Source organism: Python bivittatus, unplaced genomic scaffold (assembly GCF_059951505.1).
Source record: "Python bivittatus isolate LINGU-HERP-01145 unplaced genomic scaffold, Pbiv_v1 ctg000020_np1212, whole genome shotgun sequence".
Lineage (NCBI taxonomy): Eukaryota > Metazoa > Chordata > Lepidosauria > Squamata > Pythonidae > Python > Python bivittatus.
The window spans coordinates 1379483-1523661 of record NW_028277030.1 but is presented as its reverse complement, the minus strand read 5'-3'; the positions used below and the strand labels follow the sequence as shown (position 1 = coordinate 1523661).

General features: G+C 39.4%; 1 protein-coding gene and 1 pseudogene across 15 annotated transcripts; both read left to right on the top strand.

The window, feature by feature from the left end:
- Positions 1 to 39586: 39586 nt before the first annotated feature.
- COL6A3 (collagen type VI alpha 3 chain) lies at positions 39587 to 136527 on the top strand. 15 transcript variants are annotated; one of them, XM_088132887.1, is made up of 47 exons: positions 39588 to 39899; positions 56111 to 56310; positions 58753 to 58885; positions 60754 to 61371; positions 65806 to 66405; positions 72042 to 72644; positions 75498 to 76091; positions 77767 to 78330; positions 81650 to 82249; positions 82973 to 83572; positions 85915 to 86517; positions 87003 to 87349; positions 88093 to 88171; positions 90246 to 90391; positions 91823 to 91915; positions 92753 to 92806; positions 94278 to 94349; positions 94932 to 94958; positions 95094 to 95138; positions 95254 to 95307; positions 95685 to 95747; positions 97514 to 97579; positions 98315 to 98368; positions 100949 to 100984; positions 102351 to 102413; positions 103583 to 103645; positions 105666 to 105728; positions 107285 to 107347; positions 107677 to 107727; positions 108544 to 108579; positions 108673 to 108735; positions 110157 to 110219; positions 111365 to 111397; positions 111494 to 111530; positions 111632 to 111643; positions 111837 to 112330; positions 114381 to 114480; positions 115256 to 115951; positions 117020 to 117113; positions 118668 to 118720; positions 119504 to 119770; positions 120579 to 120662; positions 124817 to 124987; positions 125102 to 125152; positions 129849 to 129935; positions 134812 to 134982; positions 135739 to 136527. In XM_088132887.1, exons 3-47 carry the CDS (start codon positions 58801 to 58803, stop codon positions 135777 to 135779), a joined length of 8859 nt encoding a protein of 2952 aa, XP_087989013.1. In that variant the 5' UTR covers positions 39588 to 39899; positions 56111 to 56310; positions 58753 to 58800; the 3' UTR covers positions 135780 to 136527. The 15 variants fall into 15 exon arrangements, with proteins under 15 accessions (XP_025027483.1, XP_025027485.1, XP_087989013.1 ...); XM_025171694.2 differs by lacking the exon at positions 56111 to 56310 and having other exon boundaries at positions 125105 to 125152; XM_025171685.2 differs by lacking the exon at positions 56111 to 56310.
- Positions 78340 to 81547, top strand: LOC148216959 (collagen alpha-3(VI) chain-like; annotated as a pseudogene).
- Positions 136528 to 144179: the final 7652 nt, after the last annotated feature.

Genomic DNA, 144179 nt, shown 5'->3' with positions numbered 1-144179 from the left:
CATGCAATCAATCAATCGTTCAATAAAGCAAGCTGCCAGATAGCTCTGCATGAACATAATAAGAATGGAGAAGTAGCTACCATGTGCTCAATCAGACTCACTTTTCATCTGCCTCTAATGGTGCTATAGGTTCTTGTAACTTCTGTCATTTCTTCTCCCTGAGCTCCTTGGAAAACCAAAGTGTGCTCCAGGATTGACTAGCAAGGAGAGGCTGCATAGGAGCAATTCAGTCCAGGGCCCTCATCACCTGCCCATTCCTGGCAGCAACTAAGGCTTCAGATGAAGTGCCCACCAGGTTTTGGGAAACACCCTAAATGCTCTCTGAAATCCATCGAAGTCAATCAGGCACTTAGAGTAATCTAGTAGGTTTTATCTCCCTGCAGGAGAAGCTAGCCAAAAAGCAGCGACAAGCCCAACTGCTCCTGGGGGTCCATCTTCAGCCATAAGTCTCACATCCAGTTATCTGCAGTGCAGAGCCCCTGAAATCCTTCAAGGGATGACACCCTTAGTGCCCTGAGGTCATGGCTGATGCCAAACCTGAAACCTAGGAGGGCACATCTCTGAGAGGGAAACCCCCCCCTCAGGAATGAAACCAGGTCTGGGTTATACACACTGGATCATCTGCTAAACTAGGCTGGACTACATTAAGGGATTGATCTCGTACTTTGGGTTCAGCGTGATTCTGCTGAGATATCAATGTTGGTTTGATGATCTTGTTTCAGCACACAAATTCCAGAAATTGCAAATCTTTTGGGACAGAGACCTGTTTGACATTTTGAAGGTGGGCCATGGTCATTATTCCCCCAGTATTAGAATATAAGATGTACATTTACAATTCAAATAATGCCATCCTTGGGTTTCATAGTTGCTTTTAGTCCAGAACAATTCTGTCATAAACCTCAGAAGTATTTCAGTATGACTAATACAGTGTGGACTGTGCCTTGCAGCCTGAGTTCAAATTTCTGAATGCCTTAAAGTGAAAAACCTCATTTAAATTATAACATAAATTGAACCATCTGGAGCATATTTGGTAGGTCATTTGGGATACTGCACACTAGGGAACATTTTAAAAAGTGTACTTAAAGTTAGAGTTTCTGAGAAAAGAGGGAAAAGGAAAGAGCGCTTCATTTTCACAATCCTTTGGTTCAGGATGAGAAGAAATTTGCAGGGTTGGCTAGATCTAGATGGGATTTCCTGTGATTAAAATTCCTACAGTAGTTTTTATATTTTGGAGGCAAACCATTTCTGCATAAAGAACTCTAGATAAACATTAAGAAAAATCTTCACGTCTTGGTTGTTTAAGTAATAGCTTTGTGGAGAATTTATATAAGGGTTTTTGTTTTCTCTGAGAAATTTACTTCAGATCAGTTTCCCTGACAGGGTCAGAATTGCTATCACTTACTCCATTAGGGCTTGATAAAAGTCTTGTGTAGATGACAACATAAAATAAATGAATGCAAGAGGGAGAATTCTGCCTTGGCCTTGATCTCCATGTGTCCACCTGACTTTCTGAATACTGCAGGGATAGGTAAACTATAACATCCAGATGTTACTGAATTGCGACACCCAGCATCCCTCATAACTGGCATGCTGGCAGGGACTGCTGGGAACTGTATATTTAGACCTACATGGAATATCACAGGCTGTCTACTCTTGACATGGATTTTATGCATCTATGAAAACAAATGACAAAACCTTCCAGACAATGTCTACATATTTTTGCTTGCATAGCTCTGTGCAAAAATAAAAAATAATCAGATTGAAGTGTGTTGTTAACCAGTTGATGATGAAGGATCTTGTGAGATGATAAGAATTCAAAGAAATCTACAGATGAGAGGGGAAGCCTTTCACTTACATGATCGGAGGAACACATTCTAGCTATGTGGAAGAATATAGGATGAGTGACTCCTCATCTCCTGCAATAAACCTCTTCTTGAACAGCAGAGAAATAACCAAAATAGATACTATTTTAAAAGAAATCAATAGCTTCTAGATGCTACATTGGCAGAAGGTCCCAAGTACTGTTATTAAGCAGGCTAATGCATACCAGTTGACATTTCTAATGCTTATTTCGTGATTGTTCTTTCCTTTCACCTGAACATAACTACACTTCAAGGTTCCTCAGTGAGAAATTATATTTAGTTGGAACTGAGAAAAAGGCAATCCATGAAGACAAGACTCTACTTGACATTCATCTTTGCGGAAGGATTAGTTAGAAAAATGCACCTCACTGGAGGATGAAGTATACTATAATGATTGCCATATAGATTTCCAAAGCAGTAAATGACATAAAAATTGCTATATCTGCAATGCTTCTCTTATTTCCTAATTTTAGTTAAAATATAGGCATTGTTGCATTTCCATGTGAATCTTGTGTGCAGGGGAGAGATTAATGCAGCAGTCCGAAATCAGAGAGGAAAAAATGGATTGGTGTGTACATGGGTGTGCACCTTGTACCTGCTGGCACCTTCGTCAGTCAAACAAGTATTTCCTCCCAACCATGGGAGCCCAGGAAAGCCCAGCAGCTTCTTTAAGGGGTTGCCAACCGTCGCTGCCCAGTCACTTGGACTGAGATGGGTGGCCATAGAAATAGAATGAACGAACAAACCAACTAATCAATCAATCAATCAATCAATCAATCAATCAATCAATAAAACAACATCACGAGTGCCTACATGCATGCCACACACTTTTTCCCTGCCAACCCTGGACCGCTGCACAGCCTTAGAAATTACAGCAAAACATTCATTTTAAAAGAGATCCCAAAGCATTTGATTGATAAAGCTGAGTATAGGTTTAGAACAAACAAATAAAAAGCCCATGGTAAAAGCTGAGAATAAAATCTTGTTTTAAAACAACTCAAGGAAATGCAAAAGAACCACAGGTGAAGTCTCAGTTGCTTGATATATCCCAAATCTTAGGTTGGAAGTCTTTGGCATATAGATCTGGACAAGTGGCCAAAATCTACAGGCAAATGTATTTCTCATGAGTAATTGCTGAAATATTATTGGAATAGCTGATTTATATTCATCTTGGTTTTTTTCATACTTATGTGCTTTTCATACATTATTCCATGGCAACTAATTCTGTTTCAAATAAAGTAACCATAGTATCAGTGTATCCATCACCAAATGTTCAAAAACCAAAAATCCACACCCTCTTCTCTCTAAATACAGTTTATATTAACATGTTTTTGAATAATACACAATTATTTGAATGTGTAAGTTCGGAACTCTGATAGAACTTTCTATACTGCATCATTATTTTCCATATTTTATTATCCCCCCAAAATCAGTAAAGTATTTATGCAGCCATACATTCTATGTCTTCTAAACAGAAACTAGTAAATGTTTTCTTTTTATGCAAACAGAGGAGGATTAAGGAAGGAAAGAGGAAAAAGCAAGGCAGAAGAGAAAAGAAAAAAGAAAAAGCAGAAGGCAAAGAAAAGAAAAGAAAAGAAAAAAGAAAAAAACATAAAAGAAAACAAGAATATACATATGTTCTGGTATCCGTACACCCACAGACATATTGTTTAGTGCTGCTCCCTCATAGAGGTTGACAACCATCAATACTATTGCTGATTGCCAAAATATCAGTGGTTGTCAGATGCTTGATGTCCTTTTATGAAAATGTGTTTGTACAGAGAGAATAATTATTCCTCTGCATTGCACCATGTTTGATTATACTACGTATGTATATTTATCTTTCATTCTTCTTCCTGATTGTTTGCTTGATTTTATCTTTGCTACCTCTCTCTTCTTGCTTCCTCTACTCAATAATTTAGTGAGCCATGTTACTCAGTGCACAAAGCCACTGGCTTCTTCTGCTCTCAGCTTAAGTGTTCCTGGTTCACGTACTGATCCTCTCTAGCAATCACAATTGCAAGCTATGCTTCTAAGTTTACACCTAAGTCTTCTATCCATTCTTCAAACATTAGTTGAATGCTTTTTAGTTAAAACAAACACTTTACAATGTTAGGACCCCCCCCCCCCCCCATGTTCAGTAAGTATAAGCTGAGGTAGCATTCGAATCAATTTGTTAGGACAATGACTCTCTTTCCCACGATTAAGAAACTGACTTAGCCATTTGAGCAAAGCTCTGTCAGGTCAGGCATGGTACTACCAAAGAATCTCAAAACAAGGCTGGGAAGTAACATCAACCTCCTCCTCCTCCTCCTCCTCCTCCTCCTCCTCTCAAAAAATGCAAACCATTTCTGGGCAATGGCCAAGAAAACTATATGGAGATATCTATGAAGTCACCAGGAACTGAGCTTGACTCAAGGAACCTTTTCTACTTCTTCTAACACATCCAAACTTACCTTTGACAAAAGTGGGATCAGGTTGTGGCCCAATCCCTCTCCCTTTCTCCCATGCGCTGATCACCCAAAATTTCAACCTTCCGATAAATATGATTATTGCAGGGAATGGAATAACAAAGGATTTCATTGAAGTAGAATTGCTAATGGGAAATCTGTCTCTGCTGAATACAATTTTTTTCTGCATTGTCCAACCTGGTCCTGGTTTCAAATGAACCAAATTCAGTAATTTCTTCTTTAGGTGATTGACAGCATATAAGACCAGTATGTAAGAATAAGGGTCAAAATATATCTCTATCCCAGCTTCTTCTAGATATGCCTTGCAGCCTTTTACAGTGGGACTACAACTGCATTTTGTCTAAAAAAGGAACTAAGATATCTGTGAAGGTATCAGAAGAGTCATTGATTTGCTTTCTAGTTATGCCCATAGTGGTTTGAATTTGATTATTTGTTTTCCTTAGAGGAATAGAAGTCAAAAATATGTCTAGCGATAAAGCTGAAAATCCAGGAAGTTAAAACCTCCATGATCTTATGAAAGCTATAATTTAGATAAAGAAAAACTGGGTGCTGTTTATGTACTGATGCTGGGTGCATCAATAGTATTTAAAAGTGTGGGAAAGAGTACTTGCTGAAAAAATTAACACAACAGCAAAAGATCTTGAAAAATATTTCAGTTATATTCAAATTTTGGCTCCATTTTTAATCATATCAAAGTATTTTTAATGGATTACATATTTTTAAAAGTCTTTTATTAGTACTGTTTGTACAAATAACAAAAAACAAAAAACTCATTTTTATCTGCAATCATTTGCATCCATCATGGCAGTTGTTTCTTTCCACATGACAAGGGAGTGTTTTCCAATCTGTTTACATTGGAGAAATGCCTTGACCTTAATTCTTTTTCCTCTCCAAATTATTCACCAAGGACATTGAATTCTAGTAGGAAAAGAGCCATAGCCAACATTGGCAGAGGCAAGTTATTCATCGTTTTTGGGAATCTTGCCTGAATTTGTTTCAGAGTCACCTTTGCCATTTGAAAGATGTTGGGTGGCTGCCTTGAAAGCAGGCAGGAATGGAAGGGGACAAATGCGCAGTGTTCTGATGTTGCTGGGTGCCACACCTTTGATATGCTTCCCTTCCTGCAGAATAAATTCAGGGTAGGTCTTGGTCATATGATTTCTGTAAGTTTTATGGGGAAAGCTGAGGTCCTTTTTCCACTGCTTTGGCCATAGAGGGTCGGAAAGGTTGGGAAATAGTAACGGTAACCATGTAATGCTGCCCCACCTCTTCCTTGCTCAGAACAGGTTGGTCTTGCATGACAGAGTACATCCCAAAAAACAAACAAGCAAACCAACACCCTTTAATAAAGTGGTTAACTGGAGTCTGGCTGACTCCATGTAGAACTGCTCACTTTGGGCAACAGTCACATTTCTGTGCAAGAGGCCAGCCTAAGATGCTAGAACATCATTTGCCCCATTGTTCCTTCACCCAGAGACCAAGGCTTGGTCAAATTTAAGGACACAGGGGTGGCCTTTCAAAATTCTCAAAGAGGCAGAGGATTCTTCAGAGTTTTCTGTCCAGTTATTAGTTGTGTGCTTTATCAACTAATGCCAACCCACACTATAAACATGAAAAATCCAATACCCCACCAAAAGGAAAGAAAGTTTAGCAAGGCAGGAATAATGTGCCAACAAAAATTGTGAGCCAAAGTTTCATATAAAAATGTTTTCTTCAAAAGCTCCATAGTCGTGGAATGTAAAGTAACAGTTGGACAAGAACCTGGAATCCTCTGGATGGAATAGATGGGGCTGTAGGAGGAATGATTGGCTGAAACTTTGGCTGAAATCCTTGCAGGAGAAAAATGCATGTGTAACATTTTATCCAAAATCTACTATTTGGTACTTGGGTACATTTGAGCCACGTTCCAATTCAAATCTGAGACATGCCAGTGGCATGATTCAATTCAGATTGAGGTTCAAAGGCAATATATGGTGAGTTGAATTGATTCAAGAGTCAAGATGTCACCATAGATTATATTGGGGAAGTATCACCACACATGTTTTGTTGATTACCCTTCTTGTACCTTCCTGTGAATGCCTATGGATATGACCTTCAGGACTTCTTTGCTTCTCCAGGTAGGCGAAGTTCCATTAAACATCCATAAATAGATGTTTAACCTCTACATGAAACTGCTGGAAGCGATCATGTGATGGTTCAGGGTAAGATATCATCAATATCCTTATGATACAAAATAGTACATCTCAGAAGCCTTCTGATTCAAGAATTATATCATCTTTGATGCTTGATAAGAAAGAGAGAGCAGCTTTCTGACCTGGAAGTCCTCCTGGACTCACAGCTTCTACTCAAGGCACAGATGGAAGCTGTGGCCAGGAGAAACTTTGCCCTAGAGTGCCAGTTGTGATCTTACCTTGAACAGGTTGGCCTCAGGATGATCACTCCTGCCATTGTCACTTCCCAATTAGGTTACTATATTTTGTTCTACATGGGGCTGCTCCAGACCACCCAAAAGACCACCCAAAAGTTTCAGCTGGTCTAGAGTGCAGCACCTCTCTGCTCACTTGCCAGTCTTAGTACTTTCATATTACATTGCTGTTTATAGAAGCTGCACTGGCTGCCAGTGTGCCAAAAGCAGTATCTGGGGCACCTGTCTAATTTTATAACGATATATTCTAAAACTAAAGTTGAAATAATATAAGAGACGATAGTTAGCAGATGGATACTAATAAAACACATCAACTATTAGCTACCCAGACAAATTAAAACCTTGTCCAAATAAAAATGCTTTAATCAAGGATAAAAAGAGAAGAAAAGAAGGAGCAGAGTTTTAAAGGAGAGTTTACATGGTTTGAATGCACTTGGAGGGAGGGATCTCTCCTGGGTCTTAACCAGTCTGCTCTCAGATGTAGTCAGAATAGCTTTCCTTCAGGTATTAAAGAATTGGGTAGTTTATATGGAAAAACAACCCGCTTAGTACCCCGAATCCAAGCTACTGTATTTAGAACTTTAAAAGCATGTCTCCACCCTTGAGTTAAGGTGCCAACCACCCATTCAACCACTCATACTGATAATTCCATCCACCCAATTCCATTGGGTGGATGGAATTATCAGTATGAAATTTTCTGCCCACATTGCCAATCCCTATTCCACCTTGAATTAGATCTGAGTATCTCAGTCAAACTGAACATGCTTTTTGAGCTGACGTTCTCTGGATGAATGTGTTTGCTATGGCATGGCCAGTTATTTCACTCAAAAAAAATTCTGTATATATTACTGAACGGTCTATTGATTTTGTGTAATTCTGATAAACTACTATTTAGTTTAACCAGCCTGATTCCTTCCCTCATTCTGTACATGTTATATGAGGGGGACATTCATGTGTCAGGGAACCATTTACATGCAATTAGAGCAGAGTTGCCAGAGGAACAGAAAAGGAATCCATGTGCTGAAAATTGCAGCTCTCATGATGATGTGAAAGACCACTGGGTAGCATGGGTCTCCAGCTGTTTCAGGAAACAAAAGCAAAGTTACAACAGCCAGGACTGACCAGAGGGAGGAGCAGAGTGTGGGCAGAAGCTTGAAAAAGTCAATAAACACCACACCCATCTCATCTGCTAATGATCACCTGAACACCTTTCCAACATAATGGGTAGCAGAACCTAAGACATTTTAATACCAGACCCCACAGCTGAGGATAACTTAAGTCTAATACAGCTAGAAATAAAATATTAACTTATTCCCTGGTAAGTGGAATTTGCAACAAAAATATTTCGCTTCTGCTTAGATTTTCAATCAACCAGCCGTTCCCCCATCCCTCATCATCATTCTGTTTCACTATTTTCCTATGTTTTACCTCTAGCTATTGGGCAGCTTTTCATAGCCCCTGAACATGTACAGTCCTTTCTGAGACTTTTTCCTTGCTTAGAAACTTCTTAGAAATCCTCTTCCTAGTATTAGAGAGCAAGATCTCCTCTCTCCTATCATGATACAAGCCAGATGCTCCTCTTTTAGCACACAGTTAATATTTATGTTATGTAGTAATTAACTATCAGTCATACTGGAATCCTGTATATAGAGAAGTCCCATTCACACAATGCCTGCGCCTTTATTCAAAAGAAGATCGGAGGAGACATTTAACCAGGTTTGCCATGTCCTCCTGGGTTTATTATTTTGAAGGTTAGAATGCAAAGATTGGGGATGAGGAGCAAGGAGAATTTGTCCATTATGGGGTCACAAAATAAAGGAAAAAAAGCATTAATTCCATGAATCCGGAGGGGTCGTAAATAGAATGTTTTACTTCGAAAGGTTCCAGAGAAGAGCTTGATTTTAGATCTTTTAACATTAGTTACTTCAGGAATGTTAATTCTACTTGACATTGACTGCAATTTATAATGGAGTTGTACAAACTAATAATGATTTTACTATTTCTATAATTCTTGTATAACAGCTATAAACATAGTTCATAGAGTCTAGAGGCGCCTGAAGCATAATGTTTACATCAAAAGGATTTCAGAAAACAGCCTAATTTAAGGCCTCTTGATAAGTTCTTTATTCAAGGAAGTGAGCGAGATAACACCAAGGAGCAGATGGTTTGCAAAAGTTGTAAGACTCAAAAAGGAAAGGAACCGTAGGGCATTACAATTGGGGGACATTCCATGATAAGAAAAGTGACTGCTTAATTTGTTTAAATTATTTTACATTGAAATATTTTATATCTATATGGAAAAAAGTTATACTAAAGTTTGAAAAATATACTTATTGCAGATTATTGACTTCTCATAAGGTGGTGCCCCAACTGAATTTACGAATCCAATTGACTTTCTGAATTAAGTCCATTCTAAGAGCTGAATTTAATTGTAGGCCGCCAATTTAAATCAATTTGATGCTTTAATTGAGTTTTTGGTGCTTCTAATCTTGGCAATACAGTAATATACCAGTTGCTCCTGCAATGGAGAAAGTTGAGGGGGGATGATGGATTCTTTGAGCAGACATGACCAACTGGCCAATAAGTTTCATCAGCTCTGTAAATCCTCTGACTCTCAGTTCCACTTTAGGATGAACTGTGTTCTTGCTTCTTCGTGCTGCTATTCCTTCTCTCATTCTCTGCTAGAATTGGCTTGCTTCTGCAGTGACTTTGTTTCAAAAGAGCCTGAGAAGGAGAGCCACTCAACTATTGCCTCTTTGCTGGGTCTATTCAGTTGTGGGATCTATCACTGTGATTGAAGAATATCTATCTCTCTGTACCTGTCTTGTCATAATGATCCAGCTGGACTGTTGACTGCAAGAGTACAAGAAATGGGTGGGTGTGTCTTTGTTTTGCTTTTCCCATACCTGCCAAGGCCCACTTGTTGTACATCTCTTTGTGCAATCATGAACTTGGCTTGGCACTGTGTGTTTCTTTGCCAGTGTGCCCATCTCTGCCAGTTTCACTGCCTGCCTTTACTGCTTCCACCCACCCACCTGCCTGCCAATTCCACTATCTTCCACTGTGATTGGCACTTTCTCTGTGCCAGCTGATTGCTTCTGCCAGCAACATTATCTGCTTGTTTGCCAAAGCCCACTGGCTTGTCTGGCACAGTCTCTCAATTATGAATTCATATCTGTGTGACCACTACACATTCTTGGGTCAGCTTTGATGATCAGGCAAGGTGGAGAAGGCTGCAAGAAGGAGAATGGCACTGTGAGATAATGCCAGTTAGAATTAAGAGATGGTACTGGGCACAGTAGACAGGCTGACACAGGAGGAACAAGCAGTGACACGTCTGCCCATTCTTTGGACCATCTAAGTCAACAGCCCAGCCCACTGGGCACACAATTAAACAAAATTTCAAACCAAATTTTAAATAAAACTAAATAATTTTGCCTCAAAGAGCAAAATCAAATTGAAGCAAGCCATTTTGGAAGCTTGAATCTACTGTTTGAATCAGACACTGCTAATTCACAGAGGCCTAATTTCTCAGTAAATGCACAAGGTGAGAATATACTGCCACTATGAAGAGTCCAACTCACATTTGATTTATGTATTTTCTGGAAGATTAGTGATCTGATGGTATTTGTGAATTGCACATAAATTAGGTTATTTATTTTGGGATATGTGGGGATAGCAGGCTTTTCTGATGTACAGTAACATAGCACAAAAATCTGAAGAAATCCCTGAGAATGACAACCTAATAATTCAGGGTTCTTCCTTTCAAACAGCCATCAAATGGAAATAAACAACTCGAAGAATCTGGTAGTGCCTTTTCAGACTAACACATTTATTAAAAGGCTACATTATGCCTTTTAAGAAAATGCGTTAGTTTGAAGAGGTGCTGCCAGACTTCTTCCAATTTGGACGAAAACAGCTCTCTCGCTCGCTCTCTCTCTCTCTCTCTCTCTCTCTCTCTCTCTCTCCAATGTCTTCAAACGGAAATTGTATCTGTGTGAACGACACTTCCCTTTTGTGCAATGATTTGCCATGGAGATTGCCATCTCCATCTCAATCCAATTTTTATGTAGGGATGCTTGTGCAATTCTAGAGCAACCAGTCAATGCAAATAAATCACGGACGGAGATTTTCAAAGATGCAATCTCAAGATTTGCCTGTAAAGCAGGAATTTTTTAAATTGAGGGGATCTTATTGGAACGGTCTACCAAATCTCCTCTGCAAGGTATCAGACCTTCCATGGTTCAAATGTGATATATATTTGAAGGGAGCAATAATAATTGGTGCTGCAAAATTGCTGTATTTAGGGTAGATATCTAAAGTCCCAAGGCTTCCTTAAAAGCATATTTGTTTACTCTGGAACGGAATTTAGAACGTCTCAAAATGATTCCCCTCTCCTCCCCCCCCCCCCCCCCGCTTCTTGGACTGCAGCCATACGGCCTTCTGCAGCCAGTTTGAATTCTGGCTGAGAAATCAAATAAACAAAACAAAAGCTTTACACCGTCCATGGCATACATGTCCTTATGCTCAAGAAAAACATGCAAAAAAGAATGTGGTATGTAGCCATCATTTTAAAAGAGGAGCATAAGTAAACTATCATCCTTGAAATTCATCTTTAAATGGTATTCAGTGGCATATTTTAAAATTGACACTGCCCAAAGATGAAGCCGTTTCTGTCTTGGATAGTAGGGAGTTATTAAAATCCTTGGCTTCCACCAATTAATCTGGTGCTGGCAAAAGGCATAACAATCAAGTTAAATCAATCACGCTAAATCCTTGTCTCTCTTCTTGTCAAGTAGGAATATTTCCGCCCCACCATTCCCTTTCCCAAAACAGCTCAACATAGCTTACAGCAAAATGTAGATATAAATATGCACATTCAGGAACACACCAGTAAATTAAGACACACCAGACACACCAGTAAATTAAGAGCAGCAGCAAAATGCTCACTCAGGCATCCCACCATGGCCCACAATAACCACCAGTTGGTTGCAGTAGCTAGTGGGCTCCAGCTATCTTTGGAGGACCTCCGTGCTCATTCTGTCTCCCAAGGAAGTGGTAAATGGAGAAGAGGCGCAAAAGACAGGCAGATGGAGCGGACAGAAATGATCCTTAAAAGTTTCCAAGTCCCAAATGTCATAGTCAAGAGGGATGCTGTACTGGATGCAGCACTTCAGACCCCACAGGGAGAAAGAGTTTTGGGGCCTGGGGGGGCTGCTGATGGAACAGCGGCATCCCCCCTTCCCCTGGATTGCACAGCTGTCTCTCATCTGGAGGGGGGGAAAAGGTTCAGTCCTTCTTGGAGAAGAGTGATATTTGAGTTCAAAGATTGCTAATTTTTTGGCCAGGAAATGTGGCTTTACTCTGGGGATAACAAATCAGGGCTGCAAGAATCCAGACAGTTCTAAAGGGGAGCAGAGTTAGGACTTTCTGCATCTCTTTGCTGACACCTAGGAATCATCTGGGGTTTTCTAACCCAGATCTGCTAATTTTAGTTGTTAACCTTCCTGAGTGTCCTCTGGGTGGAAAAGCTGGCTACAAACTTATTTGAATACATCCAAATTTAAAAGTAAACCCTTAGAGTGCAGTTAATGTTTTGATTTTGATCTCATTTTTGCTGCTATGATCTATTTCTATGACTACAGTTCACACATTTTTATCACCATAAAAAGAAACAAATGATTATTTTTCATCCAAGCCTTCTGGGTGTTCAATATCCAGCAAACTCCCATATGCTACACAATGTTTGGCTCTGATCCTTCTAAGTTAGTAATTACCTTCATGGGCATCCATTACTAACCATGCTGCTACCCAAATGGTGAAATGTCACCTGAAAATATATAAGGGGTGGAGTTTGTGTCACAACATCATGAGAACATTTCATCTCTTGCCCACTCCCCATGCTTAGAATTACTTCCTCTATTTCTACACACATAATATGTTCAGTTTTAAAGGGAAAGCCTCTAAAGTGTTGAATCAAAAGGCATTTCCACTTGTTCCAAAACTGACCATACTCTAGTAGAATTTTTAATTTCCCTGATGTTTTTTCAACATACTCAAGGAATACATTGACATTATAGGATAAAAATAAATAAATAAATAAATAAAATAAATAAGACCACCTGTAGGAAATCTCCAGTTATATGCTGGGGTGGGAAATGAGATGCCAATGGTTTCTGTATTAGTCTTTTAATCATAAAATTAAATTGGGCTCAACCAGAAGACCATGAGTTCTAGTCCTCCCTTAGCCATGAAAGCCGGCTGGGTGATTTTGGGCCAGTCACTCTCTCAGCCCAATCCACCTCACAGGACTGTTGTTGTGATGAAAAAAAATAGGAGGCAGGAGAATTAGGTATGTTTGCTGCCTTGAGGTATATATAAAAAAGGTGGGATAAAAATATAATAATAATAATAATAATTCTAAGTCCATTACTGTTTGAATGTACAGCCAAGATATTGCAATGGAGTTTGGACTGGGCAAATGTGCCACCCTTACCATCAACAGGGGGAAAATAATGAAAACTGAAGGAATCAAGATGCCCTATGGAAATAACATCAAGAGTCTGGATGAAGAAGATCACTACAAATACTTGGGCATCCTTCAGGCTGACAACATCAAGCACACTGAAGTCAAGAAGAAGATTAACAGTGAATACATCATGAGAGTGAAGATCTTAAAGTCCAAACTCAGTGGAGGAAATACCATCAAGGCAATTAACACCTGGGCAATTCCAATCATCAGATACAGTGGACTAGACTCAAGCAGAACTAGAAGCCCTGGATAGGAAGACCAGAAAAATATCAATGAATCACGCCCTTCATCCACGCAGTGATGTTGACAGACTCTACTTACCAAGGAGCATAGGTGGGCGTGGAATGTTGCAAGGACACCAGACAGTTGAAGAAGAAAAAAGGGCATTGGAAGAATATCTGAAGGGCAGTGAAGAAGATGGACTGAAGCTAGTACACCATGAAGGCTTCCTGAATACCAGAGAGACCAAATTGGCCTATAAGAAAGACCAAATGAAGAACAGAACAGAGACATGGCAAGGCAAAGTATTACATGGCCAGTATACAAAAGAACTAGCAGGCAAAGCAGATGGCTAAGGGTAGGAAGGTTGAAGAAAGAGTCAGAAGGGCTAATTCTGCCTGCACAAGACCAAGCCTTAAGAACAAATGCATACAAAGCCAGAATTGAGAAGACAGCAACAGACAGCAAATGCTGCTTCTGCAAAGAAGCTGAAGAAACTGTGGACCACCTAGTGAGCTGCTGCAAGAAGATCGCACAGACTGACTACTAACAACAGCATGACAAAGTAGCAACAATGGTGACAAGCACTTGCCACACAATACCCCAGACATAACAATTGTTGATAAGAAAGACAAAAAAGTCTGGATAGTGGACATTGCAATACCTGGAGACAGCAGAATAGAAGAGAAAGAACTGGAGAAAATCACAAAATATAAAGACCTGCAAATAGAAATAGGACGACTGTGGCAAAAGAAAGCAAAGATAGTACCAATAGTAATAGGTGCCTTGGGTGCAATCCGAAAACATCTGGAGCACCACTTGAAGACCATCGGCATTGACAAAATCACCATCAGTCAATTGCAGAAGGCAGCTTTACTTGGAACAGCTTACACCCTGCAACGATACCTGTAATATTATTAAACAACAACATCTGCCTATTCCAGATCCTTGGGAAGGCCTCAATACGTAGACAAAAATGCCAAATCCAGTCTGGGTGACCGTGCGACCAACCATAATTCTAGGTCCTGTAAAATAAACTGAAATAGTAGCTGCAAACAGTGAGGCTTTAAACAGCAGTCTCTGGAGAGATTAGATTTCTGCTGCGACTGCAGAGATATGTATTAGATAAACTTTTTGGAAGGACATTTTGATAAGACGCTTACAGGTAAAATGAGTATTACTGTACTTAATATTTAATTATATAATATTTAATATTTAAGGTGCAATAAACTATCTTGCTGCTAGAGTCTTATGAAATGATGGATGTTACAATCATGTACTGTAAGTTCTTAACATAATGCAGATAAATTATTTCAATTTGTCTAAAATTTGAAACAATCCACCCTTTGTATTAGCACACTGGACAAGGTCTAAATGGCATATTGTAATATCTATCCCTTTCAGAAGTTTTGCTTGCTTAATTAATCACTAATCACTATTAACAAAGAAGACATCACTCAACATATAGTTCTCCAAATTTTGGGTGAAAATATTTAATTACTGGAATGTTTGACTGTCATTTGTTACATACAGCTTTAAAACTATTGGTAAAGTACCTTTTAATTTACATATTATCAAACATTCTGATTTTAATGCCTTGTGTTTTTTACTTTTAAGGGTCACCTGTGCAGACTACTAGCGGAAGACCATTTGCTCTCAAGCAGGTTTCCTGCATTGTGACTGACGCAGCTGTGGAGGCAGGAGGCAGGATGGGGAAGGGAAGGAACAGGATAGTCCAAAGGTAAGGATAACTTTGGATGATTAAGCCTTCATTACAGAGGCAAATGCTGAATGCCTCCTCCACCTCGTCATGGTCCTTGGCTACCAGAGTCCCCTGCATGCCACCTTCAGCAGGCAGGCGACGCCCCTCCTGTATCAGTGGTGGAGAGATGAAGTATGGGCATTTCTGCAACCAGCAGGCCCTGGCAGAGCATTCACCTCACCTCAGTGGTCCAAGTGGAATGGTGCATTGGTGGACGGGGGAAAAGACTGGAGGGAGTTCTGCTGCTGTAGGAAAGAGGGAACTGCTACAGATTAAAGCGCTGGATTTGGCTGATACAGCAAAGGATGCTAGCATGGTCGTAACTGCAAGATGGGGAGCTGGCTGTGTGGGCATCCAACTCTCAGCTGGGGCTTCATGGTTATGGAGAGGGACCAACGTGTGACTGTCTGGTGCTCTTTTTCAGCAACAGCTACTTTGTTCACTAACTGCAACTATTATGTAAAAGGCCAACGTCAAGACTATCTCAGCTGGTTCCAAAATTGTCACCAGAATTCTTGTGGACAAGTGCCATAAGATCACTAATAGCATCTACTGGAATGGGAAGGGGTGATGGATGCTGAGCCCCACCGACGTTGGTACTTGTCTTCACAGCAACTTCCTATCCACAGAATTTCAGCTACTTGATGTTCAAGCAGCATCTTCAGCAGCAGATAGCCATGTATGACATAATAATACATGTGACCATGTGTCTTCTTAACATTTCAAAGTGCAGAGTTTGTTTCTGCAACTGAACTAGTCTTCTTCATGCCAAACCTCTTATCCAGGCCCTACAGGAGCACCTGGGTGATGCCTCCACTGATAAAGACCTTTTTTGCTGCTAAGGAACCACAGGGCCAGTATTTAACCAAACAAAACTGCTGCTTGGTGGGTCTAGGCTAATAAATGCAATGTGTTATCTTTATAACATAACCTAGTTTCTTATACCAATGCATATTATTATATCTAAAGGGGAAGTAGGGGGATTTGAAGAGACTGAAGCCTTACACTTTTTTTAAAATGGGAATGCAGGTCTTTTACATGAGCAGTAAGTGGAGTTGTAAATTCACTTCCCCAGTGAATCCAGTGAACACATTTTCAATTTCTTCTGCATTCCTACTGGCATGTCAACTTGCTCTTTTTTTTAAGTTAGTGAAATAATTATCAGTACAGCTCTGCTGCTGTGCAGAAATGTAGAATTTAAATTAAGGATAAAGATGCATAATTTTGTACTTGCAAAAAACCCTCTCTCCTGCAAATGCCTTCTTCCAGCCTTGATCTAAAGAGAAAGTGAAGAGCAATGTTTCAACTGGTTCTAAACTTTAAATCATATACCACGGTACCATTAAGGGTTTTCACTGTAGCTAGGTTTTACTTGGTTGGAATACACATAATTTGATAGCACTGGTATTGAAAAAGAGGTAATAAAATCAAGCTAAGGGAAAACAGAATATAAAAGAGCAAACAGCACCAGGAGAACAGGTCAGTAAAGTGTCACATGCTCTACAAGTCAGCTATGTACAGTATTATAATATTATAATAAAATGCTCATGCAGATTGGCCCTGCAGTACATTCAGCTGTACACGGATTGAAAGCCTTTGCAGAGCAAAGTAACTGGATGGCTTGAAACTATCAAGTGTTCTATAAGTAAACCACAATGTCAAAGTGGCAATATTACTCCTGCACACATATTTAAAATTCCCAGCTTGGCCTTACCTTGATTATCATTGAGGGATTCAGAGTGAGCAACAGCTGTCCAAACAAAGCCACACATACCACAGTTGAAAAAAGAGGCTAAAGATGAGTTGGTTTATAGAACTGAACCTTTAGGTGGGAAGGTTTACCACCCCGGTTGAGGGAATTCTGAGGGACAGAGACAATACACCTGCACAAATCCCTCCCTAAAGACTGATATAAAGCAATGGAAGTCTCAGACATCTTACAGGTGTTTTCTTTTCAGTGAAATAATTACATTATTGTTTGCATGCTTTCATAAGCCCAGCTATAAGAAGGAACTAGACAGTTATTCAAGTTAACATGTTCACCACCCAATGTACTGACTATTCCTTGAGAGTGTGAACAAAAATGGTGAAAGATTGTTCAGGACCAGTTGCTCACAGGACTCAGGGAATTTTGACTTTGGAAGGAAGACCAGAATTAGGACTTACTAAAACTGGGCTTTATATGTATTTTTTTTCTTGAATGCATGTTGCTGCTACTGCAGCTCTGTGCTGCCGCCGCCTCCTCCTCCTCCTCCTCCATATTCTTCTAGGGCTTCTGATACAGTAACACCTTGAAGTAGTATACAGAAATAAAATACATCACAAAAAAAGAATAACAAAAACATTAAAACATCTAGGTGTATTTAATATAACAAGATGATAAACACATACCATAACAAACAAACAAAAAGTACTAGAAATTACAAGCATTCCTCCAACTTTCATAGTGACAAAGCTTGGGTGAAGAGCTCCATCTTAAATAGCAGCTAAAGGAGCAATGAACAGTCGGCCTTCACAACCTGCCAGGGGAGACCATTCTAGAGAATGCCACAACAGCTTGTGTGACTGCAACATAGGATCCTGCAATTTTTTGGCACGTGCAGCAGGTCCTCCCCCAATGATCTCAGTGATCAACAAGGTTTGTAATAGCTTAAATAGTCCATCCAGTACCCTGGTCCCTAGTTATATGGGGAATTATGCATCTTTTTCTTTTCTTCATGGGGCTGACTTATGCAGACTCTCTTCATCATACAATCTCAGGTTGTTGTTTTTTCCAAATACATTCTTAACCATTGCAGGAGTTCCAAAAGGTAACCCCACCCCACATTCTTTCTGGTGTTCAACCTATTAAATCAAGCTTCTTAGTTAGAGCCTTTAAATCCTGGGGCAGGGTGAAGTCTCTTTCAGATTCCTGGTTATCTAAACTTACCCTATTAGAGCACATGAAATATATTCCAATAATAAGTAAATAAGTAAATATAGCACACAGAGATTCTCTGTTAACCTCTTAGCTTTAGTGATTACACTTTCTTAAGCTACACAAACTCACACATGCATACTCACCAAGCCCTACTACAGCACTGGCCAGGTATGTAAGGGGTGTTGGAGAAGTTTGATGCTTGTGTGCACAGTTGGGGTGTTCTGAGAAGCCCTTTGTACAGTCCTTCATTGAAGCTCATGCCAGCAGCCCTCAATCACGTCCCCCGCCACAGCCGCCATTTCCATCATGGTTGTTGGCTGTCATTGTGGCTGGGTGAAGCAAGACTTGCTGCTTGAGGGTCACTCTCCTTCCTTGCTGATTTCAGCTTGCTTGTGCCTGTGCAGTACACCACTTCCTCTGGGGTTATTAGTCACTTTCTCGCTTCTCTCAACATGGTGTCACTTTGGTTCTTGTAACCCTCTAGAGCCAAGGCAGAAGCTATCTTATAGTGGCCCATCCCTAAGAAAAGACTTTGGGGGGCTTGTCAGAAGGTGGTTAAGGATAGGGACTGATGCAAACACACACAGAACCAGACCATCAACTAAGGTGTTATTTATTCCTACTTACTGCTGTTCCCCGTAATGAGATGATGTAGTCTGAGTGTAAAATAATAACAAAGATACTGTGTCTTTATAACAAAGTGCCAAAGTGAAATCCTAAATAATACCTTAGCATTTCTTAGCTTGCAAGCTGCAAACTTCTTTTGCTTCCTCCCTTCTCGCTACAACTCCTTCATTTCTTCGCTAGCTTGTGTTCCCTTTAGTCAACCCTCCCTCCCTTCAGGTTCTGCACTGCAACCTTCCCAGAGCTACTTTTTCTCTTCTGCCCTCCTCTAGCGCTCAGTCATGGATGGTCTGGACTCCCTGCTTCTTTGCTCTCCTCTCACAATTTACTTCCGGTCTGCAGAATCTGAAGAGACACCTCCTGCATTACACACAAACACACACAGACACACACATGGCTTTCTTCCTCTTCAGCCTATATACCTTATCTGTGGCCTGCTTACAGGTGCTTCAGGGGGAATAGGCTTTTTTGCACTCAATCATGAGATCTCTCTGAAAAAAATCAAACATGGAAGCTTACCCTGCCATAAGACTGGCCAAATAAAACCGAAGGCTGTGCCCAGCTCTTCCAAAACAGCTGCCCCACTCACTGATTTAACCAAAAATGCCAAATCCAGTGCGATAATGCAGAGGAGTGAACAGCAGGCCACATTTGAATAGCTGAAGGCAGCAGCTTCCCTGCGCTAGAAACACAAATTATGGCCCACTGTTAACTCTGATTACAGATGTTTCACCAATATTGGCACTTATCTATGCAAATATGTCAACACGATTGGGTCCAGATCATGTGGCACTTTTCTATAGTATTTATCAGCAAAATGTTATCAGAGAGAGAATTTTACTGGATGTATTAGAAAAGGAGTGTATGGGGCGGGGGGCAGTTTGCTGCTCTGAACTGGGGATCAGCCATCCATCAGATGCAACAGGCTGCTTTTTGACAAAGGTAGTGAAGTTGGCTTCCACTCCCTAATCTCAGTCAGTGGGCTGGCTGATAGAGAATGTCGTGACTCAAAAACCACTGTCCTCTTCCAGGGAGAGGCAGGAGTGGGATTGAGGCTGGGAGTGTTAAGGGTTTTTTCCCCAGCACGAACTATGAAAACCAGTTACCTGGTTTCTGCCCAAAAGCGAAATGGCCAGCAAATGTTTAAGTAGGATACAGTAGTTGAGGTAAGATGGACTGGTGCAAAATAAGATAGAATGGTTATTTCTGTGATTTCTGAATTACGCTATTGTTGATGCATCAAAAACTTGACTTGTTTATTGTATTTGATTTTTTGCAAGCATGTTACACTACTGCGTGATAAGTGGCTTGCAACCAATGATATTCCAAGATCTTTTTTGCAGGTATGATTGGCAAGCCAGAATCCCCTATTTGGTGCCAATGCTTTTAATTTCGGCCCTAAGGGATGAACTCTGCATTTGTTTTTCTTAATTTCATTTTGTTATTTTCAACCCATTTCTGTAATCTAACAAGATTCTTTTGAATTTTGTTTCAGTCTTCTGTCTCACACAGTTTTGTATCATTTGTCCATCTGATGAACATTCCTTCCCCTACATAATTCAAATCATTAATGAAAATGTTAAAGCATCCTGGCCCCAGAACTCAACCTTGTGGCATACCACTAAATACCTTGTTCCAGTTTAATGAGGAATCTTTGATGAATGCTGGGTATAATTTTCAGGCCCTCTGTGTATCCACTTAATTGCCATGCCCTCCAGCCCAAACCTAACTAGTTTTCTAATCAGAAAGTCATGAGATTCGTTGTCAGATGCTTTGCTGAATAAGACATGTTATGTTCCCTACAGCATTTCCAAAACATAGTAAAGAGGTAACTTGGTTTTAAAAATGAAAGAAGATTCATTTGCCAAATCCATGATAATTTCTGGTAATAAAAGAATGATAAGATCAATTCTCCCTCAAGCTGAGCTTAACTTCTGGTGACTATATGGAGATATCCATTTTCCTGGCAACGATACAAAAATGCCCTTTTTCAGGGCCCTTTTGTCTTCCTGCTCTAGACTCCAGCCCTGGAATTTCCTGGTACTCTCCCTTCCATGTACTAATAATCTCCAGTTCAGCTTAGCTTTTGAAGACTAGCCAAGGTCAGCTAGAAGTTCCTTCCTTCTCCCGTTTGTTTCTCCTGACATGGACTCCTGTTTATCACTGCTCTGGGTTTATGTAGAGCCAATGCCAGTAGTTGAGCCAGGCAGGGGGTCCCTTCCAAACTTTCCATTCCATGATTTTATAAAAACTGGTTTGTTTGTTTTTTGAAGCATTTGAAGCAAATACACATATTTGAATATACTCAGGTTTAATTTCTCTTACATTCAAAACCTTCAGCACTACATTATACATTTTTCTCAGTGTTTCTGCTACAGTACTTCTACTTTCTTCACTAAATCACCTCTATTAGTTGGTCTGAAATCAAGGATAGCTGCTCTTCCTGTGCTTTCTACCACAAACAGTCCCCCGGCTGATATTAAGAAATTAAATCCCCCCTTTATCGCTAAATACTACTACTACTGCTAATGATGATGATGATGGTGGTTAATGGCAGTCAGCCAGATGTTTAGACTGGATTTGGCATTTTTATCCACCTATTGAGTCCTTCCCAAGGACCTGGGATAAGCAGATGGTGTTTGATGGTGTTAAAGGTATCGTCGCAGGGTGTAAGCTGTTCCAAGTAAAGCTGCCTTTTGCAGTTGACTGATGGTGATTTTGTCAATGCTGATGGTCTTCAAATGGTACTCCAGATGTTTTGGGATTGCACCCAAAGCAGCTATAACTATTGGTACTATCTTTGCTTTCTTTTGCCACAGTCGTTCTATTTCTATTTGCAGGTCTTTATAGCTTGTGATTCTCTCCAGTTCTTTCTCTTCTATTCTGCTGTCTCCAGGTATTGCAATGTCCATTATCCAGACTTTTTGTCTTTCTTATCAACAATTGTTAAATCTGGGGTGTTAGGTGACACCCCAATTAGCAATTTGAAAGTTGTTGGTAAGCCAGTAATTGGCCTGTAGTTGCCTGGTGCTGCTTCTTCATTGGATCTTTCATTATCAGTTAGGTTTTTCCAGATGTTAACCAATCTTCAATTTCACCTCCTTGCAGTATGTTGTTAAACTGCTTAGCAATGAGTGGGTGCAGACCAGCCAGACGTTTCAACCGAAAACCATGCAGTTCATCTGGTGCTGACCAATTCTTGATCTTCCTTGCCCTTTTCTCCACCATTTCTGCTGTTATTACAAGTCCTTTCATTTCAGCTTCTTTTTTATTCTTATCTACCTCCTTTATCCAGACTACATTCTTGTTGTATTTCTTTGGGTTTGTCCCATAGCTGCGCCCAGAACTGCACTGTTCCTTTTTTTGTCAGGTGTTGACAAAAAACACTGGTTCATTGCAGTCTCTCCATTGATGGATTGGTAGAAACGCTTCTGATTTGACTGAAATTGGAGATTCTGCTTGTAATGAGCAATTCGAGCTTCTTATCTACTGATCTTTTTGGCTATGGCTGTTATTTGCTGCTTTTATTATTTCCAGTGCTTCTTTGATCTTCCTTGTTTCTAGGTGATATTTCTTGATCAGGTATTGTTTGGTCTTGTTCTTCAGCTTGCTTGCATCTGATCTTAGCATGCTGATCTTATTTTCCAGCCTGATCTTCCATTTTGGTAGTGCACTGTTTGGGTTTTTTTCTTGTTTGTTGATTTTACATCCAAGGTATTCAGTTAGAATTGCAGCTGTGCTGTTCATTAGTTGGTTTGTTTCTTGTAGTGAGCTGGTGCTTATATTTGTTATTACAGTATTGGCATCTTTTAATACTTGTGCTAGCTGTTTCTTTGTAACAAGCTTCAATGCAGGCAACCTTATTCTGTTCTCTTTGTGCTGTTCTAGATGCTCAGTTATTCTTTGTTTCAATTTCTCTTGTTTTTCAGTTAGTTGTTTTTCAGTTAGAGGTTTTTCAATTTCTCTTGTTTTTCAGTTTCTTCTTTCTGAGGAGAAGGCAGAGGAGAAGGTGCCTGGTTTGGAAATGAAAACGATTCAGTAGCTATGCTGGCTTCCTCTACTGCCGACTGCCCCTGGTTTCTACAGTCTGAGCTACTTTTGGCAAGGCTTCGATTTCTTTGCCCTGAGTAGACCTCTGCAGTTCTTCCAATTCTACATCTGTGAATACTTCATTTTGTATTATAAATTGACGTTGATCTGCTACACTCTGTTCTATTATTTCTGATTCTGGATGCTGTTCTTTCCAGAAGCAGTACATTCTTTTCAGATATTGTCTTCTCCTTGGATTTGATTTGTAATAGCAGATCATTATTTCTTTGTTTTCAGTCTTCGTATATTTCTGATGGGTAAAGAACTTTTCTTCCAGTAGTCCTGCAGCTGCTAGCCCTGGTCGCTCAGCCAACAGTCATGAGTCCTGTAGCCCACTTGTCACTAGATGTCCAGGAACTAGAATACCTAGCATAGTTCTTGTTGACCCAGTCCATGACCGATCCAGTATAGGTTTCTGTAAATTACATCTCACCATATTGTTTAGGTACAGACACTCTTCATCTGGCTCCTCTGCTGAGACCTGTCCAGTATGGTTGAGCCTCTGGCATAGCTCTCATCCTCCTTGGAGCACGCAAGGCCCACAACCACGTCAAGGTAGTGCCTCACTGGGGGTTGTTGTTGTTGTTATTATTACATACAGACAAAAGACCCAAATACTTTGTTGCTGTTTCATGTCTCTTTGGCAGATCTGCTATTTCCTTTTGGAAAGCATAATCTACATCTTTTTTTGATTGGTGATTGTTAACAATGACAGTACTATTATTTGCTCTTCTACTTATTTTAGTCAGCATCACCAAGTTTATTCCCTTTGATGTCCATGCAGAATAAAACTACTCACTTTCGACTGCATATATTCCATCCATTCAGCTGTTGTATTCTAGTCAGTTTGGTCTAGTGGTGAAGGTGCTGGCCTAGAAAGCAGGAGACTGTGAGTTCTTGGCCTCCCTTAGGCATGAAAGCCAGCTGAGTGGCTTTGGGCCAGTGTAATGGATGGCATGAGCGAGGAAGATACTGGAATGGAGGATCAAGGTTATGAGGAGGGAGGGGGAACATTCCAGAGCAAGCACCTCCTCAGTCCACAGCAGGAACGTGGGAAGACGAAGAGGATGAGGACAGCCCCTCCCTAGCATCTCACAGGGTATATCCACTAGTTGCTTTAGCACAGGCTTAGTCTGGTGAGATTCTGTCTATTAGGAGCGAGCTAATAAAGGAACTATATTGGACTGGATTGTCTCATCGTTGTTCTTGGGCTGGGCCTGACAGCCAATCACTCTCTCTCAGCCCAACCCACCTCACAGGGTTGTTGTTGTAGGGAAAATAGGAGGCAGGAGTATTAGGTATGTTTGCTGCCTTGAATTATAGATAAAAAAGGTGGGATTAATAATAATAATAGTAATAATAATAATACAGGTAGTCCTCACAATGACCTTAATTTGGACTGGCAACTCCATTGCTAAGAAGTGGTCATTAACAGAAACATCACATGACCAGCGACATGTTCAGTGACAGCAGTTCTGGCAGTCCTTGTTGCTGTCATTAAATGAATCCCATGCAGTCATTAGGCAAGGACCCATTGTTTCTGCCCACCTAGTACATTTGGGCAGAGTGGGTGTGCTCCAAGTCCCTTCTATTAAATGTTACCATCTTGTGGGACCTAGGAAGCATGCCTTCTCTGTCATGGTCCCCACCCTCTGGAACAATATCCCCCAGAGATATGGACAGCGCTCTCTCTCCTAGGGTGCCAAAAAATCCTCAAAACCTGGGTTTGGTCCCAGGCCTGGGGTTAATGTGTTGGGGTGTTGCACTGTGTTTTAATGGCTGTGTTTAGTCTGGGCTGTTTTGTTTTGTTTATGTTTTTAATTGTTTTAACTTAATATTAGATGTTGTAAGCTACCCAGAGTCTGCTGGAGTGGATGACTATATAAATTTAATGAAATAAATAAATGAAAAATACTGCCAAGAGCAGCTACCTGAAGCTTCAAAGCTCTATAAAGGGAAGCTCAGAAATGTGGGGAGTTGTTAGATGATATTTTCATTCAGTTTTACAGTCCCCTGGAATAAGATTTGACAGGGAAGAAGAATGCTACAGTTACATGAATGGGTATGGAAATGATGTTAACAGGACAGGTTTTGTTTGGGGACCATGGTCTATATTATCTGGATGATGGATAGCTGTCATAAGAAGGGTGCACATCACAAGGACTTGAATGAAAATATTGGGCTGGAGGATCAGGAAGACTTTAAACTGAATCTCATGAGGATTGCAGATTGAATCACAGAAGAAACAATTTCAGATAGGACTTTCCACTGCAGGATACAGTGAGAGAATAACTTTTTGGTGCCTGGTAAACCACACAATAAAAAATCAGAACATTGACCTACTATATTGTCCATAAAGCTCTGAGAATGGTAAACAATGAAGCTGGCAAGGCAGGAACCCACATGCTACTGAGTATCGTTACTCAGATGCCTTCCAAGTCTATTAAGAGAACAGCCAGGTATGCACTTGATTCCAAGAAGGAAAAGTTTAGTACTGATATCCTGAGCATAAACCTATATAAGTGCTTTGATTTCTGTGTATATATGGCTTTATTCTTGACTGCAATAATTGACTGCCATTTGCCAAGAAAGCCATTTTTAAGTAAAAGGTTAAAGGTCTACAGGTAGTCCTCGCTTACCAACTGCCTTGTTTAACAACCATTCAAAGTTATGATGGTGAGCTTTGCAACCAGTCCTTGCATTTATGACCGTCACAGCATCCTGTGATCACATGATTGCCATTTGTGTGCTTCACAACTGACTTCTGACAAGCAGAGTTAATGGAGAATATGGAAGTAAAATTGCAAGTCACAGTCACATGATGTCTTGCTTAACAACCAAATGGGAAGTGACATTCTAAGTCCATCATAGTCATGTGATTTTCTGCTTAGCAACTGCAGCACTTAGTGGAGTTGCTGGTCCCAATTGTGGTTGCTGAGGAGTACCTGTAACTGAGAGCCAGTAAGATTATCCTCATAACTATTATTGTTATTACAGGTAGTCCTTGCTTAATATCCCTTGGTTCAGCGACTGTTCAGAGTTATAATGGCACTGAAAAAAATGGACTTGAGACTGGTCCTTGAGCTTACAACTGTTGCTACCATGATGAGATTATTATTAGACATTAATTTTTGGTTTCTGATCTAAAGCCCAGTCACCAGACATACATATAACGTGTTTCGCCCACAGTTATGACTCCTCTTTCTAACAGATAATCCACAGTGGAGAAGATGCATACCAAGAAAGAGGAAATGAAAGAAACTGTCTCTTTATTGAGGTTGTGCTTTGGTTGCCCGATATGACTAGTCATGGTGGTCTATAACACTGGTTCTAGAAGAGATAGCTGCACTGGACTGAGGAATACCCTGTTTTTTTAATGTTGAAGTTACCACCTCAGTAAAGTACAGTAAACGTACTCAGTACAGTAAAACTGCAAATGTTACAGCTTTTTATTTAACTATTGTCTTAAAAATAATGTTATGTATTCATTTCATTTTGAAGCCATATTTCCTAAGGAACTTAAAGAGACTGCCCTGTTTTATCCTGACAATTTTGCAAGATAGATTAGCTAAGAGATGGTGAGCTCTTATGGCTCCCTATACCTGAATTGCCGATCTTCGTTGGCATCGATGAAAACCTTTCGTAGTATAATAAGCGTGCTCACACTGTCAAGTCATTAGCTCATTTAGGTCACAGAAAAGAAAATGGAATAATTTGTCTTAAGATTAAGCCCCTCTCCACCTCCCTCTTTAGTATGTTTCTACTTGCCTATGAGACCCTGAACTGAAGTCCACACTTTTGAATAGTTTGAATGGCATAATTCGTAAGCTATTGAGGTACTAGTCCCTGTTTCTAGCTCCACCTCTCATTCCGACTATTTAGGAAATATGGAAACAAACATTGATACAGAGGCCCTCAGAGACTCTATCTGCTTTTCTTGAAATAATTTCTTAAAATAAACTAATATCACCTATTAATTAAGTCATCATCAAAGTAGCAACACAAAACCAAAATGCTAATTCAACCTCCTTAAAAGGGCAGCCTTTGCTGCTTCACTGTTTCTTTTTTATGGCAAGGACACTACACATATTCTCATTTGACATCAGCCTCTGTGGGCACCCCATTAAAAACAAAACATAAAATGCTCATGTAACATGCTCAGGGAACTCTTATCACTTCACTCTGGTTATAAAAAATAATACCACAGGCTTGATGATTGCAAGACGGATGCTGCCGCATGTGCAAATGTAATCCATCTGCATACATTCAAGATGAATGATGGTTCTGGGCTTCATAATTATATTAACCAACAATTTCTGCCCCATACCGGCCCATTAACACTGGGTTCCCTCAGGAGGCTTCGAATCTATAATAGTCACTAGGATCTCTGTATAATTAAAACCCAATTATATCCATCTGTTAGTAGTTTTAGGATGAAACTAGCGGTAAAATTATAATACATAGTACCTGCAATATATAATTAAATTTATCTCTATTAGCTTATTGTATAGTTTAAGCTGCCATTTATCATCTCTCTCTTTCCCCCTTGTTCCAATTGTGATCTTTAAATAGTGTAGGGCTTTAGGAAAACATAATTATTCAGGTCACCCTATGGATTTGCTCTCTTTAATTATCACTTGGCACAAAGAGATATGTCGTAAATAATGCTTGTCATATGTAATTACAAATAAGGAACAAAATACTGTAAGAATGTTCTCAGCTCCAGTATATCTACAAACAGAAATTCAATACAGTTTTATATAAATCCACAAAGCTATGTTTATTGCAGGAACCAGTTACTTCCAACGTCTGCTCTCTTCCTTAGTTCACATTCCTGATGGGACATGGTTGGGCCGATTCTCCTGGGTCTTTCTTAAAACATGCGACACTGTTTCTCTTTCCCCTCTCCTTGATTTTGATTTTGTTGTTCTGTTCTTTCTGGTTTCCAGTTTTTGTTTGATTCCAAGGCTTTAGCGCCAAGGGAATTTTCCTTCCACTTGTGGTTAGGGAATATATCCATTTAAAGAGCCTATTTTAAATGTGTTGGCAGCGTGGAGGGAACTCCCTCTTTGAATGACCTTTCTTTAAGTCAGATTTGCTTAGGAAAAGCTCAATTTCTCCATCCTTTCCCAAACAAGCACTCCTGACAGTGAACTTCCCTCTAGCCACAAGCCTTCTGGTGGCAGACTCAATGCCAATTTTGAGAGTTCATTGCTGCATTTGGGCAACTGGCAACAGTCCGGGGATGCTGTCAGTGTCACTGCACAATAGTCTCTCTTCACTTCCAAAGAAAGTGAAAGACTTCTCTGTTTCTTTGTTATCATGGTCAGTTCACTTTCTGGTTAATGTTTGTTTGCTTGCTTGCTTGCTTGCTTGGTTGATTAGATTTATAGGCTGTCCCAACCTGTATGACTCTGTGTGGCTTAGAAAACGCAATAATAAAAGACAATAAAAAATTCCAGAATATATCATCCAAAAGAAAGTCCAAGGAGTGGATGTTGCATCCACCCATTCTAACTCAGGGCCTGGGGAAAGAGCCAGGTTTAAGAGCTTGATTAAACAGGGACAGGATGGGGCTGTAGAATCTCGGGGGAATGTGGTTCCAGAGGGCAGATGCCATGACAGAGAAAGTCTGTTTCCTGGGTCTAACCAGATGAATTGTTTAGTTGATGGGACCCAACGCATGCGAACTCTGTCAAACTGCATGGGACAGGCAGAAACCACAGGAGATAGGCAGTCCCTCTAATAAGCAGGCAGTATGCCATGAAGGGCTTTTATAGGTAATGACCGGCACCTACTGGCAGCCAGTGCAGAGAGGTTATGTGGGCATCCTGTGGCTGATGATATTGAATGAGGGATGAGCTCACCCAATGACCTCATGTACAGGCAAGTCTTGATTAGTGCGGCTAATGAATCCCATGAAATGGTCGCATTATTCAAATTTGCACTATTCAAAGTGATATTTCTATGGAAAATAGGGTAATTGGTTCCAGTGGATGAAATAGGCAATGAAAAATTTTAAACATAATTTTTTATCTGTATATTAATGAAATATTACAGTAAAAGATAAAAAGAATATACTTACAATTTAAACTTAACAAAGTTATGGAAAGCAAAATAAAAACTAAACATTTCTACTGTAGATTCAGGCATTCCGACATCTTGTCCTATTTTAGTGTTGTTATGACCACATTCATGTTGTTCAACTACATCAATTATTTGCTCAAATGTAATAATCAGCCTCTTCTCTTTTAAACTTGTACTGTTTTCCTCAGATGGAATCTTGTTTTCTCCATTTTGCACACATGAAGATTAGCAGCATCTAAAATCCCAACTGCAACTGCACACATTGCTAGCCCTGCATTAACTGAATTTTGGGTTGCATTAAACACGATCTAGTATCAATTTACAATTTGCGCAAAATTGAATATTGAGTTATTCAAATGTGCACTAGTTGCGATTACCTTGTGACAGAATGTATCTACGAAGAAGAGAGTGATGTGGTGGATAGCAAAGCAGAGAGCAAGGCTATCAGGAAGGAGGGGGTGCATTCCAGGAAGGAAAGGAGACAGTCCAGAGATGGAGCATGGGAAGCATAAGAGGTCCAGGATAGCCACTCCCTAGAATCGCCCAGGGTATATCCACTAGTTGCTCTAGTATAGATTTAGTCCGGCAAGATTCTGTCTATCAGGTGTAAGCAAATAAAGGAACTTAACTCAAGTAGACTGTTTCACTCTTGTTCTTGGTCTGGGCCTGACATACCTGTAGATATTAAATAGGAGGGGTGAGAGCACAGAGACCTAAAGCACTCCATATAGGAGGGGTTCTGGCTTGAAATCTCCCCTTTGTCAATACTGAATGGACCAGACCGCAGAGAAGGGAGGAGAACCATCTGGCTACCATGCTCCCCACTCCTGCTCCTTGCAGGTAATCCAGAAGAAAAGCAGAACTGAAGGTATTAAAAGCCAACAAGAGATCAAGTATAACAAGCACAGTTGGACCAACCCCATCCCAGCTCCTCCAAAAGTCATCAACAAGCATGACCGATGCTGTCTCAGTACTATACCCTGGTCTGAAACCAGACTGGAAAGACTCTTGATAATCCATATTTTGCAGGGCCCTCTGAGGCTACAATCCAACTACCTTCTCAACAACCTTCCCCTAAAAGGGAAAGTTGGAGACTGGACAAACATTGACCAGAACTGTCAGGTCCAGTGAGGGTTCCTTGAGGAGGGGGTGCACAACTGCTTCCTTCAAGGCAGAGGGCGCCCTTTCTCAAAGTTGCAAATACTATGACATGGAGCCAACTGCATGTCACCTCCAAGGTGGCTTCACCGGCCAGGAGGGAGGTGGATCTAATATAGAGGTGGCTGGGCTCATTGGCCCAAGGACCCAGTACATTTCCTCAGGTGTCACAGGTTCAGACTTGTCCCAGATAACTGGACAAGACCATGTTTCCATCGCCTTAGCAGGACTAGACAGACAGATGCTACAACCCTCTGCAGGGATGAAGGACCAGTTAAAATGGTCTGACACAAGCACCTGATGAATCTGGATGGTTTCCTAAATGCTCCTAGACAATTTCCTGCCTCACCTGCCAATAATATTGTTGAAGTCCTGGCCAATCTGTAAAACACAGAGATGGCCTGGGTGTGGCAGAATTGCTCCTAGGTGTCCATTTTAGCCTGTAAATGTCAAAGATTGTCAGAATTCCATCAGTGGGAAGAGATTCTCAGAGAAGGAATGCAGAAAATGTAAATGTAAAATGGTCACTAACAACTAAGTGTGGAAAGCAGAGGCATTCGTTACAGAGGGGGAAATTCAGGGAAAGAGGGCACTGGATTTAAATTAAGAAGAGATACAAGTTCTGAAACTCCAACTGGAATGGTCATCATGAATTATAATAAACATTTAGTTCCTAGCTTTGATTTTCAGTCTTTGGGAAGCTTGACATGGTCTATGGGAGATATGAGGGCTTGCTTGACCCTTGCCTCTCCTGACTGATTAAATTGGCTAAGTTGGATTGGCCCATGGTTAAGGGAAGAAATCAATGACTGCTTGAGTGTTAAATGTGCTCCTCCTTGCTTAAAAGATGCTATTAATTAAAAAAAAAATCCTTGATCCAGAAATCTTTGTAATTATGTAGTAGGCCACACTCATATATTTCATTCTTAGCTAGGGAGGTCAAGAAAATGGTGGCCTTGTACCTAAACCTGGATTTGGATGGGAATTATTATCCAGATCTATTTCATCTGGGATTTGGTCTAGAGATTGCTGTGGTCTTGGTGGGTAACTGATGTCAAATTTCCTTTCCCACTTCTCCTACCTAGAATTCACCAACCAGTTGTGATTATGTTCTTGATCTTTTTCATCTTAAGCCATTTAAGTTGCCAAAGACAGGTGAGTATGAATTGTCTTCAGTGCCACTTCTTTCTTGCCCTCAAAGGACATCTAGGTATACACAGAACAGGTAATGTGTATGGCACATTCCTCAAATTCCTTCAAAGAGCTTTGAAGAAGCACTTTGCTTTTCTGGAGCTTCAAGCAGGGACCCTCCTGAAGAAAACCATGAGATGTTTCTGCCACAGCACTTCTAAGCAACAGAGTAGAACAGCTGCAATGCTTTGTCTCAGCTGGCCAAAGTAGATTTTCTGTGAGGCAAGGATACTGAGCAAGGCAGATCAGTTCCACCTTGATGCTTTGTCAGGAGGAGGGTCCCTACAAAGCATCCTTGAGAAGGAGCATGTTCACTTTGTACACTCCGACTCCTTAATAGTAAAATAACCAATGCAATCAATACACTATCTGGTATTTCAAGTAGGCCAGTCAAACGTGCCTACGTATTTACTCTGCTGCTTCCAGCATTGCTTCTGATAGCCTAGGCCAGTGTTTCTTAAACTTTTTTTTCTTTCAGGACCCCTTCCCACTTTTAAAAATTATGGTGGAACCCCAAAGAGCTTTTGTTTGTGTGGGTTATATTTATTGACATTTACTGTATTAAAAATTAAAATTGACATTTGCTCCCACTACTGCTTCTCACAATTGTTGGATGGGATTTTAATATTGTATTATTTTTCAACATAGGCTAGCAAATAATTTTGATTTCGCAGACCCCTGAGAGGGTCTTGGGGGACTCCCAGAGGTCCTAGGAGCATGCTTTAAGAAATACTGGCCAGTGTGGTGTAGCTGTTATGGTGTTGGACTAGGAGTGGGAAAACCCAGGTTCTACTCCATCCCCAGCCATAGAAGCTCGCTAAGTGACTTTGGGCCAGTCAATCTCTTTGCACCAAACCTACCTCACAAGTTGTTGTTATGGGGAAAAATAGGAGGTGGCACCATGTATGCTGGCTTGAGATCCTGTACCAAAGTTGGGATAAGAAAGAAAGGTAAAAAAGAAGCATCATAATTTCATATACAGTATAGCAGAGATTTACAAGGAGAGGATTTACAAGGATACATAGATACTTAATGTTTACAATTTTCAAGGATACATAGATACTTTACAACAAGAGAAGGAAATTGGATGGCTTGTTTTACTCATCAGGCCTCCTTTCTTGGACAAATCTTAATAGCAATTTTAGTATATATGTCACTGAAGTGAGGACCGATTGTTAACTATCAAACCTCCATGACAAAATATAAGTATTGCCTTTGAGGAAAAAAAAGTATTCTATCAATATTAACTATAATTTAGAATATCAATGTTACAAGTATAGAATTATTTACAATTTTCATCAAACGTTGAATATAACATTGAAACAAGAACTGCTACAAATTACATCATAATATTTGTTATATGATAAAGTTTCAATCTTAAGCTGATTACTTAATATTAATGACTCCATAGTATTGCTCCTGTTCTTGTTCCTATATAAACTAATAAATATATTTAAATTAATAATAATATATATCAATAGTATATAGATATATATTGTTACTATATATCTATATCTATTTATATCACACATTTTTAAAGGAAAAATAGAGAGCCTGGATAGTGTGGTGGTTAGAGTGCTGCCCTTTGATGCGGGTGACTGGGGTTTGAATCCCAGCTGGTACCTACCTTACCTGTAGGGGTCCTTGGGCGAGAATAGGTTGAGATCGTTTCAGCCCCAAGACCTCTAATTGTTCACTTGACTGGATAAAACTGCCGCCCCGCTCCATGCCAGCGACCTGGGCTTCTTACCCATTTAAAGTTTGAGAATAGGTTGAGATGGGTCCTTGGGCAAAGATCCCCTAATGCTTCACCTGCCTGCCTCAGATATAAGAGTGACACAAACTAAGAGAGTCATGCCAGCTCAGTTGTTGCCTGGATTAACAAGGTATGTGCCAGATGTTGGGGAACTAGGACAATCTGATGATAAGTGAGCTAGTGGAACAGACCATACATGGACAAGAGAACCTGGAATTGCTGTAATGCTACTACAACAGCAGACCTAATAAGGGGATATATGAAACATATGAGGGAACTATGGATGGGCAGAAGACCTACATCCACACTGATTGAGAAACAGCTAGTTACCCAATGCTTCAACATAGTGAAGAGGAAGCAGGTCTCACAACTTGAGATAGATCAACTACACATTACAACCCAGACTCAAGCAGATTTGGAAGAACAACTGGATGTGCAGCCATCACCTGAATCTGGAATGTCACTGCCACCCCCTCCATTACAGAGCACAGCAGCTGATATGAGGCATAAGATCATGGATAAATTAGCTATGGTCAACCCTTAAGACCAATTGCCAAGGCTCAGTGGAGAAGTACCATCAGATAGTATGCTAGAAGATCCCTCATGGCAATCCCTACTACCACTGTAACTCAAACCAATGAACTGGTATACACTACAGCCACTGTAATCCTGGAGATGCTTGGCTACACAATTAAGAACAACGGCAGTACATACCTCCCCTGGAAAATGAGGTTGGAGACTAAGATCAAGGCAACTTGGAGAGAAATTAGTCAGCTGGTGGAACTACAGAAGGGTGTGGAGATTAAGGATAAGACTTGGCTACTGAAAAAATAAAAGGCCTGACTCCATCTGAAGCCCTAGAGACTGCTAAACAAAGGCTCACAGCACTGGCTGCCAAGCTAAGGAGATACACTAGAGAAAAAGAGGCCAAGAAGATAAATGCCCTGTTCTCCGAAGAATCATCCAAGGTGTACTCCCAACTGCAGTGCAACAACACAGTACTCCCAACTGCAGTGCACCAATAGCAGAAACTGAACAGTACTGGAAGAACTTATGGGAGAAAGAGAAGATACATAACACCAGTGCAAAGTGGCTGCAGTACCTGAAAGCAGCAGACATACACACCACAGCAATATCCCAGAACAAGAACCAGTCACCATCACAGTAGCAGACATCCAACAGTGAGTCAAGAACATGAAGAGCTGGACAGCACCTGACCTGGACATGATCCACACCTACTGGCTAAAGAAACTAACAGCAGTGGATGAACGCCTAGCAGCACAGATGAACCAGCTGCTAGCAGCAGGCTCCTACCCAGACTGGCTAACACAAGGAAGTGCTGATCATGAAAGACCCCCACAAGGGAACAGCACTGCCCAACTATCAGCCAATCACTTGCCTCCCCACAACATGGGAAGTCCTATCAGGCATCATAGCCATCCAACTACAGAACCATATGGGCCGGTACATGAGCACAACTCAGAATGGCACTGGGAACAACACCAGAGGCTCAAAACACCAGTTGCTCATAGATATAGAGCAGTCACCCAAGACTCAAGGTCTAGAACAGACCAATCTGAGCACAGTCTGGATTGACTACAGGAAAGCCTATGACTCAATGCCACACTCACGGATCTGTGGATGCCTGGCACTATACAAAGTCAACAGGACACTAAGGACCTTCCTTAAGAACTCAATGGGATTGTGGAAGACAACACTGGAAGTCAACTCAAGACAACTCATACAAGTGGCCATCACGTGCAATATACCATACCAATACACCATATACCAAGGTGATGCACTGTCCCCACTGCTGTTCTGCATAGGCTTGAATCCCCTCAGCCAGATAATTGCAAGGACTGGATACGAATACAAGTTCAAGAGTGGAACTACCATCAGCCACCTCCTCTACATGACATCAAGCTGTATGCTAAGAGTGAACAAGACATCGACTCGCTGATCCACCTGACATGGATCTACAGTGAAGAATTGGGATGTTATTCGGACTGGAGAATTGTGGCCAAATGGTAGTAAAGAGAGGGAAGGTAGTTAAGACTGGTGGGGTCGAACTACCAGCAGGCCACATAGCAGACATACAGATCAGCTACAAGTACCTTGGTATCCCACAATCACATGGGAACTATGATGAGGCAAGGAAGACAGCAACATCCAAGAACCACCAAAGGATAAGACAGGTCCTGAAGAGCCATCTTAAGTCATCAGATACCCTGCCGGTATAGTGAGCTGGTCAAAGGAGGACATGGAGGCTGCCGATGTGAAGACCCGGAAGCTCCTCACAATGTACGGAGGTTTCCACCCCAAGTCCAACACCCAGAAAGCCGGAAAGAGGATGGGTGGGGTCTGGTGAATCTCAAAGCTACTGTCCTGGATGAAACCCAGAGCATCCAGGAGTACATCAAAAGATGAGCTGCTGAGAGAATGCCTGAGGCAGCAGCAGACATGGGAGGAAGTTCAAGAAGAGGAAGTGCCATGGCAGGACAAGACCCTGCATGGATGTACCATTGACAGATAGTTGAGGTGGCTGACACTGGGAAATCCTACCAGTTGCTGGAAATTGCTGGACTAAAAGATACCACTGAGGCACTGATCACAGCAGCATAAGAACAGGCACTAAGCACCAGATCTATAGAAGCAGGGGTCTACCACACTAGACAGGACCCAAGGTGCAGACTGTGCAGAGAGGCCTCAGAGTTAGTCCAACACATACTGGCAGGGTATAAGATACAGGCAGGGACAGTATACACTGAACAGTGCAACCAAGTAGCTGGCATTATGTACAGGAACATTTGCACAGTGTATGGGCTAGACCCTCCCAAGTCCAGATGGGAGATTCCACAGAAGGTTGTGGAGAATAACAGGGCTAAGATCCTGTGGGATTTTCAGATCCAGACAGACAGGCAGGTACTGGCCAATCAACCAGACATTGCGGTAGTAGACAAAGACTAGAAGACAGTGATGGTGATAGATGTAGCAGTGCCAAGTGACAGTAACATCAGGAAGGAGTATGAGAAGCTGGAGAAGTACCAGGGCCTGAAGGAGGAACTAGAGAGGATGTGGAAAGTAAAGGCCAAAGTCCCAGTGGTGATAGGAGCACTCGGGGCTGTGACTCCTAAGTTAGGAGATTGGCTCCAACAGATCCCAGGAACATCAGAGCTCTCTGTCCAGAAGAGTGCAGTGCTAGGAACAGTAAGATACTGCGCAGAACCCTCAAACTCCCAGGCCTCTGGTAGAGAACCTGAGATTGAGGAAGACACATACCACCCAAGGGGTGAGAGGGGATTTTATATATCACACATTAATAAAGGAAAAATAGATAAATGAAACAGGTTTAAGAATTAAAATACTAAAAAAGAGAAAAAGATAAAAAAGATAAAGATAAAAAAAACTAAATGAAGCAAATTTAACAAGGATTAAAATACTAAGAGAGAGAAAAAGTGAAAGAAAGATAAAGATGAAAAAAGAACTATTGAATTTCTGACTTTCCCCTTTTTATATATCTGCTGCCTTACAATATCTGTAGACATTTAGGCCCCCTTAGAAGCAGTTCTGTAAGTGATTATATTTGCCATGCTGTGTGATGCATTGTATGTATGGGAACCATTCTTGCTTAAATTTGGTTAAACTTCTATTGTGTATATATACTGTTAGTTTTGCTATTGCTGCGTATTTTTCAAGTTTCAGGTTTCAGTTCCCAATCAAATATTGTCAGAATTGGCCCTTTGTTTATGTGTATTGTGATACATGATAAAAGGGATAGGGTTTCAGCTGCATGGTCACATCATCTGGGCTTCTTACCTCCCTTGTGGATGCCTGTTAGAGTCATTACAGATGCATCTTTTCCAGGATTAGATGTGAGGTTCACTGGCTTCCATGGAAGATGCACAGTGCTCAATCCATTGCCAAAAAGGAAATCCACATCAAACAAGCTGGAACTGATAGCAGTGTTCTTGACAATATGACTTTTTGAGACTATAGTGAAGGAGAGGTTATTCATATCAATTCAGGCAGAACCATTATGACATGGTATCCACATTGCCACAAAGAAGGTGGCACGAAAATGGCCTCCTTATTTCTCACTCTCCAGCTGTGGGAGTGGAACATAGATAATGACTGTTACAGATCATGAGATTCCTTCGGCTATATATAGGACTCACTTTAGCTGTATAGAAATCTCCCCTAAAGGGCATTAAAATCAAGTGTGACCATAGCTCTCTGATGTTGTTGGAAATATTTGAGCATTGACCTTTTTTGCCACTGCAAACAACAAGAAATATCAGTCTTCCCCCCATGGTACAGATGTCTTCTGCATTTAGTTCCCCTAATGACTAATGTGATTGCCAATATCTAGAATAAATAGCAATATCTTAGCAACTCTGGTTTGTTCTAACCCTTCTTCTGTTGGGATGGAAATATATTCCATAGCCTCGTCCATCTATCTGACACTCGGGCTTCTCATCCCTCGGACTGATGACCTGGCACATTTGGCCCCAGCTGATTTGCTTCAGAAATAGCACAGGTTCTCCAAGCATCATTCAAATCCTCCACAAAGAAATCATGCAGTTCAGAGTGAGATAAGTTCAGGATTTTGTAAGCAAAGAGACTTTCAGGCTTGGAGAATGGTGGCATTTTGTTTACAGAAGAAAAATTCTTTCTCAAGGTGTCTTTATTTCTTTTGAGGATGTAAGTAAGAGAAGCCTGGCCTTAGTTCAGCACTTCCCCAAGTGGATATTTTCTAAGGCTGTGAAAAAATTGATTCAGAAATATGATTTAAAGATGAAATCAGAGTGAAGCAGGTGCTTCCAATTCCATTATTTGGATGCTGTGGACATGCTTTTTTCTGACTCAGTTCAGACATCTGGATCAAAACAATGGGATTCAACAAAAATCTAAATTGATTTTCTAAAAACTGTAATAGTCAAACAGTTGATTTTTCTAAATGACTTAACAATTTGAATTGGATTTTGTCTGATTAATGCAGGAATATATTGATGAAGGATTATCCAGATCTTCTAGAGTTCCATGATCCCTGAAACCAATGTGCCAGCGCAAGTAATGCGTTTTATTCTGGGTAGAGAAAAGATGTCTAGACTCCAAGTCAGGATGCAAAACAAAATGCTGGAAAATAGAACCTACCTGTCCAATATGTTTGGTCCAAGAAGGCATGCTGCGAATCACCTTTCTTCAGACAGTGAAGGGGTGGGGGCACCAAAGCAGGCCTTCTTGGACACAGCCACCTCCCTCCAGAAATCACGTTGGCACGCATCCTACTGTCATGTCAGAAGAACATTAAAACAGGGCTCTTCCAAAACCTTTGGTGAAGGGGATACCACTTCATTGGAAGCAGTGCTGAGTGTGGGCTGGTTCTTTGGGGTGAGACGTGTCAGGCTACTGTGAGTGTTTTTAAATTGTATTTTATTTGTTGTAACCTTGTTGTATTATATTTGTTAGCTTCCTAGAATCTAGAGTAAATAGGGCAGCATAAAGGCTGTGTAATCAAGCAAGCATGTGACAATAACTGATTTCATTCAGTAGGAAGTAAAGATGATTTTTTAAATATATTTTTATCATTTTATCATTTCAGAGTCATTTTATCATTTCAGAGTCATTTAAAACTTTTAAAGATAATATTCTGTAATATATTCAACATTCTGTAATATATATATATATATATATATATATATATATATATATATATATTCTGTAATATATATATGTGTGTGTGTGTGTGAGTGAGTGAAGCAAAAGCAAGATTGTTAGTGGGACAATGCTTCTTTATAGTCAGTGAGCAAACTAAAAAATATATACCTAAAATCAAGAAACTCTCAAGGCATTGCCCTCAATATCAAGGTATTTCATATTATTTTGATATAAGAACCCAGATAAGAATGTTTTCACCAAAATATCATTTCCTCCTCATTACAAGAATGATCACTTGTACCCCCAAAAATACAGAAAATCGTTTACATTCTAGGGTTAGATCCAGAGTTAGTCATGACAAAGTTCAGTATTTTGATGAGTCTGCTCTAAGTTTAGATTTAACTCCCTGATAATATAGTGTCTAGGTCATTAGTGTTATTTTTTCTTTTTCATATCATATATTTTTCAGACAGGAGAGCAGACAGTTGTACATTTCCAATGTTATAAAATTCAGATACAATTAGGAGGGTGTTATTTGAAGTCTCAGAAACAGAGACTCCGGTACTTACAGTTAAATAAACAATGCAGAATCAACATTTAAACAGTGAAATGTGTAAAAATGAATTGCATTTCCTGTCTTCTACTCCCTAAAAACAGCTGATGCATCATCTTGTGGCAACATGTAAAACAGAAAACGTTAGAACTCCTTTCCTAAAAAAAAGGTGACGGGAGGAGGTACTTTATGTATGCAGAAAGCTCATGTAAAACTGGAATGGAGGCAACGCTAAACTCTGACATCATCTTGCACACAGGGGCCAGCAGAAACAACCATTTGCTGTTTGAGCAAGTCTGCTTTTCATTTACAGTTTGGGTCAGTGAGTGAGGAGGCCTTGATTGTAATATTAGAGACAATCCTGTTTTGAGCTTCTTCCACCAAAAGGCAGCTCAGTTCTTCACTGCTCCTAGCCAGTTGGAGGGATCGTGTCTTTGGAAAAAAAAAAAAGAATACTATTCAGAATCCCAGCTTCCCTTCCTTCACTGTGGAGAAAAGCACCAGGGGGAACCAGGGACGTTTAGCAGAATGAGAAGATGAGTTCAATATGCAAATAAGGTCCTGGAATTCTTAATTCTATATTTACTCAGGGGTAAGTACTTTGCTTTCTTTTATTGCAGAAAGGATTTTTACCATTTGAATTGAATTCTGTGTATATTATCTGGATGGAGCACACCGAAGAAGTGGGGGCAACCAGGAGAGAATGCCTTAGTGGGGACAGTTCCATCTGTTGAGTGGACAGAAGGCAGCCGACTTCAACCCAGAGTCTCAGTGGGCACTGCAGGATGGGCTGATAGATTGGTGTGTGTGGGGGGGGGGGGGTGAAGGTGCTCATTGAAGACTTTATTGTTTGAAGGGAGGGGGAGAGGGAGGGGGACAAAGAGAAAATCCTTACATCTGCATCCAAACGTACCTCTTTTCCCCTCTTTATGAATGTATTGGTCTGTGTCTTCTCTCTTTTGCAATTTTATTCTCTGTTTTAAGGAGTCAAATCTGTTTTCTGTGCAATTGCCTCTAGGATTATCTAGATGCTCTTGCCTTCATTTAGAGAGAAAGCCATAATTTTTCCTCATTTTGCTAGCTGCTGTGCTTTGATAAGGTCTGTTTGAATGATGAGGAGTGGGGCAGAAAGCAGTGGGGTGAGCTGATGAGGAATGTCAGTATTGACTCCAAAGATACACCAAACAGACCTAGGGATTCCTCAGTTAAATCACTCTTTCATGTTCTCCTTGTAGTTTTTCTAAATGGCTGGAACTAAAAAATGTGAAAGGAGATGATCCTCAGAAGGGACAGTGCCAGATTCAGTACTGTAAAGATCCTGTAAACAAGCGTGTACCTTCATACCTCAGAAAATGGCACATTCCATGACAAATTTCTTTGAGGAAAGCTATTAAAGCTGGCCTCTGCATAGATCCCAAATGAGTCCTAAATGCCCAAGGGATGTCCTGCTAGAGCAGATCCTGCACATTTTTCAACAACACTGCCCCCCACCCCAGGATGTTTCGGTGGGGAGGAAAAAACACTGGATATGCAGATGGAATAAACAGCAAAAACTAAGTTGCGGCTGTCTTGCCTTTCTGGAAAAGACCTGCTGTGTTTCAGTTGAGCAGAGTTGTGAAAAGCAGAGTGAAACATGTACCCAGGAATTACTTTGGTCACTGTGGAGTGTTTTGGGAGATATTCTCTTGAGCACTGGGCAGCCACTTGGGCACATGAACATCATGCCCAATTATCTTTCTGCCCATCTTTTTTTTACTCTGCTGATCCACCTCCATATGTTTCCAGTTCTACCACAAATGAATGTTTACTTCATATGGGTAGATATTTGTAAACATAGCCAGAGTCCATCTTAAACAGTAACAGTCTCAGGATGGGCTGCTGGGAAAAGGTTTCCAATACGAGTCTGCCATGTCACACAGCAGTGTACCTCTTTCTTTGCAAAATGAATTGAAGGGAACAGGCAGCTCTGCAGGGATTAAGTAAAGACCTCCAAGCTGAGCAGGAGGAAGAGACTGATATAGTCTGGGAGATCAGCAGTGTAAATCCGTGTTTCTCTTGTGAATTCATTCAAATTGGAAAGTTTAATTAAGCAAATTGGTATCTCTGGAAATAGTTGCAATCATAATGAAATGAATCTGAAATGTGGTTTTCAAGGCTATTATTCTAGGCCCATTTCTGGATTATCATTCCCGTTCAGAATGAAACGATAAATGCTAATGTTTCAAGTGAAGCTGCAGAGGGTTATATATTTTATAATTTATAAAGAGTTTAAAGGTTGCTGGAAGTCCAACTAAATTTACATTCTACGAAGCAGACATTTTTGAAAAGCAGATGTTAGCTTCTGAAAATGTAAAATTAAGTGGCAAATCTTGAATTTGGGGTGGGTGGGGAAACAGCAAAAAAATATGTTCAGATAGCTACATTTTAAAAAAATAATAAGGTCAATTTGGAATTTGTATCCTTTAATCTGCAAATATAGGTAACATTTAATCTGCAAATATAGGTAACATTTAATTATTTAATGCCAAACTCATTTATGGCCCTAGGTAGGCTTTTCCTTCTCTGCCAGCTTCAGCCCCTACCCTCCTGCAAGATGGTGATAATACTGTATTACCTAAATTGGCTGTTATGGATGACTGAAACTATGTATTTAAAACACAATATATAATGCTATGTGCTATTGTGTAAGAGGGAAATTGATCCAGAAGATGTAAGTTCAAAGGACAGGGCTAGCAAAACTATCTCTTGGTTGCAAACTAAATGGTAGAGTGTGCAGTAAAATAAGGCCTTCCACAATGGACAATAATGGTATCGGGCGGTCATTCTTGATAGGACAACTTGTGTTTACAACCATCTTCCTATTTTACTTTGCCTGTGACATGTTGGAGGATATATGGAATATAGTACTAGAAAATCCAGTGCTCGCTGCATTTGTGATACGACCTGATCACCTTGAATACATTTCCTATTCATTTAAGGCTGATTCTAACCTCAGTATGAAAAACAGTTTCTGTGCATATTTAGTAGAGCTGTGCAGCACTTGGGAATTAATTCAGAAAAGGCCTTTAGAGCATGCAGGATCCTGAACATGCCATCCATCTGCAGTTCTTCAAAGCAGCAGCGGCTTTTCTTGTGACTGGGCTGTTGCCTTCTGCAGCTGCCACGTGATCCCAAGAAAAGACCCAGCTAATTTCAAGAGTTGCAAACAGATGCTATGCTTGCATTCTTTCACCCTCCAAAAGACCGTTTGGAACTGAACCCTGAACATGGTGCAGCCATATTGTTTACCATGCAGTTGAACATGCTAAATTGGAACTAATGGTAATTTAATTGTTTTTATGTCACTATATGACATTCTCTCCATAGTCCACTTTGTAAACAAGTCACATTTGTGGTACAGAATCTGTTATACTTTATAGGTGACACAGCACTGGCCCATTTAGGAAGCAAGAAACAGTAAAGAAGTTCTGATTATAGAACATAATGCCCCACCTAATTCTCTGCTCCTGCTATGATTCATAATAAAGCATAGTTCAAAGCCAACATTTTCATTATCTTGCACACGAAGGATGGAGAACTGCTCCTGAGGGCCTAATGCAATCTGACAAATAGGCCCATCCAGCCTATAGGATCTAGAACAAAATCCTTTGGCTTCCTCCCAAATTGTTCTTTCTGCTCACTGTTGTCTGCTGCCCTGGTGCCAAACATGCCCAGAGGGTTTTTACTGCTGGGTAAAAGGAACCTGACTGGCAAGATCAATTCTGCTTTATCTACCACACACCCCTTTGGTATGGTCAGAGGTAACAGAACCTATTCTGCAGATGTTCCAGCAAAACTACTATCAGAATTAGCTTTGCTTTGCCCTTATCTAATCCTTTCACTTAAGGAGAGAAAGTTGGGGTGTCGGAAAAATGGTGCTTCTGTAAGAGGGCTTGCAGACCCAGGAGGTAGGAATAGGTGCAGATGAAGCTTTCCATGCAGAGAGAGAGACAGGGATGAATGCTACCCTGCCTTCTGCTGTGAGAGGCAGACTGTCCTCTTTGAAGCCATGCCCTGATATCATCCTACCCAGAAGGGAAAGCAGGAAGCAGCATCCTTCAACTAAACTTAGTTCCTCCCTGTTGATTGGGGTGTCAATTGCAAGTTCCATCTGTGCGAGAAATATAACTGTGCCTGGTTTGAATATCGGGGGAAAGGCTGTTTGAAAGGAGAGGAGCCATCACTAAGAATGCTCAACAGCCATCTCTCTAGTTGGTATTCCTTTGGCGATGGGACCTCCAACAACCTTTTTCTCTCTGACTTCACCGGATAGGCAGATTCAACCTGGATAAGGCAACCTCAGAAATAATCAGGCTCTGAGCTATGTGGGGCTTTAAAAATAACAACCAGCATCTTGAATTGCACCTGGAAGCTAACTGGTAGCCAATGTCTTACTTGGGCAACCAGCATCACTGCTAATGAGTGACCGTGTTGCAGAAATGGCTGGAACTGACACAAGTTCAAATTGTACAAAGGCCCTCCTGGTCTCCACATGCTGTTCAAAAAGGATCTGTGAGTCCAGGAGGACCTCTGACTGCAAGCCAGCTGTGTCTGGAGGAATACCAAATACTATTATCATTTGAGAGCTTTAAAAGCTGTTTCTTGAGATTAAAATTAGATCCAAGTGGATGCAGGAATTCTCCTGTTTCTCTCATACCAATGGATGACAGTTTCCTTTGCATATCCAGGACTAGTTTTATAGAGGTCTAGTTAGACAATTAAAAAAAAGTACCGCATCAAATCCATGTATAATTTTAGTGAATCAACCATGTGTCGTAGAAAGAATGAATAATAAAGAACTAACTTAAGAGTGAAGTAGAATCTGCGAATGGTTTGGAAAGCTAAACCCAAGCTTTTCCTTGGGGAGATTTCTGTTATGACTAATCTTTGAGGGGCCAGGCCAAACGCCTTGATGTTTTCTCTTGTAGTACTCCCTTCCTGATCAGTTGCCTGGGTGAGAAAAGTCTTCCTGGCCAAAAACCATTTCCTGGCTATACGTCCAATTGCTCCTGACCAAAATTGGAATGGCTCAAATCATTCCAGTGGTTTCAGTGGGATTTTTCAGTTAGGACAGAGTTTCTGCCAATCTATGTGGGTTCTTTTCCTTACGGTGATTCATAGATTCCTTACAAATATTCTAGGCCTGAGAAAGAAGTGGGACTCCTGCAATTTCCTTACACATAACTCCCAGGAGTGGTTCCCATCAAGTCACCCTCATTCTCAGGAGGCAGAATAGGCTCTCATCTCCCCAATCCTCCCTCGCAATTTGGGCGCCAAAGGAAAGAAACACTCCCAAGATTTGTGCCTGAACCTCCTGGAATCCTTGATCCTCTCTGGAACTACGTACGGTCTTTGCATGGTTGCCATGTTTAATCTGATGCCTTGATCCCTTGTCTGGAAATTATTAAGAATCCTCTGTGTGGTTTGAGAGATGTCTTTTTTCTATTTTTAGCAAGTATTTTAGATTCCTATTGCAATCCACTTTCCTGAAAAAAACGATTATGATTTAGTTTGCTTGTTTGTTGTTTTTCTTTTGATATGCTGTGCATCTGTTTAAATGCATGCTGAGTATTGTTTTAAATTTATTCATACTTAACTTAGAATAATGCAAATCAGCAGTTTCAAGGCTGTAAAACTTTTGGCTTAGTTTACAGGGACAGAATTAATGACTGCCGATCTCATCCTTTAATTCCTCTGTATGTGCTGGCAGGATTGGAGAAGGGGTGGGAGTGGGGATATCATGTCACATGATGTCCTGGAAGAGCCATAAGTCTTCAGTGGCTGCTGGATTCTGTACAGTGTAGCAATGTGACCTCTTCTCCCTGCTCCTCATGCGAGTTGAGCAGATTCCCTCCCTAAGTAATGCATTTATAACTTCCATTTTGTTTTATTCCCAGAATTCCTTTCCCCCCCTCCTACTCCTTTAGTGATATCATCATCATCATCATCATCATCATCATCATCATCATCATCATCATCATCATCATCATCATCCACTGATTTTTTGAACATGTGAAAGCTAAACTGGATCTGACATATCTTACTTGGCTACTTGGTAGTCTTGGTAGCTACTTGGTACTCCCCAAGTAGGCTACACCTACTTGGGGAGTCTTAAGATAAGGTCTAAGAGTTCATAATCTAACAAATTAGAGAGAGAATATCATATATGTCTGCACAGTTCTTTTCTCCTAAAACCATTCAAGACAGAACAAGATGGGGCAGCTTTGCTGGTCCTGTGCTCTGCATTCTCTCCATCTGGTTTTAGGCATAAAGAAGCAAGGAAAAGGTCATGAAGGGTAAATTGAAATAGACACAGGTTGTGCCATGATGCAACATAGGGGGCAGCTCTGCTAAAGTACCAGGCTAACTTCCAGTTTCTTGGCTTTGTGAAGCTCAGCCCAAAGTGTGATAACCTTAACCCTGGTTTTAAGCCAGTAACATTTATTTAAAAAATCAATTTCCTTGATTTTTGAAAAGGCAATGTAATCTTCATTGATCTCACCCTCTCTCCAGTGTCTCTGAACGTCTACTTTTGCAAGTCCATCTATATAATTTTAATATAGTTATCACATTATAATTTTAAGGTCCATACTCCACTGTTATTTTTCAAAAATATGCTTCATGCCCCCCCCCCAATAAATAAAGGTAACCATGTTTATTAATTAAAACAAATCAGAGAATAATTCATTAAGTGTAGCAAAAAAAATTAGGAAGTCAAGCTAGCTTTGAAAAGGCCCTTATACTATCTTTTAACCTTACTCCTCATGGAGATGAGATACATAACCTTGCTTAGGCCAAAGGTCACCTTGTCCTTGGACTGCTGTGCTGAGTGCCACCATCCCAAAAGCAGGGCAATAATTAATTTTTGTTTCATATACTTTACTTTAAGTCAATTAAAAACAATTAATATGATGAATCTCCAGTCATATATTTAATATTTTACCCTTCTTGCCGCGTTTTAATTTAACAATATGTTTTGGAGCAGTCAAGGCTTCTGGAGCTCCCTGTAGCATTAGGGCTTCAGGTCATGCATCTTTCTCATCAAGTCCCTCTTCTGATAAATGGAATCCATCAGGTTGACCAAGACCAATTCTGTCCTATAATCAGACTGGAACAAAGCCTGGAATGGGTCCAGATATTTAGATGGTAGATAGGCAGCCATATACATTTTGTAAATAAATACATCCATCTCCAGGGATAGCTGGGATAGGGATGACACCACTTCCCTTAATCATTTTACTAAGAAAAAGTATTCACCACTGAATTAAGGTAATGTTCTCTGCCCAGAAATACTTTTTTTCCAGAAGTTATCACTGACTCCTGAAGAGTAGCAGGACAGACTCCTTTATACAGTGTTGCATTCACTAACTCTTGGACTCACCCAAACAGTTCCCCTTAGCTAACTTGTATTAACCATAATGGACAATGGTCAAGATCACAGGGCAACAGGAATTGCCACAAGTCTCGCCCATGTTCTCAGCCACAAAATCTGAACCGGATCCCACAAAAATGGTGGGACAAGGTGGGGTATTAAACTCCTAAGTTGTATCTGTAATAATCCCAGCAAATACCCACAGCATTCAGGAATTTCTCATATTCAGTACAACTCCCATGCAAACTATCTCAGTGGGCTCCAACCGGAGGGGTGATGGTAGAATAGATTGCAGGAAATCAAACTTCACTGGAAAACAATCATATCTACCCAAATCCTGAGCTATGCTATGGATGAGGCCAGTAATTGAGATGCACATGGTTGTTACAAAGGCCATGAAGTCTTGAACTGGCTCATGAATATTGAAATCAGTTTTCCTGGGATTTACCAAGAGATCACCTCCTGGTCAGGGATGCTGTTAAATAGCAGGATGGGCACTGATCTACCAACAATATCTCCAGTTTGCTGCTTTGGCTTAAGTGAAGATACATGCCCTCATAGCCTGCTCCAGAACAGAAAAGATTTCTGGGAAGAAAGATCACAGTGGATCCTAGTAACTTGTTCTCCTGACCCTCTGTTCTAAATTAGAGTAGCCAAGTTTGTATAATCAATCCAGCCAGCCTACTCACGAAAGTCTCCATAATACATGCCGACCTGGCTCTCGGATGTGACTTAAATCACAGATAATATGGGAATAATGATGGCGAAATTAGTGTTAAATTAAAAACACTCCTTTCCCAAAATTACCATATAAACAAAAAATTCTGTTCTCCAAATTGCATCCTCACAAGGAATTTCAGTATAGAGGAGGGGAGGCAAACAGTTGCTTAATCGGTGTTTCCCCCCCTTTTTGTCTTAAGTCCTGAAAAGAGTATTCCATCAGTGCTACTAATGAAATCAACCATGAAGCAGAAGCATTTTAAAAATTAAGACGTAACTATTCCACGTGAATAGGTTTTCATATAGATCTGAAAAGATTGATAATCTTCTCTTCTGATACAGATTATTAATCTGGTTTCACTCAGTTTTTTACTTTCTCAACCATGTTTATTTCAACTGACAAACAAAACTTCTTCATTAAAACTTATTTTCATTCTGTATACATATTTGTGAATGATTTGTCTCTAAGAACATTGGTTAGAATTTTTCCCTAATACATTGGTTGGAATAAAAGGAATTCATAAATGAAAGTGTTGAAAAATGGTAAGGATGCAGGCGTAGATGTAACTGGAAAAATGTTAAAATAAGAATGTGGTTTAGTTATGGAGTGAGTATCTGACTTGTTCAATGTGTGTAAAAACTCCATCTGTGCCTGGTGAGTGGAAGAATGCCATTATTGTTTCCCTATAGAAAGGGGAAAGTATCAAGAGTGAATGCAAAAAGCAGGAGATTAGTTTGTGAACTGTGTCTGAGAAGGTGTTTGATAGGATACAAGGATGGGAGTGAGCAAGACTGGGGAAGTAGAGTGCAGCTTTAAGCTAGGTAGGGTGTGTATGAATCAGATGTTTGCTCCTGGGCAGGACATTGTGAAATGTATGAATGTGAGGAAGAAAGCTTGTACATTTGTTTACTTAGAGGAAATGTATGATAAAGTGAATAGGCTTGTTTTACGGTATTTTTGCACAAATATGGAGCTGCTGAATGTGGTAAGAGTAGTATATGATGGAAATAAAGCAGGGATGAGAAGAAATAGAATAGAACCTTCTAGCTCACAGTGAAGTGGCTGAATGGAGACAAGACACAGGTACATCAAATCATACCAAGTATGAAAATATGAATAAAAGTTTTTCTTTCTCTCACACAATGTTAAAACACTTTTTCTTCCATAAAATTAAAATCTGTGAAGATTCAGGACCGATAAAAGGAAACACTTTTTAATATAACACATAGCTAAGTTATAGGCTTTCCTGTCCCCAGAGCAGGTAATGACCATTGATTTAGATTGTTGTAAGAAAGGAAGCAGACAAATTTAGGAAGGATCAGACTATCAACAGCTAATAGTATTGCTGACTATTCACTTTCTGCTGAATCACAGGTAGCATACCTTAAATGACAATGAAAAGGGGTTGTTGCTTTCCTGTCCAAACAGTGACTTCCTGAACAATCTGGTTGGCTACTGTGGGACATACAATGCTGGGTTAGATGGTCCATTAGCTTGATCCAACAAGGCTTTTACATTCTAATCCTGAGCCAAAATATTTCGATTCTGGACATAATGCAGAAGGACCAAAGCTTAAAGTTCCTTTCCCCCTGCAAGTACCCTAATCCATGGTGCCTGAGACTACACAGTCCATACCTGCAGAAAAAGCACTCTAGCTTTCTTTTGCAGCCTATGCCTTGTGTGGATGTTTGCCTGCATGTAGGTGGCTAGTATAAGACCCTTTCAAACTTTCCTAGAGAAGTTTTCAAATACAGGCAGTCCCCAGTTTAAGAACGAGTTCCGTTCCCAAGGGCTGTCCTTAAGTTGAGTTTGTATGTAAGCTGGAGCGGTATTATTGTATAATACTGTAGAAGTAGCATTGTGTAATGAACTTGAATTACTGTGTATTTAACTCAAACCATTGTGTATTTAACTCAAATTTTGCTACAATAGGCTCCATTCTTAACTATGGGTTGTCCGTAAAGTGGGCATTCTTAACTTGGGAACTACCTGTACTTCCATAATTTTTCTGGCCTTACTGCCTCTAATGCTAGATGAGCAGGAAACAAAAACAATGTAATTTACTTCAGAATCCTAGGTTATTGTTGTTTCTTAGGATAACCTCATCAAACTGCTGCAGAGGTCTTGTATTTCAGTTGAGCTTGTGCAGAAGGGCTTTGCTTTTGAGCCATTCACCTACCATTCTTACTGCCATTGCACAAATTGTACTGGAGCCAAGCCTTGGGAGATTTCTACTGAATTGAACTCTGTTACCTGTTTGTAATTCAGAAGATCAGCTGTAGAATTCCATCATTTTTCTCTGATCCTAGAAGTCTGTATTTCATATGAGTGGTATGGGTGGAGAACATGTGGTTGGTAACATTCTTTATTACACACAAAAGCTTGTTGAGTTCTGAAAGGTTTCTTATTCTACCCCAAAATATTCTTTTTCCTCTTACCAGCTTAAACTACAGTATCAGAAGCTTACTTATAAATATGATTTCAAAAAAATACATAGACACCTCTTTTATGACAGAGCCATTAGGATTTGTTTGACCTGTATCCTCCCTTCTCTGTTTACTTGTAATTTTCCATAGCACTGGTGTAAAAGCACTGCTCTTAAGAAGCAGTATTAGAACAAGGAAGGATTGACTTGTCTTTTTTTGGTAAAACCTCTGTCTCTTTGATTGAGGGAGCAAAAATGAAATTCATCCTCCCTCTATCCCTCCATCCCTTTTCTGAACCTTCTGCACTAGACTAGGGAACTTTGCTGAGGTTGATGTCACCCTAAGATAAATAATTTGATGCTGGGCCTACCAAGGCAGCACTGAGAAGGCTGGGGTCTCCACTTTTCCTTCCTGTCTCACTCTTTTGGCTCATGGCTACTGTTGTCTTCACTAATTTGCAAGTGAACATACTTATGCATAATCCTTAAACCCCAAAGACCAGTTAAATGGTCAACTAGGCCAAAGCTGGTGTGGTGATACAAATCTAAAGAAGCCTAATTTTGCATCTCATTGGGATGGAATTAGTTGAGTGGATGAACTCAGAATTAGTCTTCTGTGTAAAGAAAGCTGAACGTTTGTTAGCCCTTTGAGGTAGTCCAAACAAGAAGCACAACCATGAGTATAACTTCTATCTTTATTGTAAGGTTACATTAACAGAATCTTACAAGACTAAAAGTATTTCTCCCTTCCTCTCCTTTACTCTCTGGAAAACTAGGGAGCATCCCTTCTGAAACGTTTCCCACACCACCACCCTTCTGTGGGCTGAGACATCTTTTGCACACCAGCTATCCAGTCTGCAGCTCTTCCTCCTGTCTCCCATGGTCACTCCCACAGACCATTACGAAGTTATAGCTTTTTAACTTTCTCCTTTCCCTTAAGTCTGTGACAAATAGCTGGATAGATTGCAAGGCCCAAGAATTTGGTGGGCAGATGGGATATTATTACATAAGTCAATAACAACATTTCATCACAAAAATTACAACTTCCTGAAATACTTGTCCTTCCACCTGACTGATATGCCCATAGCCCAGACTTTGACCTGGCTCCTCCTCTGTGGCTGTATCTTCTTCAGGTGTGCTGTTGGCTTCCAAGGAAGGCTCCGGATAATCCTTGGAAATCAGAATCAGAAAATCCACCTTGGCTGATCCTTCAGTCCTGGTGGGAGCATCTCCCATAAGTGTTCTGCAAATGACATATGGTCGGTCTGGCATCACCACAAACTCCTACTTCCCTTTCCAGCCTTTCCACTAAAATATAATTTAACAAAGGCTACTCCTGCTTGAACTTTAGTACCATTTGCACTTGTGGTGTCCTGATCAATTGTTAGTCCTTGATGAATCAGTGTGTTCAGTGGACATCAGGCCACTACTGGATGTCTAACATCCGTTGTCTTTTGGGCAGAATAGCATCCACACTGAATTTAGAAAAATCTTTCTCTGCCTCATGTGTTTTAGAACAGATTGGTTTACTTAGACCTTCATTTTGCAGTAGTTCCTCTTGCAATGTCCTGCTTTTCAACATTTGAAGTATCTGAAAACTGGCCTGTTAGGCATTAGATGTGGTATGGCCCCTGCATTAACACTGACTGGCTGAGTTTCTTCCCATCTCAAGTGTACTTGGGGTGGTCACATTGGAACATTGCCACTGCTTCCTGAGTTCTGGAACCCATCAACCTCTGAGCCATCTCTCCTCCTGTCTCAATGGCCTTGAGTCCCATTAGGAAGATTTGGTCATAGAGCTAGTCAGGTAGTTGGGCTATGAACTGTTCAAATTGTACTTGCTCATTGATTTTCTTGACTGTATCAGCTCCCACATATACACACCAGATATCATATGTTCTTTTCACTTTATAGGCAAAGATCTGATAGAAATTGGGTACCTTCCATTATAAAGTCCTGAAGCTCATCCAGGCACATGCTGGTGTCAGTCCTATCTGGGATTTCACCATGGTATTCAATAGTTCACAGTTGTTCATATCAACCCAAGACATTTTGTAGGCCATTGACAATAGGGAACCAGAAAAAAAATGGTCTCAGAAACTGCATATACAAACTTTTCCCCACCTTGTAACCATTGTAAGTCTTTTCAAATTGTCCAGGAAATGGTGAGGAATCTCACTCTCCCTGTATTCTGGAAACGTGTACCTTTCCATAAGAGCTCTGGGAGTGTTGCACTGATTACAGTACAGTAGAAGACATTTTACTCTTCAACATCTTCATTTCTAAATGAAAAGCACACTCCTTTTCTTCTTTCCTCAGTTCCATTTTTTAAAGATACTCCCTCTTCTCCAGTTCCATTCTTTTTAATTTTAATTTGGGCTTGGATTTCAAATATCTTGAGCTCAAGCGGGTTGATGAAACTCATTGATAGTTCTCTCTGGGATAATAGTGGTGATAATGCTGGCTGCCCCAGCCTCTGGTATGATAGTCTCAGAATCTGACGTGCTATTCCTTGAGATGTCTTTTGTTGGCTGGTGTCAGCCTTTTAAGGTAGGGTAAGTCAGGGAACAGGCAATGCAAGGACTACTGAAAGTCTGCCAGAGTATCCCTCTGCCACCTTTATACCAAATAGAATCAAGGGGGGTTATCTTGAATTTTTTTTTCTCATGCTTTCTTTTACCCCAACTGAGTTGTCTACTTAAACGTTTTGCATATCTTCTTCAAGGTTATCTCTGTACCCCTCTACATAGGATAGGCAAGATGTCTTCCCACTTTTCAACAAATTACAAAACTAAAAAAACACCACCACCACCAAAGGCATGCTATATGAAACTCAACTTACAAAGTACACGCAGTGTTCTCTATAAACAGCAAGATGGTGCTGGTCCACTATAATTAATAAAGAGAAAACTAAATCTTCTTTCCCACAGCCTGAAATCACACATCATAGCACTCTCCCCAGACAGAGTTGGTGAACAATTTGAGAATCCTCCTGGACTTGCATCTCCTGCTTGATAAAGGTTCATTTAGAAGAAAATATTTTTTTTCTCATTTCAAACAAGGGAAGGGCAAACTAGGTGCCCCGTAAGAAACCACAAATGATTATCAGCCATGTCCATAATGAAAAACAGTGAGAAGAATTGAACAAGACAGTTGAAACTTTATCACTTTTCCTATTTGCAACATAGTAAGACTCCCATTTTTCTTCCAGCCTAATCCTGAAAACAAAGACAGCTGGGAGCAGGGAGTACCCAGACTGACATATTATTGAAAGCAAAAGAATGTTTTAAATTGTTTTTACCTACAACCTGCATTCACTTCAATGAATAGAACAAGTATAGGATATCAGAAACATGGCTACATCCATCATGTCTAACTTAGGCCTGATTTCCTTTAAATGTGGTAGCAATTCCAGACTATGTGAGAGCACCCTGTAAATAACCCTGTACTAGAAAGCCAGTAGAGAGGTCAAATATATAGTAAAGTGCTATTTTTTTTTTAAAAGTATGTTTGTCCAAGGAATCATGGACAAGGAATCCTGAAGCAGAACAAGGCTAAAGACTTTAGTCATTTCAAGAAGTCCATTTTTTTTCATGGACTAACATGTGGCAAGGATGTTCCCTCTGAATTAGAGTAGCAGTGGAAGGTGAAAGTGAAGTGAACTCTTTCCTTCCTTTTCTGCATGCACTGACTTTGCTAATAGCTTATCTGAAATAGAGAGTAGGAGATACCACTTGTTGAGAAATATCTGTTTCAAAGCATCTTCACCACAAGGTTAAAAATGCTTGAAAAGTATCAGTTAAATATTGGCAGGAATCCCATTCAAATTTTGTTTAGGATTTTAAAGTCAGCAAAACACATCTGTGTTATTTGCATGCTGAGGTGTCTATTAGCACTTCTGAGTAGTCTACACCATCATAACTTGATTCCAGTAAGTACTTTAATAAGTAAATAATTGATCCATGTAAATGCCAGTCTACATGATTGGTTAGAAAGTGCTAAAGCACAGCTGTAGATGATTCAGTTCTTCATTGATGAACTTCCAGCCAATCCATCACTGAATAGAATATTGAAGAATGGAAAAGAAAATCTGGTGTATATTTTTAACCATCCCTGTTAGTCATAAGCTCTGGATTTGCACACAAACTTACTTGAGTCTTAAAAAATTCAATTCTGATATTTTTTAAATGCATCTTAATATTATTAGCTTAGTTCTTGCAGAGATGGAAGAGCAATATTTTGGATTTACTCTACAGCAGAAAGAGTCATTTTATGTGAGTGTTTCTTCATACAGAAATCAATCAATCAATTAATATTATTTGTGTGCAGAGGAAATAAGGGCATCAGGAATTACCACAAACTAGAAATTTTATGTGTTAATTACCCAGAAGAGAGAATGTATTTATGTGGAAGGGCATTCAAATGTGAGCATAATCTGCTCTACTATTATTCCTATATGAAATAATATGGTAAAAAATAGTTTAGCTTTTCTTCTTGCATAGTTATTTTAATCATAGAAAATGCCATAGCTGTTTACATTCAGAATGCATTATAACATACAAAGGTTTTCTACAGATCTTTATTTAATTTACATAACTATAAATCTACATTGTATACATTTACATTTCTTGGACACACACATTTTCCTGTTACATACTTTTTAAATACAAATTTTCTTAATGAAAGCTCTCTTTTAAACTACAATTACTGCTCTTTGCACCCAGATACACTATATCTTTCCAGACACATTTTTCATGGATTTTTGATTGGGAAAGTTAAAGATTAGAGAGCCTAGCTTGATGCCAACATTTACTTCATTGCAAAATCTGATTGAAACACAATGCTCAGATTCACTTCTAGAGAAATTTCTGGTAGCATTCTTCTACAGCCTTATTCAAGACACAGGATACAGAGTTAGTAAGATCTAAACCAGAAATACAATAAAGATGTGTGATGTGACTAACAATGGAAAACTGTCAGCATTTTATATGGAAAGTGTGCTTCGTGGTGGGAGTAGGAATTCTCCACTGCAGCCAATGACAGCAGGGATGGGAACTTTGGCTGCTGCCGATTGGCTAATGCACTCTCCAACACTCTATGGCTTGGAGGGTTGTTGCTTTTTTTTTTTTTTTTTTAAAGGAAGCCAGTCATTAGAAGTTAGAATATTCAAAATAATGTGTGTTTTATTCAAAGTTTAGAACACTTGAAACAATCATTTTGGTATCAAACTCTCTGTTTTGGTATCCAACTACCCAGCTTGTGTCAAAGCGCATGAATTTGTCATAGATTATTGACAGATTGAAAGTATTATTATCCTGCTATTCGGCCAAAATGGCTTTCAGAGTGACTTACAATAAGTTGTGTTTTTTTAAAAGACAGCCCCTCTCTGCCAGCCTGCAGTCTAAAAGTCATAGCACAAAATGGATAGGGGAAAAGAGAAAGAGGGGAGGAGGTAGTGAACAGTCTACAGCACCAGCTCCTGAAGTGAAATAGTCACTATGTAATTGATAGTTGGTTATAGTTCAGGAAAAGAGGGGGTTTGAAGCTGGTCTTTCCACAGGGCTCTCTCTGATTGCCACTTCATCCCCTCTGGTTCTAATCCAAGGCTGTCTGGTAATGCAAAGGGCCATATTTGCCCTGGAAAAGGCAACACTGAATAGAAGATAATCCACCATCATTGGGATTGAGACTGGGATTGGGATTGGGATTGAGACTGGGATTGGGAGAGGAGAGGAGAGGAGAGGAGAGGAGAGGAGAGGAGAGGAGAGGAGAGGAGAGGAGAGGAGAGGAGAGGAGAGGAGAGATAACCAGGCACAAGAGATTACATGGGGAATGTAATGAGGAAGATGAAGGAGAGAAGGGGGAAAAGGTAACTGGACAGGAAAGAAAAGGAACAGTTTGCCCTCCACATATAGAGAGTATCTGAAATGAGGAAGGAGAGAGTAAAAGGCAGCTCTTGAGCCTCTTCTTTACTGTAATGATTACTGGAGAGATCTGCTTCTGCTTGAATTCAGTTCCACCCAGACTGTTCCTCTCACCGTTTGCAGAGAGTCCTGCAAAAGCTTAGGCGGCTGGCTTGAACAGTAATTCCAGCTGTTGCAGCCTTTTGCTGGGCTTCAACCCCCACCAGGGGCTCTGAACAGTCTCAGAGCGTTCTCTCGCTATGAAACGCCACTTTCATCACTTTGCACATCTGAGTTTATTGGCGCTGCAGCCATGCCTGTGCTTGTGTAATATATTTTTCAGCTACATTCTTGGATCTGGATATTGGAACATCCCAACTCCCTCCACTCAAAATGCTGTCCTTCGGAAGGAATGGCTTCCCATGAGTTACAGCTGTATGTGCATTCTCCTTCAAAGGAGAAAACGGCTGTCATTGCCATATTTGTATAATTGAAGAAACAATGTGTGTTTGCTTGGATCACAGATACTTTCAAATATTTATGGTAAGTACAGGAAGAGCTGCACATGAGACAGTTGACAGGCCTGCCTCAAATACAATGATTGCTGGCAGAAAAGCTTCCCTTTGTGCTGGAAAATACAGTCCTTTTTTTCGTCCTGTAGAAGGAGGGATCCTCAAACATTTCCATCCTCTAATTGTATTTCTTGGGATTCACATGAATCCCAGGTTTCTTCATCAGTTACCACCCTAATCTTCATCCATCCATAGATGAAAATAGTTTTCTGACAGCACAATTCTATATGCCCTCACTCAGAAACTGGCATTTTTACAGCAAAGTCTATGTTGCATTGTGGCCTGAATTCCTTAGCATTCATTTTACCTATACAAGAAACGTTACTCTTCCTCGTTTACCCTCAAGCCAGCAAATAGCCATTGGAAGCTGATATGATGTGCTTAACTGAAACATGATAAGGCAAGAAGATCTGCTCTTTTTGAGTGAAGCAGCTAGTTTTAAAAAACAGAAAAGAAAAAGGTCCAGCATTTCAGTGGTCCAGTGGTGGACTGATGTCAGAGTAGACCATTCCCAAGTATCACTGCTACTAATACTATGAGTCAGATAGTAACTGATCCTAGACTTGCACCTTAAGTATTATACCACATTGACTCACTGCTAATCTGATTTTTCACTTCATTGGCAGTCTAGGAAAATCCTTGTTGTTTCTGTGAAAAAGATAAGAAGATATTTGTACCCAGGGCTTGGCCATAAACACTGAATTGGGTGAGGTCTTATGTGTGGAACCTAAATGTACATAGGTAGCAAGCAAGGTATTCAGTTGTGCTTTTTAATTCCCATCCAAGATTATCAGCCAACTAGATGCCAGGCTTTCCCCACACACCTACTTATTCAGTAACTACTTACTAAAGCTCTAGTTTTTGTTCTCACCCAGTTGACCATGTGAAAGTTCAGATCATTTGGCAATGATTTCACAGGAATCAGCATATTCTATGGTTTTACTGGGATATGTTGAACTCCCTCTTAAAACTCTGAGTAGACTCTGTGTTTCTAAGATGGTAAAGAAGCAGTACACCTGGATTTGAATTGACCATCACATAGCTAGAGCTACTTTTTGAACTAAGTCTAATGTTCTTGGCTATAACTTAAGTATGCAGAGGGCCTAAACATTCCTATTTATCTAGTCATGGTCAGCCTCTGTGATTCAGCAACTCCTTTCATTCCTGATCCCATCAAAGGAACTTTCAAATACTTTCTAGGAGAAAATGAATGAATGAATGAATGAATGAATGAATGAATGAATGAATGAAATTTTAGCCTCAGTTATGTTAATTGTACATTGTCTGTATAAATTAACTTCTCAGATGATGTTCAGTTTCTGAATATGTCATGATCTGGAACTCTTTATTGCCAACTGGCATGTTTTTGACAACTTATCTTTCTTACAAACATGGGGGGGGGGTTCATTAATAAACTCAGAATTTGAAATATGTACGTACTAAGTAAACTGAATTGGAACTATGAAACACTTTCAGCTAATTGAAAAGAGGTATTTCCATTTACAGGTAGTCCTCACCAACTGCAATGGGGACCAGCAACTCTGTCACTACGTGACATGGTCATAAAGTGAAACGTCACGTGACCAAGCCAACTTATGACATCAGTTCTGGCTGTGGTCATTAAGCGAATCACCCGCAGTTGTTAACTGTGATGTCATGTAAGTGTGACTTGCAACTTCCTGCCGGCTTTCCCATTGACTTTGCTTGTTGGAAGCCAGCTGTGAAGGTTGCAAAGGGGATGCTGTGACCACTGTAAATGCGCACCAGTTGCCAAGCACCTGAATCGCAATCACATGACTGTGATGGCTGCAACTTTGAGGACTGGTTGAAAATCTCCTTTTTCAGTGCTGTCATAACTTTGAATGGTCACTGAACAAGTGGTCAATAAATGAGGACTACCTGTATGTGTATGTGGGGGGGGGGGAACCCATTAAATACTGAATACAGAATGCAGAGGCCAAATGCTACCTTAGTTTGTAACAGAAAACTTTGAACTGAATATCCTAAATGAACCAGTGGTTGAATTGGGTGGTATTGAGGCTACAACACCCAGAGCTTATTCAAGATGTGATTTACTAAGCTCAAGTCCAAGGGGAGAAATATTCTGGGAGAGGTGAGGGCAAAGAATAGGAGAGGCCACTTTGCCCAAATTTGGTTATTGGTTTCATTGGAAGATAGTTGGGATGTCAGTAAAAATGTGCAGTAAATAGCTTCCCAACTACCATTAGCTGGAAGAAAAAAAGTCTCCTTATGAACGTCAGTGAGATATTTTACAGTGATGACACTACACTCTATTTGTTATAAAACAAACAAAAACAAAAACAAACTCAGCATCTTTATTATATGTACATGGTTTACAGATATCAAATTTCAACAGGAATATTTAACTGACAGTATCTCAATTTCTTTTCAGATCTAAAACTGGTGCTTTGAAAAGCTAACCAACTCATAACCAAACAAAATGAGGAAGTATCACCATTTGATCTTTGCAACAATCTGTTGTCTTTTACTCTCAGGCAATCATGAGGCTGAGGCACAGGTGAAAGGTAAGTTTTTTCTACCTTTAAATGGTTCAGTATTTAAAAATGCAAGATTTGTCCCAAGTTCTCCTTGGAAATTTTGAAGGGAAAAATATATTGCTGTTGTATATTGCTGTTGTACCAATCACCAATGTCTATCCTTGAACCTTTGCTGTGTGAACATAGACATATTTACTGTATGTAGCACATCTCTTGCACTCTGCTGTATCTACCCTCTTCATCCTCATACAACAGCTCTGCTGGTATAGATCTATGTCTGTTGGGATACACATACAGCATGGGAAAAATGGGGATTTTTTTGGCAACAGATGCCAACTTTCATATTTTACATTTCTAAAGAGGTAAACTTTCTTTTTCCAAGGGTACACATGATTGATTTTGAGCTAGATTCTTCTTTTCTGCAGTGAGGAATTAAGTAATATTACAAAATATTTGGGAAATATTACACATTGTACAATTTTCAATTAATTTTAATCAGACTTTTCTACTGATGAACAAAAACAGCATCATGTTCTTATAATATTGGTACTATACAAAAGTATTTAATATGAGCCAGAGTAAAAAAAAATGCAGAATTAGTAACAATTTACCTCAAATAAACTTGTTTTAAAAAATCTGAAAATTTCCACAAAAGCCAACTCCTCCAAGCTGCCCCTAAACTCTTTCCATTAGCACCATCCCCAAAAGCCTCCATTATTCCCTAGAGGCACCTGCCAGGCAGAGTATGGGGCAGAGAAGGAAATATGTTCCTTCATTTCTTCCCTCTTTGTTTCACTGACCTGCTGGACAGCAATTAAGACACAAAATACAGGGAACAGAAGGAGGGACTCTTCTCCAAAAAGGGATCGCACTTCTAGGTCATGGTGAAAATCAGTTACTGAGTATGCTACAAGTAGCTGAGTTCTCATAAAATGCCAAGCCATATGGCTTACAACCCCCAGTGGTTAGTTTCATGCAGGAAACTAAGCCAAAACCAATGGCTTTACAGGATGTGTGAACTAGGTGAGAGAGAGAGTGAGGAGAGAAGCAGAAAATCTCCTACCATTCCTTCCGGAGGTGGGTGATCCTGTTCAGTGGAAACCCATGTACTGTACAGTTGGGTACATTCCATGCTGTCCAAGCTGACCGCCTCCAACCTGAAAGAAGAAAGAACTGAGAGAATTCCTCTCTTCTTGTCTCCTGCTGCTGGGAAGCAAGAAGGGGCTGAGGAATCTCAAACCTCAGACCTTTGGTTGGCACTGGAAAATTATCTAGCTTCTTTTGCCCCCTTCCCCCAGAAGCACGGATTAGTCCAAACAGCATTTAAGAGAGATGCACTCTGCATGGTGCAGTTTGTGACTTGAGTTGACCGAGCCTTTGCATGGTCTTTCCTACAGGGCTAGTCCCTGGATGACTTGGTATTAAGATCAGAGCATATTAATGCATCACTTCAGTTGTCACAAATTTAGCCAGTAAAATTAATAGTCAATGTATTCCTCAATGAACTATTGAGTCAATATATTTTTAATATACTTTATAGTCTGTGAGGTCCCTGTGGAAGAAACTAAGTACATAACAGCATGGTTGCTTTCCCTTACCTAGGCAAGGAAATCATACTAAAATCATACCACAACCAGAAAATATTGCAGTGGGAACAATTCTAGCTTAGCAAGGAAAAGGCATTTCTGCAAGCTGCTTTAAGGAGTAAAATTGCCACATCACTCAGTGTTTGTTCAACAAGAATAATTGCCAGGGTTGGAATAGTCTTCCATCTGCCCCAGTGTAAATGAACTCAATGTTGTTGGTGATACGAAAGAAGGGCTGTTAATGTAGGACAAGATCTTCCCCCCCACCATGACCTCTGGAAAATCATAAATCAATGTGTTTTTTTAAAGATGGCAAAATCGGTGCTGCTGCTGATATAATATTTCTAGTGGATTCCTCTTGGAGCATTGGAAAGGAACATTTCCAACTTGTTCGGGAGTTTCTGTATGATGTTGTAAAACAATTAGAAGTGGGTGGAAATGATTTTCGGTTTGGTCTGGTCCAGTTCAGCGGAAACCCACATTCAGAGTTCCAGTTAAACACCTATCATACTTTGCAAGATGTCCTCTTCCATATTTCACACATGCCTTACATGGGGGGAGGAACCAAGACTGGACAAGGATTAGAATTCCTAATTCGGAATCATCTAACTAAAGCTGCTGGAAGCAGAGCGAGCGATGGCATCCCCCAGATTATTATAGTGTTAACGGATGGACGTTCCCAAGATGATGTGGCTCTACCATCATCTATTCTTAAATCTGCTGAGGTAAACATGTTTGCCATTGGAGTGCAGGATGCAGTGGAAGGGGAATTAAAGGAAATAGCAAGTGAACCCCTTGATATGCACCTGTTCAACCTAGAGAACTTTACTGCTCTCCACGGCATTGTAGGAGACTTAGTTGCAAGCATTCGCTCATCCATGGCTCCAGAAATGGCTGGAGTACAAGGAGGGATTAAAGACACCACAGGTAACATTTCTGCTCTGACATTGCAATATTTGTGCCTGAGGGAAATATTTGCTACTTCTCCATCATTTTAAGCACTCTGATATGTAGCGCAAGGGCGTTTCAGGGTAACAATAACCAATTAACTTTACTTCTACTGCTATACTAATATTTTCTGTCCTTATGATATGTGGCTAATGCTGAAATGGCATGCAACGGAGAGAAAGAATGCAGGAACTCAAGCTCATTTGGTTGAGATGGGTGGCTGTGGAAATTAAATATCAATCAATAAGAAAGAAAGAAAGAAAGAAAGAAAGAAAGAAAGAAAGAAAGAAAGAAAGAAAGAAAGAAAGAAAGAAAGAAGGAAAGAAGGAAAGAAAGAAAGAAAGAAAGAAAGAAAGAAAGAAAGAAAGAAAGAAAGAAAGAAAGAAAGAAAGAAAGAAAGAAAGAAAGAAGATGAGGGAAAGAAACACAGAACAGAATATTGTTGCAAATATTTTCATCACCGTGAGGTTTTTTTAAAAGCACTGCATGAATTATTCCAGGCTTGGATGCTTGAGTGCTCCTGTCAGGAAGTGTGTAATATCCAGACAAATAAAATTATACAGTTATAGCATTTGTAACATACAGTATTTTAAGATTTTACAAAATGGCATGGAGGACACAAGGAATAAGATATCTGCCTTTATCTGGAAGAGAACACCTTTTTTTGACAATATTTTGCAATTTGTTAATTGTGGGATTAGCTTCTCCTTAGCTATAAGAAGAATTGCCTAGAAAAGCCCTAAATTGCCCATTCAAAGGGTTAAAAGCAAAGGTTTCCTTCATATAAACATCTTTCTGCCATTAGATGGGATTTCCCTGCCATTCTCCTTAGGCTGTGCCTCTCCCCAACTTTGTAGTAATCTCTGTCCTCCTGGACACACAAAGGGACAAAGAGGAGAAAGGGGACCAGAAGTCATTCCCTCCCAGCTGTGCAGCAGACTGACGTAGAAAGGAAACCTCCTGTGCCCCCCCCCCCCCATTAAACAGAAGAAGAGGGGGAGGAAATAATCTCTCTAGAATGCAAACTGTTTCATTTGATTAGTGAAAATGATAAAACAGAGCAGGAAATCTTATTGATTTAAATATACCAATGATTATTCTGCAATCCTGCGTTCTCAGACCTTTGTTTTTATACCTTGGAATACATGAAAGGAATTATGTTGCAAAAAAATAGGGTACATAAAACATGTCTTGTTTTATTAACTTCTCACTTTGGCTTAGTTATGTTTTTGCCTGATTCACAGCCAAATGTTTTCACAAATAGGGCAAATAATGAGATTCATAGAGGAAATCAGGAAATACTTTGCTAAGCTATTTCATTTTATCGCCATCTATTTAAGTAAAACTTACTTTTAAAAAGCCTACCCAAGAAATCTGTACAAATTTTACCTACAGGGAGGATTTTCCTAACTTTTAAAGCAGATTTTAACGTAAAGAATCACATTGCAAAAAAGGTGGAGTGAGGGGAAGATGCATTATTTTAAGTATCCTTAGAGAGCTAAGAGGGCCAAGATGTGAAAGGCTTATTATTGGATGAATGCATACTTATCTTCCCTGCAGTCGCTCTCCTGATAGCCATCTTGGGACCTACCTTGGGGCCTCTGCTGTCCAGCAATTGGTCTCTCCCCTCAGTGAACTAGTGCTCTGCGAGCTTCAGGAGATGCTGCGCAAGAGTTCTTAGTTAGCCTTCCTGTGAACAGAAGACTCATGGACTGGACGTGCCACCTTGAGGCAATAACTTATCAAGAGTTCCTAAGCACACTTGCTACTCTGTAGGCAGAGTTCTGTTTCAACGCTTTAAGGTGTCAATTATCCTCAAAATGGATAGGATACAAAAATAACAACACCAAGTGATTGTTCTAAAGATGGATGCCTCTTTCCACATGCATTCAAATATGACGCCGGTTACCTGTGCCAACAATAATATGAAGAAATATTTTTTTCCTAGCAATAAATAGGTGTATTGCAAGAATTTAACATGTTGGCTAATTAGTTACTCTCTGCATGAGCTGAAATGACAACCTTGTGAATTTAACAACACCCCCCTATTAAATACTACAATCAACCATTTTCAAATGGACAGTGGAAGAGATGTTGGCTATCCTAGTACCTACAAGTGTTTAATCTTCAGCAGTATGCTTAGCGTAATTGGAAACTTTAACCTTGAATTTGCCTTGGTATGTATTACACACTGCCTTAGTTACCGTTTCCATTTTAAGCCATCAGTCCTTTGCTGTTATGAAACTCTAACAAAGCATGCTTTAATCTGCTTTTCACTGATACTTTAAGCCTTCATTGTATTCTTTGTTATAATGGGATTCTTCAGCAGTGGCAAATTATCCAACAATTATATATACTGTCTTCCTGTTTCCTTGCAATTTGCAGTATTTAATAGAAACTCTATTAAAACATTTAAAAAGAAAAATTAGGCCAATTTGAAGTTTTCCAAACTTTCTGAGTTTCTAAGAAATCTTCATTAGGGACGATAGTTAAAAAGGGACATGGAGATGTGACTGTTCTTCGAGCTACACCTGTATCAGATATCATGCTTAGAAGGAATGAGAGAGTCTCTTTATATTCAAACTGGTCCTTACAAGTTAAAGTTAGGTTATATAAAAGTTTCTGGAAAGAAGAAACAAACACATCTTTATAAGTCCTTTCTTTATATGCATTCATTGCATGTATATTCCTAGGCCATATTATGAAAAGTAATAAATTCAACATGCTAAAATTTTAGAAGTATAGTACCGAGAAGAATCTATGGCTAAGAATTTGATTATTAAAATAATAAACAGGGAATTCTGAACAAAGCTTAAATGTATTTGCTTTTGACTGAAAGGACTCAGAGTAGTTAATACAGGATTAGGTGATAAATGAGTTTAGGCAACTAGACTATGTGAGCTATCCCATGTAGCTACTTCCATAGACTAGGTTTCTCATTGCTCTCCTTTCTCCCATTTGCATAGCCCTACAGCTTTCCTCTAATGGGCTCTGCAGGCTTTCCCAGACTTCCTGAGTGACGGGGGCACAGGCTTATGCAAGGGGGAGGAAGAAATAAACTCAGCAGTGGTCCCATTCCACAAGCAAGCAGAAATACTGTAGAGTAGTTGGATATAACTATAGATTCTAGCCAACTTGAGAGACTGAAATGGGTAATCCACATGATCATAATCCTGTGATAAACCCATCTTCTCAGTTGAGGAACACATTCTCCGTGCAATTATCAGGTTCTGCTATTGCGATTCCAGAAACAGGCATAGCGTATATGGTTGGATAATTCTGTTATGACTGGATTTATCACTCTGTTTTAACATGATTCTGCATTACTTGATTGAATATCCAGTGGTAATATGTGAACAATAAAATCAGAAGTACATTTTTATTGTAAAGATAATTTTAAAGTTGTATTCCCATAAATGACACCTGCAAGCATACTTATATATGCTTACTTTCTATTCTTTTGCACTTCGGCTTTATGTAGATTATATTTAGAAAATATAGAGACAAATAGAATCTAATCATCTTTTGAAGATACAGAAAATATACCAAGGGACTCTATATATATGAGTTATATGGCCTTTGAATAAACTACTTATTTAATTCTTTAATACATTGAAACATAAAATTTTATGAGTACAGTTCCCAGTTCCCAAAGAATCCTTTATTGAAGAGTTACATTTTTAACATGATAGTTCCTTAAAGGCTTTTCTGTGCTTTAAAAATATTTTTTCTTAGCTCCCTAGAATTTTACTATTGTTCCATAACATTTATTATCATTATCCGCTTGACTCAAATTTGCATTTTGAAAACAGATGCGTGATTGCTTCATTTGCCATGCAATCCTATGCATTTTTCTCTGATTACTTTCTTTGAAGTAATTGTGTGGAGGATTCCAAGTTTAATTGTTTCTTAGTTCTGTTCCATCTTTAATTTCAGAATGAAGAACATTTCCCATTTGTATTTTGCCACATTTTGTGGGTGTGAGGAGTAAATCCTGATCTACATATGACTGAAAATGTAGCGCAAGAAAGCACTGTGCCTGTGCTGGCTCATAAAAGAAAACAACTTTCCCCTCCACATACAAAATTCATATTTCTCCAATGATGAGGCTGTGTTAGAGCCTCATTCTATTTTGATGTGAGTGAGAGTGGCCCACTTGTGATTGCAAAACATAGTGATTTACTAGAATGTACAGTGGGAAAGATGGTCCTTGGGTTAATTTTTCCATCATTCATATTCAATCAGAATGCAGAACTGACGGGCAAGTTTCATTGACTTTGACCATCATGTGTTTTTTCCCTTCATATTCGTGTTTCTTGCTGGTTTCCAAAGAAACATGTCAGAACACTATTCAACTTGCATGGATTCACTTGGTTTAATGCTTTCACCTGTTGCATTTCTCTTTTTTTCAAGCACAAGAATCTGCTGACATTATTTTCCTTATTGACGGATCAAAGAACGGCGCTGTCACTTTCTCAGCCATTCGTGATTTCATTGCAAATTTAATTGAAAGACTCTCAGTTGGACCTGAGCTCATACGCATTGGGGTGGTGATGTTTAGTGATCAACCCAGAACTGTATTCTCCTTGAACAGCTACACCCAAAAAGTTGATATTCTAGATGCAGTGAAGGCCCTTAGCATTCTTGGTGGCGAGGAAGCTAATATTGGGGATGCTCTTGAGTTTGTGATGCAAAACCACTTCACCCGCTCAGGAGGCAGCAGGATAGAGGAGGGTGTGCCACAGATTTTAGTGCTCATAAGTAGCATTGAGTCTAGTGATGACGTAAGAGAAGGAGTTTTAGCCATGAAGCAAGCTAGTATATTCTCATTTAGCATTGGGGTCCAAAATGCTGACAATGCAGAGCTTCAGCAAATTGCTACTGATGCAAGCTTCGTATTTACTGCCCTGGATACACGTAACCTTGGTGAACTTCAAGAACTCTTACTGCCAAACATTGTTGGAGTGGCCCAAAGACTCATTTTGTTAGATGCCCCAACCATTCTTACAGAAGGTACGTATTTTTAATGAACTGTTATCTTTCATTTAGTTATCTGTGCTCTTATATGGAACTTTATTGGTTTTGATAGTTCTCTTAGTAGATTAAGGATTGAGAATGGTAGAAAAGATGGGGTTGAGGGTAGATGCTTATGTCTGGATTACCAACTATGAGTAAGCCTCTTGCCTATGGTTAACAGTAAGTGTTATGTGCAAATGCATCTCTAATATTACATGATATGATTTCCACTCACAAAATGGAAGTTTTAATTCCACAGCATATTCATTCACCCACAGCATCCCCTTCCACCACCTTGAAAGCTCTCCAGATTTCAAGTAAGAGTTTTCCCCACTTCTACTAGAAGATGCTACTTGGGTAGCATTAGGCTTCTGCTAAGCAAGAGAGCTTGTATTCTGTTTTCTTACAGAAACAAACTCTATTCTGAAGTATAGGGATGAATGAGGATTAACCAATCAGCCAAGATGGAGATTCTGTAGATCAAAGGTACTGGTGATCTAAGACTGAGAAGTTAAATCTATTACAATTATGTTTCCATTTCCACTAAAAGAGCACATCTGTTCGTTTGGAACTATTATTTTCCCTGGATGCCCAGGGAGGGCAAAACATCTTTTTTCAGTTTCAGCTCATTCACCAATGGAGTGTCACCCTTTCTTGGAGTAAACATACTAGGCTAGATTATCACAATGCATTCCACTTTGGGGGCTGCCTTTGAAGATTATTTGAAAAGTTTGCTTATTAACGCATTTGCCAGAATATCTTCTGGCATCTGCAGGTCAGAACTTATAATTGTATTGCTTTGTCTGCCCCACTGACTACCACAAGGATTCCAGATCCAATAAAAAAAATAGAGGTTTTATCTCTTTACAGCCCTATGAGATTTGGGTACATGCATCTAATTTTGGGAAACTCTGAAAGGAAATTAATATCAGCCTATGAAGGCCTTGCTGTTATGTAATCTGAAAAAGTAGAGTCTTCTCCGTAGAGCTACTATAGCTTCAGAATACTTACTTGCTTGGAAGGCTATCTCTCTGAGTTTTGTTTTGTTTTATTTTATTTTAGGGCAGCCTGATTGTGTGGTTTTTACTGCATCATCTGCTTTAGAGTGCTCATTTTAGCTTACTTGTATTATAAATGACAAATTTGTTTTCAGTTTTCAGTCTTTATGGTAAGCCATTTTAAAAAATGTACTAAGAAATAGTAGTGATGTTACTACTATTGTCACTACCATGACCACAAACATGAGCAGGACTGTCAAATTCCAAATGGCACTGCCAATCTTAACAGTTTTGCCTGAAATTCAGGAACTCATCTACCTTCTTAGTTTTTTTAAGGGAAAGAATAAAAGTTCAGAGGGAGGGATGATAACCAAGGGGGAAATCTTTGCTTGTCTCAAAATTGTTTATCTTCATTCTACACAATGCATGCATTTACACATATATCAAGGGACACCATGTCTAGCAGTGATGTTTGTTTAATCCACACATACAAGTCAGCCTGGGTTTTCTATTTCATTCCATCAAAAAGGCTCCACCTTTTTATATACCAGGTACTAACTTTTGGCTTCCTCTAGGTCAGTGTTTTTCAAACTTGGCAGATGTGTGGACTTCAGCTCCTAGAATTTCCCAGCCAGCAGGCTCTAGGTTCCTCCTGTACTCGGAGTCTCAGGATCTCAACTTTCCCAGATCCTTGCCTAGTATAATCTTGGCATTCTAGAATTAAATAACAGTTCCACTGCAATTTAAAATGTGCTTGCTGTATATCAGATCTGCTATGGAATAGCAGGATCTGAAAGATAAAAGCAGCTCATAGAATGAAACTCTTAGCAATCATTCCTGTCACTGAGATTCCAGATTGAAAAATGGCAGGCATCAGTGTCCTGGTGATGGGTTCAACAACCTGCTCTTTTTCAATCTGGAATCTCTGTTTCATACCTCTGTCTCTCTATTCCTTCAAGCTGAACATTGCACTTCAGATATCTGAAGAGAATGAAAGGGAGGGACCCAACCCAAAGCCCTGTTTCCAACCCAGGGAAACAGACAGTTCTAGGCGCAAAGGGAGGATTTTGTTTTTTTTTAAAAAGGCAAGTCGGGTAGAAAAAGCTACTCCTTCTCCCTTTCCAACCTCTTCAGATCACCTGGCAGGCCTTTGAGAATGTTAAGATTTCCCCTCTGGATGTCTGGATTAGGAAAATAGGAGTGGCCTGTCTTTATGGTTTGGTATAATTTATAATGGAGCACATGTGAAATATCTATTTTTTTATTACAATAGAAGAATTCTTTAGATCTCTAACTAGACTTTCAAATTATGTTGGAATGCAGAATTTCTCATAAAGAATATCCAGTTATATTAATCTAGATATAAACAAACCAGCTCTACAGTTATTCTCTAGCTGGAATAAATACTTCTACTAAGGAGTAGTAAAGGAGTTTTCTTGGTAAATATATGAACAATTACTTTGACAATTTTTTACAAGTGCAGGATTATACTCTACTGAGCAAACATCTTTATGTTCACCTCATGTAAATACACTGTCCTGCCTGTTTCTTCATGCAGGGAGTTTTTGGAATGGGGGTGCTTTCCCCTGCAGCACCATGTGATGTGTCCCAGGCATAAGCCTCTCGTTTCAGTGAGAACTAGATTTATGTCTGAACCAGCGCAAAGGAGCCATTTTTCAACATTTTTGTCCCAAGCATATTTGTTATGTTGTGTATTTATTTATTATATTTGTATCCTGCTGCAATCAAATGATCCTCAGCCATTAACACAATGTAAACAATTTAAAACTTCCAGAGTAGGCATTAAAACTCAGTAAAAATAACATGATAACTCAGAGATGGAACAGCTCAATCTGGTTAGAATGTCCTCTGGAACAATTCTGCTTCTAGCACATTTCTGAACCAACATTCTCTTCATAGAGAGGCTGTTTCAGAGGACTGGTGCTGCCACTGAAAAGCATCACTCTGGTCTCAACTTCCTCCTGGAAGTGGGGCACTAGGAATGGTTATTCCCTAGTCTGATTCTGATTGGAGCAAGTGGTCCTGTAGGCAGCCAAGTGCCAAGCCATAAAGGGCTTTATAGGTCAGAGCTAACACTTTAAATTGCACCCAGAAGCTAATCAACAGCCAGGGTGGCGTCCATATTGTAGGTGTGAAGGGTGCTGGTTAGCACATGAGCCACTGCCTTCCGGAGGACATGTAATTTCTGAGTTGTCTTTCAAAGCAGTCCCATGTAAAGCGTGTTGCAACAGTCTAACTGGGTGGGAGTAAGAGCATAAGTCACTGGACCAAAATCCTCTTGTGTCAAATACTGGTACACCAAACAAAGCTGAGCCCCTCTAGCTTTGACCTCCATCTGCTAGACTAGCTGAAGGGGTGAATCTAGAAGGATCCTCAAGTCATGGGTAGTGCCTACCCATTCAGAGATAACACTGGGATCAATGAAGAGCCTTGATGGACAAACTACCTCTGTTTTGTCTTGGTTTAGTTTCAGCCTGTTCTGTCTCATTCAGACCCTGACAGCCTCCAAACACCAGGAAAGGAATCAACAGCATTTCCTCTATAGCCTGGGGTGGCAACATAGTTGAGTATCACCCACATACTGACGATACTGCATCCCAAACAGACGGATGACAACCAATGGCTTCATTTAGGTATTAAAGTGCACGGGAAAGAGGCCCTCTGGAATCACACAGAGTAGGGGCTACTGTGCTGACCCTCCTCCTGCTCCACCACTAACTGAAACCACTTGCTAAGGAAGGAGCAGAACACTTGCAAAACAGTGACTCCAATCTCCAATCCCATAGTGATCCAGCAAGATACAATATTAAAGGCCACTGAGAAATCTAAAAGGACCAGATGCACTTCCCTTATCCAGATCCTGATAGAGATAATCAAAAATAGAGATTAATGCTGTCCTTGTCCCATAACCAGGCTTGCAAATGATTGGAGAGGGTCCAGATAATCTGCCTCATCTAGGGTACTTCATAGTAGGGCACTTCCCAAAGGGAAGGTTGGAGACCAGGTGATACTTATCTAATACCCCATATCCACCCAGGAAGGATCCCTCAGGAGGGGTTGTACTGACAGCCCATGGCCCCATGAAGGAACCAGAAGAGGAAAGGGTCCAAAAATACAGACATTTATTGTATTCATATAATTTCTGAAAATTAAATTAAATGACTTTTTGAATAACTGTGGACAATATGCAATATTTTATGGCAATAATGTAGCTCTAAAAATTAAACCTGCCCTTAAGATTGTGAAAGACAAAGTTCTTGAGTGTTTACCTAATTTTTGTGCTGGACAAATGAACTATATGTGTGAAACAGGAAAGTTGCATGTTATCCTCCTTCCAAGTACAGTAGTTACTCTACCCATCATCTCAAAACGTTTAGGTCTGCTTGATAGTTGAATCTTTCTATTAGTTCTCTTACAGCCCTGGAAGATAGAACTTCTGGCACAATGGTGACTTGCCAAAAGTGATTGATGTGAATTTCATAGCTGAGTCAGATTCCTGTTTGCCTGACTATTATCTCCTACATCACTATGTTTGGACTGAAGAGGGTCCAAATAATCTGCTTCATCTAGGGTACTCTGTAGTTGACTTGCTACTACCATCTCAAGAACTTCCTTAATAACTTCCTGAGTTATTCTTCAATTGGGGCTAGATGTGTCTAGCCTCAACCACATATCTATAATATTCATGTTTTATAGATGCCAATAGGTAATTAGTTTCTTCTCCTGAGTGCTGAGTTCACTCTGCTTTAGACATATATTTATTTATTTATTTAAACATTTACATGTTTACAACCCTAAGATAACATACAAACCTCTATCTATAATAAAATTAAATATAGCAATTAAAACTATATTTAACACCCCCCCAAAAAAAAATTCAGCCCCATCCTAAAACGTAACAGGGAAGGAGAGTGATGAGCAAGCCTAACCTCCAGCAGCACATTGTTCCACATTCATGGAAAAATGGAAATTCTTGTTGATGGGCAAAAGGATCCCTGTGGAAGCTCTATGGGGCATTTTGTATGGGAGTAAATGGTCCTACAAGTAATAAAGCTTTCTCTGCTACTCTATGTGAGGGTTCATTACCATGTCATTTTCAGGTGATAGGTTAATCTTATTTATTTTTTTAATGGGAAAATCACCAAGATAGAATCAAATTCCTTTAAATTATTCTTGGAATTGAGTGCTCATTCACAAATCTGTTCACCTACTGACTATGGTTTCCTGCAGGTTTTAGATCTAGGTATGTTTGGCTGCTGCTAATGTTTGTTTAATTCTCTTCTTTTTTTCTTTCCATGCGGGGAAGTGGGAGGGGAGAGGGGATTTTAGAGGTTTTGGTTTTATTCTACTGCAAAGCCAGAAAAATGTAGTTCCATGAATATTATGCATCAATTTTAAACAGAAATACTGAAGTGCAAAAAAATCATAACCATAAAGTTAGATTGAATATATTTGAATTATGCTTCAATATAACTCAACATGACAATTCAAGTAAATGAAATGCCTTGTACAACAAATAGAAATGATCGTTTAACAATGCTTGCACTGATTCACAATGTATTAGTGTTGTTGAATAAGGAAGCCCACTGACTGCATATATATTGTTGCTTACAGTGGTTGAAGTCAATAAGAGGGACATAGTCTTCCTGATAGATGGTTCTACTGCCTTGGGACTTGCCCCCTTTAATGCAATTCGTGAATTCGTTTCCAAAACCATCCACAGAATGGAAGTCGGACCAGATCTGATTCAAGTTGCAGTGGCACAATATGCAGATACTGTAAGACCAGAAATTTATTTTAATAGCTTCCAGTTGAAAAAAGATATCACTAACAATGTTAAGAAAATGAAACCAGTCGGTGGTGCTACACTTAATACAGGCTCAGCATTGAGGTTTGTTAAAAACAACTTCTTCACCAGCGCTGTTGGGAGCAGGACTGATGAAGGCGTCCCACCCATGGTGATTCTGATCACTGGGGGTGTGTCCAGAGATGATGTGGTCCAGCCAGCACAAGAAATGAAAAGGAATGGCATTGTGGTCTTTGCTGTGGGAGCCCGAAATGCTGATCGTACTGAACTTGAACAAATTGCCTCCAAACCAAGGATGGTTTTCACCCCCACAGAATTCCGCACAACTGCACTAGGAGCCATCATGCCTGATGTTTTGTTATCTATAAAGTCACTCCCTATAAGCACTGTGGAAATACCATCAAGAGAAGGTAATTTCTGCTCCTTTTACTTAGCACTTTTTTAGAAAAATAAAAACAAATCCTTCTATTGCTGTTTGATACCTGCCACTAGCTGGTACATACAGGTAGTCCTCTTTTAGACCACAATTGGCACTGACAACTCAGTCATTAAATGAAGCGGTGGCTCAGTGAAACTGCGACTGTGCTTATGATCTTCCTTCAGCTTTCCTTTGCTTTATAGAACTGTGAACGTTGTAAATGCAAGGATTGGTTGCAAAGTTACTTTTTCATCATTTCATAACTGCAAACAGTCGCTGTACAAGGCAGTCGCTAAATGAGGACTACCTATAGAGTCTATTCATTGTTTGAAGTTACTTCTGGATATGTTTTTTATTGTTCATACTTAACTATATAATTTGACAATTAATATCTTCCGTTTGGTACAGAAGATATTATGTACATTGCAGCTAACATTTGAATACATTAAGTTAGATATATTTTTCCATATATTTCTTTTGCCTGAAATGTAAAAATGGCAGATTCAAAGTTTATTTATTAATTTGATCACTGTGATATTTCTGTTAAATTGAGCTAACTGGAATCAGGTCTTCCTTACTCAGTTGCCATAATATCTAATTATTCAGTGATTAATTAGTACATTTACAGCTGTTAGTTTTTATTAATATTCATAAGACATTAGTAGAGAGATATATAGATTCATTATTATTTTTTCTAAAGACTTGAACATCCTCCTCCAAATTAACAGAAATGCTTTTTTCCTTCCCAGCAATGTTATAATTAGGTAGTGATAGGTTAATTCAAGATTCTATAATCCTTAATCTAACTTTAAGAGATTTTTTAATAGGAAGTTTAATCCTTGAGATGGTCGATCTACTTTCTTCTCTGTCACCTACCTCTTCTGTAGTGTTGTACCTCTTTGGTCTAATCTTGTCATACTTTCACCTCCTGAGGAAGATAGAAAAACTCATTAGAATCACAAAATGTTATCTTCCTAAATGGCCCCTCCAATAATGTTGAATTTTTATAATCATTTTGGAGCTACAGTACATCATCATTAAGGTGCTAACTTTCAAAATCTCACTTAATTACCCTTAATTAGAATATGGTAATATCTGCAACTTAAAGCTTTTTCAAATTGTACATTTCTTACTAATATTTTCTTGCATGGTACATATCACTGGTGACGTTTTTATTTTAGAATTGAAATTAAATATGCTCTTAAATGTTGCTTTATTTGTAAAGATCCATACATTTCCCTCCCTCTCCCTTTTTCTCCTTGCAAATACTATATATGGATGTACATTCCTCCTTTTCTACCTTAAGAACTGTGCATTTCTAACTGTTATCAGGTTATATCCAATTCTGTGTGGAAACCAATCTTTTCTCCCCTGCAATCTCTAAAGCTTCTTCAATGCATTGGGAAAAGGTGTTCAACAGTTTGTGTGGTGTTGTATAGGGAAACAATAGATGCTGATGGGGAACGCTTGACAATGGGCAGCAGAAGATTTCACTTTCTCCTTTGTTAGCATTTCTAATCATTTCTGGCAAGGTCTTCATATGTGTAGACATTCCTGGAGTTGCTGTTGTCTTGAGGAAGGTGACCAGCGCAAAGAATACAGTGTACGGAATTCTCTGTATCTCATGTAAAACTAATCTGTCAAAACTGGATTAATTGCAGATTGTGTTCTTTGACTTTCTGTGCTAAGGCCCATGCCTAGCAATATAGTTATAGGCACACTTGGGATCTAAACATTTCTAGATAAAATTCAACTTTTCCGCTGGTAAAGAGATAGAATGGACCCAGTTCATGGCAGGAAATTCGGCCCTTTGACACATTAAGTGATCAAAGCAGAGCACCCAGTCCTGAAGAACTCAGATCTGCTATATTCTTTGCTGATGTGGATGTGGCCCTCTCTGACATATGCAAAATCGGATTAACTAGTATGTGTTAGATGTGTGTTGACAACTTTGGATTAAAAGCAGTACAACGAGTGTAAAACACTGAGGAAAGGAATAGGCAGAAGGGAAAGCCACGTGAGGTTATCATGGCTTGCCTATACATAAAAGAGCTGCCAAGCCAAGGGTGGCCGGTTACAAGGTATCAATGAAGAATAAGGCAAATTGGTGAGATTTGTTCCTGTCAGTCCACCACCCCTCCTTTATAGGTTAATGTTCTTCCAACTGACCTGTGTATTTTTTTTTTTCTGGGCCAGTATGCATACTCCCAACTAAAGCATTAATTTAAGAATGCCTATGAGTTTTTTAAGAGGCCCAGAAGTATTCCTGTAAATAAATATGACACCACCACATGCCAATTTCACATTGATTGATCTAAGGAATCCTAAAAGAAAGTCTAAACTCAGATGGAGCTGGATGCCAAGAGCAATGTCCATGAGGGCAAGGAAACCCATAGGTACCATGTTGCCAACTTACATGTCAAGGCTTTCCAATTGTTCATATAAAATGATAGGTCAATATGCCTCTGGGAAGAGTCTTTGGAAGATATTTCAGCCCAATTGCATTATCCACTGAGTTCAGCTGAATAGAATCTTAATATCAGATATCCTTACACAGAGACACATAGGCAGCACACATTACCTGTAAATGGGATTCTGGAAAGTATCACAAAAGGCTTAAAATGTAGTTGGGCATGTTTTGACTGATTGTGTGGTAGAAGGGTTCTTGACACTCCTCTTGGTTCTTCTTTTCTTCTCTTCATGGCTGTCCTGTCCTGTCCTGTCCAGTCCTGTTGTCTCTTGAATGAGGTATACATGTGTGTATAGCATTTGCCAAATGCGCACATGACCAATACTGGTGTGTTTTTCTATGATGTCTCATGTTATTTTCTGTGCTCTACTGCAGTAAACAAAAGAGATATCGTCTTTCTTTTGGATGGATCAATCAACGTTGGAAATACCAACTTCCCATTTGTCCGTGACTTTCTTGTGAACCTAATTAATTCCCTTGATGTTGGAATTGATGATGTACGAATTGGCATAGTGCAATTTAGTGAGAACCCCAAAACAGAATTCTTTTTAAACACATTCCTAACCAAGTCAGATGTCCTTTCTCGTCTGAGGCAGTTGAGACTGCAAGGGGGGTCAATACTGAATACAGGAGCTGCATTAGACTTTGTCCTTTCCAACCACTTCACTGAAGCAGGTGGGAGCAGGATAGATGAGAATGTCCCACAAGTGCTAGTCTTCCTTGCAGCAGGGCCATCTGCTGATGCCTTCCAAGAGGCTGCCAATGCCTTAGCTCGTGCAAGAGTGCTGACATTCTGTGTTGGGGTTAGGAATGCCAAACTGGCAGAACTTCAGCAGATTGCATTTAATCCACAAATAGTATATTTTAAGGATGAATTCAGCTCTCTGGCAGCTTTACCACAGGAAATGATTAGTCCACTAACAACATATGTTAGTGGAGATGAGGAAGACGTTACAATCACATCAACAGGTAATTTGTTTTTTCATATTACATTGATTTTTCTTTTATCATGTAGATATGTTTTGAGCAACATACTAATTTTATGAATATTGTTAAGATATTAATTATATCTTATTATATCTTACATTTTATATTTTACATGTTATATTAACCGCTAGTGGTAGTTTTAGTGATTAAGGTGCTGAACCAGGAGTGGGAGAGCCAGGTTCTACTCCACCCTTAGGTGACTTTGGGCCAGTCCCTCTCTTTCAACTGTAGACCAGGAAATTGAAAACATCTTTCTACTAACCTACACCACCCACTGGACCAGTATCATATAATTTTGATTATTGTTATTATACACATACACACATATATAAAAGTATAAATATCTGGAAGTGTGGCCCATAAGAAGGAGAGTGATGACCACTCTTTCCGAGAACAGTGAGGTGGGAATGCCCAGCAGCAGGAGAATTGTCCAGTGGGAGAACATAGTAGCCTGTTGTCTAGACTGAATATCTTGCATGCCATTGTCAAAGTGTCTTAGTCCAGACATTATGTTCTTAAGCCAACTTAGAATCAAATCTTTTGAGCAAGTGATGGGAGCAGTTTAAATGGTAAATATGGGAATGCCAATAGTCTTTCCATTTCTTGTCAGTATTTCAGGAAGATCATACTTGTAGGTTTCTTCACACATAGGCTTCTTGCCATTCAGCACTTCTGGATTTTTACAAGTTTTTTAACCATGTGACATTATGTGGACATACAAATGATTAAAGAAGTATTGCTGAAGTAAAAGTTTGTATAAGAGTCCTGCACTGCTGGAAGTGCATTCAGGGTATTTTAAATATTAATGGGTGGGGGGGAGAGATCTCACATCATGCCCTTAAAAATAAATATGGTTCCCCCTGTTCCAGTGTGAAATGTTATGTGGTTCTTCCACTGTCTGTGAAAGAGCCAAAAAACAATTACGTTTTTGCAGGAGGTAAACTTTTGCAAAATGAAGATAGAGCTCAGTATGATATAGTGGTGATGCCTCATTTTCAAATGCAAACTTACCAGTTGATGTTACTGTCAAGGGAATTATGTGCACGTATGAATCAGTTCTTGGAAGTACAGGTATCTGGAAACCCTACTCCTTAAAATACATTAGGAAAAGATAGGTAATGACCAGATGTATTTGGTCTTTATTAAGGGCTGCAAAGTATATTTATATACAATAGGCATTTGTTTTTCTTATCAATGTAATACTGTGAGAAGAACCTCTTTCCCTCTTCTGAGGCTTAAAGTGATAAAAGTCCCAACTCTTTATATTATCTCCTCCTTAATAAAAAGAAAACAGGCTATAAGTCAAGGGGCTAATTTAAACATTGGATAGGTGGTGGAATGATGTGTGTTCCTATATCATAAGCATCACCAAAATTGTAATATGCATAATCCATTCAAAGAGCCAGTAGTTCATTTCCCTGAAAGTTCTAGACCTGTTCAAAATGACTCAATGATTCCACAATTCCCTCTGATACCATCACCATTCTTTTCTTCTACTGTGGAAGCTTGTAGTTTAATCAAAGATGCCAAAGAGGCCCCCTCGGTCAAATTATTTTTCTTACTAACAAACATGGTTTGGATTTCTTGTCACTTATATTTACAGAAATTCTGTAATAAAATGATACATACTAAATTTTTTCACCTAACTTCATTCCAGAAAACAAGATTGATATCTTATTTTTGATTGATGGCTCAGTGAATCTTGCTGGCCAGTTTCCTGCTGTTCGAGAGTTTGTACTCCAAATTATTTCTGACCTGAATGTGGGGCCGGATGCTGTACGAGTAGCTCTAGCCCAATTTAGTGACAATGTGCAAGTGGAGTTCAACTTTGACATCCCATCCAAGACAGAGATCCTTCAGAAAGTAAGAAGGATGAGGATAAAAGGAGGAAGGCTACTGAACATTGGAGCTGCACTAGATTATGCCAAAAAAGACATCTTTGTGAGACATGCTGGGAGCAGGATTGAAGAAGGCGTCCCACAGTTCCTGGTCCTTCTTGTTGCTGGGAGATCAGATGACACTGTGGATGAACATGCTGATGCCCTGAAACAAGCTGGTGTGGTTACTTTTGTTATCCAATCCAAGACCTCAGATCCGGCTGAATTAGAAAGGATAGTTTATGCCCCTCAGTTCATTCTAAAGGTTGATACCCTTTCTAGAATTGGAGACATACAACCTGAAATAGTCAATTTGTTGAAAACCATACAACTTAAACATCCAGGTATATATCTTTATTTTTATTTATCACTTGATGTTCTTTATTTTTGAAACATTCAGATTGACTGATTGATTGATTGATTGATTGGGTTTGTACCCCACTGCAATCAAACAGACTTTCAGCGATATGAAAGGTCTAATTTTCTGCAGCCTACTAAAACCAGTGAAAAGATCACACATAGGCAATTACAATCAAATATAATTCTAAAATCAATACACTTTGGGAAATTTGCAAACAAATTCTTCAGCTGAAAACTGACATCCCATTGTGAGCTGAACCCAAATTTAGAATGAAGTTCAGGACCATCTTTCATGATCAACAAACTTGGAATGGGGAAAGCTAACTAGTTCTCCCCTTAGGAATTTTATTCTGAGAAATTTCCAGGGGCACGTTTTGCTATAGGAATGTATTATCAATGAAACCCCTAACAATCCTTACTCTAAATAGTAACAGAAGATTCAATCAGGGCTTCACAGTGTAACAGAAAAAGCCCAGTTATAAATATGTGCAAGAAGGGAAAACCAATGTGAATGAGGTCTGTCAGAGCAATTCTAGAGCAAGATTTTTAAGCCCTGAAACTTATATCAAGTGTTGATTCATTTGTCAGGGCTGCGGAAATGCATTTCCCTTCAAGATCACTTGGGGGAAGTGAATCTCATTGGCATCTCTCCCAAGGATTCTTTGTAAATAAGCTGCTTCACTCTGACACTAGTAATGGAAAAGCAACATTCCTCAGGAAGTATGCCAGGGTGGAAGTTACCTCTACCCTCCTTGTGATCCTGCTGCAGATGGCATCAGGAAAGCAGCAATCCAGAGCATAGTCACTGGGAAGTGACTATGCAGGTAGAAAGCTGAGGAAAGAAAATTTGAAAATGCCAAGAATCAGTTGTGATGAAGGATTCAATGTGTTTCAAGTCGAGTGACTTCTTCAGGTCACTCCTGAGCAGAAGACTCCTCAGAGAAACTCTCTATATGACCTATCAGCAAATTCTGTAATGAACATCTTTGAGGTTTTGTGTCATTGTTCCCTTACTGATGCATTTCCTTACATTACTTTCCCTTTTTTAAAAAACTATGTTAGTAGAACACACAAAGTTCTACTAAATTAAAAGATTAAAAGACAAAAATGAACACATCCTAAGAAATGATTGGTGTGAACACAAATCTCATCTTTTTTCCTCCTGAATCTGTGCATTTTTCAGTTAATGAAGTGCAGAAGAAGGATGTTGTGTTTCTGATAGATGGCTCAGATGGCATCAGAAGTAGTTTCCCAGAGTTGAAGGCCTTTGTACAAAGAATTGCTGATAGTCTGGATATAGGTCCTGATAAAGTCCAGGTTGCTGCAGCCCAGCACAGTGATACTATCAACCTGGAGTTCCTTCTGAATGAATACTCTGAAAAGGTTGAGGTGATCAAAGTCATCCAGAGGCTCTTCACTTAACACAGGGGCTACCTTATTAGGAATGTGTTCCTGAGCCCAGCTGGAAGCAGGATACCTGAAGGTGTCCCACGGTTCTAGATTTTACTGACAGCTGAAAAATCAAGAGATGATGTCAGAAAACCTTCCTTGGAACTGAAGATAAGGGGTGTTGTACCTTTGGGCACTGGCATTGAAAATGCAGATATCACTAAGCTGTAGACAATTTCTTTTGTTCCTGAATTTGCAGTCCTTGTTTCTGGTATTAGTGAACTGAATACCTTACAGCAACTCATTTCAGAAAGAGTCACCCAACTGACCAGGGCAGAAATAGAAGCTTTGGCCCCTGAATTGATTTTTCCACCACCTGGCTCAGGTGAAAGAAATTTATTATTATACTATAATTTGCTGTTTATAATAAAGCAAATGCTGAACATGGGCCAGCCAAAATGAATGGGCTGCTACTTTTCAGTAGGCATTATCTTCAACAGCCTGCTATCTTCAGAGTTCTGGATGAGACTGATCACATTTTCACAACCTTATAATTAGTAGAGCCAGAAGACATATTTATGAACATTCCTGAGATTGTATTTTTCTCATATGCCCCCCACCTCCCCTTTATGGCCACTTAAGGCCACTGAAGATTTTTCCTTTTTTACAGCAACCACCATTTCCTCCCCTAATGCCCCCAAATGATGACAGTCCCTGGTCATTATGAAAAATGAAACTGGCAACCAGGTGGCCACCCAACTGTTGCTCTTGCCACATGCAGTGGAAACAGAAAGAAAGAAGAGAGTTGGAGGGAGGGACGGAGGAAAGAATTATACTACTTCAATTGCTAGCAATGAACCCCATCCAAAAAATATTGGATAGTTTCTTCTGTTCCTGGAGAAATTTGCTGAAACGTTTTCCCACTATTTCGCTGGCCATAAATGGGGCAGACAATGTTGAGTAACCATTGAGTAATCAAACCATTGAGTAACTAAATAAGTCTAGGTTACATTCCTAGGTTACATTTTTTTCTCTTTTTTTGTAGATATTTCTTGTACAGGGGATAAGGCATGCCTGCATGCATTTATTGATACAAAGTTTATTGCATGGATATAACTCCTGTTATAACTCTTGTTAGCAATTATGACCCTGACTTCCCATGCAGATTGACACAGAAAAGTAGGCAACTCTCCTTGATAGTGATGATAGTCTCCTGCATATAGGATATGATGATATCCTGGATGTAGCAGTCGAATGGCTGATACTATGTGTTATTCCAGTTCAGAGGGGTTCTAGGCTAACTGGGGTTGCACATCATAGTAAACCATTATTTATTGTCCTAAATATAGATTAGAATTTCCAGATGTGTAAGGTACAAGCCATCACTTAAAGAGTTCTTTTCATATTTTATTCAATTAACATTTTTGTTTCTATGATACAAAGGCTCTGGAAATGGAGTAATGCCTTACATGCATACAATTATAATAAACATACTGTACATTACATGACTCAACAATTGTACAGCTTAGTAAAGCAGATAGCACGTACTTGTATGGAAACCCCCTGGGTATCTCCCTAAGAGTTTTATGGAAGAAATGTGCAGTAGAAACGAAATAAATAAAATCTATAAATGAAAGCATTATTTGTCAATTTAATGTAATACCTGAAAAAAATCTATAATGGATCCTTTTCTTTTGAATAGGCAGCAGTATTTTTCTTTTACTAAAATCTGGGCTAAAGTGGTTAGAAACACTATTTTCTAATCAAGCTTGCAGAGTTTATTTTCTTTAGCTTTTTAATAATGTTCAGTACTGTGTGGCTGTTAATATTAGCTAATTTATTCCTTTAAATGTGTCGAATTTTATTTACTAGTATAATTTTGACTGCTATCCAATATCATTCTTGGTTCTATAGGAGATATGAAGAAAGATGTTGTTTTCCTTATTGACGGCTCTCAGTTTGCAATTCCTGAGTTCCCTTCGATTCGTGAATTTATTGAACGGCTTGTAAATAATATGAACGTGGGTTCAGATGCTACTCGAGTAGCTGTAATTCAATTCAGTGATAATCCCAAAGTTGAATTTTTGCTGAATGCACATTCTACCAAGCAGGAAGTACAAGCTGCAGTGAGGAGACTAAGTCCCAAGGGTGGGAGGCAAGTGAACCTTGGTTCTGCCCTAGAATATGCCTCAAAGAATATCTTTACAAGGCCTTCTGGAAGCCGCATAGAGGAAGGAGCACCTCAGTTTTTAATCATTCTTTATTCCCACCAACCTCATGATGATACAGAGAAGCCGGTACATCTGATCAAACAGATCGGTGTGGCGCCGCTTCCTATTGGAAAGAATGTGGAGCCTGAGGAAATTACCAAAATAGCACTTAGTCCTGATTATGTGTTTCAAGTGTCAACTTACCAAGACTTACCTAGTCTGGAACAGAAATTGTTATCTCCTCTTAGAACACTAACTACACAGCAGATACGAAAACTCATTGCTGATACAAGTCGCCCTCCAGGTAAGGTGATTTGTGGGGTTGGCCGTGTGGTAACATTGGCCCAACCTCTGCCTTGCTATCACCCCTTCTTTCTACCAGGGCCATCTTTCCTGCTTCCTTGCTGCAGTGACCAGCACAGAGTTGCATCATTCTCAGCACTTGGCAAGATAGAGCTGTAGTTTTTCTCTAGGCCAAACCATGCTAAACAGAGTTATATTTCAGTACTGGGACCAAGAAAACAACCACCCCACCTGGGAGGTGGGGTTGCCACATTTTCAGGGATCCAAAGCACAAAAATAATGTTGTAAGAAGGGTTTTTGACTAAAAAAACAGGAAGACAAAGTATAAATTCTGTTTCTGTACCATTTTTCATGCCCCAACAAACATACACATTTTGTATTTTCATAACATCTGCATATTTTCTCACATCATTTGGCCCTTGGATAAAATTCACTTTCATACTGGAATAAATAAAGGAATCAATACTCCCCAGAGGAAATAATCTCCTGTAACTCTGAAACCAGTTTACTGTCCAAAGTTGTCCTCATACTACCTCAGACCACTGGTCCTTTCGGACCATCCCTGCCTTCCAGTTGACTGGGCTTCTAAATTTTCCAGCTTCTCTTCACTCAGGACAGGGGCCAGCTAAGGGTTGAACTTGTATGTATACCAAATGTGTACTCCTTTCTGTAAGAAAAAAGCCAGTCTCATTCTGTTTTCCCATTCTCCTCCTCCCCATTGTAGAAATTGACAGTGAAGCAAAGGACATTGTCTTCCTTATCGACAGCTCTGATGATGTCAGACCAGATGGGCTTGCTCACATTCGGGATTTCATTTTCCGGATTGTCCAGCAATTAGATGTCCGACCAAACAGAGTGAGAATCGCTGTTGTCCAATTTAGCGATGAAGTGTTCCCTGAATTCGACTTAAAAGCCTACTCAACCAAAGAGACTGTGCTACAAGCCATACGGCGCTTAAGGCACAAAGGAGGTTCTCCCCTGAATGTTGGGAAAGCTCTGGACCACGTCATGAAGACCCTCTTTATCAGATCAGCAGGGAGTAGGCGAGAAGATGGAGTCCCACAGCATTTAGTCCTCTTGCTTGGAGGGAAATCCCAGGATGACATCAGTAGACCTTCTCTTGTGGTGCAGAACTCTGGGATTAATACACTGGGAGTTGGAACAAGACAAGTAGACAGTGCAGAATTGCAAAGGATCACCAACAATCCCAAAACAGCATTTATTGTGAGAGAGTTTACTGAGCTCCCAGCAATAGAAAAACGGTTCTTTGCATCATTTGAGGCACCACAAGAGCCAACCGAAATACCACCTGATGTTTCTATTGGTCAGTCTTTCATTTTAAAATAAAAATGTGGGGATGGAGTCATAGGAATTAGTATATATATTCAGGGGATCTAAAGAAATAGGTGTATGAAAAGGAAAATTGCTTTCTCTTTTCACTCCAGTAGTACCTACAGCTGAAGTCATCACACTGTTTTATACAGAATAAAATAGTTTGCTTCTGTAGCAACAGGAACTGTTGCAGGAAAAAACTTAGTTAAAAATTCAGCACTCAGATTTCTTTCTAACATTCAAAGATCAATACAGTTTTCACATTGTATTCTTCTGCATGTTTAATTAGGGGTTCAATTTAGAACTTGCTTTTAAGTAGACATGGTAGAATGGAGCTGCTTACTTCATCAACAAATCTGGACCCCTTGGGCAATTCTGCCCTGCAACCTAAGTTGCTTGTCCCCAGTGCTGCTCCTGGGTGATTCTTAAACCAACTTCAGAATTTCCAGTCCAAACTGCAGTGACTTGGCAACAGGACCAGGATGGTTCTCAGTCTGGACTTTGGCTACTTATATGTCCTGATTGGCCACACCCCTGCTTCTGGCCCTTCTCATGCATACTGGGAAAGCAAACTGGTGCCTGCCTTTTCCTTTTTGGGATAGTTTCTTCCTCATGAGACTCTGTGACTTTCCTTTGCTTTCCCAGATTTTTGCACCCATGGACTCCTTCCTTCATCCCTGCTTCCCATATTATTTCCTCTGTCTCCAAAACAAACCCCTTTCTTTTTCTTTTTCCCTCTTATGGTATCATTATAACCCCAAGGCTACAATAATTAAAGCAATAGGGAGCAAGTTGTTCTTTTGTTCCTATGTCCCTTTGTAGATCCATGCAAACTTTGTTAGCAAGGAAGAACTGATAGTTCAGCTTCATAGAAACAAAGAAGCAATTTTTAAAGATTAAAGGTGTTTAAAAAAATTAAAGATGTTAAAAAAATAATAAAGGCAAAGGAAGGGGGAAGGGAAGCTTTGCAGTACTGTGGGCAGAGGATGGAAGAGTAAGGGGAGCATGCTTTACCCAGCCTGGGCAGAAGCCAAAAAGGTACATGGGTTGAATGGAACATCAGCTTTGAGAGGTGAGGATAGTTCATTGACTGGATGGGTCACTGTCGGATCAGCTGCAAGATCATGAAAAAAGTGGAGAACAGATCAGTCCCACAATTCAAGCTGAAATGGCTGCCCAGGGCAGTGACCAACCACTGGAGGGGAGGGGCCCTGCTACTAGAATGGAATAAAGTGCCAGAGATCATCTGCTCTGAAGAGCTTAAGACTGCTTCGGTTAGGAAAAAATAGCTTTGAACTGAAACTGGAAAACATAGGTGTGGGGTGCATTTGCACTTGGCTAGGAGTGGGAGAAGGAGGACATCATCTATTTCTGCATTTAGGAAGATATGAGTGACCTGCATTGGTGATGAGCCAAGCAGAAAGTGTGGATCTGTCCCTTGGCTATAAACCAGTTTAATCCCTTGTTATATTTCAATTTCTTGTGGAGAAATCCATGTACTTGGGAAGGTGGATTGGGCTGGTTTATTTAGATTCAACAGTTTTTAAGGAAGGATTTTTTCAGAAAGTAAATCTAACTATTAAAATAAAAACAGGGCCATTCATTTATTAACAATGTGACAACAGACAGCCATTCCACTGGACAAGAGTGGGGGGAAAATCACCCTTTTCCCCACAATCCCAAACCCACTCCACTCCACTCTTCCTCCTACTTCTCCTTTCTGTACCATTTATGGGTACAGGCTTGCTTCCTCAGAACTGGACTTGATCTGCTGCCTTAAATGGAACATGGATTCCAGGTCCAGAAGAAGATTTAGAAAGTTCTCCTTTATTTGTAAATTACTTGGCATATTCTAGGTGGGGGAAGAGGCATTTCTCTACATTGCTCTTTTCCTTTTCTTTGCCAGAATCTGAACTACAGTAGCTTATTACATTTTTTCTTTCTCTGAATTTATGTTTAAAATATGTACTTGATTATCTTGACATAACATCTTACATATGGGATTCAAGACACTTTTACAGTCTAGGAGGTTGCTATGTTCTTTTTTTCTTCCTAGTGCAGATACATGGTGCCTGGGGGAAGAGTTTTAGCGTATTCACCAATAAGGGATCCAAAGCTGAGGGTGACGAAAAGTGCTATGAACTGCAAAAGTGCTGTTTGATAAGTAAATGTTGAGTGCTCTCAATGGAAATGACTAGAGCTGATGCAAGAGGTTATATCTGATGGGTTTGTGAATCCAGAAATCATGCAGATTTCTAGTCATACTGATTAAGGCAAAAGTGCCCTAAAACGAAGTGTTTAATACCTGCTTTTTTTTTCTTTTAAATCTTTTAGTTGGTAAAAAACAAGGTGATATTGTCTTCTTGCTGGATAGCTCCATCAATTTTGGGAGAGACAATTTCCCTACAGTTGTTGAATTTATACATGGCTTAATCGATGCTATTTATGAGGAAGGTGATTCTATTCAAGTTGGCTTAGTGCAATACAACTCTGATGTGAGCGATGAATTCTTTCTGAAGGATTTCTCTGACAAAGAACACATCTTAGATGCAGTGAAGAAAGTTCTGTACAAAGGAGGCAGAATTGCCAACACTGGAGCAGGTATCAAGCACATCCAAGCAAAACATTTCGTGAAGGAGGCCGGCAGCAGGAAAGACCAGAACGTCCCTCAGATTGCGGTCATTATAACAGCAGGCAAGCCAGAAGATGATGGGGAGTCAGCAGTCTTAGGGCTATCCCAGGCAGGCGTCAAGGTGTTTGCAGTTGGCGTGAAAAACATTGACCTGGATGAAATTACAAAGCTGTCCACTGACAGCACTACAGCTTTTAGGGCTGCAAACCCACAGGTCCTCTCCGAGCTCAATGAAGCGGTCCTGGTGACCCTGAATGATGTCATGAGAGAACAGCTATGCCGTGGTGTGGTGGAAGTCTCCAGAGGTAAGCAAAATCCCAGTTCAATTTCTGTTTCTGTTTTTTGCTTTGTTCCCAATTTAAAGATCTGCACAATACTGTAATTTCTATATGCAGCAATCCTTTGTTTTTGTTTCCCTTATTTCAGTATTGAATTTCATAATAGCAAATATGCTGCGTACTCCAATCTTAAGTGTGGCTATTCATTGAGATACCACTTGAAGTTCAGTGGTGGTACAGGTTTGGGAGAGAGTATTACAGCAGGGGCAGACTGTCCAGTTTTTCATGGAAAGCTGATCATAGTGTGATGCTTTAGTTGGATGTTGGATCAAGTGATGAACTGCTGGACATCAAAGAACAATGCAAACAGAGCAGCAATTCTTAACTAGTGATCCACAAGTGACTTTCAGATACATTTCTATGCAGTAGAATTCAACAATCATTTCTCTAGATAGAGTACCACTTTCCGTTCATTTTATGTATGATGGATTTACAATTTTTGTCTATTTTAGATTGCAATCTGGATGTTATACTTGGATTTGATGTCTCAGATACAGTACCGGGGCAAAACATATTCAGTGTACAAACAGTGCTGGAGTCAACAGTTGAAGATATTCTGAACAGGATTAGTCAAATACAGAAAATTAGCTGCACCCCCAACCAGGCACCTACAGTGCGTGTGGCACTTCTGGCACAGACTTCCTCTGGAGCTGTGGAAGCCTTTGATTTTTCAGAGTATCAGCCGGAGTTGTTTGAAAAGTTCCAGGCCTTGCGAAATGATGGACCATATGTGCTCACTGCAGACACTCTCAAGTCTTACCAGAAAAAATTTCAAACAGCTCCTACTGGAAGTACAAAGGTAAATGTTGATTCCATTTTTGTTTTTGGAAAAGAAAATCCTCAGACTGTGGGCTGCTGTATAATGGAAAAGGAGTGGTTTTTAGTTTATAATTATGAAGTCAAACAGAAAGCTAAACTACTGCAACAGAAGGACAGTGTCAAACAAAAGTGTACTGTATGTGCTTTAAAAAGGTTCTTTCAAATATTTCATTATTGATTCTTTGCAATAATATTTCCCGTCTGCCTCAAATTCAAAACAGAGGAAATCCAGATTAGAATGACTATATCATAATCTTTTGCTGCATCAAAATACTATTCTACAGACCCCCAAAATGAAATGCTGTGTGATTATATCAGCATATGTGTGCATCCTGCAGGAATAGTGAAAGTGAAATGAATATCTAGGCTACACCGTTGCGCATGGCCTGTGACTTTGAGGAATCACGCCTGCTGGGCCTGGCCAGCTGAACTGACCAGCTGGAATTACAAAGGGGAGGGATGTATGAAAGCATACACAGCATTATAATTTTGCAGCAAGTGTATTTAAAGGGCTGGGCTTAGTTGGATGAGGAATATGGGTTGCCTTGCAGGAAAAGTAATTGTGTCAACAGTGTGTAAGTGTTAATTGCCTACCTCTAAAAGTCTTCGGCCTCAGGCAGTTCCTGAATATCAACCCAGTATCTGGCTGATCTTATGGAGAGGTTTTTCACTGAGGAGCATTTCACAACTGATATTTATTAACATCAAGCTCTTCTTCCCCAGGTGGTGATCCACCTGACTGACGGTATTGATGGTGCCAAGGGACCACTGGCAGCTGCATCGGCTGATCTAAAGAAAGAAGGTGTGTTTTGTGAGCCTTTGTTTTCATGCTGACATACAGATTTCCTCTCGCTGGGATCTCTGAAACTACGAACATATATTCACACTGAACGTTTCCTTCAGATGAATGAGTACAGAACGATCATGAAGCAGGCTTAGTATTCACAGTCATTAACACAGTATCACTGTTTAGCTTTTTATCCCTTCACCGTGAAATATCAAGGCCACAGTCTTCCTTATGACCACATTCATAAACATTGACTGAAGGAAGTAGGTTTTCTTTCTTCTGCAGTTGTTTTATCACCAAGATATCCACAAGATATTTCCCCGGTCTCACAGTTAAGACACTCCTGACAGTTTAAAACACCACTTATGCATTTCCCACTCATTTCTTATTTAAACCAGCCCTAAACCATTGCAAAATACCTTCTTCCTACGTAATGGATGAAATAAGGAAGTTGGGGGGGGGGGGAGGTTGTTGGTTTACTTGTTTTTTGGCAAGGAAATGCTCTTGTTGCTGAACTAAGTTTTCAAGTCAGGATGTTCTGCAATAAGAAATAGGCTCATACAGTTGAAAGAAAGAAAAGAAAGAAAGAAAGAAAGAAAGAAAGAAAGAAAGAAAGAAAGAAAGAAAGAAAGAAAGAAAGAAAGAAAGAAAGAAAGAAAGAAAGAAAGAAAGAAAGAAAGAAGGAGGGAGGGAGGGAGGGAGGGAGGGAGGGAGGGGGAGAGTCAAATGGTTTACAAAACAATGAAATGTTGCTATAAAGAAGAGTGGTATCCCTGATACCGTCAAATGTTCAGTTTATAAAGACTTCCAAGACCATTTCTATGGTTGAGTGGGATAGGAAACTTCCTGAAGATAATGACAATTTATTAGCAAGAACAATGAACTCCTAAACTGCTTTACATTTTAGGAATATTTGAGATTGCACTTGTAATTTCGTGCAAATCCAAGCAGAACAAACCTTGAGATTAAAACACCTGAATCAAAATTTAATATTGGCTTCCATCATCAACATATTAATGGCGCCATATTTGTCTATGACTTCATTCAAAGGCCTAATACAGGTTAAAGATGAAGATATGCATTTTAATGTGAGCTTACCTAAACTTTAGTACCCTTGAACATAGAAATATTCTGCAAACATATTTACAGTGGGCCCATAGTGGAATGAATATAGCAAGAATGATACCCTGCTAGGGTGATCCTAGGTGGGGGCGAGGGAACAAAAAGACAGAGTGCAGGTGGTTAGGGAGAGATTTGCACATTTCAAAATTTACAAGTTGGATGGAATTCTAAGTTGGATGGAATTCTAATTTGCTTTAACTTTTAAGAAGCTCTGGGTAGAAAAGTAGGGACTCCCTCAGCTATGCTTCCTGGAATAAGCATATGGCCACAAAGTGTTACATGGTCAGCTCAGGAAGCGTTGAGTAAAAGTCTTTACTTTTCAAAGAGCTTGATGTTGGAAGTGCACAAGTCTTTTTTAAAAGTAGTAGAACACTTTCCACAATCTACTAATTCTTACAGGCTAATCTGAATTTTATGATGTGTTTCTTCAGCAAAAACAGTGTATATTCTTCAGTATAACAATGTTTAAATAAGAGTATATTAGGAAAAGATGTGCAAACACACACACAAATATAGCAGTGGAGAAAATACTTGCCAAAATACATATATTAGACCAAGTTGCTTTAAAAAGCATGCATTAAGAGAATAATTTTCTCTTTTTTCTCTTCTTTCCATCTGTGTAGATGTGTTTGTCTTTTTATAAATTTTAATTATGTATTTATTGTTTTAACTTGATGTAAACCACCCAGAGTCCCCCATTGCGGGGAAATGGGCAGGGATAAGTCTATGTATAAATAAAAAATAAATAAATAAATAAATAATATGGACTGTTTTTAAAAGGTGGCCTGCTAGAGATCAGAGTAAAACAAATTTAAGACTGAGGAAATGAAGGGAAAAAAGAGAAACCAAACAGAACCAGGTTATCTAATCCTGTCTCATAAATAATATGGAATCCTGCAGGACAAACATTATCCTTTCGGGATTGTGAACAATTGTTTAAGATGGATTTTTTCCCCCTGTTCTCTAGGTGTCAAGGCTCTTATTCTTGTTGGGTTGGAGCGAGTAGCTAATTTTGAGGAAGCGATGAAGCTGGAATTTGGGCGTGGCTTTACTTATAATAGGCCTCTCCAAGTGAATCAGCTGGATTTAGATTTTGAACTGGCAGAGCAACTGGTAAATAACTAAAATCTATAATTTCTTCTTAATGACATTAAAAAAAATTTTTTAGATTGATGTTGGCCTCACAGAGTAAACCAGATAGGACTCACAACCTGATGAGCTAATTCTACTTTATTGTAAAGCTACATTGACAGAATCCTGCAAGCATGAAAGTACAATTCTCCCCCAACCCGTCTCCTTTACAGCCCGAGAAACTAGGAAGGGTCTCTTTTGAGCCTCTTGCCCTGCCCACTATCCAGCTGTGGGCTATGCTGTCTCTTATCTGACTGTTCCCTTGGGAGCGTCTCTTGACCCTGTCTCCCAAGGTCTTTCCTGCATACACCTTCCAGCATGAAAAACATTCACCTGATGTGGAGTGGAGCTGTGGCAGGAGGAGGTGCTCACACACATATACACACACACACACACACAATCCCTCTATCATTCTCTGTCTCGTGTGCTCTCTCATTTGCTGGTGTGTTCTCCCTCTATTCCTCCTTTTTCTTCTACCTGTCTCCCTCATGCTGCCCTTCATTCTCTCACTTTCTGGCCCATTCTCTTGATCTCTCTCCCTTGCTTGAAGTCATTCTTGCCCTGTCTAAGAACAGCTGATGGGGAGCTAATGATACGTGCAGGTTAGTGAACTATCTGATTCTCCTTCCACTACAATCAACCCCCCCCCCCCCCCAAGTACTGGCATTCTAGCTCAGCCTCTCCATCGCTCCTGCTGCTAGAACATGAATCAAAAATGACAGCACCAATTACTTTGCAAAAGGGAACAAATGGGGAGGATTTGCATTCCTTTAAGTTCAAGTATATAGCCTATAAATAACAAACTTTCCAACAGGCTCAATTAACAAATGAGAAGAGAAAGTGTAGTTTTGTGCATTCTCCTTCTCTTTGGAAGATTACTCCCCACAAGGTAACTGCCAGGATTAGAAAGTTTGGGGGTATGTACTACAGCCAAAGGAGACAGGTTCTGACCACCATTTTACCATGATAGCCAGTCAAATTCCAGAGGTATCAGAAGTTGGGAGATACCACTGTAGCACTGAATCAGACAAATACAAAGTTGGTTGGCCTTAGCTATGGGATAACATGGAGATTGTGTCATGGCATGTCCTGAAAGAACTGCTGGTGTGGTGCAGTTATGGGTTTTGTGGAGGAGCCCTTAATTTGCTCACATATTTATTTTTCACCATCCTTCAGCCCACTTCAGCATTGTTGCTTGTGAGAAATGTGTTTGTTTTTTAACATATGATCAATTACTATATTAATAACGTTTCTCCTCCTCCTTCTTGCTTCCAGTCCTTTTTTCATTCTCCAAACTATTCTCTCAGTTACAGCCCCGTATACCACAAATGTGCTTGTGAGCAATAACAAGTGTGTGTATGTATGCATTTTATTAATCTGTTTTTCAGTTAACTAGTGGTCTTTTTTATTCAGGACAACATTGCAGAAAGGTCGTGTTGTGGAGTCCCATGCAAATGTTCTGGACAACGGGGAGACAGAGGACTACCAGGCACAGTTGGGCCAAAGGTGAGGTGTTTTAGCATGGGTTCTGCAGTTTGCAATAAGGCACTTATGGAAATGAGGTGGATCTCTTCAAAGGAGAAATGCACAAAGATGCCCAAGGTTTTGAACAGTGGTGGTTCTCTGGAGCCCAGCTTTTGTTGTATAGTGATCTCTATATTGTACTCATCATGTCTTATCTGGAAAGAAGCTATTTATTCATTCATTCGTTCGTTCATTCATTCATTCATTCATTCATTCATTCATTCAATTTATATAGCTGCCCATCTCAGACCAGTGACTCTGAGATTTTCATCTATGATGTCCATCTTATGAATTTAAATTTCCATTGTTTAAATTGATGTGAACTTCATTTCAGTACCTTGTTTAACAGAGGCTTTTGGCTCAAAAATTTGGAGCTGCTAGAGTTAGTTTTGATGCTCAGTGTCACATTTTGCCTGTGCTTGGCAGTGCTTGATGATAGATTAAAAAAAATAGCATGCACCTCTACAGAAGTCTTTGCTACATAGATGAAACTCTATAAATTTAATGAATTATGTACTGATCTCTGCATTAGAGATAGAGATTGAATTTTAAATGGAAGAGGTAACATGAATGCTATCTGGCTGCAAATTTTTAAAGTTATAAAAGGAGAACACCATTCCTTTTCCTAAAAGGTTATAAAATATATATACAAAATCCCAAGCTTTTTTGAGATCATGCTCAGATATTTATTGCAACGAGTTTCTATATTTTCTTTATAAAAAGACAGAAGAATTTGAATTGAGATTAAAGTTAAAAATATAGGATATTAGAAGACCATCTCAGGTTTATATATAAAAATGTGTCTCTGTGTTTTTAAAGGGAATTCCAGGGGAAAATGGCTACAGAGGCTATCCAGGAGATGAAGGTGGAGTGGTGAGTAAATCTTTCTCATAGCTGAACTTCAGCTTGCAGTAGGAAGGAAACAGGATGAGAAGGTCATCAATATTTTTCCTTTGAAGGGGGTGGGTGGGTGGGTGGAGTAGGAGGAGAAGGAGAGGCAAAGCAGGAACATGGTGCCACAGTGTTAGTGTTGTAACAGTCTTTTGTTCATGCTGTGGCGGTGTATTAACAACATTTTGCTTTTTTCTTCCATGCTACATATATATTGATGCACAGGCTGCCTTTTCTTACCTGCTATGCACAGTAACAGAAGATCCAAATTTTATCTATAGTTTGCACATGTCATTAAAATTCCATGTGAATGTTCTATCTGGAATCATGTAATGCCAATATAGATACAGAGATACACACACACACATATAGGTCCAGATTAAATGTGCTATTAAGAGAACACGTCTCTGTTTACACATATTCTTAATGAGGACAAATAGCAAGGAGTAGGGTGTCATACAGACACCATGCAACCATCTAATGCTGAAAGGCTATTTAGAGCTAAACAAAGTTCTTATTCTTCTCTGTCATGGGAATCAAGTGGAGATGGTTAAGGAAGCAATAAACCTGGGTTTTTTGTTTTTTTTGTATCTAAAGCACAAGGTACTTCCCTAAAAAGGAAGAGGACAAAGAGGAATAGGTGTGGGTAAAGTCCCCAGCTCCTTCCATCCACTCAATTCAGGCTTCGTGCCATCAAGGACTAGGAAGCCTCTTAGTAGAGACTTCATGAGGAGCACGTTGGGCAGATTGCTATTGGGTAGGTGGGAGGAGGAAGACTAAACCTCCTCCTCAGAGCTGTGTAGCAAAAATACTCTCTCACTGCAATCTGCTTTAAAATAGCTTCAACTGGTGCCCACAGAAGTCTTTTTAAAGCTTATTGCCAGTTGGGAAACATTTTTGAGAGATCTGCTACTGAGGCTGAAATCACACCTTTGCTTCAGACAAGTTTTGAAATGGACTCCATTATTCCAGTATGGGATTTTTATATGTCTCATTGCCATGCTGGAGTCAGAACAGATTTTGAGAGGGCAGGTATGCATGGGTTAGCATGAAGAATGCACAAATGTATATAAAAGAGAACTTGCCTCCACAAAAGAATGTTAGACGCTATGGCCTTGCCCATTGCAAGTCATTGGATCCCAATGGCCCTGGATCAAATATGACCATTGGGCTGAAACTCCTCCCAATCGCCCTTTTCCTTTATGAAACTGTATACTTTTAGATGTCAGGATTGTCTGAATGTATGATGACAGAAATGTGCAGTACTTTAATTGGTGCATAACATCCAATGTAATATTCTTGTTACAGAATCTGACAAACCCACAATCCATCCATCTTCTTTCCTTCCTAGTATTCACTTGTCCATTTTCCTTAACTGCCATCACTCAGAAATCTGTTTATGACTGAGGAGACATCCATGCTGACTCTGGTTCTTCTTTCTTTCTTATCAAAGGGTGACCGTGGACCCCCCGGGATAAACGGAACCCAAGGATTTCAAGGCTGCCCTGGTGAAAGGGGAATGAAGGTAAAGAAAGGGAATCAGGCTCTACAAAGGAAGAACAGAGATGCACTTCTCAGTGGACACCAGCCCAGTTTACTACAATCTAGTTGTAACAGCTGATAGAAAATTAGTATTGTCCAAATACTTTTGCGGGGGGAGAGTAGGTGGGTGAAGGCAAGCTCTGAGAAGAACAGGAGAGCGGGTGAGAAAACAGGGTTTCCAGATGTAAGAAGCAGAACTTACTTACTGAATTTATCTTAGCCAGTCATAGCCTACACAGCTTCCCTCATCTCTCTTATAAAGATGCAGGGAGATTTCAGTGGAATTTCTTTTTTTGTAATAAAATGTATACATCAAATGGCAGTCTTTATAGATAAACTGAGGCTTCCTTGCTCATTGTGAAACAACCTTCTTGCTGTTTTTTGTTTGTTTCTATATTTATTTCGAGGTCATTCCAACTCTTCCTTCAGTTTATAGAAAAACTGAGAGAATTCTGTGATGTTATCTGAATATTATTTGACTACTCCTTTTCCTCAGTAGTTGTAGGTTTTTGAAGAATTGAATGAAGTTTTAATTAAATAAATTATAATTCTTTCTGTTTTGTAGGGCATCCGTGGATTCCCAGGAGAAAAAGTACGTAACCATTCAGATATAACAGAAGAAAAAAGAATATACATTTTCCTGTCCTATACTTTTCTCATTGTCATTTTCATCTATGTATTTTCTTTTTTGGATTACAATAATTAATTACTTTCTTTGGTTCTGCAGGGCGAATTAGGGGAGATTGGGCTTGATGGAATAGATGGAGAAGAGGTAAGTCATCTGAGTTACTTTTGGACTAATAAAGAACAACTTTCTTTCTGATTAGAACTCATTTAAGTAACACGTTTTGATTAATAAATTCAATTAATCTGGTTGCTTTTGCCAGGGAGAGAGAGGCTTTCCAGGTGTTCCTGGGGAGAGGGGAAGCCCTGGTAGACGGGTAAGTTTAATGCTTTTATTATTCCAAAACTTCAAAAAAAGCATAATCCAGAATGGATGCTAGCTCCCAAACAACCAAAGAATGTCCCTCTGGTCCCAGAGCTGCAAGGGGCTTCTGGGAAATCAGCAAAGATCCCACCATTTTTACTTTCTCCAGTAAAGCCCTAACCCAAGGGGCCTGATGTGGAATTATAAGATACAGCCCAGTTCCCTGAATAGGCCATGCATTCAAGAAAGAGAGATGGCTAGTCCCGTGCCCTTTCTGCTGGTATTCTCTTGATAGAAAAGCCAGCCAGGGTAAGCTGAAAGTCACATTAATTATAGCATTCCATTGTTATGGGCAATGGCTCTGATATTATGGAAATAATATCTTTATAGGGTGGCAAAGGAAGCAAAGGAGAAGTAGGAGAACCAGGTGACCATGGACTTCGAGGAGATCCGGTAAATATGTTGAAAGATCCTGAGATGTTTATACTTCAGATTTCAAATTGCAGCAGTTTTCAGATGTTAACTATCAGAATGGGCAGACTTCAGACTTGCAAGAACTACTTTATTTTTATTGAAATCTTGAGGCCTATGAGACAGAAGAGTGCAAAACAAGGGTTCAGGAGAGCAGAACAGAGGGCTTCGAAGCACATGCTGAGCCTAGGAAACTGTTTTCAGAACTAAGCTTGGACCACTCAAAAATCCACTCCTGTTTTCCTCTCAGTGTCTTCCATTTCAGCAGTCTAATGGTCTTTTAGAAAGACCAATCCCTCTAATGGGAAGATGAGCAGGACGAAGCATCTGCAGGCACACCGGATTGATTTCTGAATTTGTATCTGCTCTGGGATGGATACTAGTTGGACAGAATACACCATCATGAGTGAGGATGCATCATCTTGAGTTACAACCTGTGCTGCTTTGCCCTTTCATGTTCATTTTTTAAACTCCCAATTTCTTCTTTTTAATTTATTAAGAGGTTTGTGAATTTTGGTTACTTATCAAAGCTGCCTGGAGAGGTCCATTCTGTAACTCCTGTCATCTAGCAGTTAAACAGGAAAAACCTATCAGAAAAGAGAGGCAGCAATCCCAATTCAGTACCACAATACATGGACTAAAATCTAGATTTTTAAGACATTTTTCTATATAAATTCTTCTGAAAAATAATCTGAATCAACCAGAATTCTCACCCATTCTTAATGACTTATTTTTAGCCATTTCATGCAAATATTAAATTGTGTGCAGGATAGAATACAAACGTCCAGTACCCCAAATTCTACAGTCCACAGGGCAGGCTCAGTGCCACTTTGGGCCATAAAAGATTTAAACCCAACATTACTCTGCTTCCTAAACCCAAACAAGCCAGAATATTATCAAGAGGCCCAGGGAATCATCAGAATTCTCTTTCCCAATGTAAATATGTTAGTAAGCTGAAGCAAGTTATCAAACAAGGTCAAACAAGTCAATTATGTGGACAAGGTCGGTACACCAAAACTTCTGAGTAAGGATTTCTCCTCCTGCAGTCTAGTGTCCTAAATTTGCATCCATGTGTTCAGAAACCTTCCTCTTTTTCTTCTCATTTTGTCAAAGTACAAGTGATATCACTGAAGCCTATAAGTCTTCAACTTTGTGTAGCTTTTGTGCAGGAAACATCTTGGAGTTCAGGCAGAATGAGATTTGGGGAGTCTTGCAGGATCAGCCCAATGTAGCCATCATTGTGCACCTGAATGTACCCAGAGAATTTGGACCAAGATGCTTCACAGATCTGTAGGATGCTTGCTGAAGCATTCCCTACTTCTGTGAGATGCTGAGGAATGAAAATAGTTTGCTTTGCCTTCTTTTAGAACTCAGAAACAATACTTGCTTGGTGCACATAAGAAAAGCCCGTCATGGCAAAATGTCAGAGTTCCTGAATTAGAGACACTGTGGCAACATGCTTCATTTAAATTCACTTCACAGCACCTAAAGTAGAAACATCCTACCCCTCTTTCAAGGAGATTGGGGCAGAATCCATGGATCTCCCTGTGTTACTTTTACAACATTTGGCAAGAAAAGTTAGAGCAACGAACAAGGCCAAGGGTTACTATATGAGCTCTGTGGATGTGTCAGGATTGAAGGCAAACTTGCTCTGAACTATGTCCATCACTCTGACAACTGTGTTATAGTAAACATTTTATAACCTTTGTGTCACTCTGTTTGCTTTTCATTGCTTCGGCTGCTTCTAGGGCACTGCTGGAACTGATAGTACTCAGAAAGGACCAAAAGGCCAAAAGGGAGAACTTGGACCAGCGGTAAAGTATCACTTCTTGAATTTGTAGGAGGGTTAAATAGAGATGCCACCTGGCTTGGGAGGCTGTCCTACAACTTCCAAAATCCAGTCCAGATTGCTCTAGAGAATTTAACCCAATCTAATGACTGGACTAATTGCCTCAAGACTAGTAAAGTAAAGCTACATGTGTCTATAAACATTTTGGTTTCCCCATAATAGAAATGGGAGGGATGAGGAATGAAAGTTAATCAATTGAAAATGAAATCAATCACTAGGTCAGACCTACTCAGAAAACAACATCATATAACCACTCAGGAAGAGAGACCATCAATAAAGAGGTAGACCATTATGGGTAAAATATAAAACTCATAATTTCTCCATTTCAACACTTTCCATCCAATAAAACACTCTGTTTGATATACAGTAACTAATGGTGGCATGATCGCTAAGATCTCTCTAATTTGAGAGCAAACTTAACCAGTTTCTGGAACCCAGTATAAATCCCACCTCCTTTCCTCATTATAATGCTTATGAAAAAAGAAAGATATTTGGCACCAGAGCTTTATTGAGGCCCAGACTTGGAATGGAGTCAGTTCAGAATCTTACATAGCCATAATTTACAGAGAAAAAAAAGAATAGAATTTTTAAAAAAATAATACATTTAACTAAAATGTTCTTTATTGTTCTGTTGTGACTGCTACTTGTCTCTTATTTAGTGATAAACAATTCCAGTGTTCTCTGTTTTCTGTTCTTACAGGGAGAATCTGGAAGAGATGGACCACGAGGTGACGCAGGAGGAATTGGAAGAGATGTGCGTATAATTCTCCCTGTTATTTGATTTGCTAATAACTAATAATTTCCAGGGTAATAAGAGACCTTTACAAGTCCCAGTCAAACATATATATTAATGTATTTAATTGAAATGTTTAAATACTGTGCTTAATCAAATTTGGTTCCTGGATGGTTTAGAATAACATAGGAACAATTTAGGTCATGGCAATAAGTTGAGGCAGTATCCCATGATTGCATGAGATTATGTGCTGCGATTCACACTTCAAATTTTAAAAGCGAATGTATTTGTTTAATTATTCATATTTTGATATTTACTGAACCAAATGGAGAAATTGAGGTGCGTAGTGGGGAGGAGAGGAATATGGCCAATGAGGAAAGGAAAGTCAATAAAGACTGATTATTGTGTTGCAGTTTTGTCAATAGTGTTGCATTACTCCAGAGAAGCTTGTGTAGCATCCCTTGATTAAGTTGCTGGATGTGAAATATTGACTGATTTATTGGTTTTTAATTTGAGGTGATGTGAATTACATGCTGCAAAATTTTAATCTGGAGAGACAACTAAGAAAGATGACATGGTGGCATTAATAGTTTTGTCCCTGTGATAAAAGAGCAAAAGAGCTCCTATTCTCACAGGGAATAATGTCAGATGAAGACTGGAAGATATATATCTTGATTCCAGGACGGACCAGGGGAAGAAGAGAATGAGGATGCTGGTCAGGAAAGAACTACGAGCAGTTGCTACAAAATTATGTTTAAGGAATAAAGATAACCAAGGCAGGAAGATTCTCTCACTGCCCTGCATCATGTTGAGAAACAGAGCTAGAACTGGGTCAGGATGCGCACAACATTTCTATCACAAACTATACTGACTTTGAAATGGAAACAAAACATGTGTTTTGAGTGTTTGTTTCAAGGTCAACATCGCAAAATGTTCTTTTTTGGTGTTCTGACTGTTCTGAACACAGAAGTTGGGCTGTTGTATGTGACTTATGATTGGGTTACTTTTTTCAGACTTTTTCAGCCTAGTCCGTACAACAACTGGGACCAGTCATGTCCCTGCTGTGGTTGATTTAGATTGCATGGGATGTTACGCCAGTGAAGCGGTGAGGCAAACATAGCAGTTAAGCATATGCAAACCTCCTCTGTACTGCTGTAGTTACCAGGAGCTGATTTTGACTCAAGGGCATCTTTATCATTACCTTTATGAGGCAGAAGAAGATTGCTTGAATGTCTGCCAGCCTGCCTAGGAAATTATTGCTGCTTTGTGTGTGCATGCGTGTTTCTGATTGTTATGGGAAGTTACAGTTAATGAGAGTAGGCGGGTAGCCTGTAAATATGCTTTGCTTTGTTTCATTTGAAAAGTTCTATATATGCCACTGGCGTTGAGATTGTTTAACTGCAAAATCTACTAATACAGCATTGGTTTGATTGCTCTGTTGAGTTTTAGTATGCACGTATATATACATCTTCTTGTGTCTTATTAATATTGAGCTTCATGTTATATTTAAAAATACAAAGATTCTGTATTGGGTTAAGGATGATGGAATTTGTTGAGCTTTGGAATGTGAGTGCATTCTGGACATACCTTTCTGTCATTTTACTAGTACAATTAAAAAGAACCAGCAGCCCATTTTTTGTAATCAGGAGTCACTCCTATGTCCAAATAAAAACCTCTGACAAGACTAAGTCAGTTGCTGTGCTTGCCCCTGACAGGGGAAAAAACATGCCAGTTCTCTTGCTTGAACTTGCTGAATAGAAGATCAGTGTCTACAAAGATAAAATAAAATAAAAATAAACCTGAGTAAGAATGTCAAAATCTTAAGAAAACCTCATAGAGGAGAAATTTATGAAAAAAAAATTAAACAGATTTGTTAGGTTTTTTTTAATCCTGAGCAACCTAGAGCGTTTATTTAAATAATTAAAAAGACCCATATTTGTTCTCCCTGTTAAGAAAGGCAAGGGCTTTTGGATAATAGATTCTAATCTAAACAGATTTTTCAGTGGGTAATAATATAATCATAGTCTCATTTTCTACCTATGGGAATTTATTTTAATATTTTCAAAATGTTTTAAAAATTATCCTCCTGGACAGCTTTTCTGTAATTTGGTTTTGAGATAGGAATCAGTATGAACTACCATCACAACTAATCTGAATGAAAAACAAAGGATCAGGAACGTGTACTAAATCCCCATGTTTCCCATGTTTCTATATGGCTAAAATACTCAAAATGTTTCAAGTTGCCTTCTGATGGAATCGTCTAGCCATTTTTGTTCCATTAGAACAGAGCTAAATCAGAACAATGTAAATGAATTTTTGAGCAAGGCCGTTCTGTTCCAAGCTTGAACAAAACATATTTTCTATTTTGTACATACCTCTAGGGCCAAATCTTATTCATTCCCTTTCTTACACCTTGAAGCCTGAGGCCTTTACTTCCTACAGCATTTGGTTGTAGACAGGTACACAGTTTCAGTTTGTGTATCCACAAGGAAAAAAACCCCCCAAAGAATAATAAACTGTAGGCAATTACCAAAATAGAAAAATATTTTTTCTAGTAATATCTTTGTATAACATTAATGGCTATGGTATATTTGTTTCAAGGGAGGACTTGGCAGAAGAGGACAACCAGGGATCAAAGTAAGCCTTTATTAGGTTTTTACATGATGTATGTTTGTGTTATATAAATATTCTGTATGTGTCTTATAAATATTGTGTATACATATGGGTAGGGGAAGGGAGGGTAGCCAAAACTAAGTGATGTCCTTACTTGGAAATGTTGGAAAAATGAAAAATATAGAATATTATTGTTGAAATTCTCAGTTGTTAAATAACTTTGTATTTGGGAGAATTTGTTGAGAATATACTTACTCAGTCCACCAGGATGCTTCAGATAGACAACCATTTTAGAATCCTTTTTGGAACAAATCATATATATTTTTCATGTACAAACACTCATGCACAGCATGGATATATTTCACAAACATCTGTTTGAAAAAAAAATGCTTATGAAATAGTTATAAATAAGAACTTCAGTCTAGAAGGCAACTTAGTTATAATTCTTTTACTTTTACAAAAAAAGGCTCTTTTTTACTTATTATATCTTTATTCTACCTTTCCTCCAAAAAAACCCATTACAGTACCATAGGCATATAGAACATGGTTCTTGGTGTGCACTATATCCTCACAGCAACTCTGTAAATTAGATTACGATAGAGTGATTGAAATCCTGACTGGTCCGTGTCTGTCCATGTGTTTTATAGACATAAATGTTTAAGGAAGGTGAGACTTTTAATCAAGTATGTGGATAATTCCAGAAGAAAGTAAATTTTAAAACTTAAGAAATGAAAATGGCTGCATTCACATCCACTGACAGAACCTAGCTCCATTTGACCCACGTGTCCAAAGGAAATAAGAAGAATGCAGCTTTTAACTGAAGTCACATGAACACAAGAGAATGCCAGTCTGCCTTAACAAGCAGTAGCTTCCAAGAGCCCTGCAAGAAAGTGGTACAGTAGGATTTCCCTAGCGCTTGTTGCTAACCATTATTTCATTACAGTGATTTATCATAACTTTCCCCAGTCTCCTTTTACAGCTATTTCATGACATACCTTGCCCATTATGAAATTGCATTTCAGGGCAGATCGTGTCTTTTTCCTGGAACTGAACAAAAGCAAACCTGTTTGCTTCTCGGCAGAAGCCAGATCACAAGAGTGACAGTCTGCACCTCGTGTTAATCGCAGTTACCCGTTCATTTCTTCAAACAGCATTTCAAATGTGAAAATTGTCATAAATAAATACACAGATTCTTGAGGACATGTTTGAACAGATAAATATGCTGGCTTGAGGCAAAGAACAGGCAAGCATAATTTGAGCTCTGTGGTTTGTATCTGTTGCATGAGGAGCAAGAGGGCTGTAGACTGCCAAAATCTCTCCAGGTTCCATGTAGGCTGACTAATCCTTGGTTTCATTACATTGTCCATTCAATTATTTTAATATATTTTAGGGAAATAAAGGTGCCCTTGGCCCACCAGGATTTGATGGAGAACAAGGAATTAAAGGTCCCCAGGTGAGTTTTTGCAGCTCATTTTTCAAAGATAGAAAATATGAGACAAATGACATAATGGAGGTATGTCAGGTGGAGGAGGAGGGAGGTTGTGTTAATCTGTGGCAACAAAAACAACAACAAGCTCAATAGCAGTTTATTAAGTTACTAACTAGTTTATTGTTACCTGTTTAATTGAAAAAAGCTTTTGTAGATTACAGCTGTTTCAAAGCCATCAAGTATTATTTTGAGTTGTCATATAATATAGTTTACGATTGTATTAATTTATGGCCAGAGTCCCCCAAAACAGTGCCCAAGAAGAAGCAGGCTACAGAAGGAGATTATAGATAATATTGTTTAACTCTTTATATAAATAAAATGAAACAGAACAGAACAGAACAGAACAGAACAGAACAGAACAGAACAGAACAGAACAGAATAGAATAGAATAGAATAGAATAGAATAGAATAGAATAGAATAGAATAGAATAGAATAGAAAGTCAAGGTAAAAAAGATACAGAGAAGTTCAGCACTGTAGAGTCAGAAACCAGGAAGCCAAAAGCCCATGAAATGCTGGCCCTCAAATACATACAAAAGATTAAAAGCTGTCAGTTCTTAACAGCAACAACTGCTGATAACTACGGATTTCTCTGTGTGTGTGTGCATATATGTATAATTGCCATCTGAAGTTGTTATGAGTGTTATTGTCTTCCACAGCATCATAGATTCATAGAATTGAATTAGAGTGCATTAGAGGTCATATAGTCCAACCCTCTGCTCAGTGCATTTCATAATTCTAAAAATGTTAATTAATAATGTTAAGAATGCAGTAGAATTGCTAAACCATACGTGAAGCACTGTAGAAATAATGGGTGTTGTCTTTTATATCACTGCATGTTCCAGTGGCATCACATCTGACTGATGTAAATGTCTATGTGCACACTAAATGGAGGTCTACGTAAGGCTCTGAGTATTACATTATGTTCCCTTCTATGTGATGCAGTTGTCTGAGGTTTTTTGATAGAGGGAAAAAGTAAATTCATTCATTTCTGTTCGTTCAGTGATAACATAGTAATGTGGCTTTGGGAGATGATCTCACATCTTAGTTCATAATAAACTTGTATTTCAAGAATGTACAATTTTATACCAAAACTTTTCTGCCTCAACTAATTATTTTTGCTTATTTGTACAGGGACCATCTGGCAAAACTGGAACTCCTGGCCTTCAAGGAGAGCCCGGCCTCCCTGGTCAGAGGGTAAAATTCGGTTTTTTTATCTTCGAGGATGTTCTTAAAAAACAAATTGTAAACACTCTTAGATGGGGAAAACTCAGTGATTATGGTCTATTTCTAGTCTTCACCAGAAGTGTCACTGAGGAGCGGTCTAACATTAGACAGCTGTGGGGACTGGGAGTGGAAGAGAATTTTATTATGGATCCTGTTGGCAGTCAATTTCTTTTCACCCTGGCAGGAAAGAAATCTAGATAAGTGTTTCTCTTCTCATTAACAAAAGCTGCAGAGTCATATCATAATCCTGGTAGGCACATGGGGTGGTCATGTGACCACTCCAGGAAGCACAACAAAGAGCAGTTTCTGCACAGGCCTTTATGGCTGTTGGGCGCCTTTTCTGGTAAAACAGAAGATAAACCCACAACCCCAGCTGCCTCGATCACTTAAAAAGTTAGGTCAGCCCCAAATGGCCTGGCAGTTTTTTCTTTGGGGTTTTTATGAAGAATCTGTACAAGAAACTGAGAATTTGCCCTGCAAGTGGGCAATAACAAGGATTGGATTTATAGCCCTCTGACGTTGCATGATAATATTCACACAAATCTATTGCAACATGATGATTTGAATGTGGTTGATGCCCGAATCTGCATGGAAACCTGCTAAATGTTTTTTTAAGAAACGTTTTGAACTGGCCCTTGACTTAGAAATAGTCTTACTGGATTAAGCCAAGCCACACTTTAATCCAGTATTTTGTTTCCCACAGCAGTCAACCAAAGGCCTCACGGGTACTACTCGCAAGCAGGGGATGGAGATACATCCCTATTCCACTACTAGTCTCCCGAGCCGGCATTTGGAGGCATGCTGTCCCCAAGCCAGAAGTAACACTGAGTCCAAGAGTACAAACTTTCCTCCAATCCTCTTTTAAAGCCATCAAATTAATGGCCATTACCATGCTTTTGGCAAGAGTCTTACTGTGCCCTGCATGAAGAATTACTTTCTTTTTTACCTGTTGCGAATCTTTGTCCAGTCAGCTTCATTGGAAGAGTCCTGGTCCTTGTGTTTGGCAAGAGGAAGAAGACCTTCTCCTGGTCCACTTCCACCACATGTGATTTTATGGACTTGAGCATGTCTTATTGCAGCCACCTTTTTCCTAAACCAAAGAGTTGCAAATTTTCTAGCCCTTTTTCATAAGGAAGGCATTGGACAATTTTCTTTGCTTATATATCCTTTCCAGCTGTATTATATGTGGCAATACACAGAATTCCAGATGAGAAGGCATCACAGATTTGTATAAGGGCACTACAATGTTGGCAGTTTTATTTTTAGTCCCTTTCTTAATGATCACTAGTGTGGAGCTTGCCTTTTTCATGGCAGCTGTACATTGAGTCAACATCTTGAGCTACCTGCTGTGTTCTCAAGATCTTTTTTATGGTTAGTTACAGACAGCTCAGACCCCAGAAGTATGGACATGAAGCTAGGGTTTTGTGTCCTGGTTTGAACTGAATTTGATTGGCTCTTTCCTTAACAATTCACATAGTTTAACAAGTTCTTCTGGAATCTTCACAATCTCCTTTGGTCCTCACTACCCTAAATAGTTTGGCATCCCAAGCCAGTATCATTTATGAAGAGGTGAAAAAGCATGAGTCCTTGAAGGACTTGGCTTTTTATTTTCTGCATTGAAAAAAATGCCTATTTATTTCTACTTTTTGCTTGTCATTTTTAACCATTCAACAATACATAAAAGGACAAGTGTTTTTATTCCACAGATACAAATTTACCAAGGAGTCTTTGATAAGCAACTTTGTCAAAGGCTTTTTGAAAATCTATACAATGGCAATAGGCTTGCTTCCATACACAGGCCTATTGACAATCTCAGAAAACTTTAGAAAGCGGACAAGGCAAAATTTACCTTTGCAGAATCCATGCTGATTTTTCATAGCGAGGTTTGTTCCTCTATATGCTTAGGGTTTTTTTCCTTTTTAATTAGTTTCCATCAATTTTTCTGGAACAGTTACTAACCTGACCACCCTATAATTTCTTGTTTCTGTAGGGTGCTGCAGGTCCAGCTGGAGCTGTTGGGGAGCGTGGTAGGCCTGGTCCTCTTGGTAAAAAGGTCAGTTTCAGAAATTCTAATAATTACTATTAAAGTGACAGAGAGATGGTGGCAGTTGAAATGAACCTTGTTTTCACTATCCCCTATATATTGTTTCTAGCCTGATGCCTTAACCACTGCACCAAACTGCCCCCCCCGTGCACGTGCGCTCTCTCTCTCTCTCCCTCTCTCTCTCTCTCTCTCTATATATATATACATATATATATATACCAAGAATGTTGCTAAAATCTTTAAATACTTGGTTTGAGGTAGCAATATCATTAGACTTTCCTGCTGGAGCTTTAAAAATCCTATTATATCTTGTTTAATTTAAAAAATAGGTGAAAATTTAAATAATCAGCTAACATGACACCATTTTACTTCAGGAGAGATAAGAATATTTTAAAAACACTTGCAAATGGTATCCTTTTTTCCCCAACAAAGTACATGGGGAAATGCAAGTGAAATGGCTGACATTTATTCAGAAAATATTGGATTCTTTGTTGCTCCTATTATATATTATACTTGGGAGTTGGACTCACAGCTTCTGCTTGATCGGTACATGGAGGCCATGACTGGAGGAGCCAGCTTCAGCTGGTGCACAAGTTGCGTCCCTGTGTGGATGGGAAGCTTTGGGGACAGTGACTCAGACCCTCACTGCTCTTGAACTCTACTTGGGCTGTCTTTGAAGACTACCCAGAAACTACAGTGGGTGCAAAATGTGGCTGCTTGCTTGCAGGCTTTAGCAGGATAACACCTGCTGTAACCATCTCCAAAGCCCCTAGATGGCAGCCACGTGAGCTTATATCTTGGCTGCCATCTAGTAGTCATTTGGATTCTTGCAGCCCAGGTCCAGTGGCCCTACCCTGTAAGCTCTGTGGTTGAAGGGAGATTTGAGTCTGGGTTTTCCAGTTCAAGCCCAATGTCCTAACCACTACTATGCACTTAATCCGGTGTTTCTCAACCTTAGCAACTTTAAGATATGTGGACATGCTGGCTGGGGAATTCTGGGAGTTGAAGTCCACATATCTTAAAGTTGCTAAAGTTGAGAAACACTGACTTAAACAATCAGCTAGAGATTGATTTTATTTTCCTCAGCTGTTACTATTCATATTGTTGCTATGTTTGTAAAAATTGGCACTGGATGCAATATTCACCAAGTAAGCTGCCACAGTTTCTACTGAATCCATTATACCTTGACAAACACACCTCTGTTGAGTTGTAGGTGTTAATTTGGGTACGGTAACTTGAGGATTTTTTTAAGTAGGAAAAATATTGTGATTATTGACCAGAAACTTTTAAAATGTGTAGACAGAAAGAAAAAAGAAAAATTACCATTAATAATAATCATAGTTAGCATTTTTAAAGCATTTTTACATAATGTAGGATAAATTAGAATAACCATCTCCATATTTCAGATGGATTACTGAAGCAGAGAAGATGGATTTTCTAAGACTGTTTACGTAGGTTTATGGGGAATAGAAGGTTTAACGAATGATTTCCTAATGTTAGTTTATTCTCTAAGCACTGTGCTTATATCTTACATGATACGTTCAAATAATTGTGTTTAATTACAGGGTGAAGCTGGTGAGCCTGGGCCAAAGGGGCCCATTGGTCCTCCTGGGCCCCGAGGAGAAATGGTAAGTGTTAGTAGGAGCCAGGGTTACTCACTGCCCAAAGAGTGAGTGGTAACAGACACCAGAGCTAATCCGCATTTTCTTGTTAAAGCATCAAGAACAATTCCATATGTTTCTTGATTGAAAACCTTGATTGTTCCCTGCAGGGTCAGTCCAGATGGCTTATAAACCATTTCACAAAGTTTCCATCCTCTCCTTTAGCTGAAAGAACATCCTTAGAACTGAATCATCTTAGACTTGTAATGCCCATTATTGTACAGTTAAGTTGCAATGAGACTTTTCAGGATCTCAGTATGTGTTGCTTATTTTGATTTGTGTTTTGCATCTTGTAGGGAGATGATGGACGAGATGGAGTTGGCAAGGAAGGAGCTAAAGGCAGAATGGTATGTGTAGGATCAATGTTTGCACTTACAAATCCATAGAGCATACTCTACTGCTGGCTTGGGCAACAGAATTGGCAGCAGAGGGCCAAAGATCTCTTGCCCTCTAACACAAGACTGTCCATTTTCTCTTGTTCCTCCTTGGCAATAACCTCCCCCTACACACACACACACACAAATTAGACTCTCTCTCATTTCCTTGCAAGCTCTTTCATGCCCACGCTTCAACCCTACATTTCCTTGGCTTTTCCTTCTCTTCCCCTTACTTGTTCAATCGGCAAAATAAATTATATAAAATCTGTAGTCTGCAACTGCCCTTCTGTTTCTTTTCTCTTCATACGCAAGAGAATGATAGTAATTTCTTCTCCACAAAGCCTTTTTTTCTGAACAATTCATTTCTATGGATAAGTTTTTATTCATGCCAGTGGAGGTAATTTTTTTAACACACCCATATGAGAAAGTTTTAAGTATTTGGAACAATGGGCTTGGGCAAAAGGATTCAACTTCATTATTAGATATAGTGATTGCAGTCTGAATTGAATCATCCTCAGTTTATTATGATGGGTTTGTGTCAAAATAACATACTGATGGTATTCATGATTCCTCTTTTGAAAGCTCCCTGAATTTAACTGCACAGAGTCCCCATGTCGGCTTTATTATTATATGTGATGACTCGTCCAAATGGTTATATTGGTCAGTTGTGTTTTACAGTGTATCAAACTCATCAATAGTGCCTCTGTTGATACCAGTAATCACTAGAAAAAGGGGGGGGGAACCCAACTCTTGTGATTCTAAGGCTTCAATCTCTTTTTTCCACAGGGACAACCTGGTTTCCCAGGATACCCAGGACCACGGGTACTTAAAACACTTTTTAGTTTTTGTAGAGCATATTAGCTCCAGTGTGATCCTTATCAGAGAGTCAATCTTTTGCTTCTCATTTTGGAATAGGGTGTACCTGGAGATCATGGTGGTGATGGTAAACCTGGCCCCAAAGGAAGCAGCGGTCATCGGGTAATGCCATTTTCTCCTCTGACTCCCAAAGAATATTAAGACTCCATTCCTCCATTTCTTTTCCCAATGATTTTCTTTGCTCTAGATGTCATTCTGTTACAATTACTGGCAGAGCTGTAGTGTACCTAACTAGAATGAAGATAGCTATATGAAAGGTATACCACAGTGGCCTTGTAACAGGAGAAGGGTTATTCTTATCTTTTATAACGATTTAAATACAGTGGCTGGGTTGGTATTGGCACTTCAGTGTAAATATCATAGGTCTCCCCCACCTGGAGGGCTAGAATGCATTGGTTTTATTCACTCGTAACTGGCTGGAGAGGGTGCTTTACATCGATACCTGTATTCACACATACAATGATGTGTGTTACGTTGAAGTTCTATCTTTTTACCAGGCCCTGATAGTGTATATGTCTTTTTTATTGTTGTTGTTGTTATCGGGTTTTTAATATACATACATTTCATAATGATGTGTTCATTTTACTGCAATTTAATTCATTTGTATTTTAACACTGGAATTCTAAGGAAGGATTATGGTGTTGCTGGCCTCACATTAAGCCAACTCCCCCATTAATTACTGTAGCATTATGTGTGAACCATGCCACTGTGACCACATGCCTCAATGAAAATAGTTTCTCCTTCGCTATCTGATTAAGGCTGATTAATTCATATTAGATAGGTATAAGATCCCACACTGCCTTCTTCATCAGCCATAGGGATTCAAATGAATTAGTCTAAGATAAGGAGAAACTTTGTACTATGTGCTGATTAAAGAAGTGCCACGAACCAACTGCAGGCAAAGACAAAGCTGTACTTTACAGAGTTGGAAGCAAAGATGTTTTTCAAGTACCTTCTGGTCATAGTGGGGTTAGGGTCAGAGCTTAGAACATTATGTAAGCATTGTGAAACTAAGCCCAGAGATACTCATTCGCTTGTGCAAAGGAGCTAAACACTACTATAAGTTGAAAGCTGTACTATTAGCAGCTGCCTCCCCCAAGGGCAAGCTCAGTTGCTTTTAACTAGATGACCCTCAAGAATTATTTAAAATAGTACAATAGTATATAACCCCAATCCTTTTCCCTTCAACTAAGACCAAATCATAGCAAATAAAAGGGACATGAAATTTAAATGATTGCCAATTTAAGCAAACCCTCAAATTAAACTAAATAGTGACAAGTGCTGGGTATGTTAGATGCCTAGTGAATCTGGGATTGGAGTTGGGGTTGGGGTGGGGAATCTCTTTTTATGGAGTAGGAGCGATGGAGAATATAGCAGTGCAATCATGCATGTAGTACTGGGAATAGACTCAGAAACCTGAACAAACAAGGACATATCCAATTAACTTGAAAGAACAGGGATGAATAATATGAATATGAAAGATACTCATGATATGAATAAAATGTGTTGTCTTCCCTTTTTAGGGAGATTCAGGACCACCTGGCCTAAGAGGTCAGAAAGGAGAGAGTGGATATCCAGGACCAGCTGTAAGTTTTTGCTATATTGGTTATTGCTTTAGTAACTAAACTTTACTTAATTACTATAGTATATTTTGGGCTTTCTTTTCATACAATTTGCAAGTAAGCTCACACACTACCTTTTCATCTTCAGTTGTAAAATCAAATTAAAATTCATTCTCTTAAGTAAACTAATAAGAACCATAAAAAACTGAGATGTGACTTTAATATGTTTACTCTGCACATTCCTGACTTGCTTGTGTCACTTAAAAGTATTCTAGTATGTGCACAGATTAAGTAAAGTTGCAGGAACTGATAACAGTGCGTGAACTGATTATGGATAGCGTATGTGGAAAGCCCTGGCATGAGCCCATTCAGAATACCAATGCACTGCCTACATCTTTCTCAATAACACAGTGGCCAAATAGGTCAGTATTTTGCTGAGGTACAATAAAGGAAGGAATAGCTATGCAAATTTAAAAATGATGAAGTCTGAACCTTCCATTTCAAACCTTCCCACTTTGGATTTTGAGATAAAACTTTGTAAGTATTTCAGGTTTTGCATTATACCTCCCTCATTTTGTTAAAGGTGATATGTTTTGTGAATTGTTCAGTGAGCTTCAGCTATGCAGAAATCTAGATATAGAAATCTAATGTAATGATTTACCAATTAAATCAAGAAGGATCTTGTCTTCCTCTGAGCTGGGCTGCACACTGGTCAGCAGCACGGCCAACATTTGAATTCATTATATCAGCCAGGCACCACAGGGTATCCCAATCTGTAAAATGAGAGAGGAGGCACCCTTTAAAAAAACAATAAAATGCAGGAAAGCCCTTAAATATGTGGTACTCAATTTCCACTAAGGAGATGTGACAGTGAAACTGGCTGTAACCAGATGCACGCTATTATTCTGAAAGAAAGCTCTACTTGTCTCCATGAGTAGCTTCCCTGTGGGTCAGCCTGCACAGAGTCAGCCTAGAAGACTATGTGGAATTCCTGGCTGGCTCTTTGTGCTCTTGGCAACTTGCTGACAAGACTTTCTTCCCCAGTCTCTGGGCTTTGTTCTCCCAAATGATTAATCAAGTGTCTGAACTTGTCAAGTCAATTTTAAACAAGCACAGTTAAATTTATGCACAGTAAATTACATCTACATTTTTTAAATCCTTTCTTTCAGGGACTTAAGGGTAACAAAGGAGAGTCGAGAGATGTAAGTCAACCATTGGTGTGTGGTACCAGACCTTTTGTATTTCTTCATGCTAGAAACCTTTTTTTCACTGTCTCTCTTCCTTTTTTTCCTTTAAAGCACTGCACGCTTGTACGCAACATCAAAGATAAATGTCGTAAGTCTGTTTCTTTTGCCCCTGGTATTGATATAGTTGGCTTTTGGTATAGATTATAAACTAATTTCTTTTCTTTTTTTCTCTGTTATTATTATTCACAGCCTGCTGTTATGGTAAGTTCATTTTAAATTATTCAGTATCTGGCATAGGCCTGCAGTCAAATGAAGAACTGACATACGCAACTTCTTTGAAAGACAAGCACTGAATTAATCGCTGGTAAATTCTGCCCCTTGCTATTTTTGTGAACTGTAGAACTGATACCCTTTTTCTCACAATACTTGTTTCTTAATGTTCCCACTCCTGCAGGTCCAAGAGAATGCCCTGTTTACCCAACCGAATTGGCCTTTGCTCTTGATACTGCCGCTGGTGGAAATGCAGACACTATCAATAGAATGAAAGATGCAGTAGTGTCAATTGTTAACAATATCACAATTGCAGAGAGCAACTGCCCCAGGGGCGCCCGAGTAGCACTGGTTACATATAACAGTGAAGTCACCACCGAGATACGTTTTGCTGACTCCCGAAAGAAGAAAGATTTGGTAAAACAAATCGAGGACCTCCAATTTGTTCAGACATCCAAACAGCGTAGCTTAGAAACAGCCATGGGATTTGTGGCCAGGAATACTTTTAAGCGTGCACGTAGCGGCTTCCTTATGAGAAAAGTGGCTGTGTTCCTCACCAATGGGCCAACGAGAGCATCTCCACAGCTGAATGAGGCGGTGCTGAAACTCTACGATGCTGGAGTGGTGCCTGTGTTCCTTACAAACAGAGAGGACAGGGCCCTTATAAATGCATTGCAGGTGTGCTTCCTTTTATTTTCCTTCCCCTTCCACAATCTTTCTAGGATTCAATCCATCAATTATTGTTGTAGGATTCCGTCAGGCATTTCTTTCTTTCAGGAGCACTCAGCAAGATGACTTAATTTTGTTATTTTTTTCATATTGACCACTGCTCCTGGACCACTGAACATACAGTGTTTTGGATTTGAAAAGGAAAAGGTGCTTCAGAGCATTTGTGGCCATGTACAGAGCACTTGCTGGCAATTCCTTAAACCAAATGTGTCTTCTCCCAAAACTGTGCTACAGCTGTGAGCGACAACCATATGATCCTGGGAAAAGATGCTGCCGCCTAAGGATGAGTTCTTATATGAATGAGCCAAACATATATCTGTCAGCCTGAAAGTTTTGTGGTTTATCAGTAGTAGGCAGGCAGTCTTAAAAACAGCAGACAGTGTAGATGCTTTTGCATACAGTTGTTTTCTCCCAAGAAATGCCTGCAAATCTTCCCTCAAGGGGCTCCTCAGAGTATGGTAAAAAAAATCAAGATGGTGGCCATGACAGTGCAATCAAAGCTCTGCACTGTTGTAACTGTCATCTTGATTTTTATATATCTATCTCCCTTCCTGTGGACTCCCTTCCCTTCCCTTAAGACTATGCACAACAGGTATATCTACTCTCTTCAGGAAGGAGTGGTGGCTGCCAGTTACTGTGAAGGTTTTCGGGGGGGTTCTGTTTTTGTTTTCCTATGTTCCAAATAATGATTTGACTTCAGAGATCCATGCTTGATGCTCTATGCATCCAGTGGGGCTTACTTCTTCCTCCTGTGTCTGTTTGTAATTAAAAATCAGTCCTAAAGATTAAGAAAAAACATCGTGTCATGTGAGGGAGGGATACCCTGAGGATGGAGAAGTTGGCAGAAACGACTCCCTACCCAGCAGGAGCATCTGGTTTCTGATCATGTAAACAGTTCTTCGGATCTAAGCCATAAAGTCCATTAACAATGTATGGCTGCTTCTTTACCAGTTAGAGCTGTCAAGTCAGTATACGCTGTGGATGAAAGGAGGGACTGAGGAGATAGCAACTATGATGTCATTGTTTTGAAAAAGATGGTCTGGCACTCAGCTTAGTTAAAACATAGGAAAATCTCCTTTGTTAGAGTGCTCTGCCTGTGACTACCTTTGTTTTTGAAACTGTCCTAAGAAGGGTTGAAAGGAAAATTCTCAGACCATGAAGGCAAACCTTTGCTGAAGTGGCTTCCCTAATTTGAATAGTATCAGCGTAAGCACTTTTTCTCAGAGATGCATGGTATCCCAGTTAAAATTGTTGCTACTCTTTCATGCAGTTACACTCACTGGATTTCAGAATTCATGCATGATCCAGTTTTTGAGCACTGCCGACATTTATTTATTATATTCTCTCCCACCTTTTCTACCAGAGCTCAAGATAACATCCATAATTCCTTCTCCATTTTATCCTCACAATAATCTGAGGAGGTAATTGGGGTTGTGAGATCCAAAGCCACTCCATGAGTTTTGAGATCCCTAATCCAAAGCCACTCCATGAGTTTTGTGGCTAAGTATATGTTGTTACTTTTTCACATCACGTTCCTTGTGAATAAGATTATATGGATGGTGGATATGCCAAGGAGCTGCCGTTGAGATTTCATTTCCCTAGTACAGGCCCACTTGTTGAGAGCCCTACCTTCAGATATTCTGGAGGCATAGTAGGAGATAAAGAATGGACAAACAGAATGGACAAACTCTTTGTTGCATAAAGTCTGAATTGGACCCTACGGCCAACTGCACATTCATATTGAATCCTTCTCTCAGTGATGCAGAAAGGTAGGCTTTGAATCTAAAAGATGAATATACTAAACAATTTACAAAAAAGTACTGAGATCTATATCTGTGTTCATGTGGAAGTAAGAAAAGCTAAGCCCTTTCCTGATATATTTTAGAGATGCTGGACAGTTAGCAGTTTGGTCATCTTGCCAGCAAGTCCAAAAAGCATACACATGACAATATTGTCAGAATTCCATTGACTGCATGTTTCTCTTCTTGTTTTACACCAGCACAACAACACTGTAGGTGGACAGGCTTTAACATTTGCTGGTGGTCCAAATCAACTGGCTGCAACTCTTCAGAAAGTGTTCACATGCCATATTTGTCTAGGTAAAATATATGACATATTTCTTATTTGAGATATTTGCGTACCATGACAAAACCAATTTGTAACCAGTCTGCTTGAAGTTTGTTTTACAAGTTAGAGAGAGCCAAGGAAATTTGAAAGGGTTTTTTGTTTGTTTTAAGCCTTGCCACTTAAGGGCCACATTGTAGGACCATAGATGGACCTGCATTCTTTTCAACTTGGCATTAGGTCAGAATGCCTTATGAGGTTATGGCCAGACACCATTCTGGAACCAGCTGTTCCAGTTTGAGCAGGCTTCAAGAATCTTGTGAACAGCTGTATTTGTTTTTTGATTGTTACTAATGTTTTTTCTGCTTCTAATAGTGCTGTTCAAGGAACTTTTTCTTTTTACATTTCTGCCCTGTGATGCTCATTCACTACAGGGGTTGCTTTGATGGTGGATAAAACCCAGATGAAATTTAAATCTACAGTTGGCCTCTCTAAGGCAGTACTACAATCTCCTCATAGTACAGTCATCCAGTTGCCCAGTGCAATGGCCCCTATTGTAGTGGGAAAATTTATGGTGGAAAATTTTATGGGTCAGTCTAGGATTTTAGATTCGACTCTAAACAAATATCCCAGGAATTTCAAATCTCTAAATATTTGAGGGGTTTTGTTTAATGCATAATTGGAAGCTACTAGATGCTTTGATTCTCGGTGCAATTGTAAATTTGTATATCTTGCTGTTTTTGTCTAGCTGAAGGACAAAAAAGGACACTGCAAATATTAATTATGTACCAATTGTATTTATTTGTCCAGATGTATGTGATCCTGATCCCAGTTGTGGTATCCAGAGGGGTAGCTTTGGCAGAGACAGACGGGCAGCTCCTACAGATGTTGACATTGATATAGCATTCATCCTGGATAGTTCTGACAGTACCACTCAAATGCAATTCAAAGAAATTAAGAGCTACATTTCATACATTGTAAGCCAACTGGAAACTAGTTCTGATCCCAAGGTATCTCGGCATCATGCCAGGGTTGCTGTCGTCCAGCATGCTCCCTTTGAGTTCCAGTCAAACTCAAGCGCACCTCCTGTCAAAGTTGAATTGTCACTGACAGATTACGGACCCAGGGACAAGCTAATGGATTTCATTCAGACCCAGATGTCACAGCTGTATGGAACACGGGCTGTGGCAACTGCAGTAGACTATACAATAAGACATATTTTTGAGAGTGCACCAAATCCCAGAGATCTCAAAGTCATTGTTTTGATGATGACAGGAGACATTGAAAAGGAAGAACTGGAACACCTTCAGAAAGTTATTGTAGAAGCTAAATGCAAGGGATATTTTTTTGTTGTTATGGGCATTGGTAGGAATATTAACATTCAAGGTATCTACAGTTTGGCAAGTGAGCCTAATGATGTCTTCTTCAAATATGCTGATAAGCCATCAGAACTTCACGAAGAACCTTTGCTACGCTTTGGAAGCCTCTTGCCATCCTTCATCAACAGTAAGTAGATGCTTGGCCTGTCAGTGAAAGGTAGTAGAAGAGTCTGGAAGAGCCAGAGCACACCATGCCAAGAAGCTGTGATGGAGGCAGGGTTAGACAGCACAGAACCTGAACCTGGGTGGGAACTGCTTTTTGTAGTTTAGGGTGCAAGTCTGTGCAGTCAAAGAGCAATGTTGCAAAACAGATCTAAACCCGCATATTTGACTGGGTACTTCCTCAGGAGCTCCCAGTTGGTCATAGCTCCTTAAGCATTATGTGTCATAAGACTTAGTGTAGTCTTCCCCAGAATCAGAAACATCCCAGCCTGCTGCTATTCACTTGTAGCTCGCTCCTGTATAATAACTCCCCCCCCCCCCATCATTTAGGTTGGGTTGAAAGGGCTACACAGATCTCATGAGTCATATTTAAATAAAAGGTTTGCCAGCCAAATCTGATGCTTTGATCCTAGAATCCTAGAATCAGGTGGATTTCTCTGAAAGGATTTCTGGATTTTGTGTTGAGTAAAACAATTATTGTCAAACTTAGAGCCATTAATCCTTCTGAGCAAACACAATTTGCATGCATCTTAGATGCCTATACTGTCAGTAATTCCTAGCCCCTTTGTTATAGGTTTAGACTAAAAACGTAATTATTTGTATCACTATATTTATAGAAAGTTTCCTGTTTCCTATTTAAACAAAAGCAAAGCCCTTAATTCTAGCTAAAGAAAAAGCCCGTGCTTGCTCATTTTTTCTCTCTTTTTTCCTTTAAAAATGATTCACAAATAACTTTTAAAAAATAAGAAGAAAAGGCCCATGCAGTTGTCTATCCAGACATATAATGGGTATAATTTGAAACAGCAGAATAAAAAGCTACACTTTATTTCTTACAAGATTGATATATTTTTATAAAAGAGAGCTCATGTAAGCTATTATTGTATATCTATATAGTAATAATAGAGAATATTACTAAACCTAATACCCAATAAAATATTAGAATGTTTAAATAAAGATATGGTTTATATTCCTATAATACGTTTCAAAAATGAGAAACTGTTTCTCAATTAAAATTTCTCCTTTAATTTTTTAGGTGAAAATGCCTTTTACTTGTCTCCAGATATCAGGAAACAATGTGATTGGTTCCAGGGTGACCAACCAGTCAAAAAATTTGGCCAGAAACAACTGTAAGTCAAATGGGTTTTCTCATTTGTATAAAAGTTATTGTTTGATCTTTATCTTCATTTTCAGTGTCAGAAAGTAATTTTTCCTCCAGATACCAAATTATGTATGGGGGAGTGCTTGCCACCTTTTATCTCTATTTTTTTTTATCATTTATTGATTTTTATTATAATTTTTTTGCTTGATTTTTGTGAGCTGCTCAGAGTCATTGTGAATTGGGCAGCATACAAGTTTAATAAATTATTAAATTATTATTATTATTATTCCTGAGGATTAAAGAGACAGTAAATATGGGTTTATAGCAATATAGACCTGTTTCTTATACACATATAAAGCCATGTCCCCACTTGACCCCGCCTTTGTCTCATCTCCAACCCGTGAGTGAGACAGGCTTAAGTTGTCTTCAGTTGTCCTGCGGTTAAAGCAATGTTTTCCCCTTCAAGCCAACAGCAATGTATAAAAACAATACTGTTGGGTTGCAAGTTGTATACAAACTGCCAGGTTCTGTGAGCCCTGGGTCAGAGTTTAAGTCAGGTGACTAGTAGTACATGGGATCAGAGAGGCACTTACTCTTTCTTTTAGGCTGAGGTAAGCATGGCTCTCCTTGCTGTCCCTTGCCTATATAAAGAAAGAAAAAAGAAGGGTGGTAAATTCCTAAATATAACCAATGCTTGTGAACTTGGCAACCTTTGTGATACTGATCTTTTTTTCTTTAAAAAAAAGCTGTCTTCAACTTGGGTATGGCAGAATGGGTTATAGGAAGGGGGCAAAGGAATGGTTGGATAGAGTCCTGCAGTCAGTCCTGCCTCATTCCTTCTGCTGTGCTTGATTCGTGGACGTTTTTCCTGTGTGGCTGACAACTTGCTGAAATCCAGAAGAATCAAGCAAATGTTTTGTCTCTTGCAGACAGCATGGGCATGATTAGGACAGCCCCATTTAGCAGTGGCTCAGAATAGACACTAAATAAGCATGAGGGAGCAGCAGATTGCACCCCAGTACAGTTTTCTGTTGATTGAGAGATGAGTGGAGAACTCTTTAACTCATCAGCAGGAAAAAGCTTCTTTTCCAGCCCTGATCATTTCAGCTTTAGAATGTCTGCTCTGGCGGTCAGCTGGCTTGGCTGAAGACCCCTCTTACATATCAGTCTGGGAAGCTATCACAGATAGCTTTTAATTAGAACAAACATTTCACTGTCTGAAAGAACAACTGATCACTTGTTCTTTCAGACCTGAAGATGTATTCATATACTAGAAAATATTCATATACAGTACACATATACTAGGAAATGTCTCAGTCTGGAAAATCCCATATACTTTTTTGAGCAGGTTTACACTTCAGGAACATATATTAAAACTAGGGGCATCTTACTATCTTTCAGACTGTGAAATGTTTTTGTTCAGAGAGGAGCATTAGATTTTTCAAAAACTACTGTCTTAAATAATTCCACCAAATAAGTGCAAATGAGTTGGTGCTGATGACAGCTTTTGAAACAAACACCTAAGAGTATCTTGATAATCTACAGTACACATATCCATAACTATTTTTGTTTCTTCAAACAGAAATATTCCAGACAATGTTACTGTCACACCTGCTGTAACAGAGAAACCAGAAGGTAGGTACATTTTCCTGCCATTATCAAGCAGATCCAAATATCTTACTTTACAATAATTTGTTATTTACTGTTTTCTTTACAAAAGATCACTATGCCTAACTTCAAATGCCATATTTTTGCTTCAGTGAGAGAGGAATGTATGAAAGAAGCCCTGCAGAATATATTTAAAAATAATAATTGGAAAAGCTACAAGGAGAAGGAAGAGACTATTTTTTTACAAAGGAAAACAGCTGGAAGTGGAAAAAGTTGAGGTTTCCTCAGCAATTCCTTTCAGTGGTTGCAGCCTCAGGAGGTTTTTTCTTTTTCCATTAAAACAAAATGAAAAATATTGTGGGTTTGTTCTGCATATGCTTTGAAACGTAATTTGTACTTAATGCATTTAATTGCAGCCTCATCTTGTGTATTCCAATCCAAAATGTGATCTTCTGTTCATTTTCTATGCCTATAAGAAGGCTGGTCTTAAGTAAAACATTTTCAAAATAAGTATATGCTAGACCGCCTGTCACACTGGAAATGTCTGCAATTTTCTCTATATTGCACATAGTATGCAGTCCCACATGCAATTAAAGGTTCTAGCTTATTGGAATGTTTTTAGCTTATTGTAGAGAATTCTTCCACCTTCCCTGTTGAGGGATTCTAGCATAGTGCACTTACTCTAGGATCATGTAGGTTTTTATGGGTGATGTCTTTCCTTATATAAGCCTTATCCTGAAACTGCTTGAAACACTGAACCTATTAATTTTCTTCTTTCCAGTCTTTTACAATTTTTATTTTCTTCAACAGTGATTAAACATAGTGGAGAAGTCCAGATAACTGATATCACTGAAAACAGTGCTAAGCTGCATTGGACAATTCCTGAGCTTCAAAAAGTCTATGTCTATGACATCACAGTCACCTCAGCACATGACCATTCCTTAGCTGTGAAGCTTAATTTAACTGGCAATGAACGAGTCATTGGAGGTCTTCGGAGTGGACAAAAGTATTATGTTGCTATTACAGGCTACCACAATGCTCAGGCCAAAGCTACTTACAGGGGAGCATTTAATACAAGTAAGTTACCTTGGGGTATTGGATGCATTGTTTTTTCTATCAACTCCAGATGTTGGACATATGAAGAGACAAACAAATACATTGTACTAATAATAATGGCTCATGCCTAATCAATGCTATATATTGGGGTCACATGTTTTGAACAACACTATAGTTGGTAGTGAGACACTCATTTGATATTGGCAGTAGATTTTTAACAGCAAAAAATAAAAAGATGGTATTGTGATTATTTGATCTAGGATTTCCAAGTGTCTACTCAGAAAGAATGATGCTCTCTTCCCACATTTTTATATTGCTAAAGCATAATATTTAGTGCAAAACATAATTCTGAATGAGAAAGTTCCTGATTTGAATATCACCTTTGTTAGGAGCCGTTCTAGACCTCAGGCAAGTTTGCTCAAGATGTCCCTTTAAAAAAGAGGGCTCATCATACTGACCTGACTTATTGGATTAATGATATAGTCAGGTGTTACTTAGTATTTCAAATATTTCACATACTATTATTATTAATAATATATTATTATTGCATATTATTAATAATATAATATTACATATTATTATAATAGTTCCATGACTTTAATGGATTCCTAGGCCTTGTCCTTGCTAAAATCATGATATTAAAACACACCGTATCTTTCTTGTTCTTTATGTAACATTACATACAAAGCTGAAGAAGTGTTTTCTAGTTTTGCTGATTGATTTTGCACTCTGTCTCATGGTGACCTTCAGGCTGGATGTAGATAGAAAAGATGACGGTACTGCTGTGGTTTGAGCCCATCCTCACAATTGCTTGGCTTTCTTTCTACAGAGAGCATGCCCGTGGCCAAAGTGCCTTCAGCAGCAGCAACAAATGTAATGGTGAATACCGAACCTTTGGAAGTCCCTGAAAAAGGTGAGTCCAGTGCTGTGAAAGATGTCAAAGGTGTGGGAAATGGAAGTTTGGATGGATTAAGCTGTGCTCCCAGCAGAACATTTTAAAGTGGCACTAATGTGATATGTGACCTGAAACAAAGGACACTGGCTGATTTTTGTGGAACAGTAGAATGTGTAAATTAAAGGATAAACATAGTGTTCCAAGGAACTTTTTATCCCAAAGTAAGGGCAAATTGATTCATGATTACAAAGCCCAGATGCCCCATACCTTATGCCAGTGCTTCCATTAACTAGAGCCAGCAAGTAGTGCCATTATAATTGATTCTCAGTGAAGCATGATAGGTCTGTAGAAGTAAAAGCTGGTGATTTTGGAAGTTCCAGAAGAGCTAAAAGGATGCTCAGATGAAATGTACCATATCGTGCATCTCTTCCATAGTGAGATGCATTGGTTCCTAGTATGTATGTATGTATGTATGTATGTATGTATGTATGTATGTATGTATGGCGGCTTTTCACATTGTATGAAAGCATGAGAAAAGGAAGCATGACTGGCTTGCACAGCCCTAGGAGAGTATCTTGGGACAAAAATGCCCACAACTGCACTGTTCACAGCTCCTGTGACACTAGTACTGGTAAGACATCCTTCAGCATTGCAAGGTTTAAGGCTTTGGAAAGCAGCATGGTATATGCATTCCCATACCTCAAACCACACAGAACGTTTGGCCTCTCTGATTCTTTTCTGAAATCACATTTTTGGTGAATTCAATCTTAATGAGGGAAACTGAATTTGAACTTACTTCTGAAAACTCGTAAATAAAAAATCCTAGGAGCAGATTGCATTTCTTTGATGAGTAAAGCTAGGGAGACTTGCTCAGCTGTCTTAACTACCTCCTCCTCAAAAGAAGACCCACCACCATTGCTCTAGCAGTACTTCCCAGTTGTCGTTTGGAGGACAAACGTTGGCTCTTCAGGATCATTCCCTCCTTGAGCAGGCAATGACTTAGCCTACATCCTGCAACTATGCAGTGCTTCGGATTTCGTTTCAGAAAGGTGCACATTGGTGCAGATCTACCCCTATCTGCAATGCTTACAAAGTAGCCATGCCTTTTCTTTGTGCTACATCAAATGGCAGCTGCATAGGGCAACTATGTGATCCGGAGAAAAGAGACAGCTGTTTTAAAGAGTTGTAGACAGGTGCTGTGTTCATGTTCCAAAGGTTCATTTTTAAACTACTTCCAAAGCCCTGCCAGCCCTCATACATAAAGGCCACCACCCATTCTACCATAAAATGTTTCTGGGGGTAGTGGAAAATATATTTTCTTATGGCTCATTGGAAAATGCTTAGTTACAGTATGTGATGTTGTGTTACTCTGTACAGTCTTGTGCTCATTTGTTTGCCATGTGTTTGCCATTCCTCAAAGCATTAATTGTTTATTTGTGTAACAAATCATTCATGAGTCACTGTTTGTGCTGAACTCAGTTATTAACAATATGTAGATAATTCACATTTGTTATGAATGCGTGATTGCGTTAATTAATTCCAATAATCTTTTTGTTATAATAATTATTTTGTATTAATGACAAGTGTATGAAACTGTCATATAATTTTAATGAAACATCTGTTAGAATCATTTTTTGTTTTGTTGCCACTCTGATTTGCTTGCTCATAAGATTTTACAAAACTAAGGTAGATATAAGATTTTACAAAACTAAGATGGATATAACTGATAATGGATTTTTTTTTTCAAAATCTGATGTTAGCAGTAAAGATGACAGTCTTTGAATTTCCTTGTGCATTGGCCATTAACAGGAAAAATATGCACCACATAATTCTCTCAAACATCAAATTCAGACATGTATTTTGTTCTGCTTTGTTTTGGCTTCCCAGATTCCATTATTTTTGTTTTCTGTTGCATGTTATGAAGTTCTGGCCTGAAGTGACCTGCCAGACATTTCTAATAATGTTCTTGATCAGGGGTAGAATTCAAATTTTTTAAAGTCTGCAAACTGCTGTAAGATCATCTGAAAAAAAAATGATTAGCATTTCCTTTTATTCAAATTGGTAACTGAAGGTTTGGTGAAAGGTACTGGATATATATTTTCACACAGGCTACCCAGCTGTGCTGTTTTGAATATGTTATTCCCTTTTATGAAGTTAATCAGAGAAAAATGTAGAAAACTAAAGCCTTATAAGAGATAAATTCTGAAAGACAACTTTGAAAATATTCAGGTTTCCAAAGATTCCATGGGAGCTTGGTGGAGATATTTTTCCCCCGAACCATGGTAGATTTTACAATTAAACCATGTTGTATGTTTGTATGTTTTGAACAGAAGCATGGTTTTCTCAGTGGTTATTGATATGGACCATATCTGGATTACAGATTAATTTCTTCAATCATTTTCATCAATGTTTGTCTAATTCTATCATTCTTGTCTTTTTAATGTGTATAATTGCACTTGTTATTTTTCTGTCACCAATTTTCAGCCTGACACAGTTGTTGTAGCACTGAACTGGTTCTTCAAACTCTCTTGTCCTCGTCTACATGTTTAACTTCTTTTCAACTATTCTTTTGCAAGAGAGCCATTGTAAATTTCATGAAATAATGATATCCCTCTTTTTTCGGTCCTATATTTACCCACATATGCCCTTAATATGAGAAGAACTCCCTATAGTAGTTCTCATGTCATATCATACTGCTCTGAAGATGCCATGCCATGACCTTGGGTGCATCCTGTGCTGGGGTGGTGGAGGCAGTAGGAAACTATATGTGTGTGTGTGTGTGCGCGCGCACATTCATCCAAATGGCTGTGGGGACTGCTTCACTGAATAGCCTATGTTTTTGAGACATGATGATGCCTTATTATGCAACTAAGAGAAAGGAATATACTTCAGTGCAGACCCAGAGATCAAAATATAAAGTAAAAGACACAAAAGTTCCAAGTAGGGTGAGTAAAATGATTTTAAAAAAGAAATCCTATGACCAACTTCATTGAAAGAGCTGATTGGTATATATTAGCCCCTAATTAATTGTTCTATTTTATCTTTTCTTTTAAACTTTCTCTCTTTTTTCCCCTGAGTGCTTTAAACTTAGATTTAGGCCACACCATTGTCTAATTCTAACATAATTAACTGTCTTATTCAAATGATCCTAGTCCAACTTAAGCCCTCCAAACAATTGCTGCCCTGCTTTTTGTATTGAGGCAATCTCAGCTCTTGCCAACCAGTGGGCCTCCAGGAATACTCTGCTCCCATCTCCCTAACCCTGACACATTCCTGAACCTGTGATTCAAGAAGCTCTGGTCGGAAAAGAGGACCTGGTTATGGAGAAAAAGAAACTTGAGGATTGTAAATCCAGTTTCCTTCTCCTGGCATGAGGCAGCTATACATGAACAGAGTGTCATAGTATCACAGAAAGTGCTCCCAGGGCCTGGCAACAGCAGACCAATTCACAATGTAGCTTAATGGTCAACTTCCTTGCAAGCTCTGTGTACACACACACACCACCTCCAGGCAGCCAGTTTGCCCTCAGCTGACCAGCATAGCTAATGGTTGGCATCAGTACTGGCCCTTGGTTGAGAAGGCCAACAAATCCAACCAAGTTAGCGAGAAGTAGACCAAAGGTTCCGTAGGAAAAGATCCTGTTGTGCGCTGAAATTCACCTTCTACATCTAAAAGAGTGGGGGTCTTGTGGGAAGGGTATTATTTGTACTGGGGGGAGGGTTGGCCCACTGGTGATAAAATAAGAACAGTGTAATTTGGGGAAAGAACCATACAGTTCCCTTGGGTTGTAAGATTTGCGACTACACCATTCTTGCATTTCCCCCACTCTGCTTTTTATATTTCTGACTGCTCCTCTGCACTGGATTTGGCTAATGACTTAACAGAGGCATGCAGAAATGTAGCACTTTCACAGCCAATCTATGCAAGTGAACCAGGACAATATTTACATGCATGCACTGGCTGCTTGACACGTCTATGATTTGATTAGCAGCGCAAGGTTATTATTTCCCAGACTGTTACTGTAAAGAACATTAGTGAAAGTTTGGTTGTATTCTAGTTCCTTTTCATTTGTTGAAAACGGCTTTTTGTTGGCAACTTGTGCCTTTTTTTGTAGCTTTTAACATTTTCAGGATCATTTAACCTTTGCACATGTTGAAATTCAAATTTGACAGATCCTTGCTTACTGGACCTTGACATGGGCACGCAGTGCAAGGAGTATCAGGTTAAGTGGTTCTTTGACTACAAAAACAAGATCTGCACCCAGGTTTGGTATGGTGGGTGTGGCGGTAATGCCAATAGATTTGAGACAGAAGCTGACTGCATTAGCAGATGTGTGAAGCCATGTAAGTACCCAAATAGGATTAACCCATTTTGTACTTTCAATATTGTGAAACAAAGTTTCCAAGCAGAAGGGAAAAATAGTTTAAACACAAATTCCACACACTTTGTCTCTACAGCAGATGAGAAAGACATGCAGCTTCCTGTCCTTGAGAAAAGTCATTTGTCAGGTAAAGTCAGAAATGGAGAGGATTATACTTCTGACCATTTGTCCTAAAACTGTGTCTTGGATGCTTGCCATGGCCACTGGCCAACGATAACCATACAGTGTGCCTTCTTGCTGCTTTTCCACAATAATAATTCCGTATTTTCTCTGTCTGTTTGCATGCAACCTTAATACCTAAAAAAAAGCAATGTTGGTATAAAAATATTACAGAATGGAGCTGGAATTTATTATTTTCCCACACGGAGAGGGCAGCCTCAGTCGCCAAGATGTACCTCCTCAAGAATGGTAGATGAGCCCTACTTCAGATTCCATCCGTGGATGAACTTCATAAATTAGCTTTATCTCTGTGGCAGGAAATGGTGCCTGTATCTGGGCTACAAAAATCCAGATGATCACAAGGTAGCAGCAAAGAGGTAGGGTTTTCCTTTTGCGGCCCAAATACAGTTACCCTAACTTATAGAAGCTCTTTGAACTCCGTTTTTCTTTTTTTAAATTGAAAGTACTTTCAGTACTCTTTATTGTCCATCTGTAGACTTAGAACAGGCATTCCCTTGTTTAGTGGACAGTGTAGCCATTCCCTACCACTAGATCAAAGCAGGCCAATTTGCCATGGCACTTTTCTCCATCCTGCCTTGCATTTAGAACCAGAAGCTAATATGAGTTCTGCAAACTCAGATACTTCCTTCCTACCGAACGTCTCCCACTTAGTGGAATGCAAAAGAAGTCAGGGTTTGGGCCAAGGGGAGAAAAATACTGCTTCTTATATCTCTAAAGATATAAGATATAAGAAGCAGTATCCTGTAAGTTTTTTTCTGCCATCCTCACGTCCTGAATCACTTCAATTGGTTTTGGTAGGGAAATCTACCTCTGAATAGGACAGCTAATAGTCTCTGACTCTAACAAAATCAAAGCAGCTAAGAATGGAATGAGATGACTTTGTCATTAAGTAGGTTTAGAGAAACTCCTTGAAATTTAAAAAAAATCTTGGACAGCCAATTTAGAGCATATTGAGCTGGATGGGTTAATGATCCGGCTAAATATAAGGCAGCTTCCCACATTCTATCCTAAAAGCAGCCTTTGGCATTGGGCATATCAGAACATCTTCACAGCTGGGTTGTGAACTGACATTATCAGTCCCAGCTGATTATCAAAACCTTCAATTACAAGATCTTTGGAGCCCTCTGTTTAGCAGTTCTCATGGATGAAGAATTTTAAAAATGTATGGCAAAAGGGACCAGAAGACAACCATTTTCAGATCTTTGGATCTCAAAATCTTACATCCAAACTACACATTTAGATGGGTTTCAAGAACTTGTGGGGAATGTCCAAGTCACTATATCCACATATTCTTCTGCTGCCAGTTAGGTCTCTATTTATCCTAATCTTCAAAGCAAGTTTGGAGATATCTCCGCACACTGCCATTTGGATATTGAAAGACAGGAAATAAAGTGGTCTTAATGTGAAATTTATTTCGTTTCTCATTCATTCCAGAAGATTGTCTTCCATCTCTTCATCAAGAGCATTTTGTTCTAAGGTCATATGGAGCTGGTTGATAGAACTGATAGGAAAGGTTTTATTTCTTGTATGGCATTATGCTAAAACTTTGATTTAATGGACCAGAAGAATATCTACTATATCTGAATGTCCATTAAATCTGAATGTACATGATTGATGTACGGTTTTAATACTGAAAGCTACTATTTTCATGATCCATAAAGTATTTTATTTCCAAATTGAATGGTGTTATAGGGCCTGAGCTGGCCTTTTCCAGTTCATGTTTGGGAATCCAGTGTCTGGCTCCTCTAATGGAATCAGAAGGTAGCCTTGCCATTCAATCAGGAGGAGATGCTATTTTGGATGCTGAAACTGTCCTCCAGATATAGTGGAGCACTAGAATTTATGTTAATATTGCTCTATGATGAGCATGTAAAAATGTTAATTTTTATTACTGTTAGTTGTATTGTCTTTGGCGTCAGTAAGATGATCATTTATGTATTTTAATTTATGTATACTTATAATGCTGATTTATGAATATTGCAATGTTGGCTACTGTTCTTTGCTGAAATGAGAATGCTTCTAGATAATAATACTACTAGGAGCACCGTCAGAGCCTCAGAAGTTGTGTGTGAATTGGTTAAGCTTCAGATGAATTTTTTTAGGAACATTAAAAAAAGCAGGCCATTCATTTTAATAAAGTCCTCAGAGTTACATAATCCTTTGTTGGCTGGTCCTGAAGTTCTGTACACCTAACCCATAAGAGATGCCTATCTGTGTTTTCATGAAAACCAGCTGGGGGCGGGGTGCAGGGCTAGGGATTCCACAGATATTAAACCACTCATAGTAAGCAAGTAGTCAGAATTTGGGGAAACTAGTGCCTAGATACATGTGTATAGCTTTATAACCCTACTTAGTTTTCTACTAAATATAAAGTAATTTAGACAACTCCTTTCTTGTCATGGTTATCCATTGCTTCTTGGACTGTTCCCAACAGATATGGTGTATACAACAATGTTATTCTCTCTTGCTTAGGCATTCTTCTAAATATCTGAAAATTGCCCATGTAAAAGGTGACATTACATTAGGACAATGCTCTTTAGGGCAGGGATTAGCTAGGAATGGGTTGTGATACAGAATACTACAGAGTTCACTTTAGTTCTCCATCCCTTTTTATTCCTAAATAGTGGCTCTAGGAATACCAATCTCCCCCGTCCACCCACCCTAACCCTAACCCTAACCCTAACCCTAACCCTACCCTGCCTGTAGGAGTTGCTGACCTGGCATAATGCTAGTCAAGGGATGAGGTAGCATAACAGCCAACTAGTAAAATCTAATCCTGGCATTCTACATTAACAACTTCAGATCAGAGCAGCCAGCATCATTACCACCTCTACTGTAAAACCTGAAGCAACTGACAAAACCGCCCTGAGATTATTCACTTTATATAATAAAATTTCTGGCATTTTCACAAACAGTTTCTGCTGAGCAGAAGGCCACTGCAAATTCAATTCTCATCATCTGCAAACAGGGCTAGGAAAGACTCCAGCCTGAAACCCTGGAGCTCCTACAAATCAGTGTCAATACTACTGAGCTAGCACTGGTTAGTCAAAATAACCAAGATTTAGAAAGTTCATTAAAACGATAAAATGAACATGGAAATGTGTACATGTTAAGTATTAAGAAAACAAAAGTATGCTTAGGGAATTCACTGCTGATAGGAAACAAGTGAAGGAGATGGATAGGTTTTCTTTTCTTGGGCACAATATGAGATGAAGCTGAAGAGTGTGTTGGAGAAGAGAAGAACTTAAGGAGAAAGAGAAAGAGAAACGTTCATGAAAGATAAGAACATTTCAGTGATCCTAAGAATCAGAATAGTTAAAGCAATAGTCTTTTTAGTGGTAATGTAAATCATGGAAGCGGGCATGGCAAGAGAATGAAATAAAGTGTTTTTTTTTTTTCAAATTATGGATCTGGAGATAGCACTAAGTATCAGAGACAGCACTATTAACCAATCAGTTGGCCCTGGAAACAATAAAGACCAAATGCTCCATTGAGGCCTTTTTAAAATTAAAAACTACAGCAAGCAGAAACTCACACATTTGGTGCATATCATGCAGATGAATGATGATCTAGAAAAAAACAACTATATTTGGAGAATTTAAGGAAAGAGGAAAAAGGAGGAAGAGGAAAGGATCAAGGAGATGCCTGGAATGACTTTTGGAAAAGTCATGGATTGTTGTATGCCAGACACAGGTTGAGAAAACAGGCATTTGTCCATAGAGTCCCCAGGGTTGGGCCCAACCTAATTAACTAATCAGATCTTTCAATGGGGAGGCATATTCCTATTTTGCATTTCCCTAATTGGGTTTTTCTGAACTTAACATTGCCTGAAGTATGTTTTCAAGAAAGGTGAAAATATAAACTAAATAGTTAATTGTCAAGCAGCACCCATTAGTGCAGCAACAAGAAATGGTTATTTTAAAAAGTTCTTCCAGGAAAGGGGCATGCAGGTAAACGCTATTGAATCAACTTCCCATTGTCCATTTTGTCTGAAAATACATTGATACAAATTTTAGTTGTAACTTTATGAAACACTCTTAGTAAATATAAGTTTGGTGTCTTTACCATTGGTTTCAGAAATGAATTCAGTAACATTTGTAATTAAGAGTCTGTAGTGAATAGTCTCATCTATTTAACTGAGATCCAAATTTTTAATACAGGAACATTCCCAGGAAGAACTAATTGCAAAATTCATTTTTATCACAACACCACCCTGTTGAATGGTGGAATCCTTTAGCTGGTCAATTGGAATTGGTGAAATAATAGGGTGTTCCATGGTCCCTGCATCTTCTGCATAATATTAGAACTAAATAACAATAGAGCCAAGAATTGTGTTATTAACAAGCCCACAAAAAATCACAATAAACTGAACAATATCCTTTGGCTGTATGAAAAACAATAATTTGCTCCACAAATTGTGGGGATACTTGATTGTTCATTGATTTTTTATTTGTGTAAGATAAATTGTTATGAGGAGAAAATGAAGCACAGAATTGTTGCATCTTCTTTTTTAAGAAGGCACTCTAAAATAATAACATTCAGAACAAAATTTAGTTACATTTATTTCCACCCAGGCTCTAGGTTGTGCATGCTCATTATAGGCATCACAACCATAATAACATAACTGGTCTCAACATTTGCAGGACAGAAAGTGCACATGAAGAATTTATCCAGGAGGAAATTTCCAAGAAGGAAATTAAGAAGCAGAGCAAAAAAGGTAGCAAGAGCAGGTATGAGAAAAATAAAAGAAACCTGAAATTAACTGGATCAAGTATGTATTGAAAGGTGATAGCTAATAATCATACCTACAACAAAAACAAGAAAACAGGCAAAGAGGTAACTGAATAAAATCAGGTTAGTGGTAGAGTTCCCGCTTGGCATAAAGAAGGTCCTGAGCTCTGTTCTAATCAGAGTAAAAAATTCTTCACTAGATGTTTGAATGGTTGGTCTCACTGATCCAACTTCATAAGCTTATCAAACATTTTTTAAGTGAACTAACTTATTTGTACCATCAATAGAGAGAAAAAGTTCACAATATTAGTTCATACAGAATGGCAAAATTCTATGTTAAGCTCTTCCTGGCCCTTTTTTCAGTAAGGAGATTAAAATAACAAAGCAATATCACAAAAAGATAACTGCAAATGCTACAGCCACTGAAGAACCGTAAATATCCAGTAACAACCCAGAGTGGTGGCTTTTAAATCCCCTTCCCACCTTTTCAGGTGCCAAAATTACATTTGTCTTTTTTCAGCCACATATGACTGTAAACATATTCAGTTTACAATAAACTACTATTCCAGGTTCTTTTCCATAAGCATTATTGCCTAGCCAGGCATCCTCCACTCTCTACCTGTGCATTTTGGTTTAATGTTTTCTAAGAGCATAACTTTACATTTGTCTCTGTTCAGTTTCATTCTATTATTTTCAACTCCAGGTCATCTCAACATATAATCTGGATCGCAAACCAAACTAAAGAGGCTCTAGAGCTCCTGGAGTTGCAGAGCTGCCTTGTTACCAAGGTTTAAATATGAAATGTTGGATATTGGGTTATAGTTATAAAAATAGACATCTTAAGCAAGGCTTCTATCAGTTTTAAATTTCAGTCCTGCTCCTTCATGCTACTCTTCACCATTGTCTGGTGGAATACATACTGTCTTTTTGAGAAGACCTCATGAGCCAAAATAGAAGTTGAGCTGCGAACACTTCCTTGTTATCTCACAATACTGCCATCTTTACTGAGCATTAGCACTTATGGAGCAGTTAGTATATAGGGGTTTTTTTTCTTTTGGACAAATTGGAAGAAGTCTTTTTACTGTTCCTAGTTTCAGGGATTTAGAGTTTTGGACAACTCTACAATCCTGGATTACCTTTATGTACTGTTCCCTTTCAATCTCATATGTGTGTCCTCTTTTGTTTTCAGAACTTCAGTAAAGTCTTTCTGCAGCTATACTGGCTGCTTCTGTTGTTTTCTCTCCCGGGGGGCACCATTTGTTTGTAAACGTGCATTTAGTATCTCCTTTTTTTGAACTCCCATCCATCCCAGGCTCCTCTTCCCATTAGCTTTTCCTTTTGAGGAAGCCTAGTTACTATTGCTCTTACTATTAAAATCTGCTTTCTTGAATTCCAAGATCTATGTGACACCACTTAGCTTTAATTTTCTTGAAAATGTAACACTGTTTTTTTCCCCACATTCCTTTAAAAGAGAGAGAGGCATTTGCTGGTATAACAGGTAGAAACGCAAATATTTCTCTTCTCTCACTTGCACCAGCAGGAAGTAAGATATCTCAGAGGATTCAACAGGAGGCTGTAAGGCAGAAATAGGCATGTGAAGAAAAGGCATGCCTTTTTACCAACTGTTATTTTCAAGATTTCCAAAAGCTGCTATGCCAAAAATGTTGCTCTTTACACTCAATAGGAAGTTCACAGATACTTTGTATTTGGATAATTACAGGTAGTCCTTGGTTAATGACCATTCGTTCAGTGACCATTTGAAGTTATGACAGTGCTGAAAGGAGACTTGCAGCCGGTCCTTGAAGTTGTGGCTGTTGCAGCATCCCCATTGTCACATGATTGCAATTTGGGTGCTTGGCAACCAGTTCACAATTACAACATTGCAGCATCCTGTGGTCATGTGATTACTATTTGCGACCTTCAGTGCCAGCTTCCCACAATGGGGAAGCCAGCAGGAGGTCACAAATGGTGATCATATGATATTGTGCCTAACAACCACATGCATTTCCCCTCATGACTGCAACTGAAACTGCCAAAATTGCCATGGTAAGTTGGCACAGTCACATGACATCGTGCTTTACAACCGCGTTGCTTAGTGACAGAGTTTCCAGTCCCAATTACTGTCATTAATCAAGGACTACCTGTACTCCATCCAAGTAAGATAATTATATTTCCCCCCAGAATTGCATGCACATTCATTTTTTAAAAATGAATTAAAAGTCCATTTTGCCAATTTTCTTACCAATAGCTATCTGCAAATCACTGGAATGTCTTTATTCACATCAAATATTTTTAACCACACGTTTTCCTGGACAACTGTTTTAAATAAAGAGAGGAGTCTGTTGTTCTTTCAGTCTCCAGGGAAAGTCTTCTTCAGTTAGATTATATAACTGCAGCTCATCCAAGGCCTGCCTGGGTCATATATTTTGTAGACTGTGCAGCACTTCAAATTCAGGAGCCCAAAGGTGCTGTGAAGCACGTGGGATGTGAACACAGCACCTGTTAGCAGCCACGCCTTTTCCTTCGATCACATGTCTGTCCTCTGCAGCTGCCAGCCTAGGCTGGGCAAGATGGGTTTGGTTAAGAAGTTGCCAAGAACTCTAACGTTAGCAACTTTTTGCCTTCAAATTTGGAGCACTGCATAGCTCTAGTATTTTGTTTTATTTCTTTTTTAAGTGAATAAATAGCAAATGCAAACTATTCCTGGTTTCATGAATATCTTCTGAATCAAGGAGAATATCCCAGGATGGACTCTTCATTTTCACTCTCTTCCCTTTCCTGAATAGCATGTATTTTGCCATGGATTCCTTTTAAATTAGAAAATTGATGCCCTGATGCATGAAGTGTTAGCAAACTAATGCAGTTTAGGATGCTATTAGTGCATTGTGCGTCTGCAAGCAAGTTATTCTACTTTGAATGATACACCTGTATGTTCTTTTTCTTTTTCTTTTTTACATTGGGCTTTGGATCATTTCAGATTTTATTTATCTGATTTGGAGGTATTTGCTCAAAATTTATCTGGAAGGTGTTCAAAATTATCTCCATATTAAAAATACATGGAAAGTGAGAGATTTAATCTAAGTTTCTCTTTGTATGAAAAATAAATGATTAATTTTGGATTTTAATGATATGCAAGTGTAATAAATAAATACGTGGCATTGAATCCATGTTCATATTTAGATACTTTAAAACAAATTAATCCTATGTGAGACTCGGGAGTAATACTGTTTGTGTGAAAGGACTGAGCCATTTTTTAAACATATGTGTAAATTAGGCTCAAAGGAGCACCAAATTGGGCAGCATCGGAGGGCAGGCCATTGAAGAGATCAGGCGTTTATGATGATGACAATATTACCAAAGGGCCAGCACAATTTTCAACCATGACATTATTGCTAGAAATATTATCATGGCATCGTAAGCAATTGGCACAAGTACTTTGAATGCCCTCCTTTTTCCCCATCATTTAGAAATTTTAACCCAGACAGCTGAAAATTAGAACGATGCAAATAATTATTTTATGGAATAGCTAGGTTTGACCTACCTTTCAGGGATCACTGAGTAATTCTTAGGCTTAAGAAAATGCAGGCTTACATAATTTATCTTGATGTTATTAAAAGCTAAAATTGTTTAAAGGAAGCACAGAACAGGAAGGTGACGTGTGTAATGTGTTTGATTTGATTAATTATATTTGGTCTGGATATCACTGTACTAAACACACACACACACAGAGAGAGAGAGAGAGAGAGAGAGAGAGAGAGTCTTCCAGGTGTTGAGTGCAATTTCTGCCGGCTATATAGGCACATCCATGTAGTTCTCTTGGCAGCTATGTAGAAGTCCTTTGCCACTTGCCATTGCCTTCTTCCAAGATATTAGACTTCCCAGCCTCTCTGGGGTTTTCTGATGGTCTCCCAACTAAAGACTAAGCACATAAGACCCTCTTTGCTTTTTTCTCAGATTAGCCAAGATCCTGGTGGCTGCTACCCATTCACCCAGCTGCATAAACATATATCACATATTTATGGGTGATACTCATAAAAGGATACCTTGCGTCTATTGTGCTTAGTATACAAAGGAAGTGTTAGTAGACCTGATATTGCTTAAGCAGAATGTAAAAGTCTTGCTGACTTTTGAAATTAATGAAGCCATATCAGAACTAGCAAAATTTCTCTCCCCCACCTGCCCTTTGTTGATTGGGACATACACATCTACAAAATGCCCAGTTACTGACAAACCATGACCCAGCAATCCTCATTTGTTATCTGAAAAAAATATGCCAGCAAAAAATAGGTTATAAATGCTTATTTCTCAACAAGGCACATATCGTTATTGAGTAGATATTAATTTAGAAAAGGTAGTATTTTAAATGATCATCAATGGTGATAGAACACCACAGATACCTGAAAAGACATCATCATCAGGAGAACATTGTATATTTCTGACGTTTTGGCTTTTTAAAATTGAATTGCTTATTGTATATTTTTACTTGGTACTTGTATATAGCTTAATTTCATAACTCCTTGTAACTGTATCAATGTAAGCAAGATCTAAAGTTCTCTTCTTTCTAAGATACCTTCCAGGAATTCCATTGGCCTTACTTGTTCCTTACTTCCTCTTTTGGAGGTGATTTCTGTCTTTTACTACAGATCATCCTTTATTTTCCTTTAATTCTGCATGCTGCTATACATAGTAAAACTCAATACAACTTTATATATATGTATCACTGTTCCTGAAGGAAGCATGCTCATTGTCACTGAAAATCCTTTATCGTCATGTTCAAGTGAACATGTGTGAACTTAAGTGTGAGGAATATTCACATAGAGTGTTTAGTTTCTTTATACTGAGTGGTGTACTGATTATTTGTCTCTTGGTTTGCAGTCACAGATATCTGTCAGTTGAAAAAAGAAGATGGTCCTTGCAGGGATTTTGTTCTAAAATGGTACTTTGATCCAAACACCGCAAGTTGTGCTAGATTCTGGTATGGTGGCTGTGATGGAAATGAAAATAGATTTAACACACAAAAAGACTGTGAAAAAGTCTGCATTTCAGGTAACAGATAGACAAATGTTTAACTGCATGCCTTTATTTTTGAGAGTAAGTGATTAATAGGTCAATACAACAATTGTGCTAAATTTTCACTGTTACATGGCGTTGTTTATATGGTATTATGCAGACAGATGTTATGGATATTGCATTGCCAGGTCTTAAAACGTAGTGCCAAAATATTTCTAGTTGTTTGCTGGGTTAAATCAAAATCTGAATCAGAGACTAGAAAATAATTTTAAAAAGATAGTACTACTGTAAGCATGTTGGCTTGGTGTAAAGATGCTCAGTTTTCCGTAGTGTATTTTAACATAGTTATTTGAGGTCTTTGTGATTATGTAGACTTAGGTAAATGAGAAAGGAAAAATGTTATAGATAGGCTCTCAAGCCTGCCCAGGGTTGCATGGACAGAAGTCATCTGGACTGAAATGGACTTTTCAACAATGAGGGTGAAACAGCATCCCTCATCACAGCCTACACCAGCGTTTCTCATCCTTGGCAACTTTAAGACGTGTGGACTTCAACTTCCAGAATTCCCCAGCCAGCTATGCACACGTCTTAAAGTTGCCAAGATTGAGAAACACTGGCCTACACTCTTCAGTCAGTCCTGGAACTGCTTTAGAAAACAGATAGTAATAGTTGCTTACTTCAGAATGCTTGCCTACCTTTATGTATCCCCTTAAATTCATCAGACAATATTTTCATGGAAGTGTAGCATTGTTTCAGAATTGAAATTCTAATAAAACATTGTTCCTCTTCTAGCTCACATCAAGCCTGGTGTTATCACAAAGATTGGAACTTAATTACAACAAAACATCAACAGATACCTCTAAGAAAACCAGGAGTCAGCCATTGCCAACATACCCCGTGTAGAAGCTAAGGGTATAGGCTCCCTTGCACTGTGCTATTTCTGCTTTACTTTCTAAGCAAACCTTGAAGAAAGTGTTTTGCTGCACAATTTTATCAATATGGTGCTAAAGTGTTTGTGGACTGAACGCTCAATGTGTCTGGGATATACTCTATAATTTCAAAAGTATGTACTATTTACCTACCACCAATTTTACTTGTTTCAACAAATTAGTTTACTTTGGATTCTACCAGGATGCCTGATTTGGCCAATGTAAAGATTATAAAAGAATGTGGAAAAAAAAACACTGCCACTGTTATATACTTGCTTTTATCATTGTCATAACTGAACATAACTTTAGATGGAAAGCCTTATGTCTGTTCTGAAAAAAAAGGAGTCCAACTTTTCATTCTATTTTTACTCTTGCTGGATTAGATTTTATATCAGTTCTCTTTTATGCATATGTGATCAATCAGACCAGAAACAAATGCAGCATTTGCTGGTACTGACACACTGCTGGGACCAACAACAGAGTTCAAGAGTTTTTAAAACACGGTGTAGAATGTTTCTGGCAATCCTCTAATATAGTGTGTTTTATAATTTTTAATATTTTTTGCTGGGGTGGGAAGTCTATTTTTTATTATTTTGTTTTTAGGAAATCTTTACGAAAGAACTTTTAAATAAAGTTTAATTGAGGTTTTGAAGGTCTTGGAGTTTCATTGTGTGTGTGGTGGTGCTTTTTACAATAAAAACACGATTCTAGAAAAAATGGACCTTGCAAGTCATCTGGTCTTGTTTATTACACATCAAACAGAACTTAAGACAGTAGCCAGAGCTGTGGAAGCTTAAGACAGCTTTGCGGCTTTTTTACCTGCCTTGAACAGCAAGATAAAGTTCATCTGGGCTATTTGGAAGCTGAGAGTGAAAATCTTCTACTGGAAGGTGACTGGAAAAATGATGAAACAGTGCACCACTAGGCCTTAAAAAAAGCAGCACAGGGAAAGTAGGAAGCTCTGGGAAAGAAAATAGTACTTAAAAAAATATATTGGGTTTCAAATCAGAAATCTTCTACAGTATTTTCAAGGCAAACATCATAACCATTATGCTATTACTGAGCTTATGATCAAAGGCAGCTTTAGAAAGCACGGTAAGCTCATTTGAAGGAGTGTTCCTGCCTTTCCAAAGTAGCCAATGAGCTGATGGGCTTAGCCTACAACAAACTGAAATACAGCACCTGAACCAGACAGGACCAGGTGAAGCAATATAACATACAAAAGTATACACATTCTCATAACTTAGTGACCATGTTCCATTCCAGCGACTTGGTCATTAAGCAAAATGGTTGCTAAATGAACATTTGACTGAGAGAGAGAGATGCTGTGAAGATCACTGGTTGCTGCCCTCTCATTCAGATAAAATTCTCTCCTATTGTGTTCTGTGCCTGACCTGTTCTCCCCCCCACCCCAGCTTTCTTTTGCCCCCTCACGGGGCAGAGAGATTGTTTCACCAAGCTATCTCTTCCTGAGCAGGTTTTCTCCATAACAAGTGCTAACCACAAGTTAACAAGCTCAGCTCTGTGACCTTAATTAGTTGACTGGAACCCTCCCTGCTGCCTAAAACTGACCAGACCTTAATCAGTTTCACACTGAAGGCTTTTGTTGTCAGGCATAGGGAATTTGATCATAAATGTGCACATTGGTTAGAAAACAATTTTTTATTAGCATTGTATTTGCAAATGGTTGCTAACCGAGGTAGTTGCTAAACAAGGAGTAGCTGCATTTAGGAAGTGGAGCAGGAATATGTGCCCTGTGATTGCTTTGCCAGGAAGTGGGATAATAGAGAATAACGTCTATTTGTGCTCTCCAGAAATGGTTGCCTTGCCTGTTCTGGAGACAGGGCAAACAGACAATGTAGATAAACCTAGTTGCCTTGAGCCAAAAATAAGCCTTTTCCTGGGCACAAATCACATGAAGGACATTTCTGCACTTGCCATGTAAGCTGCTCCTCTCCTGTGTTTGTTCAAGCTTAAGATAATCCTGCCTGGACTGAGACACTTTGGCAAAGCTTGCAAGCTATTCAGTCCAGATGCAGGTCACTGTCTCCTCCCATTGGACAATTTCCCTGCTGTGGGGCCTTTCCACCTTTCCGTGGGAAAGAGTCAAGGCTGGCAAGCAGCACCCATGTGCCTTTTTGAAGCAAACCACAGTGCTTCCTTACCTCTTTGAGAATTGTTTTTCCTCCAGAGGGCAAAGCACTTTGCTGGAGCAAAGCCAATTTTCCAGAACTAATGCACCATCTGTCTGCTTGAATGCATTACAGTGGATTTCCTCAAGGAATAGTGGGGATGCTACTGGACTCTTGGCTGAGAAAAGAGTACCTCAAGGGCTGTATAATGGGATGTTCCCTTTTATATGTTATGTAAGATACAATCTTGAATTGTGTTTTTCACTCACCCAACCCACCAAACATATTTCAAGAGACACATTGGCAGGAAACACAGAAGAAGGCAGAAGCAGCAAGAAGAAGGCAGAAGCAGCAGGAGGAAGACGTTCTTGTGGGATTGCCTCCATTCCCTCCCCCACCACTGCCTGCTTGGCATTAAGGTGGAGTCTTCATTACTTACTAGCTGAGAACATGGCAGTGTTTTTCTAGCCCAGCTATTGTCTGTCTCTTGCGGTGGGCTGATTGGCCCTCGGGACCAGAAAGAAATTTGGGGTTCTGTCAGTGTACGCCCAACCCACTGCCTAATACAATCCTTGACTGAGCTGTCTGTCAGATACTCTTCGGCTTATTGGGCTGGGGACTACAATGTGCCTTTGGAACCTGGGTGGTCTGGAGCAGCTCAGGAGATCATGGCAACCAGGCAAGCCTCTTTGGTCCTGTGCCAACACCTGAAGCAGAGCACCCAGTGAATTTAGTATTTCGATCTGATTGAGGAGTGATGGGTGGGGAGCCTCAGGTTTTCCCACTGTCAGGATAAAATCAGCATCCAGTTAAGGTTGGATTCACAGCTACACTCACATAGAGGCAATGGACTTACTGTAGTGGTCCTCTTAAAAATGAGATTGATTCCAAGAGGCCTCGAAAGTGTTTGTGGCTGGCATAATCAGTAGTTTTGTTGATGCCCAGGATGGTACTTCTCAGCTGGTTGACACAATTTCTCCTAAGTGCCCTTTCATGGTTTAAAGATGTACTGCAGGAGCTGAAGTAGCAAGATAAATGGCTAGAGCCATTAAGGAAGAACTGACTCAGATTTGATACGGCACAGCATAAAGACTGTTTGAAGGTTTATCCTGTGGTGATACATGCAGCAAAGAAACAGATGTTTTCTATATTCATTGTATCTATTGAGTTGTTACAAATTGCAAGAGGGATGATTTATAGCCCCAGATGCTTCTCCTAGAGTTCTTTTATACTCAATGGCTTGTTGCAATTATTTCTGTGAGTTTTTAAGAATTTTTGTGGATAAAATTTCTCATATTCAGATAAGTCTGAATGCCCCCTTAAAGTCAATTATGAGGGTGTATAATAACTTCTATCATTAAACATGATCAGTTTCAATTTGTGATAGGCTTGGAGTGGGGTGTAACATCACCTGTTCTCTGGACTCTTGTCCACTTCAGTTTGTAACTTGTAACTGGAAGCTTATTAAAGACACCTCAGTTAATATCATAAATGTCTTTCTGAGGAAATGCAAGATACATCCTTGTTTAGAAGAGACAATTTTCTAGAGACAACCTTTTCTTAAGAAGCCTGTCCCTCAGTTATGGGCTATAAAAGCCAGTCTGTAATCTTCTACGGAAGGGTAAGAAAGGTTGAAAGAGGGGTGGCTTCTCAACTGCATGCAGCCCCAGAAGAAGCATATTATCTTGACCCATTTCAAATTGGCTTCAGGATGGGTTTGAGGTAGAGACTGTTTTGATTAGCCATATGGATTATCTTTTTGGAAGGACCGACAGAGCACTGTGACTCTGTTGGTTCTTCTTGACCAAGAATATTGGTGATCTTGGGTTCAGGCTACTGTTGGTAAATGCCAGATCCATTTGTAGTAAAACCATGTATTTCCTGATTAGGTGATAACATTATTTGTACTTTCTTTTTCCAGAAATGCCTTTCTTACAACAGGTAATTCAGGGAAAGGGGGAAAGGCCTAGAACTTTGCCCTCTTCCATTGGTTCCAGAGATCTGTGTGGTGCTCATGTGAAGTTTACTACAGGCAGAGCTTGGGTCCCTCCTTTGTATGCAGATATTTAGCTACAGTCACCATTTCAGAAAGGAACTTGGAACAAATCAGAAAATATCACCTTAAGCTTGGTTTCTTGTGCTATATAGCCATCTCCTCTTCTTTTAAGGCAATATTTTCTTTTCCATATGCAGCTGGAGCACAGCGTTTTGAGAGCTGGCCATGCCTCCCATATGATAACAAACTGCTACCATCAGTCTGCAGCTTAGCTTCTCAGGCCTTTTAAGGAAGCAGGTGGTGATGCTGGAAAATATTCAGCAATTGCGTTCCAGTACAGACGTGGAAACAATTGCCATTGGAAGAGCATTTGCCAACGTGGCTGAAGATAGGAGACCAAAAATAACTTGCTGTAGTTCCCCAGAAGCCCTCCACAGGGCTTTGCTTTGTCTGTCATGTGTTCCCCTTTGCTTGAAAGGACAAAGGCCTCACCGCCTTCAGAAGAGCTTCATTATCTCCTGCTATGTTTCACCTTTGAGCCCCAGCAGTTTCTTTTGTCACCAAAGGAAAGATCTAGTCTGGAGCAATAAGGCTTGCCAGAATTAAAGAAACTAAATCATGCTTTTAACTGTTGATTTATAATTGGTTTAGACAATGCAAGTAAAAGAAATAAAATCTGACAAACCAGTTTCTCCTTTCATCAAGATTCAGGGCAAACAGCAGCAGTATGAGAATTAAATGTAATGGATTGTAACAGAACATATGAAATAAAGATCAGAAGTCATGCTGAAGTAATCATACTAGAAACTGAAATATTTTCCCCAGAAGACAGATTCATTAGTGCTGACCTTCCCCTCTTCCTGCAATTCACTTTTTAACTCATGAAGACTCTGATCTATGGCCAGGTTCACACCTTTTGCTAAGTCAGGATGCTGAGTGGCAAAGGAGTGGGAGGTTTTGTCCAGGCACAGTTGAGGGGTGCCAGCTTGGGGAAAGTAGCTCTAGAGCTAGCAGCTATGGTCCTCCTCAGTCATTTCGCTGGCAATCATCAAACTGGGGAAAGAATGGGTGTTCTTTTGCAGCCTTGCCTCCCACCCTTTCCCACCTCTGGACATTCAGCAGAGAACTGAAGGGAAACGTCTTTGCAGCTGCTTGAAAGCCAAGGAGTCAAAGGGAGGTGGGGAAGGACCTGCCTGCACTTTCAAGTGAACACCTGAAGAGGGTTTGATGTTGAAGCAGAAAGTGAAGTGTATCACCCTTTTTCATTTTGAACTCTCCCATTATAGGCTAAAGAACAAGTTGAATATTCACTTCAGAAACACAGCTGGACTGAAAATGAAACCTTAACTTAGAGAACCAGGACAGAAAGAAGACTCAAAGACGTATTAACTAACAAAAGTGATAATGGATAAACCTTAACTTCTAGAGGTTTTGCCTTTGTTCACTGCCTGATGGTCACCAAAAGACAGAGCTACCTTCACTAGATTGGATGGGGCTTTCTTCATTCTGGGGCAGTTGGGGCTCTTAAGGACAGAGGCAGGCAGCTATTTCTTCCCTTACAAACTCTCTTCCTCCACTAAGCCAAATTTCCCCATTTTGAGGAGTTTCTAAGGAGTAAAATGGGTACACTAAAGCTAAAGCAACAACCCTGCCCTTCAAAACCCCCAACCCAAAACATGGCCCCACATTTTAAATCTGCCCATCCATGAGCCAGGCCTTTGGGCCACAAAAGCTAAGTGTGTTCTGCTAGGCTGAATAGGGCTGATCACTCTGAATTTGCAGTGGGTGTGTGAATGTGTGTGTGGGCTTATATTTTAAAACACATGAGTGAGCTATTTTTTTTCTTTTCACACACTTTTTTATGCATTCAGAAGAGAATTTTTTCCTTTATTTTCACAGCAAAAACATCCCTTTTGTGCTAGAGTTTTGATTTCTGTTTGCTCTGTTGGGTTAAGTTTCAGGTTTGTTATTTCTCTGTACATTTTCATATAAATTCATCAGAGCTATTTTTGAGCTACCGGTTCTCAATAGCCAACACTCCCAACCAGCAGCTGCTAAGCATGGCACCTGGTCAGGGGGATGGAATTATGACAGACTGCATATGCTTTGTGTCCCCACCGCTCTTCAAATATTTGTTCCTCAAAAGAAGGCCAAGACCTTTCTTGTCCAAGAGTGCCAGAAACAGATTCACATTACAGGAATGCAGGTGTTGGTTGAATGTTTGGAAAAAGCAGCTTTGCAGTGGTACAATTTCAGATGGAGGCAATGGGCTCCATTTAGGATGTTTTCATTACAGTTTTTGCACTGAGAAGAGGGTTGGGCTTAATGTCCTAAATGGCCCTTCTATTTCTGTCATTCAGTAAAATGCACATTCAGAATGATATGTGTTCAAAAATGTGTTTGAAATTATAAAGATCCTTCACCCCACAGGCATCACAGTTTTTTCTGCTTTTTTTTTTTAACATTACAGTTTTTTGAAGGCCTTTTCACTCTTTTGCTGTGCAGAGAAATAGATTTCGGAGCTAAGGCCCCAGGTCTGATGCAAGGCAATTATCTTGCTTCAGACCTCGCTTTGCCATTTGGTCCAATACAGTTAAAGTTATAGTTCTCAGTAGGGCTCTTTTGCAACTTTGTTTTTGGAATAAGCCTGCCTCCATTCAAGATGGCAACTGGACTGAACCACTGTAGACTACCAGAGGGAGGGAGAACGTATTTTTGTACCCACATGAAAAGCATCATGCAAATAGAGAGCCAGCATATTTTCTGCTATGTATTTCATTGTTAGTTTTCATTGCTTTTTTTATAAGTAGCATTTAAAAAGGGTTATTCTCAGATGATTCAAAAGTGCAGCCTATTCTGCCATTTCAGAACTTTGTGATTTTGTCCTAATTATCTGCCCTTGTATCCCCATCCCTGGTCACTTTTTCACTATTGAGTTCAGGTGATATTCATCCATCCTTGTATTGGTACAAACCTATTATAAAATTCTTTGCTGCATTGCCAGTTCCTATCCTGTTTCTGCTGAGACTCCCAGCCAAATTCTGTTATAAACAAATGGGCTGATTTTTACCCTCTGGTTTGCTGTCATCCCCTTTGCTTTTTATAGCTGGGGGAAAACATCTACCAGTTGGAACCCCATAGTATGACGCAGCTAACATTATAGTGCGGTTGACAACTTTGGAACTCCACTTTGGCTTCCCTGGGCTCCTCTCACCCCCATTTAAAGTTCAAGTATAAAATAATGTGAAATGAAGAAACTTTCGGGAAATGGTTCCCAACCATAAGTGTGTGTCCAGAAAAAGTCAGCAATGATTGGGGCAGAATATAAGCCCAGTAAAATAATAACTGACTATAATTCACACAATCTAGACATACAGAGGGAAACAACAGAATAGAAATAGCCCCAATAGGGAGGGGAAAGGCCCTGCCATGCACAGCACAGCTAGGTACTGTAGAGATGGATAACTGTGACCAACTAACTGCTGGGCAACCAAGCCTCCTGCTTCACTGGGGAACAGACGAACCCAAGGAACTGTAACCAAGAAAAGTTCAGCTCAAGGTCACACATTATTTTTAGGACATAGCAATGAGGAAGGTAAAGATTCCTTAGAGATACTCTTGTGCATAAACCTGTCCCCTTGCCCCCTCCCTCCCCAAATAACACAGTGGAATCTGCTTTCCTTTCCTTTACCTAGTTGGGAAGGGAGCTGACTTCAGAAAGACGGGATGAGGTAGGCGACAGCTATGAAAGGAACTTGGGAAGCAAAGGACTAACGGAGAGGTCAAGCCCTGGAAGGGAAATGGCTCTGGTAGAGTTGGCAAGTGAGAGAAGGAGCTGGGCCTGCTCCCCAATATGCCCAGAAGACACCTCTGGTCCTTCACACTCCCCAAAGGTCATTTGACCTTGCCTCCAAGATAAGTGTGGCAAAGTGGCATGACAGTCGTGGCTTAAGGCAAGGGGGGATATTACTTGCATTCTGGCACATTCAATGCCAACATGTAACTTTTAAAATCATGGGCTGCCAACCTTTTGATCAGGGCAGAAGACTGTGGTTGTTCAGGCACAATGGTGTTACTGTAAACTGTAAGGGCATTATTCTTTTCCTCATTGCAATTCAGCAGCAGTCTCTGGAGGGTCTTTAGAGGGCTGAAAGCAAGAGGCTTTGGCAGTCTTCC

Coding starts and splice junctions, on each gene's coding strand:
- COL6A3 (XM_025171685.2), top strand. CDS start 58,801: ATGAGGAAGTATCACCATTTGATCTTTGCAACAATCTGTTGTCTTTTA. Junction 97,580..98,314: donor AGGGAGAACTTGGACCAGCG/GTAAAGTATCAC, acceptor CTGTTCTTACAG/GGAGAATCTGGAAGAGATGG. Junction 112,331..114,380: donor CCCTTATAAATGCATTGCAG/GTGTGCTTCCTT, acceptor GTTTTACACCAG/CACAACAACACTGTAGGTGG.